The sequence below is a fragment of the Aphelocoma coerulescens genome, chromosome 4A, assembly GCF_041296385.1.
Source record: "Aphelocoma coerulescens isolate FSJ_1873_10779 chromosome 4A, UR_Acoe_1.0, whole genome shotgun sequence".
Classification (NCBI taxonomy): domain Eukaryota; kingdom Metazoa; phylum Chordata; class Aves; order Passeriformes; family Corvidae; genus Aphelocoma; species Aphelocoma coerulescens.
In genome coordinates, this window is record NC_091018.1 from 12,823,242 (window position 1) to 12,961,467 (window position 138,226).

The 138,226-nt window shown below is 43.4% G+C and overlaps 3 protein-coding genes across 9 annotated transcripts; 1 reads left to right on the forward strand and 2 right to left on the reverse strand.

Moving 5' to 3' along the window:
* Positions 1-8,941: 8,941 nt before the first annotated feature.
* Positions 8,942-40,949, reverse strand: SMARCA1 (SNF2 related chromatin remodeling ATPase 1). Its single transcript, XM_069015349.1, has 24 exons — positions 40,802-40,949; positions 36,859-36,945; positions 34,365-34,531; positions 33,329-33,429; positions 33,107-33,207; positions 32,650-32,829; positions 31,155-31,310; positions 30,777-30,908; positions 29,921-29,989; positions 29,058-29,167; positions 27,274-27,500; positions 26,612-26,733; positions 26,070-26,222; positions 24,565-24,697; positions 23,451-23,599; positions 22,740-22,859; positions 21,423-21,533; positions 21,124-21,237; positions 19,095-19,217; positions 17,428-17,560; positions 16,357-16,475; positions 15,944-16,156; positions 11,102-11,212; positions 8,942-10,409 (listed from the first exon to the last, which is right to left on the reverse strand). Exons 1-24 carry the CDS (start codon positions 40,880-40,882, stop codon positions 10,338-10,340), a joined length of 3,084 nt encoding a protein of 1,027 aa, XP_068871450.1. The 5' UTR covers positions 40,883-40,949; the 3' UTR covers positions 8,942-10,337.
* Positions 40,950-52,394: 11,445 nt separating this feature from the next.
* LOC138110668 (skin secretory protein xP2-like) lies at positions 52,395-53,366 on the reverse strand. The gene has a single exon (XM_069015871.1). The coding sequence runs from the start codon at positions 53,364-53,366 to the stop codon at positions 52,395-52,397; it is 972 nt and encodes a 323-aa protein (XP_068871972.1).
* On the forward strand, positions 53,223-118,346 carry GAB3 (GRB2 associated binding protein 3). 7 transcript variants are annotated; one of them, XM_069015352.1, is made up of 12 exons: positions 95,796-96,420; positions 97,466-97,616; positions 97,723-97,808; positions 98,346-98,649; positions 104,709-104,922; positions 105,342-105,820; positions 108,357-108,412; positions 109,522-109,774; positions 110,877-110,958; positions 112,558-112,660; positions 113,918-114,031; positions 115,020-118,346. In XM_069015352.1, the coding sequence occupies exons 4-12, from the start codon at positions 98,385-98,387 to the stop codon at positions 115,134-115,136; spliced, it is 1,683 nt and encodes a 560-aa protein (XP_068871453.1). In that variant the 5' UTR covers positions 95,796-96,420; positions 97,466-97,616; positions 97,723-97,808; positions 98,346-98,384; the 3' UTR covers positions 115,137-118,346. The 7 variants fall into 7 exon arrangements, 6 of the variants coding, with proteins under 6 accessions (XP_068871451.1, XP_068871452.1, XP_068871453.1 ...); XR_011150935.1 differs by lacking the exons at positions 95,796-96,420; positions 97,466-97,616; positions 97,723-97,808 and adding an exon at positions 53,223-53,612 and having other exon boundaries at positions 115,020-116,386; positions 116,472-118,346; XM_069015354.1 differs by lacking the exon at positions 97,723-97,808.
* Positions 118,347-138,226: the final 19,880 nt, after the last annotated feature.

Below are 138,226 nucleotides of genomic sequence, written 5' to 3' on the forward strand. Positions count from 1 at the left end.
GTATAATAGGATTTAATTCTGCTTCAGATGTGCTAGTTTTAATAAAAAAGGATTGAGCAAATCTAAAATAAATTACACTGAAAGGTCAGGCTTATTGCTTGTACAGTTATGTTAACTCTTCCACAGACATTTTTACAGACTGTATTTATGAGACCTTTTGATTTTCAGAAGAGGTATAAAATACATCTGCAATTTTCTCATTATTTGCAGCAATGTTTCTTCTCCAAGTGTCATTTCTTGGTACTTCAAAATAGATTTATTTAACGGACATCTATAAAAAATGATGAGTTATTTATTCGGTGGTTTTGTTAAATTAGTGAAACTGTAATTCCCAGTGGAAACTTAAACCCAACTAGAAAGAAATTTGTTAAGGGAATGATGATTCCCATTTTTGTGTCAGTGACACTTGTGATTTCTTACTCATTAATCATTCCACCAGCATGTCATTTATTCAATAGAAAGCAAATCAATTACTTATTTTTATATATAGCTAAGGCCCTGATACTGTGAACTACTCAGAACAGCCATGAAATGGAAAAGACTGTAGACACTGAATCTTATTACAAAGCTCTTATTAATATTACAGCAGCACCTCAAGAGCCTACCCAAGATCATAGCCCACATCACTTAGGTGCTACCATAACCCAGAGATAAATATCCATCCTCCCCCTAAATATACAGCATAAACAGACCTTAGCAGAGCAGAGAAAGAACAGAGAGTCTGCAGAGGAAGGAGCTTGCTGCAGTCCCAGGGGAGACACAGAACAGCATGGCAGTGTCCCAGCTCACAGTCCTGGGCTGCTGCTCTCCTGCCTTGCCTGACCCAAATCCTGCAGGCACAACCAAGGACTCCAACAAGCTGCAATGACACCAGTCCACTCTTACCCAGTTCCTTGCCATTGCCATGGCTACACAATTCCATTGTGTATGAGCACAAATGTTCTCTGCTGCTTCTCAGTGGTTTTACCCAACTCAGGTGAACACAAGACCTCACACTTGGAAAAAGAACTGTCAGTCTCGATATAATATCTAGACACAACAAGCTCAATTCTCTACAGCCACACCAGAGAAATCCTGCTGAATTTGACCAAAGAAACTATTGGAAAGAACAGAAAATCCAAGCCAGTCTTGGTATCTGTCTGTATTGACACTTCAGGGAACCTAGGCACTAGTCCACCAGAGCACAGGCAAAGCAGGTTGGACTGGGTCACCACATTTAAAAGTAAAATCTTGGGTTCACTGGGAAGTTCTACTCAACACTTGCACCAGTGAAGAGTCTCTCCAGCATCAGGAAACTGCACACAACCACATCTGGCAGCAGCAGGATAATAAAGACCTGACACAGCAGCCAAGGACTTTCCCAGGGGGTCTTGGGTTTTAAGAGTCACTTCAATTCCAAAACACAGATTTTTATTTCATTCTAATGAAATGAATGGCTACTAGGTGACTGGGAAACTGGAAGAGGGGGTTTTTTCTATTTGGAAAATACAGCAAACCTTAGAAACACCTCCTCAAATCTGCCTCAACAGCTAAAACATCTACCAGGCTCTAATACATCCGTTCATACACACTTTTTCTTCTGATACCACTAACTCTGACAAGATATCTGTATCTATTTCCACCTATATAAGATAGAGACACAAACTATAGTGTCTGCAGAGGCCCTGCTACATACAACCTGCAGTTACTGCTGCTGTGATTGATCCAAATCCTCTCATCTCCCACAGGAATGTGGCCTCTATCTGACAAAACTATCTATTTTGTCTTTTATTTTAATCGGTTTCCTGTCAGCTGGGCTCTGCATCCATTTGATCAAGTGAACTATGTCCTCAATCAACTCTTCTCCTTGATTTTTTTCCTCTCTATTTTTAAAAGCAATGGCCCAAGATCATGAAAGCCGTAAAAAATATTGCTTTTTCTCAACTTTTATTACTATAGGTAATTCCCAAAGAGAACAAACATTTCTATAGAAATCCTCAAACAAAGCTCTCAAAGCTCTTTAAATTAAAAATAATTTATTAATGCAGAGAAACTGGCAGCGCTGCTGCTCACAGGTTGTAGGCACCTTTGTTTATCCAAGAGGAACTCAGAAAACCGAGATACATAATCCACTACCACAGTGTGGGCAGGGCTGTGTTGAACACACTCATCCTGCTGCACTAATTACAGAGGAGACTCCTCTCAGCTCTCCCGTGCTCAGCACATGCAGCCAGGCTGGGAGTGACAGCCTTCCCACATGGCTTCATCTGGCCCACAGCAGAACATCTAGTTCTGAGCAAGGAATGGCACATCCACTCCAAACTCCAGGAATGAGTGTAATCAGTGGTTTCATTCCAATCCAGAAGATAGCACTGATTTGCATGGGGTGTATCAATAGGGTGTTATTAGCTCCATATTACTTTTAGTTTCCTCCAGTGAAGAAGACTTTCTGACCACCTCCAGACACAATGAACACTGGAAGGAGCCTTCCGTGCAGAGAAGATGTCAACTTCTGAAGGGTGATGGGTCTGCCTGTGTACAATATCCATGGATAGGCACTGGGGCCTGGGATCAAACAGCCAACCCCTGCACCCCAGGCTTCTAAACAAACTTTTAAACCAGGATGCCTGACAGCCAGCATTTTAAGAAAATCCTGCAGTACCCAAGAAATAAATAGACTAACATTACTCTTGTGTTTCTGATTCTGCCTCCGGTTCACTACAAAGTAACTTGAAGCTCAATAAACTTTGACATGTTTTCATGTTATAAAAACAAAGACAAAAACTTATTTATTCACTTTTTACCTCATACATCCCAAATCAATAATTGCATCTATTGATCGATGACAAATTCAAAACTTTAATTTACATTGAGTACCGTAACCTAATAAGATGGCAACAACTGAATTTGTTGAAATCGATTTTCGTTTCCAACAGAAAATCTTCAGGCCCGTAGCATAATAAGATGCAGTACATGGAGCAGTTAATTACCAATGAGTATCACAAAAAGCTAAAATTAAATTTCTTTTCAACTATTGAAAGAAAATGCTGAGTCTCCAGGGCTGACATTTAAGAAAAAGAAACTTCTTGTACCTCTTCCACATGTTCATTTACGTAATGCTAATCAACCCTTTGTAACATAAATAAGTAAAATTATTTCAGAGATATGTATGTATAGAAGCCGTAAAATAATGCTGACACATTTTGAAAGGGTAGGGGTTTTTTCTTTTAAAATTACGGCAACATAATTTTGATAGTAAGTCCCTGAAGAAAAGTCCTGCTTTTCATGGTGCAGAGGTGCCTGCCTTCAAGCAGTCATTGAATGTGCTCTAACACAAAGCCAACACAGACCTTGTAGGCTGGCTCTGAGCTGCTCTGAGTGTCACATCAAGTGCCACATCAGCTATAGCTCAGCTTAAACTTTGATAGAGGCTTTTTAAATTGAACATAATGCTACTTCTGGATGGGAAGACCTCCTCAAATCACCTCTTATGTGGCAACTAGCCAGCAAGCCAGGCAGTCTGCATGTATGTTTGGAAAGGAGTGGCAATGCTGAAGAGACACTGGATTACAGCCCTGTCAACACAGAAATCCAAGCAGCTGCACAGAGCACCACACTATTACCACACCACTGGCCCTGTTCACAGCTCTCCAGCTTCACATTTCCTCCTTTCAGATCCCACACCACCACCTGGGGTCTGAACAGGTAAGAACATGGGAGCTCTGCAGGCAGGAAAGCCGCAGAGGAGCAAAGCCCAACGGTGCCTTCACAAGCTGCGCTCCACACCAGGCACACGCACAGCTCCAGGGCCTTCCTAACTCCACACTCAGCAGCAAGTTACAGTAGCTTTACTTTAAATTTCCATTTACTAGCAATAAAAATAGATAGATTTAGCCATCGATCTCCAGTTAATTACACACAGATTTTTGCAGCCCAGCTCTCACCCCTGCCTGCACAGGCAATTTTTTCCAGGGTTCAGCCTTTCCGCTCCCCATTTCAAATGCTGGAAGTGGAGCCTGCTGTGAGAGTAGGGCTTGCACAGGGACTGGGAACTGTGCCAAGATACCCCATCTGTTAATTTGGACAGCTTTCCAAGGAGCCTCCACATGAAAATATCCACAGTGTCAACTGACCCAGCAGGATTTGAAATAAGGTCTAGAAGCAAAGGCTTAGTCCCAACTAAGAGTGCATCATGTACCTGTGCACCTTCCTGCTCCTGACTTCACCACCAGCCAGCATTAAAGCAGGTTATTATAACAACCAGCAACTTCTTGTCTCTCCTCCACTTTCCAGCCTCGTGAGCACTGTCCAGCAGCACAGCTTGGCATCAGGCTCCAGGATGGTCCAATTAGTGTGTCCAGAGGTCAGGCAGACTCCTCACAGCAAAACAAGTGCCTGGGTTTGCAGCCTCCAGCCAGGACATGGTAACCAAGAACAGCCTCACAAGGACCACGGGGCAGAAATGAACACCAGACAAGCCACACCTCCCTTTGTGCCAGGATACAGGACACTGAATGAAAATAACAATCCATGTTTCTAATCCTACAGGGCACTCAAGGCTTCCAAGCCAATAAATGGCCTTGTTCAGCTTAAGGACCAGGCACAAGTGTCACCTCCCAACAGAGACGGCCAAAAGACACTTACTGCCACCCAGAGCAGACATGAGGCAGGCACAAGGCCACATCAAGTTGAGGGTTTTTGAGAGGAACTGACTGAAGGCAAGGGGAGGTGGTGCAGAGTAGGCAGGGAACACACAAATGCTTGTACCAACACCTAGGCTAAAAGGGCCCTGTAGCACTGGGGCTCCTGAAGTGAACATCATTCCACACCTTCACCCAGGTTACACTCCCAGCTGAAACACCCTTCCAAGCCAATTCAAACAAACAAACAAACAAAATCCTGACCAACAGCCCTCCATGAACAAAGACATGAAAATCAAGGCATCGAGAAAATCAGGTCATTTGAAGAAAATGCAAGTGCTACAGTTGTAAGGAAACAGAATTAACAAAAGCCTTACTGCACTCTAAACCCTCAGTGTAAAGTCATGTCTTAAGTAATATCCACCTGTTAAGCTAAAAAAAGGAAAACACATAAGAAAGGCCATTTACCAAACTGATGGGTGGTACTTAAGATTTTGTGGCCTTCAGCATTGTCCACCTAATTAACAAATAAGAAGATAAATGAAGATGACTTTTCAGTCTCTTTTCTTATGGCAGGAAACTGCCAAGAACTGTTTGTTCCCTGCAGAAGCTGTCTACAGCCTGACCTTCCCCAAAACAGAGCACACGAGAATGATCATCCTGTGTCAACACCGAGCCCCACACCCACTGAGTAGCCCTGCAGACAGGATCACTGCTCTCATCTAAAAGTTCTGCTGTTTGAACAGAGCTTCTCCTCCAGGAGGGTTGGCAGGTACTGTTTCCAAGAAAATCTTGGAAACAGTAGACTTTGTGCTGGTAAACCACCCCTCAAAATATGCAAGAAGTAGAAACTAGCTATGGGATCCTGCTCAGCCTGGCAGGGAGCAAAGCTATCTGGAAGAACTATAGCTCTTGTAGTGAACCCAAAAACTTTTTTGGCTGCTACCGAGGACAAGGTAAGGTGGAACCACATGTCTATTCCCAGCTCCTTCATCCTGGTCTAGGTGCCCCACCTGAAAAAGAGCAAGGTCTATCAAAAGTTCAGTGTGGAGCAGACAGAATTGCTACCAGCCAACACCAGAAAATCTGGTCCTCCAGTCTGTCGTTTTCTTTAGGTCATCCTGAGAAAAAAAAAGTTAGGAAACTGAGCATTCATGGAGGGCATGCACCTCTCCAAGCACAGTATCTAGCAAGTCTACTAGCAATCAATAAGTGCAACAAAAATTTTCATGGTTCCTACCACTGTGTCAGCTGGACTTAAGCTCCAAAGTATTTCATTTTTGTAACACACCAGAGGTATGAAATAAAAGGGAACCAGCAATATACTTTAATAAAGAATCAATATACATTGTGTGACAGTGTACTAAGAGACAACACAGGCAAGGCTGTCAAAAAAGCATAGGCACTACTAGTATAGTTTTAGATTACAAGAAACTATAATTTGAAAGCAGATGTGGAACAGCCACACACACCCCTTCTGTTCAGCCACCATGGCCTGAAGGTTACAGGAGGCACAAGAACAACAAAACCAGATTAAACTACCTTGAAAGTATCCAAGTAACAGACCCCTGTGTACCAGAATTACCAGAAGACATCAGGTTCATATTAACTTTTATTTTCATATATGTACAACTTAAGAAACAAATCTCAGTTTGAAAAAGTTTAGAAGTTATCTTGAACAACACAACACCGACATACCTTTGAGGCAGCAAATATTACTCCTATTAAGGCTCTCATAAAAGGATGGATATCATGCAAATGCAATTAAAGAGTACAGTACATTTCAAAATATGCAAACTAAGTTCAACTTTAAGTCTTTCAGAAAAAGAACATATCAAACATTAGAGCAATGACCCACAAACGCATTTACATACATGCTTGAAGCTAAGTACACGGACTAGATAAAATTAAGTAAAATGTAACAATTGTCAAGATCTCTTAGTCGGATCAGAACTACAGTTGGTGATCAATCCCTTCTAGCATCACAAGTGCCAACGTCTGCACCAACCTCATCATTTTACATTCACATAAACTGGTATTGACCACAAAATTCCACCTTTTTTCAAGCTGTAATGCTTTGGCATTTCTCATCGCTGAAAGTACTTAATCCCCCTACTGAACGTGGGCAAGAGACATGAACAGAGTGCCTGCAACACAGCAGTGCACAGCAGGAGCTGCAGGCACTGCACAACAAAGTTACTTCCATTGATGCCAAACTAATTTTTGCTTTTATATGTTCCTCATATAGCTACAGAGCTACAAATATATATGAAGCATTTATAAAAGCAAAAATCAGTTTGTCATTACCATCAGGCACTGAGAGAGTCTGATTAATTTCTGTATACTGTACTCCTTCCTCATCATCTCAAAGAGGGATAGCTGCTTTTTTGTTAAACCATAACCAGCATTAGCACTAAATCAAACAAGCAATGCTAATCTACAAGAAAAAATTCTTACTTAATATTTTAGTATAATAACACCACTTGTGCAAACCAGCATCTAAAGATGGTCTAGTATTACCAGCAAGAAGAAAGTTCATTTCTTCTCTATGTCATTATAACAAACTGAAATTAAATACAATGAAGACAGTCAGCAGCATGACTTTTTTGGTGTCATCACTAACATAACTCAAAAATAAAAGGACTAGTAAGTTGGAAATGATGAAAATGTGAAAAGAAAACCACCACAATTGCTGTGACCTCTCCCAGGATGTTATGTGCACTGCTGGGTGAGCCAAAGGTGCTAGGTGACTTTCTTCAAGACTGATGTTTACACAATCAAATTTTACTTGTCCACTGAAAAGGAACTAAATTAATTTTCAAAATGTTATACCTTGCAGCATTTCTGGCAACTCTAAAATTGCCTGAAGGCCCAGACTTTTCAGAAGTTTTCTATCATATAACATTCAGTGCTTACTAATTTTTTACAAACAGTATTCCTCACCTAAGAAAAGAACAGTTAAAAGTAAAAGGAAGATGCTTTCATTTCTGTCATCTAATTTTAAGTCACAGCAGCATATAATTTAAGATACTGCTAGGCATACACTGTGTGGGTATCTGCAACTGGAAGAACGAAAAACGGAAAAGAAAGATCCATTTTACTTTAATCCTGACCAGCAGCTGTTAGCAATTTTCTTTAGTTATCACTGTAGGACATGATGGATGGGAAGGCTCAATCCGCTAGGAACTGGTTTATAGCGTCCAAGTGCTCTCAAGGACTGTTGTTCAACAGCACATTCAGTTTAACTGGGGACTACAGACTGCAAGAGATAGCAGATAGTTCCTGGGAGAATCTATCATTCTTCAGAGAAGCTGTCTGATCAAGGGGATAATATCTGAAAGAACAATTGCATGATCTTTTGCTATATGGCTTGTGTATCACGTCATTGAGAAGAGTGAACATTAATTCAAGTGGTAACTCAAACCAAGAAATCTGCATAAAAGAACATGTTAAGATATTACCATTTTAAGACTTTCCATACACTTTGCAACACAGAGAAACTGGATACACAAAAACATGCAAGTCAAACAAAGCTAATCTACAATAAACAAAACCAGAATACACTTATTTCAAGACTTAAAACATTAAAATATTCATCCAATGCTAAATAGGAGCAATAGAATAAGCTCTAGACCTAGCCATGTAATTCCATAAACATTTCAATTGGCTCTTTCAGCCTTTATTTCCCTTCTCTTTTAACTTGTTTTTATAATTTCAGGCCATAAACTTAGTGAGTGGCACATGAGCCAAAAAGCAAATGTAAATAAGGCATCTTCCTCTCTCTATTAATAGCAATGCTCCAGGGATTTGTGGTTATATCTGCACGTAGCTGCACAGCCTTTTTCCATAATCACATGGGATGTCCTCCTCCCAAGGATAAAGCAGGATGTTAATTGCTCCAATACCAAAGCTATCATCTGAGGAGACATGCTCCTTTCCTGAGCACACCTACCCCACTAGGGTTGCACACTCATTTAAAAGCATGCTCTGACTCCAATTTCCTGCCTGGAAGTTGTGCCCCATCATTGTCAGATGTACCTTTCAAGTCATCACATGAAGCTCAACAGATGAATACCAAGTCTTACAAATATAAGCCCAGTGAAATAATTAACGTGGTCCCTGGACAAAAGCTACAATCCAAAATATAGAATCTAATCTTTATAATTACCTTTTGAAATGCTCAACCAATTCATCACACCCATTTTGCCCCAAACCTTAAACAGACATTACCAAAAAAGCTGGAAATTGCTCATCAAACTTAGGGACCCTAATCCCAGAAAACTTCAAAGACATACCAATATATTTTAAATGACATAGAAGAATACGGGCAGAGCTCAAGAACTTTATTTTATAAAGTCCTGAATTTTACAAACACAGAAGAAGGTAGCAAATGCAAAGCACGAAATACAAAGAGTAAAGAGGTTTCTTTATCTCAAAACACCTCAAATCACTGAAGGAAGCAAACTGCACTACAAGTTTACAAGTAGTCTTCAAGGGAAGTACCATGTAAAGCACACTGCATGAATCTAGACCTGACATTATGAGGGCATGTCTCACCATAGCAAGGTCTGTACTAAACACCAGATCAGAGACAGAACATTAAAGTAAAACATCAGATGTCACAGTCACTGTTCTACTGATCCAGGAAAGGCAGAGACTCTGAAGTGAGCAGGAACTGTGAACCTGCTTAATAAAGGCCATTCTTGCAAAGTCAAAAAAATCATACATCCAACACTTTCGTCCCTTCATTAAAATAGAAATACTAAAAAGGAGCACTCCATAACATATCCCCATTGCTTTTGACTGACATGTTGAGTAAAAGGTAAAAGAAGAACTTTAGCAGAGATAATTAGAGCAACGAAGATCTTTCAGCACAAGGCAGCAGAGCTGAGCAGCCTACCAACCAGAAAGTGAATGATTTTGTTTGCTACTTAAACAACCAGAAGCTCTTAGCTGACTACTTCCTTTTATGAGGCATAGAAAAGTTTTCATCTAGATGCCCTTCTGAGGAACACCTCACCCTGTGTTTAAGCATGTAGCCCAGCAGAAATCACTGATAAAGAAAAACAAAAAGTGTGTATTTGCTGGGTTTCCTTCTGAACATTTCAGAGAAAAATGTCCACTTAATGCACAGAGCAAACAAGGATGTCAGTCTAATTAGATTTTGTTTTGTCATGCTCCTGATCTTGTCTAAGTACTCCTCTGAAAAAAATCTGATTGATGATGAAGGCACAATTATACAAACCTTAACATTCTCTCTAAATGTAGCTATGCAAAAGGGAGAGAAGGTAGGGAAAACAAAGGTGAAGTATATTTCTCTTCAAATAATTAAGTCAGTTTATTTTCCAACAGCCATATAAATTTAAAATATGAAATAACAGTAATACAGCTATAGAATCTAGGTTTTCTTTCAAAGCAGCAGCATATAAAACATATAAAAGCCAAAAACCTCAGCACAAGCTTCAAAAAACCAAGGACTGAGTGAATTTTGCCAAAGACATAAAACTCACAAAATACAGTACACAAAAATACTGGAATGCATAAGATATAAAGCTACACATTTTAGATAAAGAAAGCCGTTGTAAAGTATACAAAATTTGCAAAATTAAAGCATGGGACTTGGGGAAGAGTACCATGAATACAAAGAAGTTGGCAATTAATACATATAGATGGAGTGAAGAAAGTGGCAGTCTAATATTTAGCATTCGGTTTTCAGGTTCACGACTTCACTTTCTTAGCATCTTTTTTTCCAGAGTTCTCAGCAGCCAAATCTGCTTTTCTCTTCTGTGACTAAAGAGAAAAAATAAGTATAAATTTCACAAGAGGTTGGCATTATAAAAAAAATAAATTTAAATACATAATTGACTGTTTCAAAGGGAATGTATGACCCCAATGCATTCTAGATTTCAGTTCACCTTTGTAGGATATAATGGAAAGGCAAACATAAATCCCCGATGTAGACACTTAATTCTCCTACCCTTTTTATATCCTTGAAATCATTACATGGTCTCAGTGGTGCAGGCACCACACACACCATGAATTGGATGACAGGATCAGGACCATGACTTATACACAATTCTGTTCTAAAGATGACAACCCTTCAAAATAAAAGCAGCACTTTCATTTCTCCTTCCAGCAATTATTATGTAAGGGAGGAAAAGAACTCTGAGAAGAAATTGAAACAACGTGTGATGTACGTAAGTAGGCAGAAAGTAGGCAGTGTAACTTTCTAAAATGAGTGTTCCTCGGCTACTTAAACAAAAGGCTTCCCAGAAAAAAAAAGCCCCAAAATACTATGGACTGGGAATACCTACCTAAAAAAATCTAGAAGATCTGTGAATAGACAAATATTTCAGTTTAATTTCTCAACTCATGGTTTCTACTAACACAATCAGTGCCTACCATTACCTTTAACGTTTTCTAACAAAATATATAATGGAATTCTGCCCCACTAGAAGCAAAGTAAGTGCTGCTAAACATACTGCTGTAACTTTTGCTCCTCTTTTCTTCTTTTCAGCTCTTTCTTTTTCCTCAATTTCCATATTTTCTTTTTCTATTAATGATATGAGAGTATTGCAGCGTCTCTGAAACTCCTAAGGAAAGAGAACACATCAGATTTTTAAGTAAATTATACAACTTCTCTTGCTTACATAAGTATGTTCAAAATTCTTTAATTTCAAAGCATTTACATTTTCCTAAAATATTCAATAACACTAATCATTAGCTTAGTTACTATTATCTGTCTTTCCCTCAGTGTAACTTTTAGAAACAGAAAAGGATTTACTGTCCTCCTGACAAGGAGTTTTCAGGATTGTATCTTCCAAACAGACATCCCAAAAGACTGATGTGATCTTTCATTGGTTAATGAAGCAAATTACAGCCTGCCAGCATAGTATGCCAGATTTTAGGAAAGAGATCTTCAAATATATCTTTAAAGGAGAGAGAAAAGGAAGTAAAGCTATCTTAAGCAATATTTTTTTCAAACAGACTAGGGTTTAGGGGTTTTTTCTGAAAAGACACTGTAGAGCTGCAAATTGGCCAAAAATCTATCCTGTCTTACATTGTGAATTCACTGCTGTATTTTTACTCAAATAGCACCCAAGAGACAGTAGGCCCTAAATGCTTTAACATCAAGACTTGAAAGCCATCTGAAAGCCATCAGGACTAAATGCCACAAGGCTGTTTATACATTAAAAAGTATTTCCAATGCAACTCAACATATCTGCATTGCAGTTACTAATGGTTAGCTTGCTTAAAAGAACTCAATTGACATGGACAGTTTCTTGTACCCCCATCTAAAAGATCTCTTACAAAATACCTAACAGTGCCTATTTTTATTATAATTACTCAGTATATTCTATGTACTGTTGAGAACATGATTCCATGGGCTTTTCTTTCCAACTCGAAGCAGAAAGCTTTCTTCTGAGAAAAAAAAAAGCCCCAAAAATATGTCTTATCTCTGTTAAACTCAGTGAAGCCATTTTTGAAACACAGGCTATCCTAGAATTACCCAGTAGCATAAATCTTAACCTGCAATGGGTCCATTTGCAATGAAGTGAACAGCTGACCTTTTTGCCCAGAAATTAGTCTCTATTTTCTCAGCATCTGTAAGCTGGATACTGCCTCAGCCATCATGGTCCCTGACAGAAAATGATGCAGCCCCTGTGCTTTCCTGATCCTGAACCTTCTCCCACAGGCAGGCATGTGACTCATCTTTGAGACATTCAAACCCTCAAGCTTAACCACATTCTTTAAGTTCTACAGTTGTCACAGATTCCTCTACAAAGGATGCTCCATGGCCTTGGGCAAAAGCTGTGTAGTTCAGAATGGACACAGAGAATCCTACCACCACATGAATTCTTTTTACCAGACACACACAAAAAAAATCCTCAGGACATTTTTCTTAACAACTCCCTTCCAGAAATGTTCCAGTGTCATGCTTGTATTCGCAAGGTATTGTAGTAAGTCATTTCTATCACATCCTGTAGCAGTAACCCCCACACCCTCCATAAAGGTTGAACCATGAATTAGGGTACCATGCTTGTGCCCTGGTATGTGACAGTCCTGAAGCTAAAATACTCTCACTTTAACCAATAAACTTCCTCAAATTTCACCCAAACAACAATTTTTAGATAAAAAAGCAACAAGTCTGAGTAAACTCGAGTTCAAGCCATCCCAATATACATTGCAATCCCAAACATAAAACAAAAGAGAGCCTCTGTCCTAAAAACTTACACACTACAGATGAACAGAGATGAAAGAAGACCAATATAGAATGATGCTTGTCAATATGCCAGAAGTATTTTACATCATTTAAATTTGTGTATATTGCACTCAGACTTAGGAGCTGAGGTAAAGACTCATGATAATAATAATCAGCTGGATTTTTTCTAGCATATGAGAAACTGGACTGTGTTAAACTCAAGACAAGCAACTAATCAGAAAGGACTAAGAAATAACCTTGATCCATTTGCCATAAGGCACTCAGAAAGATCCTACTCTTTCCTGGGGACAAATGCTTGTATAAACACATACATTTATAAAGTGTTCATGTTCATGGTTAGACTTCCAGATGGACTACTGCTCCAAAGCATCTGCTGTGGACAGAGGATGGACTCAAGAACAATTTTCTCTGGAGAATCACAGAATCAGCTGACAGTAAGATGTGACATGCACACAGGTTTCTTGTACATCTATCATGAGAAAGAATCTGAGTGACAAATCCTGCACTGAGCTACTGAAATTTCAATATGGACTGCTGCATTCCATTTTAGTGTTATAAAAATACACTTATTTAAAATGCTTTGCACTTTTAGAGATGAGTTTTTATTCTTTGTGGCCTGATACTTTTCTCTTTAGGATGGAAAGACAGAAGATGTACTTTGTTCACCCTTTCACAGCTATAAAGACCTGTATGGCAATAAATAAGATGGGAGCACTGAACCATTGCCTTCCACATGGCTGGAGGCAGAGATGCTGACTTGGGAGCAAAGGCAGCCCTCAGCTCTGTCCACAGCCCCAGATACTCCTGTATTTACTAAGGAGTCATTTGTCTTATGCTGGGGAATGTTTGCAGAAAGGTAAAAGAGAATATGCATAATTTATGACTTCAGAGAACAGCTACATGCTTCACCGCTGCCATGATATTTTGCATTCTTCCTGCATGGACAGAAATTAAAAAAAAAAAACAACAAAACAAAAAAGAACTCAATTTAAAAAGAAAAAAATTTACAATCTTGGCACTTGTGATATCTTTAAAAACTTACATTTTGGATAAACCATCTGATTTTGAAATAATTAAATGAAGTAGAATTTGTTTTTCAAAGAGAAATCTTCAGGAGAAGAAACAGAAATAATAAGATGGAAGATAAATTAGCTATTTATATGGAATTCAAGAGACATCTAGTGGTTAGAACACAAAGTTTTGTCAAAGAGCCTACTAAGCTCTTTTCAGAGTTATGCTGCCCTTCTTATCTTGTTTAATAGGAGTTTAAATGATCACATGTGAATTTCAGCATTCTAAGAAGCCCCTCCACTTTCACTGAATTTATTGACTCCTCTATAAATATTTGTGTTTATACTGCATTCATTATTCTTATTATGTGATAATATGTGATTTTATGTGATTTTCCAGCACATTTCTTTACAAAAAAAATCAATGAACTAGTGCAAAATGGACCCATAGAAATTAATACCTCCACAAATGCCAGGATATTAGAATATATCAACTATATTACTAAACCATAGAGAGCATGGTAATTTAGAACATTTCAGAAAATTAAATGCACATTGAAAGTGAAAGATTGTTTTAAGTTTGTATTTCCATAATATTCTTTTTCAACCGTGTAGTAGCAGAAAAACTAAAAATATTAATGGATAGAATTTTAAGAGAAAATCTAAGCCAAAAGATTCATTATATTCCCAGGGTGTCAGTTTCAGCATTAAGACACCACAGAACATACTTCCACACTTCAGCAAATGATTTCTATCCCCTTTAAAAAGAAAAGTATACTGAACATAAGGATCTGCAAGATTTAAATTGAATATTTAACTCTACCCCTGACAACTATATATCAACTAATATTAAACACTGAGCTACATTTTTAATTTCTAGTACCCATTTCTATGATTTATTTAAATGGATTCCTGCGCAGACAACTTAAAAGAAACTTCTTAATGTACTAAATATTGGAGGCTTCTCTCTTTATGGCTGTAATTTTAAAATCCAGTATTTCTTCAAACAGACATTTTAGTAAGTAACACTTGTAATTCTTTTTAATTAAGGGCTAACTGCTGCACTATCCAGAAGCACTTTAACTGCTGAAATATCAAGTAAAAAATTGTATTGCATAATTATAAGTGGTACTGGGAAAAGCAAATACCCAGCTGTTCAAATACAATTTTAAATATTTTATCTTATGTTTTATTTATTCTTAGTACAGTACCCAGAACTCTGAAAGAACATTCTTTCAGATAAGCAAATCCTGAGGTCAGGAAATGAAGACAAACAACAAGTAGAAAGAGCTGAGCAAAAATTTTGAGACAGATCCAACAGTTTTTTATCATTGCAAGAGTCCCATATTCTGATGCTGGTACCCACATACCAGCAACCACCAAAGCTTCTGTTAGTGTTATCAATTCCTGCTTAATGACTGAATTAAAAATGAATGGCTCTGCTCTAACATTCAGAGTACTAGTCTAGACTTGCTATTAACCTTGTATTATATTCCCTAAATACAAACAAAAATTTCAGGAAAGTATACATAAAGAAATTTAAGCACTTGTAGTTGTGAATGTGGATTATCCCATGCAAAGTGCATTTTCAACCTGTTGCTTCAATGATTAATTTCTATGTGAATCATTAACTTTCCTCATGCTGTTAGAAATTAAATACTGCATTAGAAAACCTGCTCCTTTCTCCAAGTATATTATTCAGATGTTTTCAGTGTTTAATATTATCCAAAAATTCTAAAAAAGTCATATTTTAAGAGACATTGTTTGGTAAAACACTCAGTTTGCAATAAAATTAACAAGGATATTTTTAAGTCTAGTCTACCTCTGCATTAATCCCTTTGGGTGACATGGGACTTCAGCTTGGCAGGTTTTCTAATCTGTTTGTTTCAGTTGTAATGTTTTTGCTGTACTAAAGGAAAAGGTTACTTTAAAAAAAATAGAAACAAAAATAAAAAAACCCTAAGTTATTCTTTCAGCACTTGTTTCCTGAACACCAGCGTTCCAGCACAAACCCAAATTTTATGTGGTGGTGCTTAAAAAAAAAGGAACAAGACACTTCATGTCATGCCCTAGTCCCTGTAAGTACTCACCATTGCAGTTCTGGATTTGATAAACCAGTCGAACCTGAACTGAGGAGCGTTGCGCACGCACTGCCTCAGCTCCTCGTACACGTTCTCCTTGTCAAAGCCCATCTTGTGTAACATACAGATCAAAAATCTGTCTTCTTCTTCCGTGTAATTTTTCCCTTTGTTTGTCCCGTACTGAATACGCAGCTGATGAAAAGGTGCTTTGTACCTTGCAATCTGAATGCAAAACAAAAATAAGGACTAATAAACACACAGTGCTACATCAAGGAATTATTGCACGTTACTGTAGATCACTGATAGATGGTATGCTACCTATGCTGCATAAAAAGACAGAACTCCCATCCCCAACTATTCCTTTTCTGAAGGAATTTTTGGAAGAAGTCAGCTGCAGTAAACAAAAAACCTAGAATTATTACTTTGGCATCAAGGGCTTTCTTGATACTGATCCTCCGCTGAATTCTTGCCTCTCCTCGTTCAATTTGAGCCATAATCCTCTCAATGTCCTGTAGTTCATTACAACGTTCCCAGAAAACAGCTAAAAACACAAAACAAAATTGTTGAATATAATCTTTTCCTCTACTCTTACTATTTTACTCAGTTAAGATACTCTGGCAAAAAAAAATAAATGTAGCCTGTGGTTCCATTAAATCATGAACAATGAATGAGCTAATGCTCTCCAGCTTACTATGCTAGCCAAAAAAACAAGCTTGCACAGACTCTTTATTCAATATCTTTAAAGCTTAACTATAAGCAAAGGCTTAGTAAAAATTCTAACAAAATTTACATTCAACATAATTACTTGTAATCATGTAAAACTCTTAAAAAAATACTTTTACGGATGCTTTCCATAACAGTGGTGAAACAGAGCTGCCAGTCTAACAGTGAAACACATTCATATTTTTGTTTTCACTAGCTATCTCTAACATCAGAGGATACTTAGTCTCTCTATTATAAAAGCTACTCATTTGTGGTTTCTCCAGTGATATCTTTTAGTCAACCCAAAATAAATTCAACACTTTGAAGGGAACTCTTGTGGAGCTCTTCCTTTTCAACAATAGGAAGAACATTGCAAAGTTAATTTTATGAAGGTGTTTGGTAAAATTACATCCAAGGCTGAAAGAGGAAGAAATGTGAAAAGCACTGTGTAAATACAAAAGACAAAGATACAGTGTACTAGCTAAAATAGCAGAGATACAGCATAAAGAATCACATTGCCAAGGCAGCTTCACAGTTCCACAAGTCCATGTTATTAGTGAGAATTAACTATGTCAAATTCTAAACCTTGACTAAGGAGGGATAAAGGCAGCTGTAGGGGTTAAGTTATATGCTGCAAAATCAACCTTTTTAACAGAATTTTTTCTTCTAAATAAAAAAAAATTCTTCCATGCATCCAAATTCTCTATCGTGTAATTTTAAAAGAACACATAGCAAAAATCATGGTAATACAGTGGTATTAGGAAATAAATACATTTTAAAATATCACAAACCTGAGTACTCGATGACCTCCTCAGGTGACTTTCCTTCCACCTCACGGGCAATATTGTCTATATCATCACGGCCATATTTCTCATTAGCTTTAATAAACTGGTTAAAATCTCTTTTATTCCAGTTTGTAAAACCCTGTAAGCAGCAAGAAGGCATTATTAGATCAAAGGGAAACATTTTCCAAAATTTTGATTTATGTAAGTACCATTTGCTCCTCTGCAACATCACATAATTACAGCAGCTAATGGTCTTTCAGGATTTCCATAAACTTGTATTATCCAGGGTTTATTACTGAATCATTAAAAGTCTAAAGAGTTATTTTTGGGCATGACTTCACGTGCATTAGTAAGAGCTTTTTATCCTTTCTTTTCAAAGTTTTTGTGATACTTCTCCAAAGAAACCAGCTCAGTGACAGTCGCCCTTCAGCAGATACAAGCACCACACTTCAGAGGAGTACAGGCTGCAGCAATGCAAGTGTCATCACAAGTTCTTAGAGCAGTGCAAGTATCTAAAGCAAGAGCTCCTACTTCAGATGTTTACAAACCTGGAACCAGACAAACAGCTGGATGAAAGTATAAGTATGTCAAGAAACCATCTCTAGTCCAAAAAGATGCAATCAAATGGAAACTCTAAAGCACTGTCAAACAGAGAATTTGTTATGTACCAAAGTAATCAATCCAAAACTGAATAAGTGAGATGAAATGCACAAAAACATCATCCAAGAAAGAAACATTACAATTTAAAGACAGGGAAAGCAGGAAACATCAAGAACAAACAAGACAATCACATGCCTGGGCAATAATCTGTAGTGCATTGAGTTTCTTTCATCACAGAAATGTATTTACAAGGAGCTTGTCAGTTCTCCAGCTGAATAAACTCACTCCACAATTAGACAGCATCTTCAGAGTGAGTCTAATATACAATACAATACAAGTATTTCTTTTTAATCATTAACAGCAGTACTGATATGCATATCAGCACATCAGCTTAAATATTTCCTCTGCTATACATATGTGAAATTAATAGTGAAATTGTGACCTTGCAATTTTCTTCCAAGGTACACTATGCTCAATTCTTTTACAGAAAATTTTCTGAATCAAAAAGTCCTGTTACTTTGAGACACACCTTTCTCCTTAACAATCAGCTTTTAATAAGCCCACTCAGCAGGGTAACCAGCCAAAAGGTCCAGAAACTAGCCAGTGACAGGGATTCAGTCCCAGTATAAAAGGAACATGCCTAACAACTCAACTGGGACAAAATTATGGATGTGACATGCCTTAGACACCTGCATAAACACCATGTATGTTGACACAGGCTCGTCCTGATTCAAACCCTTTTTGATTTAAAAAAACCACAAGCCATATGCATGTACAAGAAACCCACTGATTGGCTTTCTGCATGTATTGCTGGGTAGTGCATCTACTATACAAGTTGTTGCCTCAGAAATGTTCAAAGACATTCAAGGAAACAGTAGATGACCAAGATGTAAACTTGTTCAAGGACAGGAAAGATCCCTCAAAGCAAAACCAATCAAAATCATTACATGTTGTGTGCTTTCTTCTTCCAATAACATCAGCATAGCTTTCCTGTGTGTATTTACCATTATTAGTACTGATATTCCACACTAGCAAAAACCTATGGTGAAATACTTCAGCTGATTTTATTTTACCTGTGTTAGAAGCTTTTCTTTCTCTTCACTTTCCTCAGTATTCAGAGGCATAGACTCATCTATTTTCTTTTGTTCCTCCTTTTGTACCTGAGCTGCATTTGGAAGGTCAGGATTCCTGGGGACCTAAAATCAGGGGAATCAAAAAGCAGTAGTTCAGCAATGTTATTTCAAAGATTGCATTTTAGAAGCACTGATCTGTGCAAGTTACCAAATGTCTTCTACCTAGATTCAAATCTCATTGCTTAAACCTCTCCTCCCAAAAATAGGACTGGATTTAAGTTCTAAGTTCATTATGCCCTGAACCCACCACTCCTACACAGAATGACCACAGGATATTGTGAGAGGCAGAGCTGGCACAGGTCACTGATTTCAGTGGCACCTTTCACTAGCAAAGGACCTGCTTTCCATTGTTCAGTGGTTTAGAATGTTTTATAACTACAGCAAAACACTAAGTTCTGCCAGGTTTACTATAAAGCCATACACGCTGCCAAAGGAAGGACCAGACACACAACACAATGTAAACAAGAACAAGCAACATCTGTCCCTCTCCACACTGACCAATTTAGTATTTGTGACCTTTCAACTGTATTCCAATTCCACTGCACATAACAGTAAACAAGTCAGAAACCAGTACTCAGTAAAGGTTTAGTAGACCTTACATATTTCTGCAGCAAAAGGCAGTGGAAGATAAGAACTGTTTAGCTGGTTTTAATATATAAGAAATCTTCTTGGCTTTAGTGGTTTAAATTAAGACTGATACATAAAGCTTGGTCTCTGCCTATTGGATACCTTCTGCTACTGTTTATGGCAGTTTTCAGTTTTAATAATAAACTCTCTTCAGATTGAAAGAGCAATACTTATATTTCCATTTCAAAGCAAAACAAATTTAATTATATTTATCACTTTCACCACCAGTAAACAGTCAAACTAACTTTTTAAGATAACTATTCATGTTCGACCTTTCCAGTCTGACAGGTTTCCATAACAGGGCTGAAACACCCCTTTTTTACACTCATATTGTCAACATTAGCAATTCTCCCATCCTTCTTTGATGGAGCATTAATTGAATAAATTCTTTCCCAAAATTAATTACATACTTAATTCTATCTGCCATCCCCATGAAATTCTTTTGGCTGCAAACAAGATTCTAAGATACCTTCTGCTTTTTTCTTAAAAATACATTTTGCTAACATTAATTCTACTGTCTGGCAGCACCAATTTTCTATCTGTTGCTTTATATAACAATTTTATATTCTCCAACACATTTTATAGGTGATTTTTCCGTGCTGTAACCTGTCATGAAACCTGGGGCTTTTTAAAGCAAGTTACAGACATGTCTGGCTGGAAGTAGGGAATCCATTTGGTTTACTCAATCTATTCTGGTCCAAGTAAGGATTACAACATTAAAACAGAATCTGTTCACTGCTTGTCCAGTAAAGTCAGCAGGCAAAAGAGAGAAATTCAGCTAAGGCACAGTAGGAAGGAAAAAAAAAGGAAAAGAGAGAAGTCTGTTGTCTTCCTTTTTGTAGTAGCAATACATTCAGACTTCTCCACACCTTTAAACCTTTTATATCCCAGCAAAATCCAAGGAAAATCGATGTCATTTTACGTAAGAGAATAGTGACTTTGTGTTGATATGAAGGTATTTTCTAAATAAGACATACAAAAGTTTTTACTAAAAACATCATACCCTGGAAGGTGACCTTATATTAGCCAAATTTTCCTCACCTTAGACCACATGTCACACCTTTGGTTTTGAGTATATGAAGCATCACAACTGTCTTTCCTTTTCCTACTCTATTTTATCGTTAGGAACCCACCACAAAACACAAAGCTACACAGATACAGAATTTTTAGTGAAGGAAAGAATGACAGATTACTTTTTCTGCTCCTCAGTGGAACAGAAACAGAAGAATAGAGGCTTTAAGCCATTTCTTTCACAGTAAGTTGACAAGTCAAGGTTGCAACAAATTTACAAAAAGGAATACAAATACATTTCACTGGTTTGAAAAGAAGAAAAATGCATTACCTTATATCCTATAGTCTTACGGTAATAGAGAATTTCTTTTTCCAGGAGTTCAAATAACCGTGGTGGGAAAAACTGAAAATCCTGAATATTTGGTTGTTTTGGAGGTCGTGGAGCCTTCAAAAACACACAGATACATCAACATGATAGAAGCTTAACTTTTCTGCAAGTAAACTACCATAATTCAGAGCAGTGGCAACCTTTGACTTTGTAAATATATTGGGGTAGAGCAGGGGATGCAGCATGGGAAAGAAGGACCAAAAGAACAACATAAAAACACTCCATACTTGCCAACTTCTTACCTTGGGGACTTTTGGTTCACTGACACGTAGGGCTTCTCTGAAATAAGCATCCACTGCATAATTGGCTTTGCGTTCTCTTTTTGGAGGCTCAATCCATTCCATCATGCTCAGCTTAACACAGAACAGAATAAAAAACTACTAAAGTAACTGTCTGCTTCCCTGAAGTCACAAGAATAATGACTAATATGGCATTGCAAAACAGGAATGTATTTTTGCACAGCAAATCTAATGATTGTGCTCAATAATTTGGACACTCTACAATAGAGCTCAAAAATAAGCTAGAAATTATAGCTTATTATAACAAGTATTTAAGCACATAAAAGATAATAAGTAAGGCAGTGCAGTGGCAAGAACATATTTTTTTTTACAGTATTCTAAGTATTTCAGACACCTGAGTAGGGTTATGATTCCATCTACCAAAACACAATGGAAGGGCTGAGGACTTGGGCTCTGAATTCTCTAATTTCTTGTGATATGAATAAATTGCTTCTTCTCTAAATATCACAATGAATAACCTCTCTAAAGGCTACAACACAGACAAAAAATCCATTAGCAGTCAATTAATCTTAACTAAATCCTTGAAGTTACTAAAGTGTATTTCATACTATGCTGCACTTAACTCACTTCTTGTAATGAAATTATCAACACAAAGAATTTTATGTATATACCTACACACTGTACTATAGTCTCACCAAACAATTTATTTTTCTAGATGTTTCTTCAAAATCAATAAAAAACCCGAGTTAGAAGGGCATTTTGTAGGTAACCAGTAAGAACTCACATATCTGATTCCAGGTAAGACCTTAAGGATATCTTCACTATAGATCTTGTACAAAACAGAGATGCAGAGGGAACATTGTGGGATTGAGTAATACCTCTTTGTAGGGATGATCCTTCTATTATTAGGTAAAATCAATGTACAAACAGCTCAAATTAATGCTTGTGACTAAAACCTTCACTGCAAAAACAGACTCAAGCCCAAGATCCACATTAAAAGTCATTGTCAGGCCTGTATTTTCCCCTCAGTTATGCGACAGCAAAATAATACTGACTGCAGCAGTACAGTAGGATGCAACACAGTGGTTTTGCTGCAGAAGGGGTAACACCTGAGCAATATTATCAGATTTTACCATGAAAAAACAGTGGGGCTGAAAGCTAGTTTAACAAAATTTCAGAATATTAATGCTTGGGCAGAGCCAAATGAATTTTTCAGTAGCTCCTTACTTCTCTAGAACAACCTTCATAGTCATAACAATTATAGTGTGGCTTTTATGCTTGCACCTCTAAACTGAAGTCTTAAACACTATGAAAAATTACCTTTTGTTTTTCTCTGTAATCTTCACCTTCAAAGTTGTATAAGCTCATCTCTGTGTCCATAGTGAAATTTCGTAGGGAGCTCTCTCCCATTTTCTGCAATCGTTCATTCATTTCAGCTGTCTAAAAAGAGAAGATGATACTTTTAGGCTCACTCAAGCAATTTTTCTTTTCTGAGAAAAACCAGCTTTCATCATTATTACAACATTCTCAACATCTTTTTCGTATTTCAACTTTTATTTACATTTTTTTCTAAAAGGAGATATCCATTGTCCTTTTCAATTTACAGCAATTTAACTTCAAGACTCCCCATTAAACTAAATATATTATGTTGGGATGTAGTCCTACAACTGTAGAATTTAAGTTTAAAGTTTAAATTAAATTTATGCCCATCTCTCTGGAGCTGAAATGGCAGTTCATTTTTTCATAGAGCCATCTATTCCCTAATGAAGTTCCATAAAGATTTTGTGTGTCTCAGAATTGTTGGCATTAAATTTACATTTTTCTAAAACACAACAAAATAAGCAGCGCTTAAGATATGATGCACAGAGCATGAACCTTGAAAATAATTATAATCACTAATTCTACTCCTTCAAAACTTTCACAAGATTTAAAATCTGCACAACTGGTAAAGTAATAATGGATTTACATCATCAGATCTCATTCCATTTTGTGCATATATATTTTGCATTCCATATGAAACAGTTCTCTAACCTTCTTTTCACCTCTTTCTAAAATAGTGGTTATATCTTCTTCTGTCAGCTCACTGTCTTTGGAAGCAAACACATGCGTGGCTCCGTGCCGGATCATCTGCAGCATTTCATCTTTTGCCAGTTTGTTGGACTGTTGGTCTATGAGCCTTCCTACAATCACAAGAAATGTGTTGAAAGTTATAATATGGGAGTTCTAGTAGGACAATGCAAACACTGGATTTTTTTACTTCACTGACAGAACAGGAAAGGAAAAACAGAACAACCACGCAGAAAAAATACATTTCACTCAAGATGAGGATAAATGGAAGTCAGGAACTTTGGGGAAAATAAAAAAAACAACTTTGACTTAAGCCATAACAAAAAAATGTTTCACATTCAGATAATCCAAGTTTTACATTTAAGATCTTATTCTTACAAAGTTAGCTGAACTTTTAAGATCACAATCTTATCTCAAGATGAAAAATTACAAAGTATTCTGTAATAACCACTAAGAAGTACTTGCTATTTTCAACACCCAGTTCACTGATTTCAACCCAATTTTCTGATTATTTTTCCCAAAATTTAATTTCTATTCCAAAATTTCACTTATCCTATCTCATTTCTTCTCATGCTATCAAAATTTTGACCATCATCCTTTCAGTAGCCCACCCTTTAGTGGGCTAAAACTTAGCTTGAGTACCTAAAAACTTAGCTTGAGTACCTTCGTTTTTGACAAACTATTCTTCTAAGAGCTTCTAAACAAAAATAGACAAAGGTGTTTTGTTGTCAGTTAACTCTTATGTGGTAGCAAGCATATGTATATAATTATTTTAACTGCCAGGGAACATACCTGATTTTCTTTTTTTTCTTTTTAACATAACACAAAACCAAGTAACATCTATTCAGATGTAGTTTACTTCCCTCATTTAGACTCTATGTCTACATTAATCAGGAAAACAGAATTTAAAAATAATTCAGCTGAACAAGTGAATACTTTGCACATTAGGTTGACTTAGTACACTGCTATTATACACAAGGCCTGCTTTGTCTAACGCTGTACATTTGTACAGTTATTTAACCATACTTTAAGGGACTGAACAATTCTGTTGCAGACAAACATATATAGCAGTTGATACCTTGTTGTATAACTATAGAGTCCAGCCTCAGTTTTATTTCAGCTCTTTCTACAATCCTCTCTTCAACAGTATTATCAGTGATAAGTCGAAACACCCGTACTGGTTTCTTTTGACCAATACGATGCGCACGATCCTAACAAACATAAATCAATGAGTGTTCAGCAACAAGAACTCACAAGCAATAGACAGTTAGCTTGCAGAAACAGCAGCCTCAAACTAGCATTGTACTTCTTGGTCCCTTGACTATTCAAGAGCACAGAACACTGTAAAACCAGTATTCTAATATTCACTTATACCTGGCTATTACACTTCTAAAGTTTGAGTCATTCCATAGCAATAAATCTTCCTCATTGTAAACGAAGATAACTGAATGTCTGTCCAGACTACAGTTGGGAAGTGGAGGTACAACACTACATACATGCATACACTTGTACTGCTTTCAAATGAATATTTTCAATTGACACAGGTATTGAAACTTCTGTATCCCTGGCTTGAGCACATTAATTCCATTTGCAGAGTTCCTGGAGCCACAGCTCCAATACTGTGCTTGTCCCAAGCCAGCAAATGAGGTTTATGACTGACACACTACACTCATTTGTAACAAAACTTGTGTTTAGCCTCTCTGGAAAATGTCCTTTTGGAGAAAAAGAAGTTAAACAGCTGCCTTCTAAGCTGTGGGTACCAGGATTTTCTGACTGTCCTTTAAATACGAGTTGCTAAATCTTTTATTCTCCTGCGTAATACTAATTTCTTCCTGAAAACCCTGCTGAAGGTCACAAATCACACAAGTTTCCAGGAAGCTGGTCTACTATTGGCAATCAGCATGCACATCAAAAGGATAAGCCATTCATATTAAATATTTGATGTGTTTAAGTGCATTAAAAGAAAATTTTAAATTACAAACCACTGAACAAATACCCACCCTCCCAACCATGCAAGAAGGATCACATGAGTTTTATTCCACACAAAACAAATTACAGAATCTATTTTTTTTACATTCAGCACTCAGAAAGAGAATATTTTAGTAGGTTTAACCCAAAGGTAACCCTCTTCCCCCCAGCATCACCACCAAATGCTTTTATGCTTATGCACAAACAAAAAGCAAAAGCATAAACTTCCCAAATGAGAGGACTATAAGACTGCATGCTTTTAATTATTTGTTATTATTTTGGAAACAGTCCTCCATTATTCATTTGCTGTTCTCTTCTGAAAAGACAGTATTAAGAATAATTCTATAATTCCATTAACAATATTAATACAGTATTTTGACAGAAGTAATCTGCCATTATGAAAATAATGATGACAAATATTTACAGACAAAAATCTACAGTTTCCTCCACAAATTCTGGTCATGCCCTTTTTATTCAATTCTTTAGTTTCTTGGTATTGTCTTATGTAGACAAAAAGTAAAGAAAAATAACAAAAATGCAAGTTCTGAAAACAGTTATACAAAATAGAACACTGGCAACTTAAACAAACAAATGTGTATTAGAGAATTAGCTCACCATGGCTTGCAGATCTACTTGAGGGTTCCAATCTGAATCATAGAGAATAACCACATCAGCAGTTGCCAAATTAATTCCAAGACCTCCAGCTCTGGTACTCAGCATGAAAATGAATTTACTGCTGTTGGGAGCATTAAATGTGTCAATTGCTTCCTGAAAGAAAAAAAACAGGTGTCACTAAAGTATCAGATCTTTCACACAAGTTTCCAGTATGTTGGTGGCTTTCCAACTAAATTTCTTTGAAATTTACACAATTTCCATATAAAAAAGAATTTTATCAAAGTAAGAAACTGTATGTTTGGACAGGTGAGAAAATCCATACTGACTCCACAACATACTGTGTTTTTCATTTAGCTGAGGAACAAATGAAATGTACTGTGGACTTTGGTTAAGAAAAACATACCCTTGGCAGCCTTTTAAAAACTGTAGCATTTCTGCTTTACTTTAAACAATGATGTAGCTACATACATATATGTAAGTAATAACTTATTAATCTAATGTGTAAACCAAAGGCATTTCTTGTTTGCATACAACTTTCCCACCTCTCTTTCCTCATGTGGTGTCTGCCCATCAAGTCTGCAGTACTCATACCCACGCCACATGCAATAGTCTTCCAAAATGTCCAGCAAACGAGTCATCTGACTGAACAGCAGAACTCTGGAACCTGACAGAACACAGAATGCTCCAACGTTCATTTTATATTTTCACACTGATCTTATCACAGAGCTACTACAGAGCATGACTGAGAATTTATGTGAAATATTCTGTACTATGTCTAATTTAAGTAACTCTTTCTTCTCAAGTTACTTTCCTGGTAGTGATTTGACTACTCGAGAATATTATTTGATAAATTATACTGGAGAAATACATAACCAAAGAAAGAGAACACTTCAAGCCATCACAAGGAAATTGGGTGATGACTGATGTGCACAGACAAAATAATCCTATCATCAGAAATTTTCTTACAGAAAGGAGAAGGGAGGCTCTACTCTTCCTTTCCTTCTACTTCTCCATATTTTTCGTCTTACTCATCATTTCCATAAAATTTCTTTCTCTTCATGTGTTAAGATCTACAGAAAATTCATTTTCCACAAAAACCTCACAGAAAGTAATGAATACATTTGCTGCAGGAAAGGCTATTTTTGAAAGATACTTTAACTTACAAGGAGCATTCAGATTACTGCTGTCCATGAACAGTACTCACCCTGCTCTCTGAGTTTTGCCAGCAGCTTATCCAGAACTAACATTTTACCACTGTTGGTGATGAGATGAGTGTCAGTGGTGTAAGGAGGGCCTGGCTCAGCACCATCAAACAGGTAAGGATGGTTACAGCACTTCCGCAGCTGCATCAGAATATTCAGCAGACGCATCTTATCCATTTTCCCAGCTGAATTCAGGATATCAATATCTTTCATCAGGATCCTGGTATACCTGAGGTTTTAAGGGCAGTTTTGAACAACTTTCCAGTTTTTATTTGACATTTAGTACACAAATGAACTGCAATACCCCAATTACTTATTTTTGGATGTGGGAGTTGTTTATATAATGTTGAGCTATATTATGAAAGTTGGCAAAAACATCTAACTGATAATAAGGCTTTATAAATCCATGTCTAAACATGAAAGGGAATCTCTCTGTGAGCGACAATGATCTGTCATTCACTGGATTATTTTACACTTTCATTTTAGTAGTACAAAGTGGATTAAAAAAATATCACTTATTTGACAGAAACTGCTACAACTGACCTGGCTCCTTGTCTCACATTCTTCTGGGTATGTACCTTACTAAAAGAAGGTTTTATTTTAATTTCAGGTAAGACTTTTTGGTGCATACATACTTGGATCAAAGGAGGAAGCTTAGGAGGCATATGTTCTTTCAAATAAACTTCAGGAAGGAAAAAAGTTTCTGCTTTCTTCCTCCCAGCTCTTTGCATTACCCTTCCTGAGCTCTTTGAAACTTGTGCATTTTTTAAAAAGCCCCAAAGACAGCTATAAATAAGTTTCCCTGTCTTAACATGCAACTATAAGAAAAAAATGAGTGTGAAAAGCTATAGTGTTTATCTATTGGGGTTTTAGCTCTCCTCCTGTTTTCTTTTTCTCTTAAAGGAATTTTCCCCATACATGTTGCCAGGGGACAAATTACTGGGTGCTTAAGAAAAACAAAAGACCTGGCCAGAGAGGTGGGGTGCATCTTGCTACTCTCTTTCACCTGGCGGTGTGGGCAGCCAGTTCCCGGCGTTTTCAGCTGCCTTCCTTCTGCCAGAGAGACCCGAGGGCTTCCCAAGCCTGCCTTTCCCTGCCCTGCTGGGAGCCGGGCTGTGGCTGCCCTGCCCCCGCCGTTGCTTTGAGCCCTCACTACTCTGTAGCCCTGCATGTCCTGTCTGCCCAGACCTCCGGGGGTTCCGCTGCAGCTCCGGACTTCCATACATCTCGTCTGCCATCCAGGATTTGTGCTCATCCCTGATGTTCCAGCCTGCTGTTCCCGAGAGTCCGGGATCAGCTGCCCAGGGGTTTGTGAAGCCTTTGTCCCATCCCTTCCCGGGATCCCAGGGCTCCAGTGCCGCGTGCTCCCCCAGCTCGCTCCGGAGCGCCCCCTGCAGCCGCGGGGGAACCATCGCACCTGCCCTGCTCACCGGGAGCCGCCAGCGCCCCTGCCGGCTGCGAGCGGAACTGCACCCGAGGGGAAAGGGCCCGACAGCCGAGAAGGCTGGGACTGGGTTTGTGATTGTTTGCTGTTACTGCCATAGTTGTTGTTGTTTGTTTGACTGGTTATACACATATAGATATATAATAGCAAAGAACTGTTACTCCTGTTCCTCATATCTTTGCCTGAAAGCCCCTTAATTTCAAAATTATAATAATTCGGAGGGAAGGGGGTTCCAATTTTTTTTCTTCCATTCCAAGGAAGACTCCTGCCTTCCTAGGCAGACACCTGTCTTTCAAACCAAGACAATCAGAAAAGAATCTTACTTTGATGTAAGTAACTCACCATTCTCTCTGCATTTTGCTGAGCCCAAGATAAATTTTTACTTCCTTCTTTGGAGGCAAACTCTTTTCTACTTCACCTTTTATGCGACGTAAGAGAAATGGCTTCAAAACCTACACAAATTAAGATGTTTTAAATAGATAAATGTATAAAATTGACTGCCTCACATACAAAGTTAACAGATTCAATTATCTGATATTTATTCAGAACTAATCAGTATGTATTGCTGTCATAGTGACTCCATGAGAAAAATTCTGCTAAATTCTGCCAAACAAACTTGTCCAGCAATGACTAAACTCAGACATAAATATGTGTATCCCTATAAAGGATTGCCATAATCATCCCAGTTGTTATCTTAAGCAGGGGCCAAACCCGTAAGTTTATAAAATCTAATCCTGTTTAACATAAGACCTGTTTCATTTCCACTAGCAGGGACAAAGCACACCAATATTTTAAATATCAGCAATGTATATTGTAGTTTCTCTGACTTCTTTTGCTACTGTAAGACAAAAAATGTCTTATCTCATGCACAGTAGAACAAAGGTAAAGGCATGCCTTTATTCAGACCAGCATGACATATATCAGTGTACTATTCACAATAATAAATGGCTTCAAAAAGATCTCACAATTCTTCATTTTCATATTTTATGTTCAGATTTTGTCTGCTTCAAATAGTAACACACAAAAAGTAGTATCTATGATAGGAAGCTCCAATGCTTAATTCATGAAAATTCTGCTAGGCATTTCTGTAACTAAATACCTTCATGTTCATCGTTTCAACTTTGAGATGAAGGGGAAAACAATGTTTTTCTTTTTTACACTCTGCATGCTAATGATGACATGTGATTACAGCTTTAATTACTTACAGCATGAAGTCTTTCTACAAGCTTCTGATCACCAAGACAATTTTTAGTGTCAAACCATGAGTCAAAATCCTGTGGTAAGAAACAGCACAATTGGTATGAACAGTTTATCATCAGTACTTTTAACAGACACATATTGACTCTCTTTCATTCCAGCTGAGAGTGGCATAAATCTTGAGACAAATTACTTCCATGAAAGAAAAATCAGTCTGCAATTCTGTGCCATCTCCCTGGTATGTTGTAACATTCGAGTCAACCACATCACTCTGCAGACAAAATACCATTATACTCTGCTTAATTCACAATAATTTTCCATGCTCATCACTGCAGGGTCCAAGTGCTTCCCTTCAGTGCTTGTGTGATGATGGGACAAGAAGTTAAAAAAAACCAAACAAATTGAATCCTTAAGTAAATAAGATGGACAGCAGAGTGAAAATAACATAAGCAAGTAATACAAGCACAAAGAAACATTAGTAGTCAAAGAGAAGAAAGATTACTTAAATTCTAAATTTAAAAAAGGCTTATGCCTATTTGGATGCTTAATGTTCTTGATACTTCATCACTTTCTCAAATTTTGCATAATGCTTGAACTATTGAAAGTATTACATTTGCTATTACTGGTCTGAGGCCTCATCTACACCAGCAGAATGCACTGTTTTAACTAGGTTGAGTTAAAAGTCCACCTAGTTAATGGTAAAAGAAGTAAAAGAAGTCTACAGTTCAGTAAGCCACAGAGCTTCCCCCGACCCTGGGTCTTCCACAACATACATCTCCTGCTAGGCTGATCATTCTTCTCTTCTACTGACAGCAGCCTGGGAATCAAAATAACAACACTGTATACCTAAAAACATCAACTTACATCTGCAGAATTGAAGACATCAGGTAAAAGGAAATTGAGTAATGCCCACAGCTCATGGAGGTTATTCTGCAAAGGAGTTCCCGTAAGCAGCAATCGATTTGTTGTCTTGAACTCACGTACAATCTCTGACAGCTGGAAACACAACATAGTTATCAACACCATCTACACTTAAGCACAGTGAATCAGTTTTTGAAATCTAAAACAATGTCAATTAAACTCAGAGACAGTGAGCTACCTATGAAATTCACATTTATCACCCAGTAGCTTATTGCTTCTATTTTTAAAAAACACCCCACCTAACACTTAAAATCTGCTCAAATCAGATGCAATCTTTTTGTATTGAACTAATTTCAAAGAATCAAACAATTTCAAATTTACCTTAGACTTCTCATTCTTTATTCTGTGGGCTTCATCAATTACCAGGTACCTCCAGTTAAATTTTTTGAAGACTGATTTCTCTTTAATTACCATTTCATATGATGTAACACAAACATCCCATTCACCAGGCATCATAACATCACGGATAAATGCAGCCTAAAGCAGAAGAACTGGATTAATGAACATTTATAAATATAAACAATTTTTATAGCATCCAGAGAAAGCTGTCTCCACCACCATTACTTATGCACTAAACTAGCACACAAAAGACTCTGAAACATCTTCTTAGTAACTGAAAGTTACTGTAAGGAAAGCCTTCAATCCTTTGTACTTTAAGCACAGAGAAAGCTGGAGTTAAGCAAAACACAAATTATTTCCCATTCAAAATTAACTACTTGCTCTTCAGCATCATTTCTCAGTAATTCAAATACAGTACATACAACCAAAAGGGGAAAAACCTTCTAAATTAACTTGTCCAAAGATACAACCCACAAAAGTGTTTCAAAACAACTTACATAGCCCACTCCCAACTATCTTTGCTCTTCCCCAAATATCTCTCTCCTCTGTCCCATCTCTGTTTTGCAAGGCACACATCAAGGCATATAAATCCTTTCACACGAAAGAATATCACCCTATGGGAAAGCCACGCAGACAGGTCTCCCCTGGTGCACGAGGCCATTTCCTCTTGTCCTATCACTTACAGAAACAAGCCCAGTTCCCTCAGCTGCTCCTCCGAAGCCTTGTTCAGACCCTTCCCCAGCTCTGTTCCCTTCTCTGAACACACCCCAGCACCTCAATGTCACTAGTGCCCAGTACAGGGGGACAGTCACTGCCCTAGTTCTGCTGGCCACACTATGGCTGGTACTGGCCAGGATGCCACTGGCCTTCTTGGCCACACTGCCAGCTCCTATTTCCTTTCTAGAGCCTTTCCATCCTCAAGCAGTAACAGGCAGCCATGCAATCCACATGAACAACCACAGAATCCACAGAAACATCCAGCTCCTTGATCTTCTTCAAGTTAGAAAAACACTCCATATCTATTTTACAATGACTGATGAAAAGCTCTACAACAGAATCCTAGTTACAAGGCCAGGCAGGCTTATAACATACAAGTAAAGAGTGGGAAAAGTCACCTGAAAAAAGGTGAAGAAAGAGGTAACAAAGTGAGTGCAATAAAGAAAAATGAGTACACACTGTCACATTGCAAATATGGAAGAGAGATAAAAAATAGGTGCAAAAAATCAAACAGAAAGACAATAGAAAAACACATAACTCAAAGAGTTGTACTTATATTTAATTGAGTGTATTATTTCATCTACTGATTTTCAGGTTTTCCTCATAGTCACAAGCATTACATTTTGCATTTTCAACACTGATGTAGTTAAGATTACTAAAATATACTGTAATTAAGGAAGTAGCTTAGGGAGAATTCCACATACCCAACTGATATTTTTTACCAAATAATGCATACATTTCTGAAATGTAGAGCACTTACTCTGGCATCTTTATCTCCAATAAGGCAAACAGCACGTAAGGATGGAACCCAGCGCTTAAATTCATTCATCCAGTTGTGCAAAGTTGATTTTGGAACCAGGACCATGTGTGGCCCAGGAATGTTTCGGTAATGCTTCAGATAGCCTAATAAAGCTATTGTTTGCAGAGTCTTACCAAGCCCCTGCATTGACAAAGAGGGGGGGAAAGAAACCTGCTGAAGTGAAATACCATAAAGAAATACTTCCAAACCATTTTCTTACTATATAATTCTGCCGTATGTTTAAAGCAAACTACACAAATGTTTGCAATAGAATTTCTTTCATTACAATTCCAGATTTGAAAAATCACACTGTTGTAGAATGAAGCATACTACTGCACATACATGAAATACAATAAGCACTTAAATGTTGAATTTTGCTCATTAATTGCCACAAAAATTCCAAAAGATTACTGCTTACCATTTCATCTGCCAGAATGCCATTAACACCATTTTCATACAATGAGATCATCCAGTTCAAACCTCTAACCTGATAATCTCTTAGTGTTCCTCCTTTCACATCTGTAAATGTAAGATTCCTCTAAGTAGAAAAATACTAATTCTAAGTAGAAAAATTTTAATGCAATCTGCTCAGATCTTAATTACATCAAATCAATCAGAGAACTGTTAACACCATACTTACATGAAGGAGACTCCTCAAACCGAATACACACATTGGACGTTTTCCGACTCTCGGACAAGAGCTCTTCATCCTCCTCCTGCTCCGTGCGCCTGTGACGGTACCTAAAGGAAGAACCCAGCACTGATGCGTGAACAAAATCACTTCAAAACACTGCTACAAGCTCCAAAGACAAGTTACAACAGAAGCAATCACTGACCCACAGTGTGGATGCTCTGGTATCCTGACCAAACCCTCATCCTGTTAATATGTTATTCCTTAGGAGTCATTCCAGCTTTAATTAGAAAGGCTGATAAGAAGCCCTCTCTTTCAGAGTCATAACTATAATCTGACAATATCATGAGTTCTCTGAGGCACTCTTTAATGAGTGACACAGAAGTACAAGACATATCAGTGGTGGCCTTAGACTCAATTACTTGATAATTACAATGTTCAGAAAAATCACGTATTCCAATTTTTAAAAAACTAAAATTTTTAAAATAGAATGTCATTTTGCAAACATTCCAAAAACTAGTTGTTATTCCAAGACCCCTCAGAGGCACTACAGGCAGGCTCTGCTGCAATACTAACACAGACAGACCAGTGGAGCAGGACAATTGGTGCTGAGGATCCAACATCCCCACTACATGCACACTGCCTTGTTATAACGTGGTCTAGCCCCACTCTGGTCCCTCTGACTTGTCCACTAGCAACTGGGTCATATCAGGTGGACTTCTGGAGTGCACCTTCTAGTTTAACACCATACAAAAGAAATTCAATTCGTGCTCCAAAGTCACCCCACAATACAAACCAAAGCATTTTATATGGCAAGAATCAGGCAACTTTTAGAAGTGCAATTCTGGTCCAAGGTCACACTAATGTTGATGTAGCAGATGATGCTTTTAAACCAAAGCTTTTTTTAAAAATTGATACACCAGTAATAGGAAATGCTCTGGATTTACTGAAAGTACAGTTTCTATGTTCAATCTCTAAACAGATTATGTTAAAAAGCCCAAGTTGTTTGAAAGTGTAAGAAGTCAGAAAGAAAAATAAAACATACTCCCCAGCTGAAATCAAACTCTGTTTTTCATCTTTCTTCATCCGTGGCCGTCCCAGCTTGACTTTCAGTGGAGACGTTGGTGATTTTTGTGCTGCAGGTTGAATAAAATGTGCAAAAAGTTCTGTCTGCTTCAGGAGGAATTCAAACCTTTTTGCTCGATCTGCTTTCTAGTTTCCAAAGTGGGGAAGAGAATTAAAAAAAAAAAAGAAAAATAGGAAAAATAGGTAACTTTTCTTCATAAAAACATATTGTTAAGAAACAGAATTCAGACACTCATGAGAACAACTTATATGAGGAAAGACTGACAAGACCATCTGCTAGACAACTCAGAGGGCTACAAGCACTGCGAAATAGAGCTGGAGCTGCTCCATGGCACACTAGCAGTGGTAAAGGGATGCTTTAATGGCCTGTCTACAGAAGATAAAGACAAAACTAAAGTTATGACTTACAGTAATGGATGAAATCTTAACCTTGCTCAAGTCAGTGGCAAAACTTTTATCAGCTTCAAGATTATCAGGATTTGATCAAAGACAACAATGTAGTAGCTCTGCTTTTAGAATTATTTCTGAAGTACTGGATGAAGCAGCTCAATACTGCTTTCACTCAAGTTTGTGAATTTTGCTGTCAGATTTCAAATTTCAAGCATTTCGGTTTTGCCATCACAATGGGGCATATGCACTTCACTATCTCACACAGCAAAACGTGGCCTTCTCTATATTTAGAAGATGTTACGCAATTTTAAAGAAAAATATGATAAAATGCAAACTCTATCTAACAGAATGCAATTGTTACCAGTTTCTCTATGACAAATCTAAGCATCATGTAACACTGCAGCATGTAAGGCAATTTCCATGTGATCTCATTTACATATCATGATATAAATGACAGAAGTGAAACTGTAGTTCTGCGTTGTAGCCTTTCCAGGAAATACTCGACCCACAGACCTTACACACAAGCAAGTCTCCCACAACAGCAGGATCACCGACCAAAGAAAAAGGCAGCAAGAACGAGCCTGGCATGCAATGCAGGATCTCGCCACACGAGGGCACTGCGTTTCTTTTAACAGTGCACCACTTAGCAGCAAAGGAACATCTTCACTAAGAATCTCTGGAGAAAAAAATTACCAGTTCCCCCCACCTTGCATTCATTATTGGACCATTTCTTTAAATAACTTGACAACCGAATAAAATGTAAACATCAAGTAAAACCTTTAAGAAAAAGGCATTCTAGAAGGGAGAAGTAGAATATAAACAAATCCATTCAGAGGATTTACAGTTAACAACACATGATGGTTTTGGCAAAATAATCATAGTTGGTAAGGACCTATATTGAATGACACAGTATACTTTTCTGCCTGCAATATTATTGGCTTAGTATAAGCAATATGTCTTGATAAAACAGTAAAGGTCTAGCTCACAACTGTACAATTGATAAAAGGTAGATTTTTTTTTTTATACCGAATCCCTTTGCCTCTTAGGAAAACTGAACTGAAATTGTAATTTAGGAAAGCTGTAAATTCACCGTGTATTACTGTGAAACAACTTTATCTGTTTACTAAACTCATTTTTGAAGAACAAATTCACTGCAGGTCTTCTCTTTGGCTAGGAACTAGGTATTCATATAAGGAAGTATCAATTTTTCTATGTCTAACAGTTATATTCTTCCCTGACTTCTGTAATACCCAATCCTTTCAGACTCTACTGTAATTATTAGGCATCCATTTAACAGTAAAGCTTTTAAGAAAAAATACAAGAGAGAGGTACCAGCTTAAACCAAGAACTTAATACAAGTGTCATTCAAGGAGTCTTACAATGTCATACTGCTTTTTGCCTCTTTGTAACACAGAAGTTACCCTGCTACATCTCCTCTCCAGCATCACAAGCTCCCTTCACTGGTCCTGTGGACAGATCCTCTTTTGCATTGTTATAGCACAAATATTATGGGGCATTTAAATATTTAAAACCTTATGTTTTTATATGAGAGAAACCAGCAGCTTCAGTATTTCAGTTAAGTAAGAAGCAGCTTAAGGATGCCTCTGGCATCACCCAAGGGGTCATCAAATAAAACTGGCAGAGACAGATTCAAAACAAAATGGGGAGAGTTCTAAATATAAAATCTCATTGAATAGTCCTTACCACAGATGAGTGTGGATAACTAAAAAAGAAACCACAAAACCAAAAATCCACTGACAACTACTCAGTATAAAAACCACAGGCTACAACTCCAAAAATTATGCAGACAAAAATACTTGGGAAGGAGAGGACAGTATTTAACAGAACTACCACTACCTTCCTCCTCTGCTCTCGTTGTCTTCACTAAACACGTTAGTCACTGTGAGAAACACAACACGGGCCTAGACATTTAAATGAATCTTCATTTGTTTTTCTTTTCTGACACATCCAGGCTGCAATAACTCCTTGTAACTGTGCTGATCCTGTTCCAACAACCAAGTGCCATAAAAAGCTGCAGTGTGTTTTGTCATGAAAACACTTACCATCTTCTCTTCATATTCTGGGTCAACTTCTTTTTCAGGTCTAGCTGCCTTTGGAGGAAGTTTGAGTTGAAATGGGGGATCATTTTTCTGGAATTCAAAAGTTAAACATTTTATAAATACCAGTTTCTTTATTTACTTTTTTAGCAAAATGTATCAAACAAACAAACCTACAAACTGCAAGACAAGCATGCTACTTTTTAAAAAGAATTATTTCAAAATTAAGTGATTGCATTAATCATATCATTTCACCCAAAGCAAAACCTCATGCCCATGATGGAACTAAAGAAGATCCTCATGTTAATCTCTACAAGCAGGATCCAAATTGAAAGAAATTACTAAAAGAGCACAATAATTTTTCACAGAGATATTACTGTAAATGCATAATTAAGTTTAGTATCTTGAAAAGATATTTTAAAAAATTAAATGTGATCACTAAATGTCAGATTCCTAACTGTAAGTTTCCGGCACTTGCATTTTGTTTGGATTTTGTCTGTTTTCACTGCTAGATGAATAGTCACAAGTTGAATTGGAAACACAGCTTAACTACACTGAGCCATGAACCTGGGAGAGACACAACCAACCAATTCAATCCATGCAGCAACAACTCCATGGTGTACTCTCAGACTGCTGAAGAACTACCTTATTTACTATACATGGAAGAAATCTATGGAATTGTAACTAAAATGGTTGACTTTTGTAGTTTATGAGATTCATTTCTGTCTTCAACAGTGAAGCTCAAAGCACATTTTCCACAACTACGATATTGGGAAAATGATGAAATGGTAGATTTTTCCCCCCCTAATTTAAGAAAATTTTCCTAATTGGTCTTTGAAATGTGACAATAAAAAATAAATCTATTTTGAGATGCATTAAATTATAAAAATGTTTTTGAAAAGCTCTGAATAAACTGAAAGGAGCTGCCAGAGTGCATGTCTGCATAAAATGTAACAGTGCAGAGTATTACACTGCTTTAAGTGCTTTGAGTATCAGATTAAATTACAAATTATTATTAAATACATTAAATTAAAATAATAATCTAAATTATTCAGGGTCAAGTAGCAAAACCAGGCCAAAATGGTACCAAATATTTAAAAATCTGTCAAGCAACATTACATTTAAATTTCAGAACTGTTACTGACAAATATACATGCTAACTTCTTTTTTAAGCACAATCACACAAATGGGAGGAATATTTTCTGAAGTCAGAGATTACTGTTTCAAGTTTGGCCCAAAGCCATAATTCTCTGCAGAGGTGAACAGTACTAAGTGTATAATGAAGCTGTTTGACAGCTTAATGATTTTATAAATGCACCAGTTCCCTTTGCAAGGCCAAATGTTGCAAACAGGTAGCATTAGAAATATTCTATTCACTTAAATGTTTTTCAATCATACAGGTAATCAGCTCATCTCAGAAAGCAAAGTTACTCCAACATGCCAAAGAGCAGGTCATACATACGTGTATATTCACACTTCCATTATATTACTATGCAACATACACTCCAAAAAGAGAGACTGACATTGCCAATATCAAGTCCTGTTCTTCAATTAAAGTGTCAAACTATTAAATGAAAGCAAATTGACAATAGGCCCTTTCAGGCATCTCCCTCACTTGCCCTATAAATAAATTAGAGAGATATGTGTTACTGGGAAAAAAGCTGTCTACCTCAGGTAAGTATGAAGTTTCTTCAAGCAGAAGAACTCAGTTATGAGAATCCCCTATAACTGTATGATTTCCAAGCAAATTGCAATGCAGTATTATTTTTCTAAGCCCCAAGGCAGATGGCTACAATGCCAGTTCTGTTGTTACTCAGATTATCCCAGAAGGATAAAACTTACGGTGGCATACAAATCAAATTTATTCTGAAAGAAGTATTTCTGAATAACATACTGAATTAGTCAATGAGCTGACATATTACTGCAGCCACAGCACAATAAAATCACATGGTACACTTTACCTTTCAAGAGAAAACACACGTTCCCCACCCCCCACAACTCTTATTGCAGTTTCTGTTGAATATTGATGGTCCACAAAGTATCAGAAATAAAAAACAGGAGATTATCAAAAGCCAGTGAAAGAGACAAACAACACACATGCATCCCTGTGCCCCTTCTCTTCCTCACAACTCACAAAGGGGAGAATATGGTGCAGCTCTACTAAAGTACTACTCTGTGCTGGTGGAGCCAGACAGGGACAGGCATCATACCCAAACTTGCTTCTACATAATGCTCTGAATTACAAAAATCTACACCTTGACAATTACCAGATTTTGATATGAATATTTCCCCCTAACAACCGGACCATGTACCTTGTACAACACAGAAACTAAAATATTCCATGAAGTCGGAGAGCTTTGCCCTAGAAACTTTACACAATGTATCTTCATCACTTAAAGGACTGACTTGTCAGGAGCCAGGACAGCAGAAGCCTCAGCGCAATTCACCACGGCGAAAGTACTTTCATTTTTAACTCCAGTAACAATTTATCTCTATTCTAGAAACAATTTCCATCCAAATTAAATAATCCCCTGAAAACCGGAGTCACTTAAACAACTTTTAAATTTACAACTAACACAACCACACAGCACTTACAAAAGATCCTGAGTATTCCAAGGATACAAAATACTCCCCCTCAAAATCTCTAATAACTATCCTAAATACAGTTCATAAGATCAGCCTGAGAGATTTCCATGCAGTAACAGTCCCAAAGTGAGGAGCCCCCGTGAACACCTCAATAAACAACTGGGAACAAAAACTGAGGCTGCTTTAGCTGACTTTACTCTTGTAACTTGTGCTACTGAAAACTCTGAACAGAAGCACTAAGAATAATTAGGACTCCTTCTGTGTTTAACTCACATATACAAACTGGAAATACATTCTCAATAGCCAGTCAGAGTGTTTTGGTAGTACAACAAAAACTATTTATAAAGTAAAACATTGAGAGGGGAGCAGAGCACAACAGGTTGCATGACTGCCATTGTTATGCAGATGCTGTAACTGTACAGTTGACACGCATAAAATTTTGCAGAGTAAGTTGGGTACAATACAGAAATAGTCCTTGAACATTTTCCCTCGAGTAACCAAGAAAAGTTCAGGATCACACTGCACTGTGTACCATAGCTGTTTGTATACATAATAAAATAAAGCTTCAAGCATTCATTACAGGCAAAATGGACTTTCAGTAACTGGCATAAAAACCTGAATGCACTGTTATCAGTAGTTCAGCAATCTTCTCCAGTATCATAAATATATGATGTACGGTCCTAATTCCTACTAAGTTTTTTCTAAGATTCATTCTTCAGGTTAAATCTTGTTCTGTTTCCAAGGATACCTGAATACGTCACTTTCTACATGCCTTGTGTCTTTCTCCCAAAAAACTAAGGAGAGGCCGCTGGCAGCCATACGTGTTCTTCCGAGGGGTGTATTCTGCATCAGGGCACAATCCGAGCCAGGCGGGGGCAGGGGGAGGCCCGGGCAGCCGGGGCAGACCGGGTCAGCCGCGAACTCTCCGGGCCGCCCCCGCGACACTCCCACCCCGAGCCCTCGGAGCTCCCGGCTCCGGGACAGCTCTCCCCGGGGGCACGGGGAAGGAAACAACAGGGCGGGGGGCGCCGGAAGACGGGCCCTGCAGGAGCGCCCAGGCTGCGGGGCTGGCGGCGGGTCCGCACGGGCTCAGCGGCCCCAGCCCCGTGCCCAGGCTGCAGAGCCGAGCCGGGAGCATCGCAGGACCGCGCTGACAGCGGCTGCTGACAGGGCGATGCCGAAGGGCAGGCACGGGGGCGGGGGTGTGTCCGGGCGGGGCCGACCCGCAGGGCCCTCGCGGGCCGCGGCGGAGGAGCCCGGGCGGCCTCACGGCCGGGGCTGCGCGGGCCGAGCAGCGGCTGCAGGAGGGGACGACCGGGCCAGGGTCCACCACCCGCAGGGGCCCCCCGGAGCGGAGCGGTACCTCCTCGGCGCCGGGCTCCTGCGCGACGGCCGTGGCGGAGGATGTGGAGGCGCGGGGCTCCTCGCCGGGGCCCGGGTCCATGTTGAGCTCGGCGGGTGCCGGAGCCACGGGGGGCGGGGGCGGCCCCACCGCCCCTCGCGCCGCGCGGCTCCGCCCGGCCCGCGCCGCGCGGCTCTCGCGATACCTCCGCGGGACGGGGCCGGGCGCGCGCCTCCCGCGCCGCCTGAGGCGGGCGGGCCGGGCTCGGGGAGCGGCTCCGGGCCGGGCCCGGGGAGCGGCTGCGGGCCGGGCCCGGGGAGCGGCTGCGGGCCGGGCCCGGGGAGCGGCTCCGGGCCGGGCCCCCCGTTCTGGCGGGCGCTGCGGGCTCCGCGGCTCTGCTGCCTCCCGTCCTCCCGCGTGACACCGCAGCTCACGGGAGAGCGCGGCCAGGGCCGCTGCATAACGCCACAGACCAGTTCGGCCTTAAAGATCATCTTGTTCCAACCCCCTGCCGTGGGCAGGGACACTTTACATTATCCCAGGTTGCTCCAAGCTCCAATCAACCTGGCCTTGAACATTTTCAGGGATGGGGCAGTCACATCTTCTCTAGGAAACCTGTGCCAGTGCCTCACCACCCTTACATTTAAGAATTTCTTACTAATATCTAATCCAAGTCTCTCCTCTTAGTTTAAAACAGTTCCCTCTTGTCTTACCTGCCCGTGTAAAAAGTTGCTCTCCCTCCTTCATGAGCCCCCTTTAAGTACTGAAAGGCTACAAGATCTCCCCAGAGCCTCCTCTTCAGGCTGAGCAGCCGCATCTCAGCCCTTCCCCACAGCAGAGGTGCTCCAGCCTCCAGAGCATCCCTGGAATCACTCCTACATGTCCATGGCATGCTGGGGACCCCAGAGCTGGGTGGGGGTCTCACCAGAGCAGAGCAGAGGGGCAGGATCCCATCCCTCGACCTGCTGCCCTCAGTGCTTTGGATTCAGCCCAGCATTTCCAAACCCTGTTGCAAATGGCAAGTATGTTTTCCTAAACCGCCCCAGGCGGTACCAGAAAGTCATCTCTTAACATCTGCAGGTCTAAGAGGTACCAGTGGAGCTCACAAAACAAGAACAGCTGGCAGGATTTTTTTTTTTCTTGAGCAATTTTAAATTCAGCAGTGTGTTGCATATTTCTGTTGAAAATTGCAATAATGGAGCCATTCAATTTAGTTACTGGCAGTGCACATATTTCAGCCTGTCCATGCAAGACATTCAGATTTTCAGCTGCTGAGCTGTAACTTTGCTCATACTGCTAAAGGATCCCAAAACAGTCCTAAGCTGGCAGACTTAACAGAGCTCCAAATCAGCTATGTTACCTGGTGATTACTTACAAAGGCAGTATCATGAGCATTTTGTCCAGTGGCAGCAAGGAAACCTTACCCCAGTGGGCAGAATGGGCAATAAAAGCTACTTCAGTCCAGTAAAAAGCTCAGTAGCTGTTATCAAAATCCTTTTGCATAACTCAACAACTAAGCTGAGCAAATGGGTTATTGCAGCTCTCATACACTGCATTTAGAAAAACCTCTGAGACCTCTTTTCCATCTATACATTGGCTCCAATGAGGTGCCATTAGCATATGTCTGAGCTGTTTCCATGACTGCCTGATTACTCTGAAATTCAGTATCTAGATTATGGCCCATCATAGAAGATTTAAGTTCCAAACCCCTCTTTTTCACGTTGTGAAACAGCTGCAAAGCAGTAACAGTGCTGTTCCAAATTATTTAGCACCCTATTACCTTCTGTGTCTGCTACATCATCCACCAAAAAGCAAGGCCCACAGCATCTGCAGTAGCCCTTCCACATGATTTACTTTTAAAAGCTTTGGGAAGTACATTTTTCATAGAGCAATCGAGAAGAGTGACGTGACTGGTTTTGAAAGAGTACTCCAAATAGCTTTTCCAAGCAGTACTCTCTAGAAAATGAAGTTTACCGTTAGCTATGAGAAAGTCTCTAAGGTGGGAAAATTCCAGTCTATGACGTGGTTGTTCTTAACCTTTAGAGAAAATAGCGTACTAACCACTTTTAATATCTGACTTTCCTTCTCCACTTTCAAATGCTTGATGCTTCTCTTTATGCAAAATGCTCTCAAGTGTTTGTCACAGCTTGTTTTTTCCTTGAAATTCACAGGAACATTGCATGCTGTACAAAACAATCAAGCTGCTGCTTTCATGAAAGATCTCCTTTGGCTATTTTTTGCTTGTGTGCATCACATTTGCATTTGACACTTTGTAGACATGTTCTTAACTGCTTCTCTTAGACTATGCTGTGTACTCTGTGCATCTACAGGACAGTGGCTGAAAAAATCATGTAGTCACACAACAGTATTATCACATGATAATCTAATTAATTTTAAAAAGTAGGAAGTCCTTTTTTTACTTACTTTGTATACCAGATTTTGTACTCATATTTGACAAATTGTACCGACTATCTCCAATTGGTATTTTTTTTTATGTGTTGGGAGGCAAGGGGGTAGTTGTCATGTTAAAGTTGTAGATTTAGCTATTAGCTCTTTGTTTTCCCAGGTTTATTACTCCGTATTTTACAGTCTGCCAAATATAATCACCAGGGCTGAATGTGTAGTCTCCTACACATCAATTTAGCAGGCTTCCTCTGCCCAACTCAGAAAGATGCCACTTAACATATTGTATGATGAGAATTATGTTCTCTTGTCAGATTTAATAAGAGAAATTGCAGATTCACTGTTACCCACTTGTATGTTTTAAACACTGCTGAAATATGTAAAGAACTGATAAGACACAGATCCAGTGACATTTTCACATACTATCCGGGTAATTCCATAAGATTTTAAAATTTCTGGATGGTGATTACTCAACCTTTTCCAAACAGGGGACTAATTGTAGCAGTCTGCATTTCTCTAGCACAGATATAACTGGGTTTGGGTAACTTCTTAAATAAACCTTAGTATTCTGCAGAATTACGTTCTAGGCCAAGTTGCTACACAAGCTCCCTTTGTGTGAGTTCATAAGCACTACCTGTAAGCCAGTAGGCTGCTGAATTCACAAGAACAAATAAACTCATTACACCAAGAATTGCCAAATCCATGCAAGGCCCCCAGTAGCAACAGGTTTGTAACTCGGATCACGGCTGAAGAGCAGTGGCTATGTCTGCCAACTAGGAATGAAGTGAGAGGGTTATAAAGGCACCTGCTGAAGAAAAGAGGAGCCTTCGAAGACCTTGTGAGCCCCTCAGTGAGCAGGTGGGCTTGGCCTCCCGACCTTCGCACAACCAAGGAACTCAGTGGAGGTGTAATGGAACCACGTGAATGCACTGCGGGGATGGTGACCTGCTGTTAGCAGCAGAACCTTGATTCTGCAGAAAACAACAGCTTAAATAATAAAACGTGCCTTAAATATGGGTTGTGATGTGTGTCTTTGCTGACTCGAAAATCCCATTTCCAAGTGGCAGTGCCGCTGTCACGTGCCACCAGGTGGCAACAGCGACCTGTACTCGGCTGCGGAAGTCCTGACAAGGGGATCCGGTAGCCTGAGGACTATGTAATGTGAATGCTGCTCAATCTGGAAACTTTTTGATCAATAATAGGAAAAAAAATTATAAAAATTACTTTTGAAACCATCTGTTACTTGCTGTTGTTTAATTACCTCTGGAACTGTATCAGGTACATACAGTACCTTCCCTTAGAATGGCAAAAGTGTTTTGTTAAGAAGGGCCTTGTAAAGGTTGTATCCTGTTACTCTGGGATCTGTTCACACATTCAGGAAGCTCTCCATTAAATGCCATAATCCAAAATCCACCTCTAGGACGCTGGTCATTTCTAGCTTAATCATACCAGCAATGAGCTTAAACCACAACTGTGCAATACATGTTAGGTGTAAGCAATAAACAGCTTTATAATTCAGACACCAGCAGGATCTGGAAGTAACACAGCTCTCCCTGGGGTATTTGCAAGTTGACTTGAATAGTTGTCACCTTTATCTCCATGCCTATATCAGCCTCCAAGTGTGATCAACCACAGTAACCACACATTACCCTGAATGCAGCAGTGTTACCATCATGCTTAACATGCTTATATCAAGAGTTGCTATTTTAATATTGCTGTTAGTAATAGGTTATGTCTCTACAAGTAACCTTGGCTCTGTCCAGTAGCACAGTTCTATGCATTCTTGCACTTACCTGTGCAGCCCTGTTTCATTCAGTTCCTTATTTCACACGTTCCCTTCCAAGTTTACCTACTTTAGGGTTTCAGATTTTTTCCTTGCTCATAGAACTCCTCCTCTAGACCTTACAATAAAGAAGGTACTTGTCAAATGTGCTCTTGGTTTATGTGCCACTCATTTGTAAGCCAGGTTTTGCTGAAGATGCCATTTCCGAGGATGTCCATGGCTGCAGGGCTTTGCAGCAGCCGAGCAGATGAGAGCAGCCCAGTTCGTGGCTACAAAAAAATGCTTCAAAATTCTGCATCAGTAACAGGCAACAGTGTGCCCTAACAGGCTTTACATTGAGTATTCTTATAGAAAAGGGTTTGCTTTTTGTTGTTGTTGTTGTTGCTTGGGGTTTTTGAGAGGGTTTGTTTTTTGGGTGGTTTTTTTTTTTGCTTGTTTTGGGGTTTTTTCTTTTGTTTTTATGCATGTTTTTTCTCTTTTTTGTGTGTTGGGGTTTTTTTTTGTGGTGGAGGCTTCATATTAATGCATCAATTTTCTGTATCAAGTTTTCATTTCACCCAACAGAGAGTCTCTGGTGTTGCCAATAGGGTTTGCAAATACAAGACCACATTCAGCAGTGGGAACTATAACAAAATAGTTCATATGTCCTTTGCATCTGGTTCAAAGAGTTGATAGCTGTACAAATACTCTTTGTTTATACAACTTTATCCCAATATTGCGTTTTTAATCCAGGCTTTAGTAGCCAGAGCTTTATTGTGGTACTGGAAAGTCTTCCAATATCACTGTATTTCCCAACCACACAGTTTTTTTGCTAATTTTTCTTTTTTTTCTTTTTTTTCTTTTTTTGGCTATGTGTTCATTCTCAAACTGGGAGAGCCAGGAACTCTCACAGTTTGTGTTCCTGACCCCTTGCACTGTTACTGGTGTTTCTGCAGGTGAGCAGTGGGTTAGTTCAAGATTCTAAAAAACAAAATTGATCCTAACAAAGAGAGTTACTATTTTTTCCTCAGATCAGCACAGCAAAACAACTCAACTGCCCACGCACACAGGGACCAGTGCCAATACAGCAGCAAAACAGATCCATGACAAGATGAAGGGTGGGATTGCAGCCACTCTAACTTGTATCAGTTTAAGCTACCATAACCCAGGCTTTAATAAACAGTTTTACAGCTGTGTATTCTGTCCTGAATGCCAGATTTTGCCCACCTACAAACAGTGATGTCATCCAAATTTAACAATGATCGGTGATTCCTTTGGAGGTCATAAAATATTTCCTGATGTAATAAGCTACAACTTTGCCAAAATCTGAGCATTATCTCAGGACAGTCCCCAGCCAGAAGAGTCTAGTTTTGTTTAAAGTGAAAGGCACTTTAAAAGAGATTTTAGATCAAAGCAGAAGCTGTTAAAAGTTTCTTCCATCCAGCTGAAATGTCCTAAGCATATTTTGCTACTCTCTGCAATGGCATCTTTTTCTCCCCTAACCTATGCAGTCATTTTGCAATATTGAAAACCTATAAACAAACTGCTCTTAACAGAGACAGAGTACTATAAAATTTTGAATATCTGTGAGATTCCAGTGAGCAGACTGGTGCAGTACAGCCTTTAACTCTCTTAAATGATGGTTGAGAGTCTTTCTTCATGAAGAATTCTCTTCCTTCTCTGTCCAAAACAAATTATCTCGCTCTTAACCAAAAGCCTATGGGTTTGATTTCACACTGATCACAGATTATTTGTAAACACAACAGTTCTTGTTTAAAGGTTTAACATGCACCAGGATTTCATTCAAATACAGGAAATGCACAGAAGGATGCTGCAAAGTACTGCCTGCCTTAGCCTTGCAAACATGGCAAATTCATTGCATAAGCCAAAAGCCATCACTTCAGCTGCCACTTTACCCTGCTGTGAAAATACTTCAATCTTGTCCTTTGTATCTATTGTTACTTGTAAACATCTACACACTGTGAAAAACTAAACTGAAGCTATTATATTTTCCAGAGTACTACCATTTCTGCTGAGGGATCTGTTAGATAAAAGTAGCTGGTTTTAGTTTATCCTAGTCCACATAGGGTATGTGTCTGCCTTTCCCCTTGATGCCTTTTTTTTTTTTTTTTTTTTTTTTTGCTGCTATTTTGCTTCCCTGACTGCCTGGGCCTTCTTTCTTCCTCATCCTGTACTGATTCTTCCTTTTTTGTAACAGTCTCAAACACACAGCTGCCATCAAAACAATCCCTCCTTTCCTGCATTTACATTCTTCACACAGAGCAACCTTTTACACACAAGAGTTCGGCAATCTGGTCTGTTTGCGGTGTTCTGGTCTATTGCTTTATGCTCTATTTGCTATATTTTGCTCTATTCAATCATTATTAAACATAGTTAATTGCCTAGAGGGGGAAGGTCTCTCACCCACAGTTCTGCCATCAGCATGAAAAATTCTCCCAGGTGTTAAGAGGCAGTGTTTCTATTTACCCTCAGGCATTTTGGGGCAATCTAGAGAACAGAGGCAGGCATCCCCTGCTAATTTTCCTGGGTTCATTTTCTCATCACTCCAGAGTGTTCTCTGGTCTCAGAAAGAATATTTGGGGGAAGCTGAGACCCATCCTGCACCTCATGGTGAGCCTTCCATGTTTATGAGTCTGAAAATAGCTAGCTAGATTTTTTTTTTCATCTAAACATAAAACTACAGACTTCTTTTTCCATCTGTTTCTGCAGGCCTGCCTGAGACCTTTCTTTAAGCATCATATTCAAACTTCAGGCTGCTCCAGATAGCCTGGAGTAAACAGGTTTCAGCAAACCCTCACTTTCAGGATATTAAAATTCAAATTTAATAAAAATGTGTTATTTCTGATCTGGAAGAAGCATATCATAATCTTGATGTCAAATAGATTATTTTGTATTCTTGTGCAAAGGTAACTCCTTCAAATTGCCATATAAAGTAGACTTCATATGCGAGCTGAGTACTGAACATTGTTGTGCATGAAAAATGAAGTAGATTTTTCTTAGCTCATAAAAAAAATGAAGACAATTAGAATAGAAAATTTGGATCTTTAAAAAAGCTTCTGTATCTCCTCCCTCAACTGCAAGGATTATTTGCTGACCTTGAGGGGCCAGTAATATCATTACCTCATGAGCATATCCTCACAGAAGGTTTGCTACTGATTCATATGCAGAAAGGAACAGCCATGACTTACTTAACAACCTGTGTAGACATCATAAAATTGTTTACTAGTCTGCAAACAGAAGCTGAAAATTAGCAAAAGCACAGTTTTTAGTGTGTGCTTTTGTGGATGACAGAGAAGAAAGAAACCTCCCAAAAGAGCCAGGGAAGAGGTTTGAACCAAAGTGAGCCTGTTTGTTGCCACTCCCACTTCAGAAAAAGACAGTTTTGCATTTGCAAATAAATGCACTATTCAGCAGAACTCCAGCTCTTCTACCAGTTACTTTCCTAAACAGGAGACTTTCCTATGAGATGCTGGATGTCTGCTGCTGTTTTGCAGAGGAGGTTAGTGCCAGAGGGCGTTGGTCTGTTTTCTGAAAGGGATTGACAGAGTTCTCCCTATGTGTCATGAGAGCTTTTGGTAAAATTAGATTCTGCCCTGTCCACAACAATAAAGGCCATACCCACGTGCAGCTTACATAGTTCATATGCTTCCTGGAACAAAACCGCAGCAACGTTCGTCTGTTTTCTTTATTTCCACAGTGGCTCCTGCTCTGAAATCAGGTGTCTGCCCATGGGATGTCACTGCCACCGAGGGCCTGGGGGTGACAGAGCACGGACCAGGCAGAATATATTCATCAGTCAAACAGCACAGTGCAGACAGGTCAGCATCACCCTCGGCCTGTGGTCAGGCTGCAGTTTTGGTAGTTAATTGTTTAAACAACAGCAACAAATCATGTCTCTCTGAGGATCTGCATGCGTTCCTCCATTAGACCTGATTTGTATGGTGAGGACAGGCTGCTGAAAGGAAGAGCAGGGGCTGAATTATCCCGTGACTTTGCTAAATTTGTCCTTGTGAATGGAGAGAGAGAGTGAAGTATTTGTCTGCAGGGGGGAGCAGACTGGTAACTGTCAGGAACAGCTGGAACATATATACTGTGTCATTTTTTTTTTGTGGCACTGGGCTTTTCTGCTTGCTGAGAGAATGCTGCAGAGGCATGTTAGCATTCTGCTGAGTAAGTGTGGTGTGAGTTCCATATGTAAACAGGGATCAGTTGCTAGATGAGAGAAAAAGGCTGTTCTCCCAGGGCTATGGCTGTCTCTTGCATGCACCTCAACCTTCACACTGCCTGTATGGTGTCGTAAACTAAATTTGAAGCTAGATTCTCAGAAAATTATCTGCTTGTGGAAATGTCAGTTGAGATAACTCTGGCATCCCTTCCTCCTTTTATACCTATAAATTTGTGAATGAAATAAATCCTTCTGATTTTTCCCATCCTCTCCATCCTGATTATTCATTTGTGCACAAGGAAATAAGAACTTTCACTACTCTCAATAATAACACCACCAGCTGCTGTGCAACATGGAAATGGATAAGCTTAAGTAGCACACAACTTCTATCAGTGATCTGTAGAGTCATGAAGGAGTTTCCCACCAATGTTTCATCAATTCCCGTCATCTCTTCTGCTTTATTAGTAGTCAAGTTTTTCCTCTGAAACATCAGTAGCCTAAGTTAGGAAATGAAAGGAGTAGACCAGTACTTCCCTGACAAGCAGTGAATTCCTCTTAGGGATCTGGCTGATGTGAATTGCACTCACATCCATGGTCAAACTGACCATGGTTGCTCTGATCTTTGCTAGTGGCACATATGAGGTTAGTCTGGTGGAGGGCAGTGTTGTTTTGTGTGGCAAGGTTTGGACAGCAGAGGGGCTACAGGGGTAGCTCTATGAGAAGCTGCCAGATCCTTCCCCCATGCCCAACAGAGCCAAGGCCAGGTAGCTCCAAGATGGACGTGCCGCTGGCCAAGGCCGAGCCAATCCGTGACAGTGCTAGCACCTCTGGGATAATCTACTTAGGAAAGGGAGAAAAAACCTGTTTAGCAGCAGAAGAGAGGATTGAGAACTTCCCATTCTGTTTCCAACCTCAGTGCACCCTCTACATAAGTCTTCAACTGTAGGATTTTTAAAATTAAGATGCTGTCATTCACCATCATAATTATAATTCACCATTATAATTTAAATGTGGCTGAAAAGTTTGTGCATGGAGCAGGACAAAAGTGAAATCCCACTTCTTCCATCAGGATGAGATACCATTCATTTTTAAGCCTGTTATTGTCAAACACGTGTGAGTGATGCATTATCAGCACAATGAAAGTTGTCAGGGTGAGAAAATAACTTTATTTGCTCTTCTAATGTTTGGAGCACAAATACCAAGAAAGCACAGCAGCTTTCATAACAAACACGTTAACCCCCACATGCTCTGCTTAATTATGGCTTTCTGTATTTCTCCTCAGGCCACTGGCACCGTAAGTAAGCTGGCACAGATTTTATTTATTCTGAATATGCTGAGTGCGAGTAGCTGGGCAGGTGCTTTGCAGGCAGCTGAGCCGTTCCAGCAGTTCCAGAGGACAGGGGCCGTCTGACAGACAAGTGACACATCGAGTAGGGAACAGAATCACTGCACCCCTCCCTGTCACCATGGCTACCACTCAGCAGGCGGGTTTTGGGCAGAAGTGCCAATTTAAGCAACTGCTGATTTCTTCTTATTGCCCCTGCATCACCCCCTCCCTTGATAAGGTATGAGTGCTATAGCTGGCCACAGCATTTATCAGATCAGGAAACTAGTCCTGATGCAGCTGGAAAATAATGTCTCTCTTTTTTTGACTCATTCTTTTCCAAACAGTCAGGTTTGTGATTCAGTTCCTCATGCAGGCACACAGATACACCATGTCTGTGCAGTGGAGGTGACAGCAGAAATGCAGGGACAAGGATGGGGACTGCTGGTGATTTAAGCAGCATTATCGCTGACCACAGCAAAGACAGAGCCAGAGCTCTGCCTAAGGCTACGGTCTGCTATTCAATATTTAAATTCATCTGGTAGCCCAGTCTTCTTTTTCCCCTGTCCTGCCCCCTCCCCATTCCCTCTGCTGCCTTTCTGCAAGTGGTTAATGCAGCTGCACAAGGGAAGCCATCTGTCTGAAGGATGATCCAGTAAAAAATGGATATTGTTAGGACACTGCAGGGATAACACATGAAATGTATCCTAACTCATTTTATTTTGGCAGTTGGACGTTTTAAAGCCTTTAATTTAAGGCTACTGTATCTGTCAGGGTGACACAGGCAAGTCACATATGGAAGGAAAGTGTGATTTTCCTCCCCTAAATAAGTTCCATGGCTGGATTTATCTCTTCAAGAAGAAGTGTTGCAAAGCCTTGTTCACAAACCTGCTATTAAACATGTGAAGTTGTTAAAACATCACTGTGGATAATGGATAAATGAAGCTGAGTGAAGGTGGTAGTAGAATAGAAGGCTGGGAATTAAATAATACTGCAAGACTGCATGAAAACCACTCTCAAAATATTTTAAAAAGTCAGAGCACATTTGAAATACATTTATAGTTTATTCATAACAGTTTTCGTTTATCGTAGGATTCTTTTGAGACCAGTGATAATGTAAAGCACTAGCAACGGGAATCTATGAGTTTGTACGGATTTATTTATATTTTTACGTAAATTTACATAGGGCCTGTACTTATACAGTTATGCCATTTATAGTACATATTATATTAAATATAATAAATACATATTGCCATCACACTTTTGCTTAAAAACTTGAAAAACACAATCATGTTTCTAGTTTGTGAGATTCCAGAAGTGACACTGCAAGCTGTTGCAGCCTGCCCTGCCAAAGAGCCTCACCAGAGACCTGAAAACTTCTGTGAAAACATTAAACTCTCCCATGGGCCTGCTGGTGCTGATCACACCTTGCAGAGCCAGGCTGCACTGCGAGTGCTGTGCCTGGCCAGGGGGCACATGAGACTCCTCTGAAGTAACAGATTTGTGAAGAACCACTGCGTCCACCTTAACTAAGTCAGAGTTTAAAAAGTCTTCTGAAAAATGAACACAAATTGCCCTGACCTTGAAAAGGCAAGAGTTTCCCACCCTGGAAAGAGGCACAAACTGCAAGGATATCAGCAATGGTATGCACTCTGTGGGCATATTTTTTATTTGTGACAGTGGAGAGGCAAACAGCCTCTTTGAAGTCACTTTCTGAAAAAGTATATTTCTAAAAAGTCTGTGATGATGTGAGCAGAAAAATCAAGTTTATTCCTATTAAATCCATACAGGGGGCTAAATGCTACTGGGAAAACCACTAAATCCACAGGCTGACGAAGTTTGGTAGATGGTGGAAGCTGCAGTGGAGATTTCAGTGCGGACTGACCCCACTGGCGCTGGTTTTGCCTCCCGCTCCAGCCAGAGCCCTTCTCTTGCCGGGTCACCACGGTACTTCACGGGGACCTCCGCGGTCACGGCTGCCTCCGGCGCTCCCACGGCTCAGCTGCGGGGCTCGCCCATCCCGCTCCGCCGGGCAGGGGCTGCCAGCATCCCCGGGGCTCCGGGTAGGGACAGCCAGTATCCCCGGGGCTCCGGGCAGGGGCTGCCAGCATCCCCGGGGCTCCGGGCAGGGACAGCCAGTATCCCCGGGGCTCCGGGCAGGGGCTGCCAGCATCCCCGGGGCTCCGGGCAGGGACAGCCAGTATCCCCGGGGCTCCGGGCAGGGACAGCCAGTATCCCCGGGGCTCCGGGCAGGGGCTGCCAGCATCCCCGGGGCTCCGGGCAGGGACAGCCAGTATCCCCGGGGCTCCGGGCAGGGGCTGCCAGCATCCCCGGGGCTCCGGGCAGGGGCTGCCAGTATCCCCGGGGCTCCGGGCAGGGGCTGCCAGTATCCCCGGGGCTCCGGGCAGGGGCTGCCAGTATCCCCGGGGCTCCGGGCAGGGGCTGCCAGCATCCCCGGGGCTCCGGGCAGGGGCTGCCAGTATCCCCGGGGCTCCGGGCAGGGGCTGCCAGTATCCCCGGGGCTCCGGGCAGGGGCTGCCAGCATCCCCGCGGTGCGGGCCCGGGCTGTCCGGGGCGGTGCGCGGGAGCCGCCCGCTGCCGGTGCCGGTGCCGGGGGTGTCGCAGCCGGCGGCGGCGAGCCCCGGCCGCCCGTCACGTGCTCGGTGTGTTGCATTGTGCTGGCGGCGGAGGGAGGGCTGGCCGTGTCAGTGATCAATGTCATGACTTCTTCCGCGGGCTGGAGCCGCAGCAGAGCGCAGCTGAAGGAAGCTGATTGCTGCGGGTGCGAATTGGCTGGGAACAATACACACACACGGCCGCGCACCCGCACGGGCGGACACCCGCCCGCACTCACCGGCGCACACACGGGCGGGCACGGCGCGCACACCCGCACGCATCCAAGCACACACATCCAAGCGCACACGCACACATCCCAGCGCACGCACCCGCATCCCAGCGCACGCACCCGCACACACACACGCGCGGGCGGCCGCACACACCCGCGCACACCCGCACAGAACAAGCACACACGCACAGGCAGCCCGCACCCTGGCTCCCGCTCCGCCGCTCCGCGCCCGGGGGGAAGATGAGCTCGGGGGACGTGGTTTGCACCGGATGGCTCATCAAATCACCCCCCGAGAAGAAACTCAAGAGATACGTAAGTGCAGAGGCTTTGCTGATATTTTTTTCTCGCTAAAGGGGTTTCGGCATGTGCTCGCTGTCTGACTCTCCCTTTGAAATCTCTCGTCCGTTTCGGCTTCGCCTTGGACCAAAACAAAAAGATTTTCAAGTCCATGCGCTTACAGAGTATTTTAGTTTTCACCGACATTCTTGTGCCCTCTGGAATTAACCTTTCCCGGCTCGTAAGATTATAATACTTCAGCTGTTATGCAACATATCTTAGGTTAAAAACCACATTTCGGTTTCAGTTAATGTTGCCGTAACTAACAGAATTGTTGTAACAGAATTGCAGATGTCACTTTTCCAGGGACGGACAAGAACATCCTAAAAAGAAAGAAAGAAAAAAAAACCCCAAACAGCCAAAATTCTGATAATTTAGATTCTGGGGCTTAGCTTTGTTAAGATGCTCTGTAATTTCTATGACACTTGCTAACGGCAACATCTGCAATAGTTTTATTTACCAATGCCAGATGCAGTTGTTAGCAGAAAGCTTCACTTTTGGTCTGTGATAAAGAGGTGCTGGAAGATGCTGTGCTGTAAAGTTCCTGATAGCTGAAAGGTGAAGGGAGCTGGGGAGATGAAGCGAGCCCTGCATGGAGATCTGCAACTGCACTATGGGCCCCTTGTTTCATTCACTATCTGCTTGCCTGTTTGTCTGGGGAAAAAAAAAAAAAAAAAAAAGGATGTGTGTTGCAAACATAGGAAACTGTCTCATTGCAGGGCTGCGAGGAAAGCACTCCGGGCAGGAATAAATGACCCCTAAAAATTTGCTTGGGACAGCATTAAAAATCTAAGCCCCTCGTGGGCCATTTTGCATACTCATTTGTGATGGTTCTTCATCAGGCGTGTTGTTATGTTGTTCTGCTGTAACACTTTTGGAACCGATAATACCCGTTTGAGTCATGCCCTTCTAACCTGACTTCCCCCAGAGCTCTGCACCGTACTCGAAGGATGCCACTGGCCGTGTCTCTGGCGCTCCGAGCCGTATGCACAGCTTACATCATTTGTCGGATTCACTTCTGTTTATCAGCATTTTCTCTGGAGTGCTGATGTTAGCTTTTCCCAGTAATATGAGGCATAACTGTCTCATGAAGAATATGGTGGATATCATTTGGTAGCGTATTTTTTCTTTGGCTAAAAACTAGCAGAAAGGATAATTTACTGATGTTGGAATTTATTTTTAACTTATTCTAAGCCAGAGTTTCTTCTTTTAGACCACAGTATTGCATTGAAATGGCTGAATATTTGCTTTGTTCAGTTAGCATTTTCCAATTCTAAAATAACCACTATGATATGTCTCACGGGAGCTGCAAATAAATTATGGGCATCTAATTTTTGCTATATTTTGTAATGAGTGCACTAATAGCACTGTATAGCAGGCACAGTGTAAGAGCCACTGATTCACTCAGCTGATATCACTAGTAACTCTGTCAGTGAAGCTATTTTTGATGACTCAATATTCATAAAAGGGCAAAGTAGAGAAAACAGAATGTGATAAAGCTGGGATTTGAAAGCCCCCATTATACAGTCAAGATAATAGTCACAACAGGGGCTCTGATCAGCTCACGAGGCTACTTGCAGTCTGCTCTGCTCAGATTTTGCACTACAAAACCAGGGGAAATTTGGTCTATGTTATTCTCCAAACATCAGCCACTAGATTAGCCAGATCTGTGCAGATTAGGCCTTGTTTTCTGGTTAGGAGGGTAAGGTAGTCCTTTGTCCATAATAAAGCAGAAAGAAATCTGCTGCAAGTACAGCAAAGCTTAATGTCTTTTCTCATATGACTGGTTACACAATGGATGCTACAAACCAAATGGAAATTGTCTCTCACCTGCTGTAAACTACTTTTCCCCTATTTTTCGTAGAGTATCACCAGCATGGCAGCTGTGCATCTTGCACTGGGGTAGCAGATAGCTCAGGCTGAACCACAGTGACTGCTTAAAAACAACAGAGCTTTAAAACAATGACTGTTTAAACTGACTTCAGTAGGTGTCAAGTGTCAATCGCTTACAGGAGAATGGTGTTGGCTCTGGCTCTGAACTGACAACATACATAAATCCCCGAGTTAACACCACCCTTTGTGTTCAGCTGGAAAAGCCCATGGTCTGAGCCGGCGCTTCCAGGGAGCTTGAAGTGCCAGCTTGGCCTGCTGCTCATGGGACCTCTCGTACACTGCCCAGCCTCACTTGCTCTCATGGGGTTGTCTCCCAGTTTACATTTTCCTGAGTTCAGTGTCCGGCCTTTGTCAGGTCCGACCTGAGGGTCCCGTGTTTTACACACAGATAAATGCTTAAGCCTCCACCTATTACAATCACTAAGAAAATCCAGTTAATTTCAGTGGAATCTGTAGTTACCAGATCAGACAAAGCAATTAATTCAGGTTGTGAGATTGGGAGTTGCAATAGTCCCACTGAAGCCACTGGGAATGTTTGCAGTGTTTATAAAATTAAACAAATTAATCTTTCCAAGACTAGAGCCTAGAGACCAAAGTATACCTTCATTTATATTTGTTTTCTGATGAAAGCATTAAGTTTTCTATGCATAAACAAGTCAGAATTTGCCTCTAGGTAAGCAGAACATTATTTTCAAAACTTTGAAAGTAAAAAGCAGGTGCTAAGAGTCTATATTTTTCCTGTAATGTCTTACAAAGCCGATGCTCTTAGTAGCACTATTCTTAGAAGTGTCTTATCATTCCCTAACAAAGGCTGCTCTCTTGCTTGTGCAGGAAACGAACATGAGATTAATTACCCAAGTGTAACTTTCTGTAAAAACAGAGAGCTTAATGCTAAACACAGAGAATTCATTAGAAAGCACAGGGAGCTTTGCTACAGCAGGCAAATACTCTAATAGTGATTTAACAGCATGGACAATGCTTTTCTCTCTGTCAGGTACTTGAACCGTGAAACCACCACGTCAGCCTATCTAAAGAGGCAGTTGTGCAAGGAGTCTCCCAGGAGAGTATTTGGTGCGTGTTGCAGTTCTTTGTCCTCTAAGTGTGACCTGAAAGCTGTGCTGCTTTCATTTCCCCACTTGGTTCCAGCTTTTCTCACCAGACAAGGTCTGTGTGGGCCTGAGGGGTGCCAGGGAACACCCAAAGCTGGGGAGAAGCTGGGTATGGGGCAGGAGACAGAGAGGAAGAAGCTGCTAACAAAAACTAAGAAGTGGTGGTGATGGAGGTAAAGTCCATGCTGCTCTAGACCAAAAATGTTAAGTTTCAGGCATAGCTTGACATTCAGCCCCACAGGAGGAAAACCCACTGAAGATTTTTGCTGTTGATGTTAGTGGATCATAAATACCAGCCTCTGTGGGAATTAGATGTAACGGAGGAGTCTGCTTCAAGTTTGATGGGTTTCACAGTTCCTTATATTGGTGCTGAGTACATCCATCCCAATTCTGAAAAGTCAGCACTGAATAGCTGGCTCCTTGATAGTTTCCATGTCGAAATATACCTGATCACTGATGGTTATTATTTGTTGTTTATTTATTGGGGGGGTGGAAGGAAGGAAGGAATGGTTTCATGGCCTTGAAAACAAAAGACTTACCACAGCCAGTGCAAAAAGTCATGATTAAAGGAAAAACAGCATAGAAGAAGGTCCAGAGAATGTCTAATGAAATAAGAGACTGGTGCTATTGAGAAGACACATTGCTCATGTGCTGACAAGGAGAAAAAAATGGGATTTTTAACACACTGCTAATTGCAACCTCTCCTCAAATCGCTGTCCCACTGTTTGTCACACCAGTGAGGAACAGCAGCAGTAGCTCCACCGAATGCCCTGCCAGTGTTTACTTGCTGTTAGTGTTAAGTTACGTGGTTTGCAGTAGTAAAGGGCCATATACAGATGCTTGCTTGTTGTGAGTCACTGCAGCTCCATTTAAGTCAACGCTGCACAGCTGTACCCCAGCTGAAGAGCTATTTTTAATCTTCAGCACTATACAAATTGATGAGGGAAGACCACTTGCTCAAAAAAAGGCAAGTTTCCCACTTTACTTGAGTGACTGATTTCTTCAAACATTGTTGAAAATCAAAATTCCTTGTCAGCATTTCTAGAACAAGAGTCCCAAATGGACCCCATATTAGAAAATGTAGCCTTGCACTTCTACCACACTTCTTCTTGGAGTGTCTGGTCTGGGAAGACAAACGCTGTAAATCAATGGATCCGATAGCAAAGCTGGTGGAGCATTGTTCTCTCCTGCTGTGTCTGTGTGTGGGGCAGTAAGTGCTGCCAGCAGGGCACAGCAGAGCCCAGCCCGACATCTCTGACCGTTGGGGGATCTGGCAGGACCCAACCGCAGCACACCAAGGCTGGGGGTTTAGAAGATAAGAGAATCTAGACAACTTCTCCATTTTTAGCTGAAGTTCTGGTATTTATCAGGAGAACAAACAGGAAGTTACTAGGAAGAAAAAGTAAAGTAGAATTATGGAAGAACTTGCTCAAGTAATAGGAACAGGAGCCGCAGAGCACTGCAAGGGCGGGTGGGATGGAGAGCATCTGCTCTCTGATCCAGCATTGGGCTGCTGTCACCAGAGGACACTGCCACCCTCCCCTGAAAGAAATCCCCAAGTGCTTTGTGAGCTCAAGTACTTCTTCTGCTGGTTTGGGGGAAGTTTCTGAAAAATATCTCTCAAGACGAAACTTCAATTTAATTTTTATCCATAAGTCTTTTTATTTCCAAATGCTTCTTATAAAGCCTCACCTCTTGAGTCCTGTCCCTTCTGAAGAGAGAATTCTGGCCAACTTTCATACTTTTCTGGAATCAATATCCCGAGCTCCCTGAGTTTATTTAACCAATTTTCACAGGTTTTGTAACTCTGGTTCATAGGCTGGGTGGATGTAGGAGTCATGTGGGATGCAGAAAGTTGTCAGAGCCTTTTAGCTCGTTCCAGTTGTAAGTTTTGTACCTATGTTTTTCTCTGTTGTTACTTCATTTTAAAATCCAGTGTGCATTCTGTCTATCTGGTTTGTGTATTAAAAAAGAACTGAATTTAGAGAAAATGAAGGCTTTCAAACAGGAGCTCCTGTGTGGCAGTCTACATGTTCCCTTCTCTGTGAAATCCTGTGCAAATTGATCTCACTGTAAAATAACAGCAGAATATTTATGTTAGGGAGGAGTTTCCATCACTGGAATTAAACATTTGTAATTAGCTATGTGCAAATCAGACCTTGTTTTGGTAGGTTAAGTGCAATGTTTATTCTAAACCGTTTTCTTCCATTTTAACGATGTTTTGATAGTTTAAATGCAATGTTTAATGAGATAGGTTGACTTCTAAGAAAGAAATAATTTCTAAAAAACACTGCTGTTCTTGGCAACCTGTATATCAGAATAATTTCCCTTGAACTATTTATTTGGGTGGAGCCATAATAGTCCTGAAGCCCCAGCTTAATCTTTGGCTACATGTTTTCAGTGCACAGGAATGTCCAGCTATTGGTTTCTATTCAAAACAGAAACACACAAGTTATCAGGTCTTTGCATTCAAAACTAAACGCTAAAAAAACCCACGCTAGTTTGAAATAGAGAAGGAAATGTTAACTTGAGTGGTAATTAAACAAGTGATGCAGTCAAACATGGCTCAGAGGAAAATGCATTACAAGTTGTACTTTGGTGAAGTCTTTGTTGTAGCACTAAAACTATGGAAATATGGATAAGCACATTACTTCTACCAATGATGCATTAAAATGCTATGAATATTTGTTATGAAAACTTGATAGGTTTTTGGGAAAGGGACACGTTTATTCCTAAAGTGTTACTCGTTAGAAAAACAGTCATTTTATTTGCTTTTTGTCCTTCTCATTTGATTTGGAAATGAATTAGTAATGTGATAAGACAAGGAAAAAATGCTGGGTTTGAAATAAAATTTGCATGTCAAAACATTATATCCAGCCAGATAAAATACAATTTCTTCTCTCTCATTTAATTGTTAAATAAAATGCAATACTTTAACTTTTAAATGTTTTTTTTGCTTTACAATAATATCCTTGCTTTGTTTCAGTTTGTGTTGCATCAGGAAAATAAACAAACAAACCAACAATCACATAGCCATGCAAAACTCAGTTTTAAAATGTGCTGCAGCTTAGTACTTGTCAAAAATAAACCACAACTGATGCCTAGTCCCTTTCTGAGGCTAATTCATTCATAGCTTTGTAATTGTTAGAATGAGACAACTGTTCCTAGAGATTTTGTTATTCCCTTCCCTCCTGATGCCAAAAGCCCCACCTGACCCCTGCAGTCAAAACTGCATTGTTGCTTTCCACAAAAGCCCTGAACAGCACATTTCAGTTATCCAGGATCCCTTTTTATAGAGCATTTTACAGAAAGGCAGTAAAATGTGTTTATTAGTATGAATTTGAAATTACTTAAATGAGAGTGTTAACTTAAATGGAACTTAGATTGTCATATGAAAGTTTTTGACTCTTTTTTGACAATGCTTTTTTTAAAAGACAATACTTTCTGTGAGGCCTGTTAGTGATAAATATTCATCCTGTGACTCCCAAGTCTCGGGACCATGGGTTATGTATTCATATTTCTGTTGGACAGAATAATGGCCATGAGGGGAGCCTTTCTAACTTCACAACTGTTGTAATGTCAGCAGAGCACATAGTTTGTGAACAATCTGTTTTTACATACCAGACTTGCAAACTGTTTGTAGAAGTTCAAGGATTTTACAGTTGTGAAGGCATTTTTTCAAGCTGACACGAACTGGTCGTGCCAAGGAGGAGCCAATAGTTCAGAACAAGCATGAGCTATGTTTTACTTGCAGACTTTACAAACTGAGCAGTAGATCCTCTAAGTTTACCAGAGTCCTGGGTTTCTAAGCACTGGGAGAGCTGGCTCTGTGTGCCTGATGCAAAGCTGCACTTCCAAGGGCTGTTGCCAGTTCCACAGAAAAGCCCCTGGCATTCAGAGGTGACTGTGAGCTGATCAAATCACATTCAAACATATGAAGAGATGCCAGCTGAGTTTACAGTAGCAGTGAAGAAACAGTTTCAGGAGAAGTGATAAACTCCTTTGCCAAGTGTTCACTGCTGTTCCAGCTACATCATCTGGATTGTTTACTAATATTTATAGTGGAAGCTTTGCAAGCTTAAGAAGTTTTATTTTTAATAAGTTCAACATTTTGAACCCATCCTAAGAAAATAATTGCATTCTCACTGAGGCCTTAGGTTTAAAAATAAGAAGCACTCAAGTAGCTCAGGGAATTGGGTTTTTTGAGATTTTCAAGTGTGCTGCTTCCACTGAAAAAAGGTTTGCAACATGTATTTGCTCTGTCCTCCCCTGACTCCAGGCCTACTTTTACAGGTCTTCACTGGTTAACTTTCCTGGTAAAACTGTGGGATTTGGACTTCAGCTGAAAATGGACTGTTACTCCAATTCCACTTTATACATTTTCAAATAGTCCTTTTTGACATCTAACTGTCACATCAGCCTTGAGATATGGATTATAGAATAATGGGGAACTGGTTTTGAAAACTGATGGAAAACCACCAGCTAAAATCCCATCACTATTTCAGAATCCTCCCCAAACTCCCGCTATCATCTGTGCTGAGCCTGAGAAATAGTCATGCTGAAACGTCATTAAGACAAACAAACAGAAAGGTTAGGGAACAATCAGATTGGCATAGGAAGAACAGGCTTCGTGGTGGTGACACTGCTTTGGTTCCCCTGTGCATCCCTCTCCTCTGGGTTTGCAGACTGGAAGCTTAATAATTCTGGTATTTAAAGGCAAAAAAAGAGAAGCATTTATTGAAGTGTTACTAGACTGCAATGCTTTAACAGTTTTAATATGTTCATATGTTCTTTTTTTTGCTTTGCTTTTTTTTCAAATTCACAACTGAAAGTACTGTTGCTATGTTACTGTAATGGTGTGTAGGCTGCTAAATAAATAGAGGGAGTTTAGTCCATGCCAGAAATAGAAAGCCAGGTCAAAGGTGACATTTGGGACATGTTGAGGAAAAAAAAAAAAAAAGAGAATATATAATTATTTCTTTCCTTCCTATCATTCTCTTCAGTCTCATTAAACCCAGACTACTCAGAAGGAAATTACAGCAGAACTTCTGATCATGTCACAGTATAAAAATTGACACGTTGGGAGTTCTAAGTCTTTTGGCTTTGTTCTTTGCAAGAGCAAATTCACACAGTAGAACAGTGGCACCTCACACTCCTGTGAATTGAGCAGGTACTTGGAGGTATCAAAGGACACAGGGACTGCTGAAAATTCACTCTGCAAAGGCACGCTTGGAAGGGAAAATCTGTCAGAGGAACAAGCTTTGAGAAAAAAAAAAAACAGGAAATTTGAGTCCATTGTCCTTTTTGGGGTAGTCTGGCAGGTTCCCAATGACCAGATCTACAGCTCAGGCTCTTTGTGAGTAGCCCCATGTACCTGCCTGCACCTTCGGCTGCCTGAACGTCTTGGTGAGCCTGCCCTGTGAGCGTGCACAAGGGCAGGGGCATTCACCCTCCTCTGCTGCCTCTGCGTGCTCCTGCTGTACCTTGGCACCACGAGCTCTTGTTCAAGCTCCAGGGGCTCATGCAGTAATTGGGGGGCACTGCAAGCCACTTAGGTGAAAAGCAGAGCCCAGCCCTCCCTCCATCCGTGTGAGCTGGAGCAGAAGCAGCCCTTATCCCAGGAATGAGCCCAGCAGCCTCCTGCCTCGCAGAGGGAGGCCTCTGACTTCATTTCCAAGATGTTATGGCAGATGCTGGAAGTTCTGGGCTGTGTTCCTTGAGCACCACGCTCCTCTCCCCTCCCAGCACCGCCGTGGGCAGGCATAGTGCCCTGATGGGCTCTGCCTTGCCCTTGGCCCCGCTACTCCCCCAGGAGCATCAGCAGCTCTGAGCCCAGGCAGAGCAGCTGGGAGCTGTCAGACCTTCCCCTGGCAGGAGGCGGGACACAGAACAGCACTGAATTAATTTAGCACATTTGTAATTAATCTGAAGATCTTCTCTTTAAGTATATATGTTTACTTATAAACAAATTCTTCATGTGACACAATATGAGGCCTCTAATTTCTTTTTGTGCTAGGAAAGAAGCCCACAGCAAGAACCTAAACCAGTTCAGTGCATGCAATCCTATTAGAGATTTCTTGGTGTTATTTTTGTAGTTCCACAAATCTGTTACCTTTCTGCAAACAAACAAGTAGATGTTCCCCTTACCCAAGAGACCTTTGGATCTGAAGCATCCCAGAAAATCCCACATTTAGCATAAAATTTATAGAAGAGGATTAAATTAGAGGTACAATGAGAGCCAAAGATGTGACAAATCTTGATCCTAAATTGCACAGGGTTTAAAATTTTCTTTGTTATCACTCCTTGAATGAAGGCGTGGAACTTGAAAAACTAGGAGCATTTCCTGATATGGTGGATGTGACCAGCTGGTTTAATAAGATACTTTCCTAATTTTCAGCCCCAAGCCAACCCCTAGTGCCTTAGACCTTCGGGTGTGTCTGTCTTTCTGTGTCAGAAAACAAACAAGTAGTTTAGGATCCATCAGGGTTGTTTATTTACTTTCATCACGAGTTTGCTGCTGTAATTGGTTGTATTCAGTATTCAGCCTCACACTGAAGGAGAGGGTGTTAGAGGCTTTCTTGTCCCCTGTGGAGTTCAAACCCTCATTTGGACTCTGTCAAATCCTTTACCCTTGCCAAAGACTGCATTTATCTCAAACCCTAAAGTGCAATTACTATGATTTATCTTTCTTTGGAGAGAATAAGATTTTACCAGGCATTTTCTCCACAGAAGTCTGCAGCTGGGAGAAGAGCAACCTACAGCCTGTCCTTTCCAGGCCTGTGTTGCATATGCTCAGCAAACTGCCCAGTTTTAACCAGCAGCAGCAGCATTGCTAAATGGAATGAAGGATGAATTATACCCTCTGCAGTTCTGTTATATTGTCCTCCTATGGGACCTGTTTGTCTTACATTATATTTCCAGGTCCTTGAAATGATCTTCTAAAACTTATAAGTACACTTGGTGTGCTGGTTGGTAGATTAAAGCAGCTGACCCGTTAGAGTAGTCCAGATGGGCTGCAGGGATGTTTCCTGTGCTCTTTGTTGGGGCAAACAGCTGGGTTGTTAAACTGGATGAAATTATGCCAAGGCAGAAGATGGCAGACGTGGCCAGCTTTCAGATAAGCTGTAGTTAGCTGGATGAAGATTAAGCATATTCACATTGCTGCCCTCAGTCACTGTGAACTCCCCTCACTGTGCCACTTACCTTGTCGTGGGGTCAGAGATGCTTTAGTGAAACTTACCATTAGAGAACAGGTGACACGAGTTTGGGAGGTGAAGAGTCAGGGGGAGCTTGTGTGAAGCTGTAGCTGTGCAGTCCTTTCCAGAACACAGTGATGGAGAGCGATAGCCATAGAGATGCACCCCAGTGACAGGTCTGAGGAACAATTTGCCTGTAGTTTAGCAATCTGAGCTATGTGAAGACTTCAGCAGTGGTGGCTCTAATTCTCATATGCTCAGAACATACTGTGCAGCCACAGACAGCTTTCAGTTTGACTTGTTGCTCGGGTTTACTGGATTTGGAAATGGAACTGGGATCTCTACATGAGCATACTGTTGTAGATTTTAGTTCAAAGATGGGGGTTTTTTTAAAGAAAGAAGGTATTTTATGTGCCATCTATGCATATGAATAAAATATAAAGAGCAGAGGAAAGCACTCAGATAAAAGACCTTATAGTATTAATGGGCATAAAGCATAAGATCAGTTTGTTGTAGGGCAGCTGGTCACTTCTGACTTCCAGCTAGGGCTGCTGCAGTCAGAGTACCTGTTTTGCGGGGAAACATGGTTGTGCAGAATCACTCCAGATTTAGTTCATGGTGCACAATCTTCGTGGCTCCTTGCTGGGATGACAAGAGAAGGCACATGAGCCTGCACAGCAGCAGCAATGAAGTGTTGTAGCACAGCTGAGTCTGTACCATCTAGCACGAAACTTTTCCCTTCAGAGTCAAGTGTACCCATAAAGAACAGAAAGGCCAAGTGAACACTGGCTTTAATAAGCTGCTGGAATCAGGCAGGTGCACAGTCAGACTGCAGGGTTAGATCTGAAGCTTTCATTTGCCTTTATGAGTTTGCACAAATCTGCTTGGAACACCTCTTTGTCCTCTCTGAAAAGGTTTCAGGTACAAAGTACTTAGACTCATCAGAAAAAAAACTTTAGATAGAAATGGCACCTCATGTTCTTTAGGAAAACAAGAGCCTAGAGAGAAACCAGAAGCTAAAAAATACAGTCTCAAATTCTAAACTATTATGACCATATTTATGGGGAACATTTAAATGATCTGTTTTCCTACATATTCCTTACAACTAACAACAGTACCTTGTGAGTGATGATGTCTTGTCTCCTTTAAACACTGAACTTGAATATCAGGGTTGAGCTCAAGGCTTTCCTCTTTAGCTTTTGTATGAATTGACAGAATGCAGATCAAGTACAGAGCCATGATCCTCAGCAACAAGGGAGTGGGAAGAGAAAAGCAGATAGGAGGATTTTGCATCCCAGTGGAAACCCCCAGATCTGCCATTATTATCAGAGCTCCTGGTAGCTCCAGTGACACTGGGAGAGATGGTATGTGGTATAGCAACTGCAGCATTTACCAGCTTGTAATTGGAAAGTGGAGGCAATGAATGGATATGAATATGTTCAAATGCACAGTTTCTGTTCATTTTGTGTAACATCTCACTCACAAGATTTTCCACAAAAAGATTTTTCAGCAAGATAAAATTATGGTGAGAAATAAAAGCAGAGTTGCAGAGAAATTGGTAACTTCTTAAAAAGAGTAAACTGTCACTGAAACGTCTCACTTTCTATTTGAGAGATAAAATCTATGCATGGTGCAGCCATTTTTGCTTTGCCTGGCATAAGATTTGCATGACTCATGGCCAACAGTGTGCTGGGGACCTAGAAATACAGAATGCAAAAGCAGATGCTGGCTGCCAGCTGGGGGATTCCTGCAGCATCTCTGAAATGATGACCTTGTTTGATGGGGCAGCACGCAGAGTGCAGGCGAGTGCATGTAATGCTTCTCCCCAGGTGAGGGCATTGATCTGAGGGGTGAGAGACAATGCAAAAGCTGCCAAATACCTCCTGTCCTAGCAGGCAGTCCCTGCTGGTGAGGATGGATGATGTAATGGATCAAGCAGGAGAAGAAGGTTTGCAGTGAGGAGGGTGTAAGATTTGAAAGGCTGCACGTAGGAATGAGGAGTTGCAGTCCTAATTTGAGTAGCAGGCAGCTCAGCAGATGGCCCAGCAGACGAGTTGCTATGCACCACGGCATGTGTGAGAACACAGAATCACAGAATGCCTTGGGTTGGAAGGGACCTTAAAGATCATCTCATTCCAGGCCCCTGCCAGGACACCACCCACTACATCAGGTTGCTCAGGGCCCCATCCAACCTGGCCTTGAACACTTCCAGAGAGGAGGCAGCCACAGCTCTCTGGGCAACCTATTCCAGTGTCTCACCACCCTCTGAGTAAAGAACTTCTTCCTAACATCTAATCTGAACATGAGAATGGTGGTGAGGCACCAGCAGACACAGAGCCCTGCCCTGTGCGTGGTACAGGGACTCATCAGATGTCATTTTCCTTACCCCAGCTGTGCCCTCCATCTCCCATCAGGGTGCTTTCCTGGCTTGCACACCGAGCTTCCCACAACAGTATTTCATTTTGCTGTTCTGCAATACAGCCATTTCCTCCACTGTGCTTTGCCTTCCCTCTCCAAACACAGCAGAGCCCATCTCCAGCAGTGGAGGTCCTTGCCAGTCACAGTGACACCAAAGTCACATCACTGACTTCTCCTGCCTGAGGCAAAAGCTCTCAGGCTGAGTTGGCACCTCTCAGGCAGGAAAACCTCGTCACTCTTTGGGCCACAGAACAGCCTTGCTGGCATGTTTTGGGGTTATTTCCTACAATTCCAGTTCCTCCAGCAGTGAAGTCTAGTAGCCAGAGATGTTTCATATGCATCCTATGTGACATGTACCTTCCCTAACAACTTCAACTCTTTGGGAATTTTAGGAAAAAACTTCAGAAAATCTCAAAAAATCTCTAAATCTCTTTGTTTAAGAACTGGATGGTTTGCAGCTGACTTCTCCAGAGGATATGTTTTGCTGCTTGCTGTTTGTGAGTCCTTGGGGCTCCATTTGCAAATCACCTAAGCACTTATGGCTAGATGCTGGAAAAAGCATCTTTACCCCTAATAGTTTAGAGTGGCTGTTGACAACTCACAGTCACATTGTGATGCCACTCAGCATACCAGTGATAGAAGCTTCTTTTTTTCCAGGCTGTCAATTCAGAGCAATATATTCCTGTGGGAAATTCCAGTAATCCATGTTTAGTGATACAGCAATAATCTGCCTCAGTAGCCAGTTTGCATGTAATGCTGATGAAATGGTTGCCACTGACTTGTTCCAAGAAGCTCCATTTCCAATGTAATCTGCAGGAAAACCACATAGATGCATCGTGATGCATGAATTCAGATCACTATAATTACGCTGATAAACATCTTCTCGGATGTTCTTGGGGTGAGTGACATCTTTTTGCTTTAACTGCTTCTGGAGCAATGTAAACTAAACTGAGAACAATGTTCTTTTTATCAATAGCAGAGTGTTCCCATGGCGTACTCGTGCCAGCAGATACATGGCAGCTCAGCTATGCCAGTAAAAATGGAGACAGCCCTTTGATTCAAGCAGCAGCAACACAAGCAGTGGTAATCCCTGCTTTCCCATTCACTATCCTGTCTGATTCCTTTTGTTATCTCCAAGTCTTAAGAGCATAGTTCAGGTTTTGTGTCTCCCTCACTCTTGGTGTATTTACTCAAATTGCAAACAAAGAGATTCTTCAATCTCTCCTATTTTTACTATGGCCCTTGGAGCCTGCACTAAGACTTCCCAAAGTCTTAGTGCAGGCTAAGCTCATCCAAGGGTACTGTTGGCCAGTCATTGGGACAACAGTAATTTTGTGAGTCCCCAGTGAAAACTCTTTGGATGAAGTGGTGGACTAGGATACGTGGTTGAGGGTATTTCACTATTGGACCTCTAGAGAGTGTTTAGCAAGGAGGATGTTCTGATCATCCATAATTAAATTCTGTATATACAGAAGCCAACCAGCAACAAAAGAACCCAGGCCTGTATTCACTGCTTGTAAAATCAAACTCTCTGAAGTATCTCTCAGCATAAGGACTGTGAGACAAAGAGGAAAGTTTTAAACTAGTAAGGGGAAAACTTAAACATCATGATCATCTGTCTTATTGTCAAGAAGCAGAAGGATGTTAAAAACTGCTATGCTGGCTGATTTATTTTCAACAAAAATTATTCTGGGGGGCGTTTTACATGCTTACAGTAAAACAGTTAAATAAGAAAAAGTGAAATCCACTAAGACTTTTGCATAACTTTTTTGTTCATAACATGCTTGTGCAATAGAGTAGTCAAAATGCAATAATCCAACTATGTTTCTTCCATGCTTGAACATTAGTGGCCATCTGGAAAACTGTGTGTTCCCTATATTCTCTCAGATCCAGTCCACAGCTGCCTGACTTGTCCAGGGGCTGTCTTCAAATAGGAATGGTGGCAACAGGCCCGGCACCTTTCTGCTAAAGACATCAGAGGAGCTTCTAGAGCAGCAAAGGAAAATGCCCAAATGCTGGAAAAAATCTTTCCTTTTGTGGAAAGATCTTGTAGAAAGCACAAACTGCTTGTGGCAGGGGGTCTGCCAGTGCAGATCACCTTTCTGCCTGTAGCAGCTTACTTGAAAAACTTCATCTGAAACCGCCAGTTATCACTCTGCTGGTGCAGGGTGTTGCCTCTTCTGTTCCCAGTAACAACTCTGAGCTGTGGCTGGGGTCTGTTCTGGGAACAGGTTACAGTCTCTCTAGTTAGTCAGCAAATACCAGAGCCCCAGGGCAGCGACTCTGCATCAGGGAACAGGGAAACGGGGACATGTCCAATGCCTGTTGGTAATCCAGTTGTTAAAAATAAATGTTGACTTGATGAACTTCTAACCAAACACCTGTTATGTCAGAAAGGAACTCTGACATGACAATAAAACTGCTCAGCTTCTAAGGTCAGGGTATAACTGTGGTAATTGCTGGGGACATCTCAGCTGAGTGGGAAGAAGAGCTGAGGTAGTTACCTAACTACAGGAGCCTTGGCAACTTTGCCCCCTGTTCTTTTGAAACCCATGCCTCGCAATGTTATACATTTGACTTACTATTATTCCTGTATTTGCTCAGCTTTTTGGTGAAAATATCATTAATTACTAATTTAGTTCAGTGGAATGAGTCCAACGGTGTGTGTGTAGTGCATTTAGTGATTTCAATCCTGAGCCTATAATTGCTCTTTCCTGTATATAATGCTGTTGGGAAAAATTCTTAGTTTCACAGTGTCAAGCCCTTAATTAATCAAGGACCAAACCAGAAGCAGAGAACTCTGGAGAAGATTGTCAGGCATTGGAAGTCACTGGTAGTAAATCTTTGTGGAAACAGTGCCTGGCTGCAGCTGTGGGACTTTCCTTCCAGTTGCACACTCCCATGGCTGTAAATGCAGAGCTGGTACTTTTCCCCTGTGCAAAGGCAAGGCAGAGCCACCAAATCTATGCTCAGGCACAATCTGTGCTCAGCTGTGTCTGACACAGGGAACTCTGGAGCAGGATAGGGGCAGCAGCTTTGTGGTGTGGGAATGCAAGACACACACATGCAAAAAAAAAAAAAACTAAAAGAGTCAGGCTCAGTGCAGCCCAGGACTTGAATGTCTCTTCAGAGGCCTTTGGCTTTCCTGCTTTTGACTCTGTCCAGGCAGCTCCACCTCTCCTGCATTCTTCCTTTGGTGGTTCTCATGGCTAACCCTCAGCATCCATGCATTCCCTGGCCTCCTTGGGTGGCTGTGGCCCATGCTTGCCCACATAAAAGTGAAGTAGCCACAGGCTTAGGAAATGGCAAACAAGCAAAAAGATCTCTCTTGCTGCTTCTCTCCCTTGAATGGCAGCTTCTTTAATCAGGGGCTGTTAAGAGGGTCTTGGAACAGGGTCGTACTCCTGTGAGAAGGGCTGTGGTCCTGGAGCTCTAGAAGAGCTGGGCTGTCTCTCTCAGAAGGTTTTCTGACACAGAGCATGTGACATCTGTCACATAATGCCGTGACAAAACGGTGTTTCTACCTCAGAGCTGAAGCAACGTGTGAAGTGAAATTAAGCATAGGTATATGTCATGGGTTCTGATTCAAATGTGGATTAGAAAGCACGCAAGCAACAGTCTGTCTCTAGAGACATTGACTCTTTGCAGCAAAAGAATGAAAGTGAAAATATCCTGAAAAACAATAAAACAAAGATTACTGCCTGGAAAAATACCAATTTGGATGCAAGAAGTTGTACAGGGAAGGGGCATGGGATGATTTTAGTGCTTCCTTATTCTTCAGCTTTAGTTGTACATTTTGGGTCTGATTTTGCACATGATTTTGTACCCAAGAAAAGCCTTAGTTTTCCTTTTAACTGTCAAATAGAAACAAACACAAAATCAGCCATGGAGAAGGAGCCTTGGATTAAACAAACACAAAGTCCTAATACAGCTGGATTCAAGGCAATTGGATTATTCTGCCTAATTTTAGTAAGAATTGAAATAAACCATTGTGGAGAGGAGACTGAGGTTACAGGATCACTATTAGCATTCAAAGAGATAGACAGAAATGTCCTATGGCATATTTAAAATATTTATTTTGGATTTATTGAAAGATGACTACTCAAATACCCCAAATTCCTAGATAGGCTTAAAATTCCATTTTCATTTCTTTTCAATTAGTCATTGTTTAAATTGTGTGTATTATAATCTCATGACAGTAGCAGTGCAATAATACTAGCATGCACCGTCATTCTCAACTTACGTTAAGTAATAAGAAAGTCACAGAATAAAACATGGACATTTGTGATGGGGTTTAAAAAATTAATTCAAACAGTCAGTAAGACTAGAAGCTCTTTAAGTGCCAAATTATTGTTGCAGAAGTATTCTTTTTATCTATGGGTCATGATTTCCAAGAAACAAGTGAAAAAACATAAACACTTCCAAGCATTTGTCCCTTTAGGCACAGACTGTATTAAAAAAACAACAACAAAAAATACTTCAGGGACTGAAAACAAATGCTGGCCAGGGCATTTTAGACAGAAACCAGTAATGCCTAAGCTGGTGAACAAGCAAGAAGAAAATCTTGCAAACGGTGTTATTACCTGATTCATGGAAGTTCCCCATTCAGCTGAGTTTTAAAATTAAGTTCCCTTTAAGATTAAGGAAACAAATTGGAAACCTTCTTCTGTACCAGAATTCAAAGCAGGAGATGGTTGTGGTAATTACTGGCAAGCAAATAGTAAATACTCTCAGAGGTGAAAAACCACAGAGCTGGAAATCATGCCTCAGCTAAGTTGAGTCAGATTCTGTGCTTAATTACACTGCATGAATAAATTATTGAAAGACACATTTCAAACTTTTTTTCAGAAGTGAAAAGGATAATGCAAATTCTTACTTTTGCACAGCAGGGCGAAGTATGCAGAAGAGTGTAACATCATGACTTTGCTGCATTATTGGTTTAGAGGTGCCCTTTTGAGTAATACAAGAACAAACATCCCATTGCTCCCTGGCTAGATAAGTTATTTAAGCATCTAAATTCATTTTGTTTCCTGTGTGGGTTCTTTGATGGTGGTTTGATGCACAATAAAAAGGTAGTAGGAGTATCAAAGATAGTCTGAGTATCCATGCTGAGAAGGTGAAAGAAAATCAGCATCACACAGTCTTTCATTGATATGAACACTAAATAATGGCACTAGCACTGTTTCACCTGAAACAAGAAGCACATTGGAATTCCATAAAAGTCAGTATGGTTGCTTTTTCTTGAAAATCTCCTGGAGCCCAGCTGAGCAAATACTGTAAGCTTTGGAGCTGCCTGGCAAAGTAATGCTTCATGTTTCTTCTCAAGTCTTCATCTGTCCAAATTCTGCTCTGATTGCGCACAAAAATAGCTATGGCAGCACCACAGGGAGGGCCAAAGTCAGAGCAAAATTCTTTGGGTTGTACTTAGCACAAACCATACCCATCAAAAACCACCAATTTCAGACAGTGTTGAGTGTGAAATCAGAAAGTGGCCACAGCTTTTCTGTCTGTTGCAATCTTTGAAATTTCCCCAAGAAAATATGGTTTGCTGGGCAAGCAGTAGTGTCATAAAAACCTTCCGTGCCTTCTTTGGAAGCTTTTCCAGTATTCCTCTACGTCTTACAGTCAACCCATCATTCTGGGGTTAGATTGCTTTTCAACAAACTTCCCTTGTTTGAGACATTACATTGTATTTCTTATCTTTACCATGCACAGGACACATGGCTTTTGTGTGTGTCTGATTATTCTTGTAACCTGCTGAAGTCAGAAAAGAAATTTTTCCCCTTGTTTCTCTGAAGCCAGGATGCCATTCTTCATCTTCCCATGTGATACTGTTTTCTCTCTCTATGGTCTTCCCTCTAAATCAGAGTCCTCACAAATGGAAGATGCACATCCCTTGGCATATCCCTGGAAAACAGCTCCCTGGGATTCTGCAATGACTTTTAACACAAACATCAAGAATCACCACATTCTTCCTGGGCATTGTAAAGTAATAAAAAAATATATTTTCTCCTGAGAAAAGGCTTTTCTATCTGCAGATGGACTAGATCAATCATTAAATGCTCACAAGTTCACATTTACACTTGCCTTTTGCCATCTCCCTCAGCCTGCCTTTTAAAAGCCTCCTAAAGCCACCAGCTCTGGGCCAGTGCCCTCTGAATGGGCACATCTGTGCCACAGCCACACTTAACTGGCTGAAAAACCTCCGTAATCTTAGGGCTTAGAATCTACTTGCTTCTGGCTGATTTATCATCACTGTGAGTGTAACACAGATCTTTGTCCTGACCAGGGGGTATTTCACCTCCCAGCAGGCTTCATTTAAATCTAGCAATTAGACTTGAAGTGTCAGTCACCACATCAGCAACATGCAACCTGGTGGGGCTGCTGCCTGCAGCACACACCATACATGTTGCTTGTTGCACTGCACCCTCACAAGGAACATTTACAATCTCCTTTGCTGAAAAACATGGTAAGGAAGAGTCATAAGTGAAGGAGAAGAGTAGGAGTAATTCCGCATTCAGTTCTAAATTTGTGTCAAGTGTGGGATGAAGTTTAAAATAAGAAAAGATAATAGTTGGGGTTCTGTTGTTTCTTTCCACCTCTTAGTAAAATCATTTTTGGTCATACTCCTTACTTCTTTAAAAACGTAAAATCAAGTGATAGATCTTTGCTAAAGCATTCCATGAGTTAAAATTAAACTTGAAAGTTAGCAGGAGGTGCTACTTGCTCTTGCATTTACTTCTATATTATTTTTTCATGTCTGACCAGAAAAGGGTAACATGCAAATATCTCTTAGTGGTTTAAACAAATAAGCCATGAAGTCTAAAAAAAGGAAAGCAGTTACTGCTTTCTGTGTACAACCACTGCTTTCAGAAGTCTCTTTTATATCTGCTGCCTGTGAGTATGACTCCATTTTTACTCAACAATATTCTGCATTGTTGGGGTAGGAAGGATTAGGGGAAGGGATTTTACTAGCTTGGTTTTCTCCTTGAAGGGAATGTCTGCGGTATTCCTCCCCTGGCAACCAGCAAGGACATGGGGAATGGCACAAGGGTAAACCTTGTCTTTCCCTACAGAATTCAAAAGATTTGTTATTCAAAATGTCAGTTAATCCACAGTAGAAAGCTGTAAAGGTTCCATGGTGCCCATCCCTGAGTGCTCCTGACAGCACCCGTGGTTTTACAGACGTCCTTTCTGTGCACTGTTCCCTGCACTGTTGCTGTGAACAACACCCACACAACAAGGGCAACACCTTAAAAGAAATTCTCTCTTCTCATTCAGGGCCACCCTTTTGGGGTATCATGTGCAAGAATTATCTCAGCCTACGCAGAACAGAATTTCTCTCCTCTGTGCAACTCTGACTTTGTGTCTGTAGACAGTATTTTGCACTGATGTGTTTTAATGAAAGCCAGAAGAAGAAACAAAAACTTCATTATATTTTTCCTTTTCCTCTTTAGTGTATTAGGGGGTTTTTTTTCAACCTTGAGATTTTGGAATTAATTTAATTTAGATCTTGTTCAGTTAAGATGAGGTACACAGCTTTAGAGAACTAGGAGCTCTCTCCAAGTTAGCTTGGCTCCTCCTGTTACACATTTTACTGCATCTTGTTCTGCTGGAAGGTTTGATGCTTCCAGAATGGTGGTTTCTTTCTCATGGTTTATTAGTGAATCATAAAGGTCTTGCTCCATTGTATTCTGATCTTTTTTATTTACTGATAATACACATCTCATGGCCCTCTAGTTTAGCAAAATTGATTTAATAGAAAATAAATAGAAGCACAACTGAAGTATCAATGAACATTGTCTACGCTTAAAATATATATTATCTGCTATAATATATTTGCTATTTATTTGTGATTAATCTGGTTTCTCACGTTGTACTTCAGCTTTTGGCTTATGTACTTGAAAAGTGTTTGGTTACTGAGCCATATGTCTTTACAATATCCTAATGAATGAAAATAGATAGTAAATTTTGACTTTTTCAGAGAGGGAGAGGAGTTGAAGAACCCATTGTGGTAAAGCAGCAACACAATGCAGCCTTGTATAAGCAAATGTATTTTGGTTAAAAATAAAATGCAAGGTAATTAATTTGACTAGATTATGGCTTCTTCTAGAAGACCCTACCCCTTCCAACATGAAGTTGCTAATTACTGACACAGCTGAGAGTGAACTGACCACTGTTGCAGGAGTAGGAAGAACTGAAAGTGTAAAGCAGGTCTAGAGCTTGAACAAAGTCTTTCTCCTAACTTCAGAGCTCTGGCCTTCAGAGTTCTCTGAAACATATAGATTATGAATACCCAGAAGAAGAAAGATCACTTCCCAATATTCATAGAGTCCATCAGCCTCCAGTGGGTTCACAAAGCGTGCCTGATGAAGTTCTGTTTGCTCAGGGCTGGCCACCTGTTGCTCAGGGAGGTTGTGCAGCACCCATCTCTCTGCATCTCCTATGGACGGGGTGAGCAGGTCACAGCATCTGTGCTGAGCTTGTCTGGCTGAGCTTCTCTGAGGTGGCTAGGAACTTAACTGCCTTGTTGTCCAGCTCAAATTCCTTTTCATAACTATAGGTAAAAAATAAGTGTGTGATTCAGAGCTTGGCTTCAGCTGACCCGTGGGTCGAGCTGCTGTTGTTTGTTTTTGTAATTACTATAGTTACCCTGGAAGCACTCTGGGCATTTAGGTATTTTGACTCCAAAAGCCAGAAATAGCTAGTTGGAATAAAAGTGTTAATAGTCTGATGGCTGTGTGAGAGTCACAGCCACAGTGTCCTTTGAGACAAAAGAGAGATTGCTCTGAGTGCAGCACTAGAGAAAGCCCTTCCTCTCTGCAGCCTTACACATTCACGGCAGGTCAAACTTAAACTTCCTTACTCAGAGCACAAACAGCTCTTCCATTTACACAGTTCGAGCTCCCACAGCCCAAGATCCCTTATCACAGAATCACTGAATCATTTAGGATAAAAACCTTCAAAGTCATGGAGTCCAAACAATTAACCCAGCACTGCCAAGCCCACCTCTAAACCATGTCTCCAAACACCACATGTACATGTCTTCCAAATACTTAAGGGATTGCTGCAAGGCTTGCAGAAGCAAACCCTGCCTCACTCTCTCGGTTGAACCAGGAGAAGACTTCTTCCCGTGCAGCTCCCAGACAGAGAGAGGTTAATTGTGCTGCTGGTTTTGGATGGCCCATTTGCAAATCAAAATTAGTAGATGTCAAACATTCAATACCCAAGAAGATTTCCGTACCCCTCTCATGCACATGTTCATGCATGGTGCTTGCTTGCCTCTTGGTGAATGGCTTTTGCTTTAGAAGAGGAAGTGTTCCCCCAGTTTCATACCATAGACAATGTGTATGTGTTAAACACATACTGTGAAATATCATTTTTCTGAAAGAAAACCTTCACTATCTCTGAAGTGAGAAGATGGTTAAATAGGAGCACTTCACTTAGTTGGAGTCAAGATTCTCCTTTCATCTTGCCAGGTACTACTCAGACTTTGGGCAGTGAAAATGGCAGGGAAAACTTGGACAATGGCAAAAAGCAAAAGCAGGCTCAATTCCTTAAATTTTAGTTTCAATGAGATCAAAGACTGTTCCTGAGCTTGCTGTGAAGCATGTGCTCAAACGCTTTCTGGAACTGGGACCTAAACTTGAAGGGCAAATTATTTGGTCATGAATGATTGGACATTTTTTTGTACTCTCAGGAAACAGCCTTTGACAGAAGAGTTTCTGTCAGGCTGAATTTCAGCAGTTATCTTTTGGACATGAAAGATAGTGACTCTTCTAAGTGTGCTAACCTCACTGGAGTCTCAGGATCTGTGTAGGGTGTTTGTTTGCTCTGTGCTCAAACAACCCTTATCTCACATCACTTTTTGTGGGATTCAGTTAGCAAAACCAGCGACTGTGAACTTCGCGCTTCTGCTTACAGCTCCTGCCACCATCCCTGCTCTGCAGGCAGGGCAGATCGTGTGGAGTTTGGTTGTCAGGTGACAATACAGCAGCACAGCTTCCTGCTCCTGGAACTGGGTCAGACAATGACAGTAAGAGGTTGGTGGAGTGTTAGAAGACCTTCAAGAATGGGGCAGGAAGCTCTCAGCTCTGTACTCAACTTGCTTTTTGCAAAGAATTCCAGAAACTTCATGAGAATGAAGTTCACATGACATGCAGGATGATCTAACACCTTTGCTGATGTGAAATTTGTTTGTTACTATGAGAGAGCCTCTCGATGCAGAAGAACCATGCAGGGCCGTGGTGTGGGATGCCTACCTGGGTTTGTGTTGCAGTGCACAGTGTGTATCAGGATTGCTGTCAGTGGCCCAAGAGCGCTGAATGGAAAAATGAACACCGGGATGCTTTGTGATGGTTTGTGAAACTGAAGAGAAAAAGCTGCAGTCTGAAGCTAGCCTGAGCAACAGGCATTCTCTTCTGGGTTTTTTCTGGTGTAGTAGAGAAAAGCCCAAGCTTACAGGGAGCTGAGCTGCAGTGTTTTACATCTTTTTGTGATGTTGTGTATTTGGGGGGTTTGATGTTTGTTTCATGGTAAGACTGCTCTCACACCTACACACTGCATTATGTTATGCCTGGCAGACACCCCCAGTGCTGACCTACTTCACACGTGCTCATCAAAGCGCCAACTACTGCATATACATCATGACCCGGTCTTTTTAATGATAAAGAGGTGTCAGGCATATCTGCATATTTGTTCTCAGATGAAATTCTAGCCGTGTCTGAACTGTGGCTGTAGCCACCAGCTCAGAGTCTGTGAACACTGAGAGCGGGGGTGGGGAGGGGGGGAAACCCACGTGCATGAGAAGCTCCAAGAATCTGTTAACGTGCATTATTCTCAGAATCCTTGTGAAACGTGGTAGCTGCCTACTGCACCACAAGAAAAGTAACTGAGTTCAATTGTTGGAAATAAGGTGTGATGAGAAAGATTAATTACTTAGCCCTCGGGTACCTTTTAATCTGTGGGTGAACAGATGCCCTGTGTTGTGACAGTCCATCACTGTCTTTTTGACGTACATGACTGAGGGTAGAAAAAGAGCATTGCATGCAACACCATTGATCACAGGCTGCAAGTTTTGTTCAGTCTGGGAGCACTAAGAGTTTTATTTTTAATTTCAATAGCTCCCCCTCATGATACTTCCCCAATCTAGTCCAGTCATCCTGAGGAAATTTCCCTATAAAGAGCATTAATTCACATAAAGTAGTGTTAACACCAATTTTTATAATAACTTAAATGAGAAGGTATAAATCTTTGAATTAAATGGTAATTTCTTAGTCTCGCTTTTTGCCACAGAAACTTTTTCATTTATTTCCTTGAAATACAGTTTCATTAGTTAATGTCCAATGATTTACCACTAAGTGGAGTTTTTAGAATAAATGTGGTGCTTATTTCTGCTAACAGGCATACTGTATCTTCATCCATAAATATCAAGGCATTGGTGTAGCGTAATATACAATTACTCATGTTCTTTATGTTACAATTTTTATATTAAAGAGGTGTCACTGCGAAAAGCTTGCTTTCCCCCAGCAAGGATTATTTTATGTGATTTGAAAGAAGTTGCATTTGAGCAGAACTGGAATTCAGTAAAAATGCACAAAAGCATTTAAAAACTTTTTTTAAAGGATTTAAAATTAATTATATGGAATTACCTACAAATAAACTAGGTGGGTTTTCTTTGTTAATTTTCCACTGTTCAGATTGCAGATTTTTTTTTATAAAAAAACTTATTCAAAATTCCAATTTGTTTGACACTTCCTATTTAGAAAGCAGTAAGTGAAATACATGTAGGAGTCAGAACTTGATGCAAACAGGTAAACAGTGCAGTCCAGCACTGCTTCCTTCTGCTGTCTAAGAGACCTGCTGTGCACTGAAGCTCAAAGGCTCAAGTGTTACCCTCTTACTGTATTATACAATTACATTATAAATCACATTTGCTGATACATATCACTAACACCCTGAATTCCCCTGAGGCTGAAAACCTGTGAATGGTGTCTCTGCACTGAAGTGCTAAGTATGCTGAACCTGTGTGTTAGGACTTGTTTGCAACAGAAACGTGACTTGGCTTTGGGACAGCTCTGCTTTTGCTGGGCAGGAAGAGCCAAATTTTTAGTTCTTACCCACTACGAAACACACTCATGCTCAGGAACAGCACAGATCTGAGCACAGGGGTGGGGAGAGCTGTTTTCCCTGTCCTGTCCAAGCAGTGCCAAGAAGGGAGGGCTGACACCAGCAGGAAGTGCCTGCAGAGACCCAGTCCATGAGGAGAGGGGGTTATAGCTGGGCTGGGCTGGATATAGCCTGAGTATTCCTTGGTATATACCAGGGGATCTCCAGCTGACACTGCTCTTGGCCAGAAGAGTACAAAATTACCATTTTCAGTCAAGGATCCTGCCCACCAGGTGCTCTGTGTTCAGTTGCTCAAAGGAATATCAGTAAAGGGCCAAGGCCATCCCTACTCCAAACTTAAAGAAAGGGGAGTCAGAAGCAGCCAGTCCGTGAGTGAGTCACACAGGAATACACGGGCACTTGTACCTGTGATTTTGAGTAGTGATGAGTAAAATACAAGAAACAGCAAAAAGCTTGCTTAGAGAAGGCTTTGTTTGAAGTACATTTCCTTAATTCTTTGGGACATCCCAAGAGATCTGTTGAATGTTGAACGAGATGCTGAAAACATCTGACCTGTCAATGTCACCTGTAAAGGTTGCTAGAAGTCAATCAAAGGGAGAACGAAAGAGACACAGGACATCAAAAGATGCAGGGAAAGCAGGGCAGCCCTCACCTCAGCCTTGGTGCCTGCCCGACATCACTGCCTGTGCTGGCAGCAGAGGCAGAGGAGTCGTGGAGGAGGAGGGGAAGGCTTGCACAACTATTGCTTGTTCTCATCATCCCAAAGGATCAATTTTCAGACCATTACCTACTTTCCCACACATGCAGACATACATCACTGATCCAGAGAGGATTTGTAAGTTACCATCTGAGGAATCACTATCAAAACACAGACACCATTTGCCTTAGGGTTGTTTGTGGTTTTCCAGTAATGGCTAATGCCCAAAGCCAGAAACAGCCCTGGCCCAGTTGTCCTACTGGGGACAAGGTACAGTGCTCTCAACTTATTTTTCTCTAAGGCACAGCTGTGTCTTTGGGCTCCTTTAAATCTGTCTTCAGCTTAGTCACAGAGCAGAGGCTTTCTCCATTCCCGAGCCAGCCCGACAGACACAGCTATCTAGCAAGCCAGACTAGCCCTCTCCAGCACAATCGCAGGAAGTTATTCCAAGCCTCAGACAAATCCCATTTCTATCTCTGGAAGAGTAAAAGGTCAAAAAACACGAGGCTGTAGCTCTGCCAGCAGCACCAGCCCCAGCCGTCACAGCCCACGGCGGGGCTGAGCAGAGGGGACGCGAGCCCAGCGGCTGCCTCCCACCACAGCTCTGCCCTCCTGCCAGCACCAGTGGCTGCTGCCCACACGCCTCCAGGAGCTGCGTGGGGCTCCGAAAGGGCTTCAGGGGCTTGCGTCATTCCACAAGCAACCCCAGGAGAAGGAAGAAAGAAAGCATAAGTACCAGGTTACCAAAGCAGACTTTCCCTGGGAGTCAGTGGAGCCCTCTGGTCCCGCCTATCATATTACTGTTGGCATCCAGCCACATCCCCATCCTCTCCCAGCAATAGGCAGCTTCATTAGCACAAGTCCTGATTAGCTCTTGCCCTCTGCTTGCAGTGTACTAGCAAAACAGGAGGTTTCTAGGGGTCTCTGCAATTCTTTAGCAGCAGCCACTGGCCAGCCATGCCCATCACACAGCGCTTTGGACATCGTGCTGTTGCTTTGGACACTGTGCTTTGGACACTGTGCTGTTGCACTGGCAGCTCCTGCAGTGGAAGCAGGGATGTGAGGCATTGTCTATCATCATTCCTCACTGCTCTCATAGGATTTCAGTAACGGCTTCTTCCCTCCTGTTGCTTTGCTGGCTTTTCTGCTTGGCTTCAGCCAAGGAGATACCTCATAACAATGCATACAATGGCCAGCCCACGCCGATGATTCAGAATGTGATGGGGCTACTCCACCCATAGTAAAAACTTGGTCTAATTTTGAGAAGCCCTTGCTGGAGGAGCTGTGCCTTCCTCGTGGTGGGACCAGGGGTTTGCTCTCAGCCTTCTGCAGGTTGTGCTGTGTGTGTGAGCTGCCAGGGATGGAGCTGCTCCTCGGTGACATCCACCCCACAGAGCTGCAGCACGCAGTCCTTTCTCTGCATGGTCCCCACAGTTCATTTTTAATTTGTCCTTCCTTCAGCTTTCCTGCTCCTCCCATTCCCGTCTTTCCAGTTTTCTTACCCATTTGGGACTCCCCTACTCTCCCCTTTTAGCTCTTACTTTAACTCTGCCTTTGAAAAAACTTCTTATTCTGTAGTCTTCCTTTGCTCCTAGAACATAAACACCCTTGAAATGACCTCCCTAAACAAAGCCTGCATCCCTTCTCCCACCACTACCTACAAGCACCATGTTGATACCCACATGCTGTCACTCCTAAAGTAACATCAGGCAGGAGCCTAAATGGCAGAGCTGGGGAGCAAAGCATTGCCTTCTAAAACAGAAGTGGATCTGAGACCTGTTATAAAAAGAATAATCTGCATGGCTCCCAAGCACCACATTTCAGCTGAAGGCAGCCACAGGGAAAGTCTGCTTTCTCTGCAATAGGCTGAGCACTGTAGGTTCAGTGCAGAGCAAGGCTGTTGCGTACGGTTCCTTTGTTGTGAACGTGTCTGTCTCCACACCCTCCTAAGGTAACTGCTCTGAGCAGGGCTTTCTTAGCCAGTGTGAAAGCACTGACTGTCCAGGATTCACACTCTTTGAAACAAGCTGAAAGCAAACTGCTGAGCACACACCTTCAGTTCTTTAACCACGGTGTGGCTGGGGCATCACTGGTGGGAGGAAGAGGAGAACTCAACAGTGACTGGGAAGGGAGTGCAATGTCCTCAACACAGGAGAGCCCTGTGGATCAACTCTGCTTGCACATTCAGCTGATCAGGAAATGGTTGTATCTGTGGAGAATTTTGAATTTTTATGTGTCTGCATTTTGGTTGGAGGAGATCCTAGTGTATAAGGCTGTCTTGGCATTTTTGCTGCTAGTTTCTCTGTCTTCATTAATCTTTCCCATAGGATTAGAAGCAATAAAACCCACTTCGAAACTGAAAATGATTTCAAAATTCAGCAGAGGAACTCCAAAGGAGCTGGAATTTCACTTCAACTCCTGTTTTGCAGTTCAAGTTGACAGCATTCAAGCAGTTCAAGTATTAGCATCAGCCACACTTACATTTGCTTCCTTGCATATGCAAGCACTGCAGATTATGCAGATGACTGTACACTTTTGGTTTTGAAGATTCATAGAATTTGGGCTGGCTGAGGTATGGTTTTAAAGCCAGTTGACCAACTCTTCCCATCAGAGGAAAGCAGAACACAGACTTTTTGGTCATTACCAAGGTCAGGTGGGGGCCTTTCACCCCAGCACAGCAGCACAGCCTCACCAGCTGGTTGGGATTGCATCGTCCTGGAGAGCTCTCACTGCAGCCTCACCAGGGCTACAGCCAGATGTGATTCAGGTACCCCAGATGTGCTTCAGGTGCTCCCCAGACGTCAGGATGCAGGGGGAGCAAATGTACAGATATTTCCCTGAGGGCAGAAGGTGTGTAGGTGACCATGCACAAAGGTGGTGGCACTGACCTGCCATGACCGGCTGGGAGGGGCTGGGAGGGCACAGGTCACACTAAGGTGAGGCAGGGGAATGGGCAGGAAAGGGGATGGCCAAGGAGCTTGTGCAGCTCTTCATATTCCCCATTTGCTTGCAGCCTTGGCGTAGGAGAGGGTGGCTGGGTGGAGGCATGACAGACCCTTCCAGCCACATCTTCACGGGACACAGCAGCCTGGGTGTGAAGGATCCCTCACTCTTTAGCTGCAGACACCAGGAGGGCACAAGAAGGCAGCTCTCCCTGCAGCACATCCCATTTGTCTCTGTGTTTCCCCAGTGCTTGTTCAAACAGCACCAGCAGCAGAGGCAGTGGCCCATCCCCACACAGCAGCAGTCCAGTCTTGATACCTTCTCCTCCTTCCTGGTCCTTTCCCTGGCTGCTTCCAGGGAGCCCTGGTAAGACAAGGCAGCCAGCAGCATGCACAGAGCAAATGATGCAGTCACAGTCTGCATCCACATCCTTACTGCTCCCTGGTGACCTCATTTTCTGGGTGTAGCTCAGAGTGCATAAACCACAAAAAAAAAAAAAAAAAGGGATAGGGAAGGGAGGAGAAGAGATAGAGAAGAAGTTGCAGAAAAGCAGAAATAAACGCTGTAGTTTTGAAAATGCCTGTGGAAAAACCCAGCTGGCTCATTGTCCTCACTTTTGTAACAGTAACATTGATCCTATTTCACCATCCCACAAGCACATACTCTTTCTGATAGCTTTCTTGTTTAAAAAAGACATATATCCAGATAGGCTGCACAATACCACTGCCTTCAACCACGTTTACCAGTTTACATTACTAAGAATCTGGATTTTGGTGTTTCATAGATTAGTGTGCTGACAGGTTGAAAAATGATAGAAAGGGAGCTATTACCCTTCTCCCACATTGCTCATATTTAAGACATTGCTGAGCACATTAATTGCACGTTGTTCCCAATAGATCAAGCTGAACTTTCATTTCTGAAATCTGTTTTTACTCCCAAACTGTTCCACTATTTGTGGAGTTTGGCAGTGAGTTTTACTCCTGCCGTACTCGCAAAAAAATCTGCATTACAAATCCCTGTCAACTGGCTGAACATAACCCCAAAGAGAAGGCACCTGCTCAGGAAAGCTGGCCTGTCCTCTTGAAAGCTGCAGCTTCATCAGCTCACAGCAATTAACCCTTCTGGGTGTGAAATCCATGGGATTCTGCAGACATGAGCACTTCTATTTTTCTCTCTTTTCTCTCCTCTCTGTTTGGGGAGCCCATGTTGCTCTCCCTGGCACCAGCAGCCCTCCCAGGATTTCACATGTGGGACCTGGCCTTTCACAGCAGAGGGAGGGCCACAGCCAGCTGGTGAGGAGCAGCTCTGCTCCTGCCCTTCCCTATCCCCATGGCCAGAGTGGGGATGCTCAGGTGCTCACACAGGGTCAAGTGGGCAGTGGGCAGGCAGAGGTGGGTACACAGCCAGGCAGCGCAATCCTTGCATCACACCTCATCCTTTTAGTGCCACATGAATTTGGGCCTCCTACACCACAGCAGGAGACAGCAGGACATTACCCAGTACTGGGTTAGGCACATTTCTGAGTGGCACCAATCTGCTGCCCACAGGCCAGCAGTAGGAAGCTGGTTTGGGGCATCCTGAAGTTACTGCCTGGGTGTGCAGTGTGGTCTAAAATCCACAATGTCCATGCAAAGCCAGGTTTGGCAAGTCTGGGGCATTTCCTGTGAAATAAATAATGGTCCATAGTTGTTTTAATGCTGCTATGATCAGAGTTCAAGCCTGTAAATATGCTGGGATACCAGAATTCAGAGTGTTAGAGTGTGCAGCATGCCAGAAGTAATTGTTTTCCTTCTGCAGCCCGTTATAGTCAGATGTTGAGGAAATGATTTAATATTTCTGAACATGTTGTGATTTCATCATTTGATTCAGCAAGGGAAGTTTGAGAAGTCATGTAAATGAAGATAAACTTTAAATATGCTCTTAGGAGTTTATTTGCCACGCTGAGTTTTTTCAATAGCAGTGCTGTACAGCATACGCCAGCCCTGGGGACATTCATGTCTCCAGATCCAGGCAAAAGTTGCAGCGGTGACAGGGGGCTGAAAAAGCTTAACCTACATGTGGTTTGCAATGGGAAGAGGCAGTCTCAGGAGGTGAGAAAGAACTGAGGATGAGCATGCTTCCTCATGAGGGGAAGAAGTGGTGCAGACATTGATCTCCTGTCTGGTGACCAGTAAGAGGACCAAAGAACAGCATGAAGCTGGGTCAGGGTCGGTTTAGGCTGGATATCAGGAAAAGGTTCTTCCCCCAGAGGGTGTCTGGACACTGGAACAGACTCCCCAGGGAAGTGGTCACAGCACCAAGCCTGAAAGAGTTCAAGAAATGTTTGGACAATGCTCTCAGGCACATGGTGTGACTCTGGGGATGGTGCTGTGCAGGGCCAGGAGCGGGACTCAGTGATCCTTGTAGGTCCCCTCCAGCGCAGGGTGTTCTGTGACTCTGTGAGCAGCACAGCTCAGGACCCACACACAGTCCCGAGTCTGTGCCAGAGGCCATGGGTTTGTGCCCTGCTGCTCATTCCCAGCCCCACTGGAGCACTCTGCTCCACAGGCCAGTGTGAAGTAGGCAGAGCCCTGAGAAAAAAGGCGCAGATCTGCAGAATTTCACAGGCAGCACTGCCTTCCCAGAGCGGAGCAGAGGAACGCGCAGTTATCTCCTAAGCATGGGAAGTTTACACAAGGCATGTTTGGATACTCAATCTGACTTTAACTAGCTGACTTTGTGAAACACACCTAAAATGTGAAGGAAAGCGGAGCTCACAGGGTGCTATTTCTTCAAACCCTTTGTCCTGAAGCCCTCTTCCCTTGGATGACACACAGGGCTCAACAGCAACAGAAAAAGTACTGACAACTCAGAGAGAATTCTTAAACAAAAAAAAAGAAAACCTGGCACAAGGAGCATTGTTTATATTTTTCCTAACATTTATGTATTTTAAAATAAAAAATGACAGGCAGTGGATGCTGTATATTATGAGCCATGTGAGTGATGACCACTTTTACACAAACTAAGGAGAACAAAAAAAAAAGTCTAAAAATGTTTAAAAACCAGCTCTGCCTCCTGTGAAGTGTAAAGCAGAGACTAATTTAAGACTGCTTTTAAAGAAGAAAACCCAGGCCTGGAGATGGAACACTGCCTAGAGAATAATTAAAGGTTAAGCAACACAATTTATTGATGAGAAGACAGGTGAAAACAGCAGAACTGCAATCAAAATATATTTTTAAATTCCATAGCATAGCTGGTTTTCTAATAATGTACTTTGAAATGAACAAATGGGTGTAAAACCAGCTACTGAGCACTTTCAGCCACCTCCAGTGTTGTTGAGGTTCAACTCAACCCGCTTTGAAGGAAGCACAGGCCACCTAAATATACCTCCTTTAAAACACATCAGCCCTTGCCTATATGCAAGGTAGAGACTTCATCCAGCGCATTCCACCGTCTGTTTTGGTTTGTGCCTTGCCCACACACTTGGTGTGTTTTTAAATACAATTATAATATTTACTAAATAGGTCTGACAAATAACTCTTAGTTTATAATCTGGTTTGTTTTCTGTAAATATTCACCGAGGGAATCTGGCCGGTGATGACTGGCTTCGGCTGAGCATCTGAATCACACAGCGCTGCTTCCAGTTGGAGGCTGCACAGACCTGATTGCTGGAACAGCGTTTCTGGGACAAATACAGACCTTTCCAAGCTTCCCTTTATTTCCCCATAATTTGTTTGTTTTCTGGTTGCATTCTGACAGCTCTCCCAGTGCAGCAGACACTCTCTGCTCCTGCAGGAGCCCTGGCAGCCCGCCGTGGTACCCGGCTCTCCCCTCCGCCCGTGCTTCTGTAAGAGCTGGGTGTTAGTGCTGCACAATGCCTGCCCTGACCAGGCGTGGCCAGGGTAAGAGCTCTGGGGGCAGCCTGCCTTCCCCCCAACAGGGGCTTTCACCATGACTGCAGTCACCAGCAGATATTTGCTCCCTGGCTGGAGAAAAATCAGTTGAGGGTAGCCTGTGTGCAACCCACAAAAGCCAGGCTAGACCCATGAAGGGAGAATTCATCTTCTGATGTGGTTGGTAGAAATACTGCTCATAAGTCCAGAGGCAGATTTCCTTTATTCACATAATTTCTTCATATCATGTTTCCATTTTTGGGAATCTCTGAATTTCTCAAAGCTTCCTGTCAAGAGAAGGACCTGGCCCCCTCGGAGCAAATGGGAGCGTTGCCATTTACATCAGTGGGGTTTAAATGTCACCACAAAGGCCGGGTGGTTCCCGTGGGACTGATTTCAAGCCAATACGTAGATCCGAGAGATCTTTGAGTCTGTGTAGCTTGGAGCAGGCAATTAAATCAGTGCCCCCCTCCACATGCCTAAAACCAGAGCTCATCTGGATACTATATAGCTGCTGTTGTGAGATTGGACCTATTCCTATTTTTCTTTCTATCTTTGTCCATATGTGCAGAAAGGTTGATTCTTATTTTCAACAAAAGTGACCTGTTCTCTACGACAAGTCCTCCCACACATGTGCGCCTCCTCCCTGTTTTTCTGCCTGCCTCCCGCACACTTCCTTTCTCCAGGCAATTTTAGGAGTGAAATGAAGTGCAAAGGTCAAAGTCTTTGCAGCGTGTAGCCGTGAAGTCAATAAGGATGTAAAAAAGAACAGCCCAGCTGTGGCCCGAAGGGGCTGTGGAGGATACGGCTCTTTACTCCCGTGCACACCCAGATCAGCTGAGCAGGACACTGAACGTGGGGGCATTTCCTGAACCTTGTTGTTATGTTCAGGCAAAAGTGTGACAGCCTAAATATTTGCAGCTTTTATTCTGCTCCTGCTGACTACTCTGCTTTTCTTCATTAGGTCTGACAGCTTATTGTTGAACAGTTTTTTTTTTTTTTAAAGTGGTGTTGTGGTCCCTTACTAAAAGAGTCACTTTGCCCAATTTCCTGTTTATGCTGGAGCTGCAGCATCATGTGAGCACAGACAGTTGTAGATAGGCCGGCGACTGTTGCTGACCTCACACCACATGTTCAGTTAACAAGGTGAAACAGCAAAATTTGTTCTGTTTGTGTACAGAATACTGAGAAAACTGCCAGTTCCAAGTAAAATAGAGAGAGAGGGACTCCTGATAGCCTGAGGCAGGGCGCAATCTCCAGGCAGTTCTTTCTAGTCTTTAACTGCTTTGCACATCTGTATTCACATTGTGTTTGCAAATGACAAGAAAGGGGATTAGCCCCAACTCTCCTTCTTTCCTTAGCAAAGCAGGTTTGGAGTCCTTCCATAAAAGCTATTAGTTTAGCAAATTTGCTCAAAATTTGTCCAAACTTCAGTCCCTTTGGTATATACATTTTCCTATACTTGTTTCCAAAAATGACTGAAGACTCCTGTGACTTAGCTAGATTCAGTTATTCAGCAGACGCTTATATCCAGCATTTGTATTTCAGAATTGTTGTTTCTTAACCTGGGAGCAACCTATTTTTCATTAAGATCTCAAAGATCCATGCAGAGTCTTCCAAAAATCCTACAAGACCGTGCAAGACTTGTGGATTAAAGCCCTTCTAAGAAACCAAAATTTACCTCTATTCAAGATTATAACTTATTACTGAAGTTACTACTAAAGAATTAATTATGAACAATTCAGGGGGATCTTAAGAGTTTCCAGGCCATTTTACACAAGCATTTTTTATGTAAAAGTCGGAATTCCTATCAGGCAACTTAAAGCTTCAGCAGCATTTTTTCCACTAACAGAAAACACAGCTAATAGTTAAATCCAGGAAGACCTGTGTCAGTGTATTAAGCTTCTCCTTTCACTCTCTTTTCAACTTGTTTCTGTAAAAAGCCCAATCCTGCATCCTGAGAAATCTGAATTTTATTTTTTAACTGACCAGAGGAGTGGCACCAAGCCAGACCAGCAATTCTCTGTCCATCGACCTCTGCCACCATATGCAGGAAAAAAAGGGTTTCAGATGCAAAAGTGTCACTTCAGATTGGCTGCAGCCAAACGCACAGATGGGAGTGCATCCCTGTGGGTCTGTGGAGAAGCAGCCTGATGATCAGGAACACAGTGTAGCTTCAGAGGCAGGTGTATCCTGTGACAGGTGAGCAAATCACAACATATGGAGGCTGTAACCATCATGTACCAGTTGTCAAGTGCTTTAGGATTCAAAGGTGAAAAAAGGCACTCCAGAAACTTAAGCTGCATTCAGGGTGATAACAATGTCATTTTAAATACTACATATAAACATGCTGTGAGGGAATATGGAACTAAAACTCTTGGCCAGCTGGCGAGGCTGTAAACATCTTCATGTAAAGAGTCCTGCCTGTAAGTCTTCACTGTCAGGGAGCTTAAATGCTTGCAAAAATGTAGCTGCAGTCAGAAGGTGTCGTTTGAGGGGCAGCTTAAAGCAATTAATGTTTCACTGTGCCTGCTCTTGGGAAGGAAAATTGTCCTGGAGGAGCAGAGGGCTCTGGGTGGGAGGAGGTCCTTGGATGGCAATAATCACTCCAGGGCTGTCTTCTGCTGCTGGGAACTGTGCTCTGAGCTGTGACATGTTCTATATCCCCACAAAGTGAAAAAGAAAGACAAAAGGAAACAGAGGGTATGAGGATGCTCATGAGGGTGTTCATGATGTGAGTCAAGTCCAACCGTGGTGCCCTGGCACTTGGGTACCCCCTGCCTGGCATCACAGGCTGCAGGGATACAGGTGGGACAGGGTGCACCTGCCTGCCCAGGGTGGGGGCAAGGTCAGCTGGCCAAAATCAGCTTCCCTCCACCCAGGGCTTTGGTTCACCCATTGATGAGAGTTGGCAGTCCAGTGGAAGCGCTGGCAGCCCAGATGGATGGTGGCCATCCTGGGGCCAAGGCTATTCCCAGCCCTGTGCAGATATCACACCACAGCTGACTTTCTTTTCCTTAGCCTGATTTTTCATCAGTTCTCCAGATCGATTTGGGCACAGCTTTACAGTGATGCTGAGTCACAAAAATTCCAGTTGTTTCCTGAAAGTGAGTGAGACCGTCTTTTTACCATCTTGTTAGTCCCAATGAACCACAGCCAAGTGCAGCTGGGAAGTTACTTCATTTTTTTTTAATACCAACTGTGCCTTTTTCCTGGCACCCCACAGATGCTGTCAGGATTGCCGGCTGGCCCTGGTCCCTTGGTGCTCCTGACAAACCCCCCTCGGCCACAAGCCTCTCCCTGAGACGTGCAGCCCTCAGGGCATGGCTGGGCTCCTGCCCTGGGGTGGCATCAGTGCTAATTTCATACTGACTGATCCTTGTACTTTCTATAAATGAGCTCAAAGAGGCCTGCACATATTTGCAGGGCAGCTGTTCACAAGGAAAGCTCCACGCTTTCAACACCTCTGCTGTCAAGATAGGAGGAAGAATAGAGGTGGGATGCCCTGGGCTGGCAGTGGGGAGGGCAGCTCATTGACTCCATGCCTGTTGCAGGATGCCACTGTTAAAGAAACACATTGAAAATGGATTGCCATCCTGCCACCACTTCTTGGGTGTTTTGCTGGTGCGCGTTTCACAGGCAAGGCTTTGTCTGCCCAGAGACACATCCGTAGCCTCGGGACAGTGGTGAGCACTGAGATCTGTCAAGTGTCGGGGTGACACTGAGGTCCTGCCTGCCCCACACACCTCAGGGCAGGACCCTGTGAGGCCATTTGACATATTTCAGCCCCCCTGGGTGAAGTGGAGCTGTGGTGGTTTTCTGCTGTGGCAGTATTTGTTGTAGCTGGGATCAGCCAGTGAGCTTTTCCCCATAGCAAGATCTTGTGGGATGAGATACTCCATCAGCATCTCCCCCTGCAAACTCCAGGGACCCACGTGGGCAGCATGACCACAGCACCCACATTTCTTCCTGTGGGAGAGCCCCTTGACACCAACCTACCAGGAGCCATGGGGAAAGTGAGGAGAGCACAGTGCTGCTCCCCTTCAGCCCACAGAGTCCTGTGAGCAATCCCTACCTGCAGGAGGAGCAAAGGGACGCTGTGCCACCTTGCCAGTGTCCTCAGGGGAAGCCTCCCATCAAAATGACGGTGAGAAGCACAGTGCTTTACTGCTCTTATTAAAGAACAGGGCTCATGAGTGAAATGATATTTCTTCATCCAAGTGTCTGGCTCCTTTCTCCCTTCCCAAAATGAAGTGGTTTCATTATTGATTTTACTTTCAGAACTTGTTTTCTTATTTTCTGCAAGTATTTTAAGAACTTAAAATTCCCAAGTTTTTGGGTCACTCTGACTTTGACCCTTCACGCCAGAACAAACCCATTAGAGTTACAAAGAATCTTCATGTTTATTAGATAGCAGTGACTCATTCTGGTGCAGATATTTGTTTATGTAAAGCACCATAAATATTATGGATTAGGATGTAGAGCAGGCAATGGGAATGTGTGTAGGTTAGCAGGCAACATATGACTCGGGGATTTTTTTCTCCATTTTTAAATTGCGTGTCATTTTTTCTTCACAAACCACAGATTTCTTCATGTAAAGAAACAGAAACAAAGGACACCTCTCTGCTTCTACAGGATGTCCTCTAAGGTGCTTTATTACAAAGCTCTCATTGCACTTAAAGTGCAGGAAATTTTCTGACTGGTGTTTTTAGTCAATTAACGTAGCTGTATCACCTTGAAAGGAAGAAGGTATTTCCCATTGCACTGCACACCCGTCATGTCTCCTCCGAGGGCTCATGCTGACTTTCTTGAAAAAAGATTCATGTAGAGTCATTCTGAAACTTACCAAGGTGAGAAAGAAAAGTGACTCAATAAAGGACCATGATGTAGCAGATGGAAATCCAGTGTTAGGCTGCAGCCTGTCCTGATCTCGTTGTGTGATGGCCCTTTGCACAGGATGGGCCAGACCATTTGTGCCAGTCTGTGTGGAAAGTTGTTTTGTATGGAAACACTGGTTAGCTCAGAGCTTTTTCCCACCAGAGCTGAGCCCTAGCCTTGAGAAAGCAGAGATGCAGTGGGCATGAACAGGCAGGGGAAGGATGCCTTTCCAGCACCACTGGGAATGCCCCTCAACTTCAGGCACCCAACCAAAGGGAGAAAAATGACTGCAAAAAATATCTTATTCTATTCTCTAGGTTAAATAGAATTACATGCCTGTGGAGGCAGAGGAAGGGACTAAGGGAGGAGTCTCCCTCTCTGAAATTGAGTATTTATTGATTTTTCTTTCCCAGTCATAAACTATGAGTTTCAGCCTCTCACTCCTGACGACATTTGTGAGAGCTGAGTTGAAAATAAGGGAGACAAAATCCAAGAGTAGCATTAAACCAGTGAGTGATGGGCAATGAGCTCATCTGCTCCCAGAGTGCTCCACAGGGACACACTGGAAGGGAGAAGCAGGCAGCCTCATCAGGGAGAGATTAATTATGCAGAGCTGATGGGTGCTGCAGACCAACAGCCACAACTGAAAACAGCAAAACCATAACTCCAACTGGGGGACAGTCTGGTTGGTTTAAGAGGTCTTTTCCATCTGATTTCTGTGAGTGAGTAAATCAAGTGTTATTACCGAGCACTGCAGGCTGCCAAGGCAGGAGCCTTTCTGCAAGGCTTTCGCAGTCCAAGGAGCATGTGCTGCATGGGACTGGCCCTTTACTCTGGAAAGAGTGGCACAAAGAGCTCCCAACAATGTTCCCTTTGAACATGAGGATGTTTGCTGGGAGCTGGTCCCGACTCCTTGCAGATCCCTCTTGCAGGGACAGTGCTCTGCAGCCCTGACACCTCCCACTCTGTGCAGGCAGGGAACCTCTGCTAACATATATGGTCTTAGTGGGCTCAGAATCAGCTGCTTACAAACCTGTCTACATATGAATTTTAACTTCCTCTTTTGGGCCATTTATAGCAAATGCTATAAAGTTCCGCTTAACTTCTTTTTTCCACAGGAATTGTTTAAAAACTGTTCTTTAAAAAAGACAAGCTGTGAAAATTTGTCTCAAGTACTGGCACTCTTGTGGGACTGTCATCCTGCAGCTCTGCTAGTTCTCTTGCCCCAAGGGTGGTGGATTAAGACATGGGCTCACAGTGAGAGGCAGGAGGAATGGCACTGAAATTCACAGCCCTCAACTAGCTGTGGGAGAGAAGCCATACCAAACCCTTCTCCAGTGGGATTTGCTGCTTTCCCCTCTCCAAGGGATTTTGTGGGGTGAGAGCAATCCCAAATAGTCAAGCCTTTTGAAGTCATCCCCATCACTGAGCTCTCAAACTCTTCTTTGAGTTCCAGAGGCCCTGCAGCAGGCCTGGGGACCAGCATATGTCCTGTGCCAGCAGCACAGCTGCGAGGCCACGAGGCAGGCGAGGAACCAGCACACAGCCACCCTTCTTTCTGCTTCCCCCTGCCATCCCCTTTGCTGCATTCTGTAAAATGAAGATTATCCTCATGGGGGAGTTGTAAGCATTAATATAGCTGGTCAAGAATTTCATGTTCGTTGGTTGTTCTGTGTTTTGTTGTTAAAATCAGAAAAAAATCAAAACCCACAGGGCAATTTACATTTCAGGCCAATTTACCTCACTGAGCTTGTATGTCCTCTAATAAATTATTTAGATCTTAAATACTGGATATGTTGTACAAACAAACGAGAACATGGTCGTCGGGCAGAAGGTAAGCGATGAAGGTCCTGAGCTAAACCTTTTCAGCTCTCATTCTGCCTTGTTCACTAGCCAGCTGCTTTTCAGCTCAGAATAGGTTTGCTCGTGGCCTGTTTTGTCTGGCACTGCTGAGGTAGATCAAATGCTCATATGTAAGAGCAGCCCTCTAAACCTCACACCACTCATGCAGCAGAAGCAGAGACATCAGATTGTGGAAGGAGCAATCTCTTTCTTAGAAACCCTACTGAAATGGAAACAGAGCTGTTCCTCTCTCTTTCAGATGTGGCTCTGGAATTCCCAAAGTCAAAAATTCAGGAGCAAGACGAAAACACTGATAGCTTGTGTTACACAAAGGAATGTGCTGGCAGCCAACCAATGCTGCTGCAAATTCTTTCTTTCTTTTGGCATCGAACTGTTTCACTTAAGAAGGGCAGATGAAAATTGTTCTAGATTGATGTTGGCTCTTGTCTGATGGTAGCTGTGTTTCTCTGATACAGCCTTCTCTCTAGTGGCCACAAAGCTTTGGAGGACATGTATACTTCCAATCATCCTATCACTCCTTCATCAAGAAAATAATCATTTCAGGAGGCCCCCAAATGAATGTAATAGTTTGGATGCAATATTCTGGATGCATAGAACCTTTTCATAGTGTGATTGAGTAGCCTAGGCTGAATTCCAGGAATCAGTACCTTATTGAAGTATATACTTCATCTCAGCCATGGGAGTGCAGTCTTCCACCCTTAAATTGATCCACATTCTCTTGTAAATTTGGCAGCATGTGCAGCTCCAGACTAAATACTGGCAGATATTATTGGCTCTGATCAGCTGAAATAAATCTCTCCTCACCACAGCCCTGCCAGTCTGGCCCTGCTGCCTCCTCAGGTGTCCCCACTGGCCTCAGCCACTGCAGGGGCTCGAAGGTGCTCTCCTAGCCTGGTACCAACACCCTCAGCAGACAGGGGGACAGTCCTGTAACAGGGAAAGGAGGAGGCAGCCTTGTGACTGGGAAATGGTAAAAAGGAAACTACTGAGAATGTACAACTGTGTAAAAGCCACTGCGCTCTGCCGTGGGGCTGGGGTGGGCACTGGAGAGAGGCACGAGTGCCTGCCCTGCAGACGGGGCCTGTGGGGTGCCAGGCACCCTCTGCACCAGCATGTATGAGCTATTGGGGCCCTGAGAGACAAAAGCTGCTGCTGCTGTCTTGTCTGGCCAAGGCTTGTCACTGCTGGGCTCCCAGTGACCCCAGTGTGCTGCATCTCCTTACCCCAGGGAAAGGAGGTACACAGCAGATTGCAGGCAAATGCCAGGAAAATGAGGAGAGGATATTTGACTCAGAGATAACAGCTTCCTGCTGAAAGGTGTGCCACAACCAAAACCCCTGCTTTGTCTGTGCCACAGGACAGGGTGAGTCCTGTGTATGGCAATGGCAAACCTGCTCCTGTCCACTTGCAGGCATGCTGCAAGTGGCTCAAAAACCCTGTGCATTATCACTCAGCATTGTAGGATAAGGAAAAGGGTTTTGGAGCCAACATTTTGTGGGTAAAGGCACATACTGGGGAAAGTTTCAGAATGGAAATTAATCTGGGGAGACAGTGATGGGACTGGATATGTCAAATGTGAGAGGATGTGCAAAAGATAGTCTTTCAACCCCACTCATGCAGGTGACTGTGTCATGTCAGCAGCTGATGCCACTTTTTCCTTAGAAAGTGGAGGACAGGAAAAGGAGCCTGGAGAGGTGAGGTGTGAATGCACTGTGTGTGGGGGGATGCAGTTTGATGGTACAATGAAGCTGATGTTATAAGCAAACACCCAAGGAAGAGGCGGTCCCATCCCTTCCCATCTTTCTATGCCCTCCCTGGTGCTGGCCTGCCTGTGTCCAGCCAAGGCTGGATGCTGGGGCAGTGGGCTGGCAGCACTCCCCATTTCCCAGTGCTGGATGAGGCAGTGTCCACTGGTTTTGCTCCCTCAGACGTATCTTTGGTGTCAGGCATAGAGCACCCCTGGCACAGGGCAGCAGGTGAGCTCGCCAGGTGGTTCCAGCAGAGTCCCCATTGTCCTCTGCCACTGCCACCCTGCCATGGCACCTGACTTCAAGAAGGGTTGAGTGTTTAAATGTCTGTGAAGATCTGAGTATGCAAATGTTGGTTCACCTGCACTGCTGGCTCAGGCTGTCATCCCTCGGTGCCTGTCCCTCCCCTGTGCTCCAAGTTCAGCAGTGGGTTGGCAGCATGGGCAGGTATTTGCTTCGGTCCCTGCAGCTCCATGAGGTTCTGAGCCCATTAATGTTTGGGGCACTCCACAGTGGCAGCCAAGGGCTGTCAGCTTGTTGGAGCTTGTGGTATCACCAAGGGGCAGTTCCTCTGTCTCACTCCACCCCCACTTCCCTGAGTGTTTCTACAGTCCCTGTGTAACCCCCACAAGAAAAATCTACTTGTCAGCTGCCCAGGGGCTGCCTGGGCCCCACTGTGAGCCTGGGGAAGGTGCTGAGGGCCACCCTGTGGGAGATGGAGTGGGGGGCCCACCCTTCCCAAGGGCAGTGCAGATTTGGGCAGCTATCTGGCACTGTTTCCCCTCAGCCCTGTTCTCACGGCGGCTCAGCTGTGATAGCCGGTGTTTTCTCTCAAAGACTCAGCCCTGCTCTCCTCTCCCATCATGAGCCACTCTGACCAGGCACCTCTCCCTCTCCAGTCTCACAGCACCAGCCCAATGATAAACCTGATCAAATTGTGTATTTACAGAGAAACAGGTCAGCAGGCAGCTTCTCAGGGTTAGACCCAAACCAGCAGAGCCACAGCCCCTCACACGCACCACAGCCAGCCTTTGTCTCCTAATGGAGGCACCACAGGCTTTTCCACAAAGCACAGCAGCAATTTTCTCCTTTATCTCACCAGCTGCCCAGGTTGTGCTATACACAACCCACACACTTCTTTAGAATCATGAAAATCAAAATGCTTGGAAACAGGATCAGGTACTGGGCTGTGCTGCCTCAGCGTGTTGTAGCAGCCACCAGCAGGTAGCCCTGACCTCCCACTTTTCCCCAGCTGCCAGCTAGGGCACCAGGCAGACAGCTGCCTACCCCATCCCCTCCCTCCTCAGCTTGCTCAGATGCAGGTGACTTCTATCCAATTTCCATCAGCAGGAACCAGGTGTATTTAAGCTGCAGGGCTGGCAGCTTTGTTAGGGGGTTGGTTTTGTTGTTTGGGTCTTTCTGCTTACTGCCTTAGCAGCCTGCTTTTCTAGGAGGCAAAGGAGCAGCTCTAGTTTGTCTCACAACTGAAGTATTTCTCTTTGGTTGTTTAGGGGTGGGAGTGTGTTAGGAAATGAGGCTTTCTGTCCTGATCCATCTGTGGGGGGTGCCTTGAGCCTGTGCAGGATTTGGATTGCAGGAGACAGGGATTTGGGCTCTTTTCAGTACTGTGCATGAGGTACCTGCTGGCCCATGTTCCAGTGTTGTATCTGGCTAGTCCAGGAATTTTCTTCTCCATTAAACATTTTTCTTTTGTTTCTGTTTCCTGTGTATGTTTCTCTTTTTCCCTGGCATCCACAAGATTAGAGTTGTCTAAGATATATCAGTAACCTGTTATCTCTAGCTACTTCCGACAGAGATCAAATCGCTTTCAAACTTCAATAGATCAATGGTGGCAAGACTTAATTTTCTTTGTGCAACATACTTTGTACCTCATCTCTGCTTCCTGTTTATTCCTGGTGTGATGCCCTAGTCTGTAAGCACCTGTTGTACACAGGCTTGCTCAGCCTTGCAAGAGCTTTTTCTGGGATATTTCATTCTCTGGTCTCTGAAGAATCATTTGCTTTCAAAACAGATTGAGGTACTGACAGGCTGAACAGACTTACTTCTTAGATAAATTTTTGGGTGAATATTGACAGACACTGAAAACTGGCTGCACTGTGAGAAAAAAATTATTTGGAGTACAAAAAGAAATGCTTTTTCCTGACTTAATGATTGTTGATATTTTTTTGTTGTTCATTTTTGCTATCACCATGCCTGTGGGAAGTTGGCATCAGCAAAACCTGTAGTGCCTGGATTATCTTAAACTGTGCCAGTAAGGACTCTTACATCTTACTGTAAGCAGTCTGAACTCAGTTATTTTGTCTTAAGATTGAATGGTTGCCTGTCTTTAAACTGACAGATCCACTCTTTGCAAAAGAAGTGTGATTTTTAACTCAAACACAAACTACCACCTGGATTTACATCATTGTGACAAAGTCCTTTTGCAAACAGTTCTTGGGTAAGATCCAGGTAGGGAGGTTGTGGTAGTGATTGTTTGGATGTTTTTTTCAGCAAACTTTTAACTCAGATGAAGGCAGGTAAAGCACCCCATGTCTGTGCAGTTCTTGGAGGTCCCTGGGCAGCATGTGAGCCCCTGCACCTTTCCCAGGTTTCCATCAGGGCTGAGGCAGCTGCAGCCTTACTTTTGGCTGCTCCCTGGCCTGGCTGGTTTGGGCACAACGTATCCAACAGCTTTTATGGAGTTCGGCAGGGGCAAAGGTCCTAATGTCTTATTTTGGCCTTTTTTCTGTGGGACAGAGATCAGGATTGATTTCTTCTGGCCCTCAGAGTAGGTGTATTGGTGACAGCTATAATCAACACAGAGGTGCTTATACTGTTGATGAACAAAAACAGCTGCAGAAGAAAAAAGGGAAAGTATATTATTTTGTTCCTAGGAACAGGCATATAGCTTTATAGAGTGATGCTGCATCTGCCAGGACTTCATTTAAGCCTGTATGGGACCCATACCTTCAGTAACAAGGGTCAGAAAACATCAGTGGTTGCCAGGCTTGTTTTAGGTTGACAGTGCCTGTGTAAATAATTGTCCTTTTGTAAGGTGCTGAAGTTTTCTGTTTAATTTTTAGCACTACAACTCCCTTACGGTTTGTTCTGGGCTTTCAGAAGTAATTGGCAGCTCATTAAAAGCTTTGCAATAGCACTGAAAACCATAGGAGGGAAGCTGCACAGGGTATCTAGAGCCCAGGGCTTTGCTGGGCAAAAGGCACTTGTTTCCAGGTATGCACAGTTCTCGGTATTTTCATTTTACAAAGAAAAATGTGTTATCTCCTCTATGGATGAGGTGGTGACCTATTGGATCATTTTGATTGCATCATGTTGGCAGGGTGAGGGGAAGGGAGAATCCTGCTCATCTTGACCTCCAAGGAACAACCCTCTGCCTCTTTTTCTATCTCAAATGCAAGCTTGATAGTAAGTGTACCAAATAAAAATCACAATTTGGCCAGCTTATCAAAACAGCTATAAAACCTGAAAGAAAATAAGCATGGAGCACAAGTCCTGTGAGGAGCAGCTGAAGGAACTCAGGTTGTTCAACCTACAGAAGAGAGTGATGAGGGAGGACCTTATTACTCCAGAACTACCTAAGATGAGGCTGTGGCCAGGTGGGGGTCAGGTTCTTCTCCTAGGTAATGAGCAAGAGGACAAGAGGAAATGGCCTCAGGTTGTTTCAGGGGAGGCTTAGTTTGGACATTAGGAAAAATTTCTTCACTGAAAGGGTGGTCAAGCACTGGAACAGGCTGCCCAGCGAATTGGTGAAGTCACTATCCCTGGAATACTTAAGAAAAAGTGCAGATGTGGTGTTAGGGGACATGGTTTAGTGATGGGTTTGGCAGTGCTGGCTTGACAACTGGATTCAACAAGCTGAGGGGTTTTTCAAACCCTGGTGCTTGTGTGTGGGCTGGGTGCTGGGGCATGTCTGGCACTAAGGCCCTGTCTGTGCCCTTGCAGGCCTGGCGGAAGCGCTGGTTCGTGCTGCGCAGGGGCCGCATGAGCGGGAACCCCGACGTGCTGGAATACTACAGGAACAACCACTCCAAAAAGCCCATCCGCATCATCGACCTCAATGAATGCGAAGTGCTGAAGCACTCGGGGCCCAACTTCATCAAGAAGGAATTTCAGAACAACTTTGTCTTCATCGTGAGAACCACCTACCGCACCTTCTACCTGGTAGCCAAGACCGAGGAGGAGATGCAGATCTGGGTGCACAATATCAGCCAGATCTGTAACTTTGGACACCTAGAAGATGGCACAGGTAAGATCACACTCATCTTGGAGGCTGGGAGAATGCCCAGGGGTGGCAGGAGCATAGACCTTGCCGTCAGACTGGGCTGGGCAGGTGGAAGTGGAGTGTGATTCCCATAGCTCCACACAGCACTGAGAGGCTGCTAAACCCTGACCTGAAAGTTCTCAGGGACCTCACTGCTGCAGGGTGGAAATACTCACTGACTGCTTGGTCTCACTTTGATGAAGCAACTCCTGCTAGAGCAAACAGCAGGTCCTTAATAAAAAAAGGTGCTGTTTATGTGAAAAGCTGACTGAGTGTTATCTTCTGGGGCGTTTATTTCATTACATGTCCTGTATTTATTTAGTTTGGCTTAATGTAAGACACCTGTTCCAGGAAAGCATCCTGCAAAACTCCCATTTTCTCAGGCTCTGCTGGATGTGGAATGTGCACAGACCTGGGTGTATATGCATGTACATAAATCAATGACAGAAACACTAAGCTGCCTTAGTCTGTTAATAAGAGAAAATAAAGAAAAGGCAGAGGATAGGAAAGCGTTAGAAGTGTGTGTCTAGACTTAGAGATGGTCCTGCCAGTGAAGCATAAAGGCAGCTCTTTTGCCAGGCCCTACACCTGGATATACTCAGCAGAGTGAATTTCTTGAAAAGCTGCCAAGAATTAACCACTGCAAGATGGATGTAGCCAGTAATTAAAGTCAGGACCTGTACCATCATTAACTTACCTTTTAAATGAGACAATCGGGCTCAGATAACAGCAATCTGTCTTTCCCTTGACAATTCCAAGGGGCAGATACAGCAGCAATTTGAGAGTTTCAGAGGAAGTGAGTCAGAATGAAGCCTTTCAATGTGATAAAAGGCAGTGGAAGAGTGGAAGAGGGTGGCCATGGAGGGACACGAGCCCTAGGGCAGTAATATGTCTGGGGATACGTAGTGTGGCCAGGCAGTTTATCCTTCCATGGTCTTTGTGCTGCTGCACTCAGAGAGATGCTGGTGTCTACAAGTGCTGCATGGCCACACCATTACCTAGCAACTTGATAGGAAACAAAAGGCTATGGGAAAGTTTTATTTCATTCTATCATGGTTCCTGGCATTGCTTAGCCTTCTTTTGAGTAGTGTCTTCTGAGGGAAATGGGAGTGGGAAGAACACTGCAGTGGTCCTGTTACAAATGTGATGTCTGTTCTTCTCCCATTCACTTCAGAAAAACCATGAAAACTTGCTGACAGATTTTTATGTGTCAGTACAAGCTGCCCATGAATACAAATTTCAAAGTAGGGCTGGTAGGGGTTGGAGTCTACCGCCCTTTGGAGCTTGGATGGAATTAGGGATATTCAGTAACCACCTTCCTTCTGCTCTAATTCCTAGTGTTGTTGACACTGGGTTACTGCTCTTGAATTTTTATTTCTGGTGCAGGATTATTTTAGATACAGTTTTACCAATTACTCTGAAATTAAGGTAAACCCTTCCATGCAAAATAGAAAAGAGAAAAATCATTTTTGCCTCTCAAATGTGCAGGCAGCCTTCTCCTGGCACTGTGTGAGGATGTTCATGGGGGATGTGATCTGTGCCAGAGGAGCTAAGACAATGGCTGTCCCAGGATGGATGCATTTATACTGGGAAATGCCTGTCCTGTTTTGCTGGTGCAGTGAACTATTGCTTTTAAGACTTGCACATGGACAATACTCAGAGTATTACACATTGGTGTTTCTCTCCCAGCAAAGATTGCCAGAGTAGGTTCTGATGGATGAGAAATGACAGCTCTTGCAGCAGCAGTTGGGAAAGCTGACACTTTCCAAGGCGGGTATTACCCCCCAAGAAGTTCAGCAGAGCATTTGCCTTGGTTCAGTATGAAGTCTGGCACCTGAACTTGCAGCCCTCCTCAACGATGGCGTGAGCTAAGCCTCCAGACATGCACTTACTGTGTCTCTAATGCCAAATAGCTCCTAAGAGCTTCTATTTATCCTGCAGCTCCTGCTGGTGAGCTCAGGTCTGGGGTGTATCCAGGTCAGGCTGCCAAGCACATCCAGATCCTCTGATTTAAATCTGCAAGCTCCACAAGTTGCACATCACATTTCAAACAGTTGCTAATTGATTCAGCTTTTCAGGATCTCCTAAATCCTCCAAGAGCCTGTAGGTTTAAATAAATTACCCTTAAAAATTAACATTAGAAGAGAAAATCCCTATTAAATGCCACATTCTTTTTTAACTTGAATGCTACTGTTTTAAAAAAATACTAGTCCCTGATATGACTCATATCACTCTTAATCTGTGCATCGCTGAAAATTTGCTTTGACTCTGAGACCAAAACACAGTCTGCTGCTTTCTCTGCTTAGTGCCCAAAGTGCAGACACAGGTGTACACAGTGACTCAGCTTTAAACGCTGTCCTGTTGTTCCCAGTTAGTCCCTTCCAGCAGCAAAGCTGGATGAACAGCCAGGTCCCCACGCCAGAGGTGTTGGCAGCCAGATGCGGAGCGAAGTTAGGAAAGCCGTGGCTCCTGTGAGCACAGCTCTGTAGTCAACAAGAGAGGGGACAGCTGAGAGGCAGAGATGACATGGCAGTTCCAGGCAGATGTCAGGAAGCACCTGGGAGGACGGCTGTTGGGAAGGACTTGCCAGCAGCACTCACACACTGCTGCCACAAGAAACTGCTGCTGGCTGTGCTGGAAATGACAGGGGAGCTGGCACCTTCAGGGAGTCAGCTGGAGGAGAGAGGAAGAGGCCTTGCTCCTGGTTTTCCTACCATATTTATGCGAAGTCCTGCTTCCATCTTTGGTGAAATCTCCCAACAGAGCCATCATTCCCCAGCCCCCCAGGACCCATGGCCATGCAGGGGATTGAGAGGATGCTTGGCCCAAGTGTCTGGGGCAGGGGAGGGGATGAAATGAAGTGACTGTGGGACATCAGGGGCACAGTTTATCCTATGTACAATGCAACATAACAGCTTTTCATTGGAGAATCTAGTGGGAAGGTTGTTTAACCAGTGTGATTAGGAAGCCTTACTAGTGTTATTTCTACCTCCTTGGTATGTCAGTGCACCCTTGGAGGTGACTGATGTGAGCAGAACACCCCTATTCCACCGTGTCCCTGCACTGCTGTTGCACCAGAACAATTCTTGGGGAGGGGGCTGGGGTCTGTAGCAGGAGGGAAAAGCCCTCTGTTTCTCCAAGCAATGGCCCTTCATTGATGGGAGAAGTCACTGTGGAAGATAGCGTGCAGCCTCTGTGGTGACCTTCCCCACAACTGCAGGGCAGAAATGTTTTGGGTTAGTAGCCACCAAAGCAGTTATTTTGGCAGCTGAAGCCTCCTGCTGTCTCTCTGGCAAAAGGGATGGCAGGCACCAAGCCTATTCTCTGCGTTCTCACTGTTGAAAGTAGCCATGCATAATTTATTCTGCCCAGCTGCTGTCGTGGTACAGTTTTAATGCACGCGATTCGGTTACTGCCAGAGCTGGCAGGGACAGGGACAGTCTGTGAGGAGCTGGCTGCAGGTCCCTGAGCCCCTGAAGGTTAGAAAAGGGCAGGTCTGTGCTGTCCCCATCCCTCCCTCCTGCTCACAACCATTGCCATGTGGTCTACAGCTCACAGCCTTTCCTGATGGGATAATCCATGGCTAAACCCTGTGAGTACCAGATGGAGTTCAGGCCTGTTCGTTCTCTGTGTTAATAACCCAGAATGTCATTAATTTCTTTCTTATGCATTGTGGCAGTTTTAGTTGTTGGTTTGTTGGGGTTTTTTTTAACGTAGTCAGATGGTGAAGTGAACACGCTTTTCTGAGATCCCTAGGGAGTTAGTCCAGTGTATATTTGATCATTGTCAGCTTGCAAGACAGCTCTGAGAGTCCAAGATTTGAAAGCAGAGTTACTGTCTGAGCCAGCATGATGAACAAAAGTTATTTTTCAGATGGAAAGCGGCCCTCAGCTCTGCTTTGCAAATGTGAAACCCTGTAAAAGCCATGCCTTCCAGATGCTCACTGCTGAAACCCTGCTGCTATAAGCACCTGCTCAAAATTAAAGCAAATCCATTGCCTAAACTTGAATTTAAGCACCTTCTTATATGTTTTGCTGACCTGAGGCCCACCACCACCCAGACCTCCGAAGCTAATGGAAAGAAGCAGCAGGGAGTCAATGCTGGTAGACGGGAAGAAAAGAGGCAGCTCCCTCCCAAGTTCAAAGGGATGAGGTGTAGGATAGTGCAGGGAGGGAAGATCAGTTGTTTTATTCTTCTCCTGACTGCCATCAGAGAGATGAGGGGTGAAGCCTGCTGTGGCTAGTGGGGGACCCTGGGTCAGTAGAATCAGAGACTGTCCTCAGTTGGAAGGGACTTGCAAGGACCATTGAGCCAAGCTCCTGGCCCCGTACAGGATGGCCCTGAGAACTGCACCATGTGCCTGAGGGGGTTTTGCTTGTGCTTAGTGATGGTGCTATCTAACCACTCAAGTCTTGGCAGCCCTGTCCATCCCTCCTGGTCTGCTTGTATGTATACCCAGCACCTTCAAGGGCTGAGAAGTGACTACAGCAACCTGGTACAGTGCCAAGGCTTGTGGCTCTTTTGAGGTTGGGGCTAGACTGGAGCTGCTGGAGGGTCTCAGGACCTCATCACACAGTGATGAAGATGATCTGGGCCACAGGATGCATGCAGCGGGTCAGGGGCTGGGTCCCAGCATTTCCATCAAGTTCTGGATATCAGCATTAGAGAAATCTGCCATCTTGCTACACTTCGAAGGCATGTTAATTCTCAGTGTAGTTTTATCAGCAATCACTGATTTCTTATGTTTGTTTTTGCTGTGGGGTTTTTCATTTTGAAGAAGGGTTTTGCAGCTTTGACTCAGGCAGTGTCTGAGCCATAGAGGTGGGCACCCACTGCCAAGCCCTGAAGGTGTCAAGGACGCCGTGAATGCTGCTCTATCCCCACACAGCTCTGGTGAGGGAACTGCCACGCAGCAACCTGAAACTTCATTAGAAAAATCACATTCTCTAACTGAGGACTTTGGTGGCACTGTTTGAGCTTGCTGTCAGGAGCAGATGCTTTTGGGGAGCTGCTCTGTAAAGACACCCCTCCCACTCCACAGATGCTCATTGTGGGACGTCCAACTTGCCCTTGATTTTTTGAGTTGAAATGCCCCAAAAGCTTTGTTTAGCTTGCCTCTGTGTGACTCAGCCATCACTCCTTCTTCCCTTCTGCCCAGCTCTCTAGCAGGGATAGAGGTTGGGAGAGGAACAGAACCAGACTTCTCTGCTGCCAGGCAGTGCTCAGGCCAGATGGGTCTGAGTGTCTTGGCCACACGCTGCCACTGAAGGGTGGCCTTGGTGGTGTGAGCAGGCAGCCAGCTCTGGGCCAGCCCCACTGCCTGCAGCCCAGACCCCCTCCTGTCCCACTACCATCCTGCCATCCCACTCTGTGCTGGGGACATTGGAGTGTTATGCCCAGAGAAGGTGTCACTGGGCACAGGCTCCCCTGTGCCTTGTGGCCTCCAGAAAAGTAGTGTCACTTTTCTCAGCACAGCCAAGAAGCCTCCAGCAACAGCCACACCACAGCCCTTGTGGTTTGATGTCGAGCTGAGAGAGGCATAAAGAGCTTACAGACAAGTTCAGGGCTTGTCTTTCTACTCCACAAGCTGGAAAGCTCAGTTTTGTCCACCGAGATCTAGAAAGTGGGAAGAAATCAATCCCTTTCCTTGTCACCATTAATTTGAAGTGTTGGAGATGAATAATTAATTATTTGCATTAGATACTAAAAAAAACTTGATAAAACAGGCTGCTGTGCCTCAGCTCTTTCTTCAGCAGAGTCTGTTCTTCATCGCTGGCTACAGGAGGGATGCCTCGTCCCTGCAGGAGAGAGGGACCCCAGAGCAAGGGGGTCTGCACCTCCTGCAGCCCGGAGGACTTTGACAGCTGGGGCAGGGGGAGCAAAATCAGGCTCCCCTCTCCCCACAACCAGTGTTTGCCTTGACTCACTGCCGCTCTGGGGTAAAACATCCCTGGTGCAAAAGCAAGGTGGTGACAGCCAGGACGGGCAGAGGGCCAGGGCGAGTCAGAGCCGTCCCTCAGCCGGGCCATCCGTGTCCATTGCAGGTTCTGTGGAGAGCCTGTCTCACACGACCTCGTCCCCACAGCCCTCACCGGCCGCCTCCACCCACACCTCCCGCATCGCCGACCCCTCCTTCTCAGTCGACCACGCTGCTGCCGACGCTGCCGCCGAGGAGACCCCCAGCGAGTCCGAGTCAGTCTTCCTCCCCGACTACCTCTTCCTCTCCAACTGCGAGTCGGGCAAGCTCAGCCACAACAGGTGAGTCTGGGGTCTGCCAGATGTGTCGGGCTGGAGCCACCCTCTGCCTGTCCAGGGGTGAAACTGGGGCACACAGTCCCAGGAGCCCTGCCACTCAGGGCTGGCTCCCAAGCACAAGAGGGGACCACCAGCCTAATCCAATTTACAGGGTGCTTTTCATAGCACAGATTAGTGGTTGAGCTTCATATGTTGGTCCTGTCCCTTTCCAGGGTGGGTGGGTGGCTGAGGATCTCACACACAGCCTCCTTCCAGACACCTGCTGTTGCCCAAGGTGCTCCACAAAGTGCCCCAGCCTCCAGTGCAGCTCAGAGGGAAGGGACAGATCTTGTCCCAAACTGTGGGGTTGGGTTTTTTGTTTGCTCTCTTCTAACAGCTGAGAGAAAAGGAAAGCTCAGGTTCTGACCTCTCTCTCTTTGCAGGTGTGACAGCTGGTCAAATTCAGACAGATCTCTGGAGCAAACATCATCAGACGATGTTTTTGTTGACTCCTTGCAATCCCAGCCCTCCTTGTACCTTGTACAGCCGACTAGTGCTGGCACTGTGCACCAGGACGGAGCCCCATTGGCAAATCCCAGCATTGTGTCCAGGAACATAGACATTAGTGGGCCATCCAGTGATTTTTCCTCCTCTTCTCCACTGCTGGGGACGCCGCTGACACCAACGTTTCAGATTGACAAGAGCCAGAAGGCGCTGCCCTACGGTGTAACGCAGCTGGATGTGCTGTCCAACACGCCCCCGCCGCGGCCACCCAAGCCCACCCACTTCTCCGACAGGAGGGGGGACGAGGTGGGCGGCGGGGCCCTCCAGAACGGACACGCAGGGATCTGCCGGGCTCAGGTCACTCTGGTGCCCAGGAGGATCTCCTTATCCAGCTTAGACAACATGAGGAACTGGAAAGGTGAGTGCACTTCCAAGAGCCAGCAAAGCAGCACCAATGTGAAGGATGGAGCTGCCCACACGCACAGAGAGGTTTTGACTTCCAGTTGTGCCTCTCTGTCCTCTGTGAAATCACACACCACCCAAAGAGACACAAAATGCTGCTTTCAAATGAATTAGCAAGCAGGATTCAGGCCTGCCCCTCAGGTTCAGCTCCTGCTCTGTAGAAGCCTCTCAGTATGTGTACACATGGGCAGCAATTCAGCTCTGATCCCCTCAGGGTGCTACATGCCTTGCTACTTTTCCCCCTCCCTCCTCAGAAGAGAAAGCAGTAGAAAAACCAAAATGAGAAGTCAGGTACTGAATTGGGTAATGCCAAACTCTGTTTATACAGGTCAAAGTGTGGGCTTGCATGTGGGAAATGCCTCTGGAGCTGTACTGCTTTGCTACACCCAGTCTGTTCTATGAGAGCTGCGTGTCTTTTCACAGCTTAAAGACCAGGAAGTCAGGGAGACACTGGGGATGGGATGTAATCCCAGTTGAACCAGGGACTCTGCGTGTCCTTGAACAAATCCCACTCTGTCCTTGCACTTCAGTCAGGGCAGTCTGAAAACCTGCTGCTACAGAGCAAGGCAAGGCTGCAAAGCAAACTCTGCTCTGAGCTGAGCTGGCTTTTCCACTTGCTCCTGAAACCCCATCATCCCAAACAAGAGTAGCAGTCAAAACCCAGAATGTCATGGCATCAAAAACTAGCATATGCAGTACGAGAAAGCTTTATTACATGGAGCCACAGAACAGAGGGAGGCAGTTAGAATACCTGGGTGGAAATCATCAAGTATATTGTAGCAATGTGAAAACCTTCATTTTTGATGAGGGAAAGAATTTAAGTTTTTAAGGACAAGCATCCTTTAGACTCCTGCAGTTTGAATGGCCAGACAGTGTGCGGGGCTGTTAGATCTTGCTCTTAAAGCTCAGAAGCTGAAGCAAGGAGATCTCTGCTCAGCCTGTTTATCAGTGTACAGACAATTCTTGGAAGGCTTCTGGAGAAACACCCATTTGGTTAGAATTGCTATTCTTAATTATCAGCTACATTTGGTTCCTCCCTGAAAGGTGCTGCTCTTGCTTCTGCACATGTTCTGCTCCAACACAGCTGGTTCATGTTCCTCCAACCCAATTTACACCAAAACGTTTCTAAGAGGATTAAGTAGCCAAATGTCATGTTATGCTGCTGTGCTGCAGGATTGTCTCTGCCTGACGGGGGCAGCAATGAATTAGTAAGTGCTGCCACTTTTTCTTACCCTAAGTACAGCTGAAACGATTTGAAGGGTTAAACTCTGAATTAAAATGTGTTTAACAAGAAAGATCAGAAAAAGAAACAGGGAGAAAGCAGCAGTTCCTCGGCAGCTTTCCCAGTGAGCGCACTCAAGTTATTAACTTAATTTTTTGCCCTGCCAACCTGCAAAAGGTGCACAGATGTAATTAGCCCAGGGCAAAGACAGCATATGCTGGTGGAAGTGCTGGGAAGGAGGATGAGCTGTAAGGCACCTGTATCCTGGCATCTGCCACAGCCTGGTGCCTCAATGTCTTTTTGCCAAAATAATAAATGAATGTAGCTGTCCCAGGACAGTGACTGTGTCTATCTGAACATGTATCTGCACTAACAGAATTGCTTTGTTCTTGTTTGGCCTTTTTTGCTGGTATCACCAAAAATGCCCCCAGTTGCAGTACTGACATCTCCACCATAGGAGTGGGGAATGGATTAGCACGGTTCCAGGGATTTAAGGCATTCCCATAGAAAAGCCATTTTCTGCACAGAAAATCCCTTTTCAGAAAAGGATGGTGGTTGTAAGCATCTCCCACAGCTGATCTTCTATGCGCTGAATGCTGGATTTTGGGGGTTTTTTGGCTTTTGCTGGGAAAATAAAATTGACCTACACCAAGACAAAGGCCCACTGGCACAAGGAGATGTGGAGACTGGTGATTGTGTCTCTGGCTGTTCATTCCCCATCACCTTGAGCCACTTGCACCACATCAGCACTTCTGGAAGACAAAGCAAAGAATCTTTCTCCTACCATTAAGTTCCCCCATGCACCATTTTCTGTACAATAACAATTGCTTCCCTGGCACCTTAAAAAGCTCCTAAATAAACTTTCAAGAAATAATGAAATAATATTCTCTATAATAGCCCCTTTTCATATAATTTCCCCAATTTGACAAATGGGAAAACAGAGAACGACTAGAGCAGGAACAGCATTTAAATTTTTGCTTGCTCCCACACCAGTCTTTCTCCCCAACTGCTTGTGGTATAGGAAGCATAGATTACAGCTGGATTATACATGAACAGGTTCCTTGGTTTCATCATATTTAAAATAGATGTAATCACTCTTGAAATGCTACTGAGTTGGATCTGGTCTTAAGTGTCATTGGATTTCCTCATTTAGGAGTTATGAAATCTTTATAAAACTCTAATTATTTTAGAGCCATATGTTTTACTCGGGAATTATCTCTGTAAGGTTGCACTGCCTTATCCCATTTTTAATCACTTTTTTTCCTTGCAGCAGACATGGAAGGCAGTTCCTTAAGAAGTCGAGATAAGAGGCTTAGCTTGAATTTGGTAAGTACTCAGCTTGCACAAATTTGAACACTGGCACATAAACTTCAGAGTGAATAATTTCACATGCTGATATTCAATCATTCCTCTCCTCTGTTCAGCAGAAGAATTTAAAAAATGGGAAAAGTGCCTGGCTTTGGGCAGCTTCTGGACAGCTGCTTTGTGGCCTCAGGCAGCCTTTGAGAGAAGGAGGGAGAGGCCTCAATACTGAGCATCCTGTTTTTAAAGTAGATGAAGCTGGGTCTGTTATGAAAAATGTTACTGGTGGCCTCAAGAATTAAACCGTTGACCAAGAGCACCAGAACAAATGGCTTATCCCTTGAAAAAGGGGTCTAAAGAAGCCTATCACTTCATGGTCCTGAGGGATGTCTCTTCTTTACGACACAGGAAAGCAGAGTCTGCCCTCAAAGTGTCTGTGATTGAGGGCTCTATCAGTCCACAGCTTCCTGCCTCAGCCTTTGACAGACACAGTTCCATGCAGCACCATCTCATACCACAATAGCCAGTCTTCTGCCTGGTGCTGCATACTGTCTCATGTGGGAGAACCTTGCTGGTGTTGGGCAACTTATATTTTTCTCCCTTTTGAAAGCTTCCAAGGATTGTAATCACGCGCTCTCAGCACTAACCTGGATGAAATGATTTTCTAATGCTAATTCTCAGTGATCAGAAGTGAGCTGTAGGTCTGTGTCTGCTCTCTCGGCTTCCACATTTGCCAAAATCTCCTTCATCAGATGTTCTCCTTTCAGACTTTTTTTTTTTTTGTGTTAAGGATCCTCCCTCATTTTATAGGTTGGAATTACTGCTGTGAGAGGCAAGTGCAGCCTCGCTGAAGCTGGAGGATTTAAGCAATAAAGTCACCAATAAGTTTGGTTCTAGTTTCCAGCAGTGACCTGCGAAGCTCGGGGTGTACTGCTCCAGAGCTGGAGCGTTCATGTGAACTCCTCCCTTTGTCTCTTGTCGCTCCATCTTGGGCCTGTCTGAAAGGCCCCGTCAGCACCGTCCCGGCCTGGGCTCGGCTCAGGCGTGTTCCCAGCTCGCAGCAGCTGCCGGCCTGGCGGGGGCTGGCCGTGCATTAATGGCCCTGTTTCTCTTTCTCGCCCGTGCCCGTGCAGCCGTGCCGGTTCTCCCCGCTGTGCTCGCCGGCCGCGGACAGCGAGGACAGCTACGTGCCCATGCGCCCCAGCACCTCTCCCTCCGCGCCCGGCTCCGACTGCTCCCCCGACGGCTACATCCCCATGAGCCCCGGCTCAGCCACCTTCACCTTCCCTGTCGTCAGCACTGAAAAACTCACCAGCCCGTTGCCTGAGCTTCCCTCGGACGTGGAGCCCCCTCCAGTGAACCGAGACCTCAAGCCTCGCAGGAAGTGTAAGCCCAGACCTAAAGTGCAAAGCCGGGGGTGCTGACGGTGGGGACACGGGTGACCTCCTGTGACAGTGTCCTCGGCATGTCTTAAAGGAATTCCCCCTCTAGAGGATGGGCTGCAATGCTGCGTGAGTGACTTACAGCACTGTAGCCTGGGATGTGCCTGCAGGGTGGTTCGTGAGCGGAGGGAGAGCTTCCATGGCTGCTCTTGCGGTCAAAGCCCAGGTGGCTGCATAAGCACAGTGCCCGGCTTCCCACTGGGACTGCAAACAGCCAAAGGAACGTCGCCTGGCAGAGACAGCAGCCTAAATCCTGCCACTCTGAAGTACATGTGCTCCTGTCTCACCAGCTCTCTGACCTGCCAGGAATGGGACATCCAAACACTCAAGTAGTCAAACTTGATGTGTGGGCTGTTGGTTAAACCTCTGTGGGGTAGGCACAGCTGTCTTAGTTTAATTAGGAATTTTCTGCAGATGCTTTTGCTGGTGGTAATTTTCCACTCCTGGTTTTTGTGGCATGTCCAAAATCTAGGTGGCACTTCAGAGAATATACTGGGGACAAAATTTAGCTTTGAAGTGGAGAAATTGCCTAAACGTAGCCTATAGTAAAGCTCTTAGGGTTGCAGAGCCAGACTTACTCAGAAATTGGTTCAGGCAGTGCTACTGTAAAGTGGGGAAAAAAGCAAACTCATATCCTTTCTTAAAGGGTTTTGAGAATGCTGGGCACATGTACCTTGACTGGTCACAGGAATGATCCTGATCCCCATGTATAGGACCTTTTTGTTTAGAACAGAACCCAAAACCTGTTACAACCTGTAGGCTGAACAGCCTCTCCAAGGCAGCATATGCAGAGCATATTTGGGGCAAGCATATGGATCTTGTGGGGCATTTGATCTCTTTATGCCCACTATATTTTATTCTGTTATTTTAGGGTGGTTGGGGGACTTTGCTTTCCAGCACTGACCAAAGAGGTCATTTGTTACTGATTTCTGACTTGGTTATGTTCTGTGAAATACTCAGTTCCTTTCTGTTAATATAAAACTGCATTTTTCTAAACTGTCTGTACTTTTCATTGAAAACATAGTTCCTTTTGTATTTACTTACAGCACGACCACCTCCTTTGGACTTGAGGAACCTCTCCACAATCCGGGAGCATGCTGCCGTGACCAGGATGTGGACTGTGCCTTAGTAAGTCAACAAGAAACCTGCCATTCCAATCTTCTGAGCATTAGCATGGAATAGAGTTAAAAATAACTTATCCCACCCCACAAGAAAGTTTCCTGGCAAAGTCCACAAACAAAAATTCCCCAGGGTTACTTTCAGTACACCCCAGGCTTTTGCTGTCTCTAAAAAGCAGGGCTCCCTTTCACAATGGGCAGCTCCAGAGAATTCAGCATCGTGTTTTGAAGGTTCCTTTTGAACAGCCTGGAGCTGGTCTGCACTCTGGTGTGGCTGCTCTGATGGCTAAAAGCTTGGCATGCCTAAACTATAATAGAGCCATTTTTGCACCTGAAAATTAATATAGCAAAGGAGAACCAGATCAGATAAAGATCTGCCTGAATTGTAGACTGGGTGTAGAATTCTTCTCTGCCACACAGCAATCCAGACTTGAACTGTTGGTGTGACCTTTTGTCACTAGAGATTAGTTGTTGGTAAAACAAATGCTTTTGATCCCAAAGCCCAGGTAGTATGGACAGATGATACTGTTGGGCTCCAAGGGCAGCAGAAGACTCATCTTCAGGGAACTTGTGAGCAGGGGAGGACTGCAGCCTGCTGGCTGGGGGGGTCTTGGCACAAAAAGAAAGGCAGCTGTGCTGAAGTGTGCATGCAAAAGCCAGAAATTCCCATCAACCTCATCTCTACACCCCAGGCACTCCAGAAAATGTGAGGTTTTGCTGGCATAAGTGCCAGACAGGGGATTTCCACTCCCCCACTTCAGGATGTCATGTGAAGGGCAAAAGAGACACAAGGTGGAAAGTTTCTCAGTTGCAGAGCCCTCTCTCACATCCAGTCCAAGGCTTGGTTAAGCCCTTTGGCACTGCCTGTTGGGGAAAGCCTCCCAAGCACCCCTGCCAGAGCACTGAGGTTAATCAGTGCTGACACAGTGCAGAGTCCTGAAGGATAACGAGCTTGGGGTGAGTTTGCATGTTTTACACTAACAAAAATAAAAAAGAAGTTATGCCCAAACTAATATAGTGAAAGGAATTATGCTGTTCTTGCTGCACAGAAAGGCCATGTAATTTCCCATTAACCAAGCCCGTTGTGCTCACCTGTGGTAATTTAGTCACCGTGCACCTCTGAGAGTTGTGTTCATGGGAGAGATTTCCTTGTGCAAGGGCTGAGCTAGCCATCTCCACAGCACGGGTGGCATGTGTTGACACTGTGTGCAAAGCCAGACAAGTTTGTTTGCATGTACCTCCAGTAGCTGATTAATTCACATCAGTCTCCAAAATGTGGATACCTGCACAGCCAAGTTACTGCCTCCATTATTACCCAAATCAATGATAGATATCTCTGTGCCCCTTGATGGAGAATTGCTTCAATGTCTTACACTTTCTGTCACAGCAGATAGCAAACTTTCATAAATCCCAGAGAAAAAAGTCAACAAAATCACTCAGCAATACAGCACACTGTTTCTAGAACTAAGGAGTGGCTTTGGACATCCTCTCCATAAAGGCTGCAGCCTTAGTGTGAGTTTATTCACCATATGGACTGTGTCAGGCTTTGGCTTCATTTCAGTGCATCTGTAAGATGCTTCCTTAACCTCTCCTGTGTTTTTCTTCATAGCAATCGAATGAGCTTTATCTCACCAGAAAGAGACGGTATTAATTCAGCAAGAATATTTGCCAATTCAGTTTCCGGAGAAGAGGAAGAAAGTTACATTCATATGGTAATCTTCATTTTCACACAGCCATCCTTTGCTTTATTCTGCTCTGTCACATTGATGGAGAATGCAGAAGTTTGTTTTCTAAGAAAAAACGTTGAGGAGGTTTGTCCTTTGCCTTCTGGTTTGGGTTTTTTTTTTTTTCAAATGATGAAATGGTTTTAAACCACAGACACTGGGACCAATTTACAGAGAGATAAGGGAAGCCCTTTTCCTGCTCTGCAGAACTCAGCTGTTCGCCCACGAATGTTGCTGAGCAGTTCCAAGAGATCACAGGGATCAGCCATATTTACATGAGAACTCATTAAGACAAAGGAAAATTAAATCTTTTCACCTTCTAAAGTGTGCCTTGCAAAATCTCCTAGGAAATAACAGAAAGCCGTTAGTGCACTTCCTAAAGAAACACACCAAATATTGTGCAGAAACAGAACTCCCATTAAAGCCTCTTATTGCTTCTGCTTTGGCTGGTGGCACTAACCCCACTTCCCATCCCATGAAAGAAGAACATCTGGCTTTGTGGCTTCCTTTTCTTCGTTTACTCTTTAGCCATATCTTGCAAAAGACCAGAATCTTGTTTTTCTTTGAATTTTAGGTGGAAATGGATCTCAAATCCATTCATCTGAGCCAATGTCTACAGATCTGGCTTCATAGCCAAAGCACAGTACCAATAGCTATAAAAATATTTTGCAAAACTGACCACAGTCTCCATGAACCATAGTTTCAGATTTTAACCCACATCTCCGCCAGACTGAAATCTGTTCAAGAGGGCAGTTCCAGTTGTAACCATTCCCCATTTGATTTTTCTAGTCAAGAAAAACCTGTCATATGTTTGTGGTTATCTGTGATTTTATGAGATTAATTTTCAGTTTCTAGATTTGAGCAGAATTTTCACAATTTCTTCAAATTCATTAAATGATGATGTTTAAGAGGAGACCCTGCAAATCTGAGCCTTCCAAGGGCTTGGATTGAGAAGCTGGGCACAAGTCCTTCTTGATAAAATTGAGTGTAAATCAGCCTGTTTTGTTTGTTTTGCCAGAATTACCAGGAGAAAAAGGCTCTCACAGTTTCTCTATGCCATCACACAATTATCAGTGTTATGCTGTGGTTAGTAACCAAAGGCACCTTTGGCATAGAAAATTATGTGGGTCCTGACTGTTCTCACTCACATTCTGTCCGTCAAATCTCCCAGCTCACAGTTGTGATCCTGTTTCCTTCTAGGATCATGTATTAAGAGCATTAAAAGTTTCTCTTCTTTCCTGACAGGAACACAGACAGGCCACATCTCCATACAGTGGTGCTTTTCCATGGACAAGGAAATCTAACCTTGATTACTTAGCACTGGATTTTAACTCTGCTTCCCCATCCCCTGTGCAGAAGGTACGAGTCATCTGAAAAACCCCACAGCCTCCTGTCTTTTTGTCTGCTGGGAGGAAATGGGGACCCAGGGCTGCGTTTTGCTAGGTGCCCAAAGTGCCAGGATGAAGCCAGTCGTGTTTCCAGCTGACTGTATTTGTGCCAGGCTCAAGATTAATATAATAAAAGCATGTTTAGGGTGCTGACAAGGTGTCCTTCGTGTGACTCATGGGGATGTCATTAACACGAGCTCGGCACAGGGCACGGGACTGTGCTGGGATGTACAGCCATGAGGGCTTGTGGGCAAGCTGGTTGATGCTTGCAGGATCTCTGCATGCTCCTTCATTCTCATAAAGTCTCCACAAAGCCTTTCCTGCTAGTTTTCCCCAAAATCTCTTGCAGTAACAAGTTTGCAGCCCATGATAAATTCATGGGGTAAAACTGTACCATCTCTTATAACCTGGCAAAATGTGCATCTTTATTCTTGCATCACCAAAACCATTTCAATTTCCTTTGCAATGCTGAGAACATACATTCGTTGTTCCAAAGAACTTCTAACCTGCCCAGGGGGTGGGTAGGTCCCACTGCAAAGCAATGAACTGTTGTCATTATGTCCTGTGTATCATTTTCCCCATCAGCCAATACTCCCAGATGCAAAAGACTCCTAAGCTTTCTCATTTAAACCCTCCCTGTATCTAAAATCAGTTAGGTTATCCCTGCAGCAGGATCACTCAGATGAGGAAAGAATGATTATCTGCATGGAAATAGCCAGCACAGCATGTTTCACTCGCTTGCTTTGCTGGGCTGAGTGACAGGGTGACAGATGGACAATTATAGCTAAAGCAGGCTGTAAAGCAATGCTTTTGTCAGCTGATGTCACTGTGAGCTTCAAGGTGAAGTGAAGCAATCAAGGAACGAGGGAAAGGGAAAACAGAAAATCAAGCTAAGTTTCACTAGCACCCCTTTTCAACCTGAAAATTAATACATTGGTTTTTTCCTCTCTGTCCCACAGAAACCTTTTCTGTCTGAGGAACAGAGAGTGGACTATGTCCAGGTAGATGAACAGAAGACTCAAGCTTTACAGAACACTAAGCAGGAATGGACAGATGAAAGACAATCAAAAGTGTAAAGGAAGAAGATCTGGGATCTGGAGGGGTTTTTTTGCACTGGAACCACAATGTTAATGAAGCAGCTATCACCATAGAGCTCAAAGGAAGAGGGAGTTGTAAGATGCTTGCAGTCTGTAGAGGCATTTTTACTGGAAACTTTTGATTTCAGCTGGAAATAGTATGTTGAGTGAGCGAGTGGTTCACTGATGACTCAAGAAATGCATTAGCCTTTTTACTGCCCTTACCAGTAAGCTACATGGTACCATTTTCTGGCATGATTCTGCAATGAGTCATACACTTAACATTAACAAATCCACTACAACTTGCATTAATCTAGTTCGTCCTGCCTTCTCCTTCTGTTGCATAATTCCTAGTTGCTAAAGCTATTTTTTGATATTCCTACAAATGCTGGAGGTGCTCGGAGTGCTTTTATGGCAGCGGGCATCTGACAGGTTTTGGTGACTAATCAACTAAGGGCTAAAATACTGAAACAATAAAAAGAACTTTTTGAATATATAGTGCTTAAGCAAAGAGAATTTTGAAAAATATTTTTCTCCTGAGTTTAAAAGGTCTGACTGTGAGCTGATGCTGTCAGAATTCAGAACAGGACTATGTACCCATGCGACTGGAACGCATGGTCTTTGACCCTCTGGATGACGGGCATTGTATTAAGCTTCTTCCCTCCATTGTGGCTCATACTTGTCGCTTTTCTGTCTGATTCCTACTAATGTTTTCTCCCCTGTCATGAGAAGTGTCTTTGGCACAGCACAGCTGCTCTTCTAGCAGGAGGCTGCAGCCACACAGCTCTTGGCTGGCCAAAAAATAGAAAGGGAAGCTGTGAGCCTGTTTCTGCAAGCCTTGAGAGAACTGGCAAAGGATCAAGAATGCTTTCATCTGAGCGGCAGAAGAAATGCCATTGGAATTGCTGGTAGCAGTCGTCAATCTGATTGTTTTACTAGACCCACCCCAGAAAAAAAAAGCATTAGGAAGTGCAGCATGCTCCAAGAGAGGCCAGGAGCCTGCCAAAACAGGACAACAATGTGCTCACGCAGCGTGAGGACCTCTGGGCTCAGGAAGCTTATCTACCTTGGGACTTGTTACAGGCACTATCTCAGGATGACACATGTGTATAGTTTATAAGATATTTAACTTTAAACGCTTGGCTGCAGTCTTTATTTCACAGTGGCACACAGCTACTTGACTCATGGAAATAGGAAGTGATGCCAAGTGACCCACACTGGATTTGGTCTCACAGGCTTTGCTCCTGTAGGTAAGTCCCAGTAGCCATAAGAGGTCTGATCCTGTCAACATGGACAGGCAGACAGGACCCTTACGAAAGATTTCTTCTCTGACAGTGCCAATTCGCTGGCCTCCCTTCATGTGCCTGTTGTTACCACGTTGCATTGCTGTAACCTGACATCCCAAAACTGCTGATCTACTGAACAGAGGTCATAGAAACATCTTTGCAGAAACCACTGGCATTTCAAGGCTCCTACTCAGCTTCCTTCCTACACCCCCTCTGCTGCAGCCATTCAGGCACTCTGGGAGGCCGAGTCGCACGTCCTGCGGGAGAGGCAGTGTAGCCAACAGAAACACAGTTTTCCTCCTACCTCAAGAGAGCTGAAGGGCTTGCAAGTCTCACTGCTTCTGTAGCCCAGCCCCTGGGGATCTGTGGTGACCAGGCTCTCAGTAGGTTACTCTGCAAGAACAAGGTTCACCAGCGCCTTCAGTGACTGGGGCATACTGGGCACCCAGGCCTGCGGGCACCAAGTGTCCCAGACTAGAGCTGCTTGGAAAACTGGGGTTACTCCTGCAGATAGCTGACCTGCTGTTCCCTCCTACTCTGCTCCTCCCCCCCCCCCCCCCACCAAAGCTCTCAAATGAAAGTTGATGTTCATAAAAATTTTGAAAATAATACCGACTTTACCATATATATCTTGTCTGTCTGTTGTGAAATTTAGTTTGTTTAAACCCAGCTGTGTTGTCCTCTAACTGATTTAGCAGAGCTGTTGAGCACGCATGCCCTGGGAGTGGTATTGTGACAGGGGCAGGGTGTCTGGGGAGAGGCAGTGGAGATCTGCACCTGCACAGAGGTGTGAGAGAGAGGGAAGCATGGAAGGGCCACAGGTACTGAGACCTTTGCCTTTCTGCTCTAAAGAATTGCCTTTCTTTCCAAGTGTGCAAATAACACGTGTCGCTGAAAGCTCTTGGTGTGCACTGATGTACTGAAAGGGTTAAAAGACCAGCTAAGAGGTGTTTTAAATTAGGGACAGACAACCTCCACAAAGGGTGGGTGAAGTTCTGTTCTGCTACCGCAGATCCTGGATTGTGGAGTGATGGCAGGGCAGCCTCTGATGCGGATCGGAATCACATACAGATCAGCTCGTGTTTGACTGGAGTGTCTCTTTTCATGCTGTCAGAAAATCTTCTGAAGTGGAAAAACACCAAGTTATTGGAGACAACTGACTCGCTTGTTATTCTAGTTTATTGTAAAAATATTTAAATTTCAACAAACCTGGCTAACAGATCATTCAGAAGTTTAGAGAAGAAAGAGCTCTCTCGGGATTTTTACTCCCCTAAAAGGACATAAGCATATAGTTTGGCAGGGACTGTCCTTAGATCAGGATGGCCCCTTTCAACTTCCCGTGTCCCCTGCTTGCCCTCACAACACTCTTATCTTGATCAAATGCTGCTCACTGGTTTCTAACTTTCACTTTTAACTAAGCTAAGTTTGAGGGTTTATTCCAATTTTTCATGTAAGGCCTGTTTTTAGCCGCTGCTCCAGGGCCCATGACATGCATTCTTGTGCAAGTACAACACATGAAACAGGAGCAATTAAAAAAATACCAGGAAAAAAATTTTAAAGCAGAGCAGTTCTCCCCAAAGGCTGCTCTTTTCTTTTCTGTTGGTCAAATTCCACTATGTTTCAAAGATGGTAAAGTGGAGGAGGATGGTGGGAGGATGGCAAAGGCCAAATCTGCTGTGGCCACCCCACCACTAAGGATTTGGGTGTGAAGGGAGCTGCAGCAGCCACAACTGACAAACTTGTGGGCCAGTACCTGTAGGGCCAGCTGATGGGAGAGGAGGGGTGTTACAGAGCAAAAAGGAGTCACTGTGTAGTTAATTCTGTTCTTAAACCCTAATTCCTTGGCCAAAGAGGAAAGAAAACCTGAAAACTGAGTCAGCTTTTGATGGTGTCATGTCTGAAAAGATAGCCCAGGCCAGAACCCTTAGTTCCAGTTAGTACCAGCTCTGGGGCCAGCCAGGCACACCCCTGATGGTGTCCTCTTTTTGCCATGGGTCTGTTACTTGCATGTATTTTTTTCAAAAGTGTAACAAGAGCTGATGCAGAGAGAGGCTCTGCACCTAAATGAGCATGGGATGGCCAGAGGTCTCTTAGCAAACTCTTGTCTGCTGAGGGAACTGGCATTGCCCAGCCCAGGTCTTGTAGTGCCTTCTCCAGCACTGCTGGGGCCTCTTGTTAAAAATGGGGAGAAGCACTAAATGAGCAGAATAGTTTTAGTTCAATTGGAAATGTCACCCTGTGGAGCTGGATGAAGCTTGGTTGCAGGATGATGGGGAAAACCGATGGTTTGAGTCCTGTGGTTGTTGTTGGGGCCATCAGCTGGTTCCCCCCACTGATGTGTTTAATATGGCCTTACTCTGCCCTCCTTCAATGACCACACATTTAAGCAAGGCATAGCAGGTCCACCAACTCATTTGCTTTTTGGACCAAACTGCATTTTACATTTATAACTCCTTTATGACAGGAGTCAGCATTGATTTCCTTACTGGCAGCAATGAACACTTAACCTGAGAAATGCCAACAGCCATGTAACTGGAGCAAGGTGTTCTCAGCCAGCTCACTTTGCCAATGGTAGCGCCTGCTTTCTTCATTGTCACTAACTACATCCTGGATGTAGATTTTGGAGCTGCATTCACTTGCAGTGATTCAGAGGTTTAGTAACTCAAAGACCATCAGATGCTGTGATGAGAGCGAAGCACAGGGCAATGCCTTCCCTTTGTCCCCCTGTTCCACGAAACTTGCTCAGGTTTAAAAAAAAAATAAAAGCCACCAAAATAGCAGACTTTTGCCATGTCAAAGCCAGGATATTGTTTGTTTTCAAATAAAAATAAACTTTTGTCTTGTGCAAATGAAGCATTATACATTTTTTTGTATTTGTAAATCTGTGGGGAAACATTAAACAGTCATCTCTGTTATGAAGGGGCAAGTCGTTGCTAGAGGGAAGGGGCTCACCTTCCTCATGTTTCATTGTGATGTTTGGTGTATATATTTGCACATTAAACTGTATCTTTTTTCTAATAAATTAATATAAAAGGTAGCTGTGATCTTTAATTATTTTGATAAGTGAAGGTGCTCATGGGATAAGTTCCCACATTCTTCATTTAATGCTTTTTCCATTTTTTAAATCTCATTAGCTAGTGACTTATTCATATAAAATATCTGGATGCAAATTCAAACAAATTTGCAAACAGATGTCATACACCTGTGTATCAGGGAGATTATTTGCAGAATATGAACTATGAAGTTGTGACTTGGACTCATGCCTGTATCCTCCTGGGACAGGGTGAGCTGCAGCCTCCCAGTCCCAGCCCCAGCTCCTGACCATATCCCTGCTGCTGCCACAGCCCAGGGGCAGGAAGGGGCCACAACTGCTGACCAACCATGTAGACCACAAGCACAAATTTATTCAGCACATGCTCTGGGCTTGGATACAAAGACTAGTTGTTATTTAACCCGGTCTTTTAATTGCTCTGTGCTGATGAGTGTAGTTGCTGGTAATATAATTTCCACATGCAGCAAGCTAGGGACATGGGATCCTTTCAATGTGCACATCTCAGGATTTGGAAGATGAAACAAGGCAGTCTATGGGAGCAGAGCTGAGCAAGCCTTGCTGCTAACAAGCCAGGTAGTTTGGAAATAGTTTATTGCTTCAGGCTAGTGCCACTTTTGGACCTGCATGCTTTGTAATCCTGGCTGGAGACCCACTGCAGTGCATCGAGGGAGGTGTAGTGCTTAGAGAGCCGCTGATGGAAACTTGGCCGCACAGCTCAAGACACACAGACACGTGTGACTTAGATAAGCCTTCGCCTGCAGGCTTGACAGAAGGGAACTGCGTGACATTTTGTGTTTGGTCTTCAAGGGAGGGCAGGTCAGAAAAATAAAAGGTCAGATAAAGCCTGACTCTCGGTTCACAGCTCTTCCGTGTCCTCTGCCCAGCAGAGATGGGAACAGCCTTTTCATCAGAGAGCACTTCCCAGAAAAGAGACCTCCCTCTATTGCACCAGAGCCTTGGAGGGAAACAACTGTGTCAAAGCCACCATCAGCCCTGCCACCATGGAGTGAGCCAGGAAGCTCCCAGACTTCTCACATCTCTGTGCAAAGTACTTTAATGATTGGATAATAGTAATAGTAATAGTAATAGTAATAATAATAATAATAATAATAATAATAATAATAATGTGAAAACACTGACAGCAAAATGTCTGGATATGTAAGCACTTGCATCTGTAGAGGTTGGCCCCTCTAGTTACAACTGCAGTTTCAAACCACAACAAATACTTCCCTGTAGCAAAAAGCCACAGGGCAGCCAGCCAGGTAGCAAAACCAGGTTTTCATCATGGGGTGTGAAACACAAACCTCTCCAAAAAGGCAGTAACTCCCTACCATAGAATCATAGAATATACCTTGGGTTGGAAGAGATCCCCAATAAACGCTGAAGTCCAGCTCCTGGTCCTGCACAGCACAGCCCCAAGGATCAATTGTGTGCCTGAGAGCATCGTCCAAACTCTTCTTGAGCTCTGCCAGGCTGAGTACTGTGACCACGTCCCTAGGGAGCCTGGTCCAGTGCTCACCCTCTGTACGAGCAACCTTTTTCTAATATCCAGCCTTTTGGCCCACTGCTTTTTGCCTCTTCAACTCTTTTGGTTAAAGTGCAATTGCTTTGGTCTTTTTTAGCTGGAGATGCTCAATAGAGCATCTGCCTTAGGCATTCCTTCGTAGTCCTTGGGCTCTGTATCAACTCAAGGCCACAGTGGTGATATCTCATTCTCTTTGGGAGATCTCCAAGAGTTTTGGCAAAGGAGCCATATTTTTCTTCTGATTTTTGATGTGGGCTTTGCAGGACAGTGATTCCCCCCAGGCCAGTGGTAGTAGCAGATAAAACACTGAATTTGTGGGGTCTTAGTTCTGCACTTTTGCCAGCAACTTATGCAGGCTGCACACTGTGTTTTGACAGGTCTTAAGATCGGCATTTCCCCATCAAACAGCATCTAAAGCTCCTCTTCCCGTTGTTTAGGGCAGAGAGTACAGAGGGACTCAGCTATCAGGTTATACATATTTATGGCAGCACACTGGGAACCAGGGGGTACCACATCCAGTGCAAACAAAGGATGCACTGGCAGAGGCTCAGCCCATTCCCACCTGGGGAGCTGATCCCAGGCCCTGTTGTAATGCAGGAGTGAGCAGGGAGCAACCCAACCTTTCATTCACTGTCCTGTTTTGTTCTACTTTGATTTTCCTTTCACATCTGATTTTAGCATAACCTCATTGTTATACAGCCCCAACATCCTGCTCTGACAGCTTTGGGATCTTGGCATTGGCATATCCATCACTGAGTAAGAGCCTGAAAAGCCCTTGCTCTCTGGTGGGCTCTCATTGAGGGCTTTAAAGCTTAGAGCAATTGGAAGGGATGTTTTCATTGCTTGTGTTTGTGGTGGTTGTTGCAGTTCAGTTTGCTCCTTCACTCAGAAATGCTCCATTCTTTGTCCAGGAGCTCAGCTCCTTGGAATTGCCTCTGACTATGCTGTTATCTTCAGATGGCTGGGTTTGCTATTGCTGTTGTCATTTCTCAGCATCCTTCCCCACATGAGCAGCGTGGGGGACACCCGCTACGTATTTTTCCCCAGAAGGGAAAAACCACAGATCCCTCCCATGAAGCATCCATTCTGCCACCTACTCCAGGAGAATATTGCTCTGCCAGCACCTTGGTTTTCTCTGGGAAGGCACAGGGTGTTTTGCAGAGTTACACAACAATGAAAAGGGCAAGACATCAAATAGAGGCAGCACTGGCAGGTATCTGCAAGCACTTGAGGAGGTTCCAGAAGGCAAATACAGCTTTTTCCAGATCGAAGTTCAGGACAAGCTTGAAGTGCAACCTTTTATACAGCCTGAAAGAGAGAACTCCTCTACCAAAAGACATGGAGGATTGAGCAATACAGGGATTCACAAAATCCCCGAGGTCTCCATAACTCCTCCATCTCTCTGTTTGGCATTAATGTAGCTTTCAGGAAGCAGCTAGGCTTATCAGGCAAAGGGAGACTCCCAAAGGAGTCCTAGTGGGGCTTGGGTGCCTCCACCACAGCGGCATCCAGCTGAGATCCCTGTCAACAGCCAGAGTCTGAGACACTGAGCTGTTCCCTTCAAACCTGACCTGCCTCAGGATATGCCTGACCAGGGACTGCATTATCCCGACACGGCTGTACCCTGGTGCAGGCAGCCCCAGGAGGGCTACAGGGACAGACTGACCCTCTCCTGCTTCCTGCTGCTGCTGCTTCTCCTGTTGAGCAGCCTCACACCCACAGGGCGGTGCCCAGGCCCTTTGGGGCACCAAAAATCCAGAGGCTGAGAGATTTGCCCTTGGCCATAGGTGCAGGTGACTCCGTCAGTCACATCTTAGGGTATGTTCATTCAGACTGTCAACAATTTATTTTAAAGCACTGAGCAAGCCCAATGTACTGACACTGGCAAATGAAGTTCACCCAAAATGGTAGGGGCTTCCCAGCAGAAAATTTATCTGGCCTTTGGTGTATATTTTTTCCATGAAGATGAGGCAGGCAGCAGGACAGCAGGCAGGCTGTTTACAGTTCAAAAATAAGAGATGTCTTTTTAAAAGTGTTTTTAAAATAAAAAACAGAAGATTCATCATTTCTTTGGTTTAACTTCCTCCACAGTTAGTCAGAAATCATCAGGAAATGGCACCGAAGGAAATCCGTCCTGTTCTGCCTGGTCAGCACAAGGAATGTGCTCACGCAGACGACAGTGGGGGGGGGTCTGTCTCTTCCCAGGCAGAGCTGAGCAATGCACCAGAGACAGCTCAAAAGTGAACTTCCATGACATGTTAAGACAAAATGACAGGGAGACAAAATAAAGATGGATTTCCACAATCAGCACACTCAGAATCTGATTTTTGCACTTAATGAAAATTTGGAATGATTCCAGAAATGTCAGTAATTCGTTTTTCCATGTCTATATACAGAAAAAAAACCCAAAAAAAACCAAAAAAACAAAACAAAACAAAACAAAAAAAAAAAAAAAAAAAAAAACCAAACCAAAACAAAACAAAAAAACACCAGAAGCACACTTTACCATCCATACACCACTTCAGACTTTTCTCTAAACAGCTCTGAATGTTAAATGATACCCAAGGCTCAATGAATAGATTCATTTTTACTGCAGACCTGCCCATCTCTCTGTGCTCTTCTCACCAGTGACCATACCATTACTCCTTCCACAACCCACAGCTGGACTGGACTGGACTGGCTCAAAAAGTGCTTGAATGTAGCTGTTTACCTCCAGCCTCTGTGGATCAAGTTGGGAGGAAAGGGTGTTTATTAAAAAATGCCCTAGGGTATATCACCGTGTCCCGCAGCCGTAGGGAGGAGGAGAGAAGATCCAGCAACAGGAATTGTGCAGCAAGATTGATTTGTTTAATTATTTTAAAAACTCTTTTATAGACTTCTTTCTTCATAGTCTAATTGGACAAAGTATCAGCCACCCCTTGGGGGTGATTGGCTAAAATCCTAAAACATCCATTGTCAAAATATTTTTCTACTGTACCATAAACAAGACTTTTCAAGGTTGCAGGTGTTTGGTTGTTTACAGAACTCTGCTACCTCTTCTGTGAGAGAGAAAAGTCTCTCACGGGCTTAGAAAATAGCAAGAAAATCCTTGCTAGCAGCATTTTTGTATCCACAGATGTTTTAGTGTTATTCCACCAGGTATGGTTACCTGTACATTTGTGGCTGCAAAACCAGAGATGTGTAAGCGAAAGCCCCATCCTTTTCCATTGGCAACATAACGTTAATCCTCCTAAGGAGCTCTTGATAAATCTGCTGACCACAGTTCACTGGAAAAAACAGAGGGAAGAGCACATGGAGTGGCTGGTGTCTATTGGGAGGAGGTGAGAAACAGCTATGCAGGAGCTGGGGGTGAAGAGAAGAGCAGCTGTATCCATGAGGTTTATTTCAATCCTGCAGATGAGACACTGCGCAGAAAAGGTTGAGTAGGTGAAAAACCCCAAACCTCACTTATACAGGATAGTACAAAGCCTGTATCTTTTCTAGAAAGAGATCACAGAACCACAGAATAAGCTGAGTTGGAAGGGACCCACAAGGATCATTGAGTCCTGCACAGGACCATCCCCAAGAGTCACACCATGTGTCTGAGAGTGTTGTCCCTGTTACTGTTTAGAACTGTACCTGCACTACATTGTTCTACACCAGTGAGTAACCTGTGCCAGGTAAGGCAGCAAAGCATTGTGCATTTGCTCTTCTACCACTCTTTAGCTCTCTCACTTGTGCTTCCCCTGCAGAGACAAGCACTGGCAGGCTGACCCTCATGGCCTCTTTGGTGTCACAGAGAGCACAGCCCCACGCATGCTGGCAGGTCCTCAGGCTGCTCCAAGACAGATACGGAAAATACCCTCTACAGGCAGAGAATCAGGTGTGTCCCAGACTGTATACAAAGCCTACACTCAGAAAGGGAAAACGGTTCTGAATTGCATCTTGTGTTTATCAGGATTATTTTTGCTATGGCTGCCTTTGATCTGCTTCCTGGGGAAGCAGCAGGTTCAAGGAGCTCTGTGGCATAAGGAGACCCCTGAGGTCCTTCTGCCAGGGAAAGGCTCAGCATGGAGCCCGTGCCTGGCTGTGGGAACGGCTCTGTGTGCCCACCAGCTCCAGCATGGGGAATTGGCTTTGCCTGACATATCCATAAGCTGCTGTTTTTGTGTAGAAGCCCTGTGCAAGCTCCTTTTGCTCTGTGGATCCAGAGGAAAACACACCCCACTGCTTGAACCCTGGGGAAAAGTCTCAGTCTTGTACCTGGGTAAGGGAAACCTGCAGCCTCAGGAGGAGGCAGAAAAAATCATATTCCACCAGAAGGCTTGCCAACCTTCTAAGTACCATATCTTAGCAGCTGGTGGGATGTGCTTTCTCAATAACCTTTTAACTCTGAATGGTCAAAAAATACTTAAAAATCAGATTTCTCTGATAACTTTGACACTCTGCAGCCAAGCAGAGTTCTCTGCTTGAAAAATGTTGACACAAAGGCTTCCTGGTGCTGCAGAGCAGCGGTCCGTGGAAGATGGGATCAGTAACTCCAACCCAGGGTTGAGCAACCTGTTTGTAAAACTGTGATCTGGCCACTTCCCCGGGGAGCTGATCGCTTCCCCTCCCCATCAACCCTCCCAGTACAAAGGGCCAAGGGCAGGGCAGGCGGGGGAAACCCAGCAAGGAAAGCTGCAAGGCACAGGGTGAGACAGTGCTGAGCAAAAGGCAAACCCTACCCTGCTGTGCCCAATGCCTACCTGCTGCTTCCATGGGGAAATTACAGCCCAGGAGCCTCCAGTGCATTCAATCCACTTTGATGGGAGGTTGGCAGCAGCTTTAGGGTGGGCACAAGGTGTCCAAAGATGTCTGTGGTTGAGTGTGTAGGAGCTCAGGGGAATACAACTTCCACATCCCAAAACATCAGCTTTTATTTTGGCTTGGAAAGCATGCAAATAGCTGTCCTTTAAAAGGTCTAGAGATAATCCTTATCTGCTGTTCACATCATGTGTGCCCTGGAGGCCGTCACCCCAAACAGCAGAGGGGAGAAAAAGAGGAAACTACTTTGGTGAAAGAGAGCGCTTGGTGCTGGCAAAGGCTTTCCATAGTGGTGGGATCTACTTCGTGCTGTGATTGCTTTTTTTTAATAACCAGCCATGGTGATGAGCTCCCCCACTTTCTGCTTAAGCAATAGCCACCAGTGGTGGTTGTGATGGTTTTAGACTCTGGGAAGACAGATAACGTCAATAGCTAAGGGCCATCAGTCTTGCTCAACAGCTGAGGGCTGCTTGAGCATGTGCCAACCAAAATATGGCTGCTATGTAAATATGACCATAAGTCAGTCATCTTGCTCCATAAATAGTAGGCAGCCCAGGGCCTGTTGAGCTCTCCTGCATCGCAGCAGGCTGCAGGACAAGAGCTGCCCTTGAGTAGGGACACCTACTCCTCAAGGCTGAGAGAATCCTTGTCACATCAGATGAAGTGAATTGGGAATAAGTGTGCTGAAACTTTGAAATCTTAGCTAAGTGATACAAAGAATTGGCTGGGCACATATAGTCCTTCAGACATAAACCATTGACCAAGTCTGTGTCTATGTCTGGATAAAACTGCACACAGAGTTCCCTGAGAAAGGAGTTTAGAATGCAAGGGGGTCCTTCTTGAGCCTTGTGTCTCAACAGGAAGCTCTCCCCTGACACTTCTGGCTGACCTGTCCTCTCTGCAGTAAATAATCGAGCATACCTTGCCATATTGCTACTTCTCTCCTACAGGTGAAGTGTGTCACTCCATCCACAACACAAATCTCAGGAAGCATCACAAGGCAAAAGCAGAGGGGAGAGAGAGCCAGTGGATCTCTTTTGGCCAGTATCTCCCTCTTGTCCTTGCAGCCAAGACCTGGGGGTGCAGGTAAACCCAAACCCAACCTCTGCTGTTATCAAGGCAGAGAAGAGGAACAGCTTCCACTGCCACCTTAAATGCCATCTTCCATCTCGTGAAACCTTTCAGGAGGGAAGTGGTCGATCTCGAGCTGTTGTTCAGAGTCATTTTCATGGAAGTCTCCAAATAAATGTTACGCCTCAGTGCTGAAGATGGCATTTCTGAGGAAAATAAACAAAATGCTGTTGCCACAGACCACATTTTGTTGATGACGGTACTGAAGAGAATGAAGTTCAGCTGTATTCCTCTTGCTCCCTGCACGCCCACATGTGCCCACAGTAGAGGGAAAAAAGTCCAGCAGTAACTTGTGGAGCCTTGGGCAAAGCTGAGGGGAAATCCAGGACTCAAGCCCTCAAGTTAAAGCAATTCACCTGGATTTCTTCTCATAAAAGGGCATTTTTCATCAACTGCTTGGTAATGAAATCAGTTGATGTGCTGTTTTGGCTGATGCTAAATTGACTGTAGAATCATTGCTGCAGTTGCCCGTTCCCAGCCCTGCAGTGTCTACTGCCAAGGTCCATGATGTCCAGTTTGCTTCTACCAAGGCTGAGCAACCCAGCTCTTGGATTTATTGAAGCCAGAATTTCTGGTATGGGTTGCTGTTTGTGACACCAAGTTAGACACACAGGGCAGAGCCCAAGGACAGCCGTCAGGCAGGGCTCACCTCCTCCTCCCCATGTCTCATGCTGTCAGACACCTTCCTCACATGCTTGTTCTTCACTTCACAACCCATCTGAAAGACTCCCAGCCCTGAGGGGCTGCCAGTGAAATAGTACATACTGGAACTGAAAAACAAACAGACCTCTATCTGTATAAAAGATTTTTATCTCTATAATATGTGTGCATATATATATGTGTATATATATATAGCTTGAGGACACATATATCTATATATTCTCAAGAAGCAGAAGACATCTGTCTCTCACACTGGGACACAGAGACATGTGGGGGCCAGCCTGGAGCTGCACCATTCCTGTGGGAAGACCAGAGTTTCCATTTCTGTGTCTGCCTGGCTGCCCAGTGCCTGCTCTGCTGGGCCTGTGCACACCAAAACCTTGGAGCCTGTGCCCACCCCCGCAGCTCCCTGTGCTGACTGGGAAAGGGACAGGAAAATGCCTGTTTTCCCTGTCACCTTCTCCTGTGCAGAGCTGCCCCAGGGGCAGTGTGACCACCACCAGCAGCTTGTGCTGGGACAGGGATGATGCAAAACACCAGCCATGGTGACTCAGTTTTCAGCTGTGTTTGTTGCTATTGGAAATGTGCTCTCTCATGCTCTCAGTATCTTGCAGGTCTGAGCCCATGGTGTGGCTCCTGGTGTCAGGGTTTTAAGGGTCAGTTAAGACTAATAAGGTGCAACCACCAGTAACAATTTTGCTCCTGTTCCCTGATCAGGTCAGTGATGGATAGCTACAGCCAGGTTGACTCATACCTGCTCACATGTTGCCTGTGGGATTCATTGCAATATTGGTCATCAGCTTTGGTTTGCCAGAAGTGGCCACTGCTGCTGCATTGGGGTGGGATTGGTGACACCAACTCTGCAGCTCCTCATCACCAGTAGTGTCAGTGCTGCTGTCACAGCATTCTGGCACACAGCAAGACAGAGGTGTGAGCACTGCATGAGCTGGAAATATCTTGGTACAAATATCTCCCCTCCAGTGTCTTGGGGTCCTTGTCCCAGGGAGATAACCAGCAGTGTCTGGCTGTGCCCAGGCACAGGGCTGCTCTGAGCGTGGGTGTGCCAGCCACAGGGTGGGAACCTGCCAACACCCAGAGGGTTTAAGGTGGAAGGGGCCTGAGCTGCACCATGGCAGTCCACTCCATGAAGTTTTGCATGCATGAAGTTTTGCATGCAAGAAGCTTTGCAGTCCCTGTTTTTGTTATTTTTGCCATGTTTTACCTTCTGGAGCAGGCAGACAATTGTCCATGTCAATGCAGATGTTTTTACCCTGTGGCACAGGCACTTCTGCGGTTGCTGGACGGTTCCCCAGACACCCCACGGAGGGTGGTGCTCCTGGGCCCAGATATGGAGATATCCATCGCCCCAGGAGCACAGTGCCCCTCACAGCTAATCCTGGTCTGAACTTGGCCCATTGCCCCCGACTCCAAACCCACAACCTCCAGGGGTGGGTGGCACCCCGGTGAAGGAAGGCCCAGCTGATGGTGTCTGCAATAAACACCCTCTCTGGCTGCCCAGCAGCCTCTGCAGCCCTCACGGCCCTACGCCCCGGAGAAGAAAGTGATGCCATTTCCTTCATGAGCTCAATTCACAGGTAGCCCTGCTGTGGCCATGCTGGCACTATCAGTTCTCGAGTGCGGTTTTACTGCTCCCCCCATGCACGGACACTGTGTCTTTCCTGGGGATGAAAGAGGGGACACAGGAACCACAGGAATCACCTTCTCTGGTGCAACTTCTGCTGGGTGTAGGGACACCTGCAGCAAAGACTCTCTTTTCATGACACTGCAGAGCTCAGTGCCTGTGACTGAGTTGCCCTGTAACACCAACCCCACCACTGTGTGCGGAATGGAAGGCTCATCCATCACTAAGGTGGTGTGTGTACTTGCATACTAAACCCCACACTTGCATTCATCAGAGAAAAAAGCTGTCAGAAGTGGGGATTCATTAAGGATTGCCAGGACTCCCTTTCCATTTTTGCTGATTAATTTTATACACAGAAGGAGAACTCTTGCAAAAACAGGACTGCAGTTGTGCTGTGATGTTTAAGGGCATAGGGATGGTGAGACCCATGGGAAGAGCGGATAATTTTGAATAGGCATGATGGTGTAGTTGGAGAACACAGTAAATGGCTTTTCAGCACACAAATGTCTCTGTCACTGCCTGCACACTCTTTCAGCTGGCACAACCTTAACACTTCAAAAAACAATAGCTGCCAAAGCAACTTATGGTAATGCAAAGGCCAATCTATAGCTGGGAAAGTAATAACAGAAGGCAGCTAATAAACACTTTAATTTCAGCTGATCACAACGAAAGGTGAAATAAACCCATGCTTGCTGAGAGCAAAGCATGTGCACAGGCTTGAGCTGTTAACATGTCTGTGTTCTACACTTTGGAAATGTGCATGAAATTTCACCACAGGGCTTTCAGCAGCAGCCAGAGCATCCTTGTGCCAGCTGCCTATGGAGCACAGGGCACTGTCCTGTGCTCAGCATTCCTGTGCCTGAAACGTGTCCAGCCCCTGACATTTTTTTCCTTCCCAGGCAATGGGGTGGATAACAAAACATCACCTCCCTAGACATGCTACCTAGTGAAACCAGTTATTTTACAGCTGATATTTGGCACACCCATTCTCACCTCTGGGATGATGATGGCTTGTGTAAAAAGAAGGGAAGAGCACAGAAAGGAAAGTGGCACCGTCTGCTTGTCTGACTTTCTAAAAATACCATGCTCAGCTCTCTCATCTGCACAGTCAGCACAGCAGATTCTCCAGACCCTGGCAGGCTGATGGGATCTGATTTTCAACATGTTTTCCTGTAAGATCACACTCCATCCATCCCCTCTGCAATAATTCTTGAGCCCACTGCCCACCTTATTCTCAAAGAAGTGAATGTCTTGAAAATATTAAGGTCTTGCAAATTTTGTGAGAGCAGGTAATCAGGCTGAGAAAAAAAAGAGGCAAGAGAATGAATTAAACCCTGGGAAAAAAAACTTGAATGGGAGTCGGTGGCTATTAGACACAAGAAAAATCCACCCTTCGCTTAAGATTTCTCTCTCATGTGGATTCACTGGTGTTTAATAAAGCGTGAACTTCCATTTGAGTTTTTCCTGTGGTTAGAACATTCGCAATGTGTGGCTTCTCTGATGTCTTTTAAGCAATGGAGTTGTGCTGCAGCCTTGGAGAACTCAGTCTGCCAGTCCTCAGGCAAAAACCCATAGAAAAATACCTATTAGTTTATTTATTGGTTCTGTGGCACATGGGGCGCAGCATTTCCCACAGAAACAGGCAAAAGGACAAGCAGCAAAGGCAGGTTGTGTACGATGGGAGCCACCCCATCCGACAGTACCTGCTGCAACACCAGCTCGGGCTCCTTCCTCCACTGTGACCAGCCCTCATCTGTCTCTAGAGGTTCTCAGCTACCTCTGTGAACACCCCAGTTTTGGTTCAATTCTTAGTGCTTGTACTAAATGCTAAATTCAAGTATCTTTATTCAGTTTATTTTAGTTTGTATAAAAAAAATTAATCCTGCATTAAAAAAAAAATCCATCTCTTGGACAATTTTGAAACCACTGTGTTTCAATGGCATTGACTTGGTGCTCATTCCAGCAGCAAGGTATTGCAAACAAGCATTTCAGTTTCAAAACACTTGTGACTCTATTGTTTGCATCTAATTCTGTTTTCCCTGTTCAGGATCAGTTTTTCAGAGGCCTGTGAGCCCTTAGTAGCACAGTGAGACACCTTGATGGCATCTCATAAGTGCCTAAGCTCATCTGTCCAAGCCTTTTTCTGGTTTGTTTGGGGTTTTTATTGCAAGTCTAGATAAAAGGTACGTGCTGGCTTTCCTTTACCTTCCATTTCACTAACACACTCAAGGAACTGAAATGGAAGCTTTTCCTTTATAAGCATCTGCAGCTTTGTCCCTATTTATTCCTGCTTAGCCAAATGTCTCATTTTTATTGCTATTTTTTGTTCCTATTTATTTATTTGGTATGAAACTAATGCCCAATGGGTTGTAATTTCCAGGAGTGCTTTAAACTGATTTTAATACAAGATTGGTTTCCATTGGCAGTGTTATATTTTTTTGGAGGCTGTGCTGCTAGCTCCTTCCTCTGTTGCCATGGCACAGCCCCATCAGCCCTCCCCACTCTCCCCAGATCCTTTTTCCCCAAGCCAGGTATGCTCCTTTTCCTTGGCAGGGACAGAAACATTGCAAATATGCTTTGGTCCACAATTTGTATAATTTTATTAGGCCAATGATTTCAGCTTTCTTGCTTCTCCAGGTTGTATTGAGTCCATGGTTAAAATGATGAGTGTTAGAGCAGGGAATGGCTCTCCTGGTCCTAACCAAGGGTCCTCCAAGCCGCAATCTCTGATGTTTCCAAAACAGCTCCAGCACCTGCATCATACCTTGTCTTATCATCCTGAGTTGCTTCTCACAGAGAGGCCCCTGTAATGAATGCCAAGGTGATGGAAACAATGGATGAATACACTGGTCATTTGTCAACCCAAACCCTCTGGAATGTCTGGAGCAGGGCTAGCTGTGCCATTTCCTCAGGTGGCATTTACACTTCCTTAGGTGTCTGCTAACGCCAGCAGTGACTGTCTGTATCAGAACTGCTCAGTGTACACACACACACACACACAGGGTTCTGGGAAATAAACAAGGTTTGTCCTGGGACAGCCCCAAAGTCAAAACTGAGCCCTCCCTCCTTAAACCAAGACTAATCTTCCAAGCCTAAACCTTGATCCTGAATTTGTATGAGATACCCCACGCAGCTCCTGCTTTTTAAAACCCTTCTCATAAACCTACTCAGGAAGTAACAGACCAAACCAGGACAGGCTGGAGTAATTATATTATACCAATTGCATCATATTGGAGTATTTATTTTGTTTTCCCTTTTGAAAAACTACTGAATTGTAATGTTAAACAGAGAAGCCAGGCAAAGGGGACTTCCACGAACCTTGGTCAATTGCTCAGTAGAAGGAACCAGAACCGCTTCTTCACCAAACAGAAACTCTTTCACAGGGAAGTACTTCAGAAATAAATGAGAAATCTTCTCAAATATGTTGTTATTGACAGCCATACACCTGCAAGGAACATGAGGAGCCTAAGGGCAGGAAGAGCAGCCAGCTGCCACAATGGGAGCCACGGGAGTTCTGCCTTTCTGCCTCCCAGCACTTTTTGCAACTGTGGCATAGCTCCAGATTAGTTTTTCCTTCCCCTTCTTTCTTTTCCTCTTTCTTTTCTCTCTTCTCTAAACAAAGTCAGCAATTTGAACGTTCAAACTTCACCATCAGTCAAGTTTGAGAGGCAGAAGTTGGAGATGGCTAAGAAGAGGAGGGGAGAGGTCCCAGGGCCAAGTCCTGCCCCGGATCACTGCTCCTTGGATGGGAGGGACAGAGGAAATGTGACCTTCCCTCATGTGACAGGAGAGGGGAAAACCAGCGTGTGGCTTTTAGCACTCCTACACTGTTGAGCACAAATTTCATGCCTGCAGGGTGCTCGGAAAAGGGGCCTAAGGGCCCAGGGATTGTGTGCAGTTTTTGCATCCTGTAGGCTCCAAAAACAGCCCTGAGGCAAACCTAGTCACAGCTCAGGGTCTCTTGAGGTGAGGTCCTGGGGAAAGGGGCTCATGATCTGATCTTCTCATATTTTGCTATGATTGAATGAATCCAGCTATAGAGAGTCCCAGTTCTGGAGCTCAATTTCTTATCAACATTTTACAACTCAGAGAGAGGGAAACAAAGACCTTTAAAAGAGACTGGCAGAATATAGCACACATAAATCCAAACTGGAGAACAGTGCATGGAGTTTTTTCCTGTCATGTCTCTGTTCAGGTAAGAACTTCTCAACATTGAAACTCCTTCTGGTATTAGGCTTTTTAGATGACGCTGATGCCTTGTTTCTCTCCCAGAAACCTTCTCACCCAATTTCAACCACACCTGACAGCAGTAAAGATTCCCAAGGCACTCTGCTTTGGCCAAACCCATAGAAAACTGGGAGCTAAGAAGAAAGAACTCTTGGTGCTCCTGCATGGAGAAAGGCTGGGGCAAGGATTCGCTCCTTGTTGGTGACTGGAGTGCTGGATCAGGAAATCAGCCTCAAGCCCCCATGTCAGTCCCCAGGAATCCCATCTCTGCTGCTGCCCTGGTTTGTTTCCTTCCCTTGCAGGCAGCGTGGAACTGAGGTGTTTCTCTGACACTTCAGTGGCCTGAACTGTGAGAGAAGCAGCCTTGTTTACAGCTCGCTCTTCCATGCAGATGTCTTACTGGCCAGGAAAAATGCTAATGACAACAGTTTAACTCTCCTGGGTTTAAACTGGGATTGAACAAGCCTGAATAAATTTAGTTTTATAATTTTAGATCACAATCACAGTATCAAAAAAAATAATTCAGTAGTGATTTTTATCTCAACTCTATCAGCAAAACAACACCCTCCAGTAAGGTAGGTTCTGCTCTATTTTGGATTCAGTGCTACTGAGCAGATGGTATTTATTGACAAACCTGCTGCTAAACTGTTTGCATTCCCGGGGCTGTAGGTATAGTCAGCCTGCAGCACATTCACTACTCATTACTAAAATACTCATTTCCCTGGAAAACCATCTGTGTCATTCAGTCATGGCAGAAGCCCAGAAACATCCATTCCCTCCACAGGCACTATCCCCCAGCACTATTTATATGCATCCAAGCCTGGACCACGTTTCCTGTCTGAAGCCTTCATTACCTGCCCCACAGTAAAATGAAGTGAGAGGTAAATTGTACATATAATTTCCACTTTTCATCTTTACAACAATGAACTAAATTATAGATGCAGGAGAGTGGCCAAGAGCAAGGCTTTTGCATTAGCCTGGGCAGACACCAGGGCCTGAAGGGCAGTTTCTTCCCCCAGGTAACAAGGGACAGGACAAGAGGAAAGAGCCTCGAGTTGTGCCAGGGGAGGTTTAGATTTGATAGTAGGAAAAATTTCTTCACCAAAAGGGTTGTCAAGCATTGGAACAGGTTGCCCAGGGCAGTGGTAGAGGCACCATTCCTGGAGATATTTTTAAAGCTGTGTAGATGTGGCATTTGGGGACATGGTTTGGTGGTGAATTTGTCAATGCTGGGTTAATGGCTGGACTTAATGATCTTAAAGGTCTTTTCCAACCTAAATGATTCTGTGATTCTACCTGCAGCCATTCACGGGGTGCACAGGATGTCCTGAACCCAGAGCAAGTCAATGCACTGACTGAAGACAAACATTTGAACTCAGATTTGGGCCTGACCAGCACACTGAGTAAAGACAGAGCCATGGCAATGGGAAACACTCAACTCAGGCACTTTTATGTGGAATTTAGGCTTTCTGAAACAGAACAAAATAAGTGAGTCCCTGCTGGGGGAGGAGGTAGTACAGAATAGCTGCTGTGCTTCAGCTCACGCCCTCCTTTATTGCAAAAGAGCTCCCCTGTTTAGACAGGCCCTGAGAGATGTACACATTTTTAATGTGTATTTAATCTTTACATCTTTTCTTGCTGTTTTGATGTTCCCTCAGGCTTTGAAGAGTCAAGATCATTTTTTCCCCAGAAACTACAACTCTTAAAACAAAAATCAGGCAGTTGGATATCGCCTGCTGCCAGTCAGACTAAAGTGGTTGTAACTTTTTCCAGCAAAGGAAATGTTCAATAATTTAATATCAGTGACCATGTATTAATGCATTTATGCCCTTAGGTCTATAGAAATCCTTCATTCACAACATTACACACCCCAGTTCATAGGACCACTAATATTTGTTCAGTGTTATTGTGCTTTTCAATGGTATCAAAAGAGACATCTCTGCTGCTGACCCTGCTTGCCTTTGTTGTTCTCTTTACACTTTATTGGGCCAGGCTGCAATGGAGTTAATCTTCCCCACAGCAGCCCTTATAGGGCTGTGCTGTGTACTGGTATTCCATTTTAATTTTTTCCCCATCCCTCCAGCTAAGGAAGGGTAGTGATACAGCAGCTTGGTGGGCATCTGGTGTCCAGCCAATGTAACACACCACAGCCCTTTTTGGTGCCCAACATGGGCCCAAGAGTAGGGCAGCTTTGTGTGATGCATGCTGCAGTTACAGCGGTTAATAAATTACAAGCTTCTGTGTGGGTCACGGAGTCTGTTGGCTGCTTCCCTATTTTGCTAAGCTTAGGAACAAGCTCTACCCAACTGCACAGGTATCCTGAAACAGATCATGGACTGGCCAGAAGGCAGAGAATTTGAAGCATTGCCTGAGGAGGCAGCTTGTGCCCAACAGGCACCACCATGTAATGAGTTATCAGAAGATGGAAGACGTTATGCTTTATTTACTGATGGAACCTGTCATGTTGTAGGAAACCTTTGGAAGTGGAAAGCTGCTGTGTGGAGTCCCACATGAGAATTCATTGAAGCCACTGAAGGAGGAGGTAGGTTAAGTCAATTTGCAGAATTGAAAGCCACCCAATTAGCCCTAAAGACTGCTGAATGAGAAAAGTGGCCATACCCTGTCTCTACACTGACTCTTGGATGGTGGCTAATGCCCTATGGGGGTGGCTACAGCAGTGGAAGAGGACAACAGGCAGCACAGGGTTAAACACATCTGAGCTGCTGCACTGTGGCAGGACATGGCTGCACTGCCAGAAAACATCACTCTGGAGGTACGTCACGTGCATGATCACATGCCCAAAAGCCACATCATCTACAAACATGGAAACTATGAACAGGTAGACAAAACTGTCAAAATTGAAGTAGGTCAGGTGGACCTGGACTAGGAGCATAAGCACGAGCTATTTGTAGCTCAATGGGCCCATGAACCATTTAGGGAGAGACAGAATATACAGATGGGCTCATAAGCGAGGGGGGGACCTGACCATGGTGGCCATCACACAGGTCACATGTGTGAAACATGGATGTGAAACATGCTGCAATCAAGCGAGTCAAATCCCCCTGGAAGAGAGGATGCAAGTCCTGGCAATGGACTATTCTGGACACAGCCACAGAGATGCCAAGGCGAGCGCTACATACTCACCACAGTGGGAGCAACCACCAGGAATGCACTGGGCTGAAAAAGAGTGAGTTTCACAGGAACTGAGTGACTGCAATGATGACACAAACCAAGCTGGTGTTGGTGCCTGAGAATTGAACATGCTGCTTCTCCTGAGCACCCATCTTGAAAGATGGGCTCAAACTACAGCCTGTTCTTATGAACATTTGGAGGAGTAGAGGAAACCCACAGAATGAGAGAGTGTCTATTAAAGGACAGGAGATAGTTAATGAGAATGTATAAACCTGTGTGCTGGGTATAAAGATGGTTTAAGTATGCAGCATAAGTTGGTAAGAAGACATTTCAGTAGTCCTTGTTCCCTGTGGTCATCTCACAGTCAATAAGGAATATGCTGAAGCAGTTAAGAAACACCCTCTGTATCATACAAATATTATGAAAAGACAAAATTTTTATGTACTAGTGGAATACACAGTACAGTGAATGTAAATGTTTCCTGCTTTATTGCTTTTATATGTGTACTGCAATAGCAGACGGTTGGCGTGTGGCAGTCTACCCACATATTTATGGAGTATTTCATTTTAGGGATAATGTAAGCAATAGAGCTTTAATCAGCACCCTAAAATATGAGTTGACTGTCAGAAGCTTCTTGGTTTTTGTTTATAACACTTGTATTCAACTGCCTCCTTTTTACTCTCCTTACTTTTTGTATTTTTACTTCAAAGTAAAAATAACTATTGCTGTGTTCTATTTGTATGAGTGTTCACACTTATATTAGTGTACTATAAATGCAGAAGTTAAAAAAATACTCCTTCATGGAATGGCCTGGGAAGAGTGTTTGTTCTGACTGAGTAGTAGTGATGCTGCATTTTTTTATCACAGTACTGGGTCTGGCTGGGATGGAGTTAGTTTCCCTCATGGCAGCCCTCACAGGGTTGTGCTGGGTATCAGTAGCTGCAAAGGTGTTGAGAACCCACCAGTGGTTTGGCTACAGATGAGCAGTGCCCCACAACATCCAGGCTGCGGCTCAGTCTCATCTCCCAAGCAACAAGTGGTAGGACGAGGAATTTGTGCCAGGGGAGGTTCAGATTGGATATTATTCACCAAAAGGGTTGTCAAGCTTGGGAGCAGGCTCCATAGGGCAGTGGTGGAGTCACCAACCCTGCAGGGATTTAAAAGACGATAGATGTGGCACCACTTGGGGACAGGGTTTAGTGGTGTGCTTGGCAGTGCCGGGTAAACGGATCGATGAGCTCCGAGGTCTTTTCCAACCTAAATGATTCTACAGCCCCTTGAAACAGGCTCAGCATGGGAGGTTGGGTTCTTTTTTTTTTTTTTTTTTTAAGACGTTCCTTCTGAAAGTAAAGTCCGCAAGAGAAAAGAAAACTCATCACCACAAAAACTAGTGTAACCGGGTCTAGCAGAAGGTGTCCCTGCCCACGGCAGGTAGGTGGAAATAGACTATCCTTAAGGTCCCTTCCAACCCAAACCGTTGAGATCTGTGATGAAAATCTCATCTCGATCGTTCCCCTCGTCCACCCCTCGACAGCACGGCCCCCGCTCCTCCGCCGGTGCTTCTCCCACCGCAAACTCGCCGTGACGACTCGCCAGATTTTTAATTCATACCCACCCACGAAACAAAGAGCCGGCGGGCAATTCCCTGAA

What these genes read in the sequence shown, in the direction of transcription:
- GAB3 (XM_069015350.1), top strand. Translation starts at nt 53,541, where the DNA reads ATGAGCTCGGGGGACGTGGTTTGCACCGGATGGCTCATCAAATCACCC. An exon ending in AGAAGAAACTCAAGAGATAC is followed by an intron (nt 53,613 to 98,345) that starts GTAAGTGCAGAG and finishes GTGCCCTTGCAG; the next exon opens with GCCTGGCGGAAGCGCTGGTT. An exon ending in AAGAAAGTTACATTCATATG is followed by an intron (nt 112,661 to 113,917) that starts GTAATCTTCATT and finishes CTTTCCTGACAG; the next exon opens with GAACACAGACAGGCCACATC.
- LOC138110668 (XM_069015871.1), bottom strand. Translation starts at nt 53,366, where the DNA reads ATGTGTGTGCTTGGATGCGTGCGGGTGTGCGCGCCGTGCCCGCCCGTG.
- SMARCA1 (XM_069015349.1), bottom strand. Translation starts at nt 40,882, where the DNA reads ATGGACCCGGGCCCCGGCGAGGAGCCCCGCGCCTCCACATCCTCCGCC. An exon ending in GTGAACCAAAAGTCCCCAAG is followed by an intron (nt 21,238 to 21,422) that starts GTAAGAAGTTGG and finishes GTGTTTTTGAAG; the next exon opens with GCTCCACGACCTCCAAAACA. An exon ending in GGAGGTCATCGAGTACTCAG is followed by an intron (nt 16,476 to 17,427) that starts GTTTGTGATATT and finishes TTGTGTTTTTAG; the next exon opens with CTGTTTTCTGGGAACGTTGT.